Source organism: Balaenoptera borealis, assembly GCF_965194805.1.
Source record: "Balaenoptera borealis genome assembly, contig: HAP1_SCAFFOLD_483, whole genome shotgun sequence".
Lineage (NCBI taxonomy): Eukaryota > Metazoa > Chordata > Mammalia > Artiodactyla > Balaenopteridae > Balaenoptera > Balaenoptera borealis.
Window position 1 is genome coordinate 316,830 of NW_028123714.1, and position 144,179 is coordinate 461,008.

Below are 144,179 nucleotides of genomic sequence, written 5' to 3' on the forward strand. Positions count from 1 at the left end.
AGGTGTATATGTGTGTCTATATGTATGTACGTGTATGTATTGCATATATTATATGTGTATGTATGTATACTGTCTATATGCACACCTAAATATCTTTGTATGTGTGTATATACGTATGCTATATATGTACCTAGGTGTGTATATTGCATATGTTATACGTATGTGTACATACTGTATACATACCAACTATGCATTTTATATGTGTGTATGTATAGTGTATATGTATGTGTGTATTGTCTATATTGTGTGTATATGTGTGTATACATACTGTATATATACAAACTGCATTTTATATGTGTGTATATATGTATGTGTGTATTGTATATACTATATGTGTATATGTGTGTACGTATACTGCATATGTACACAGCTGTATATTTTTGTATGCTTGTACATATGTACGTGTGTGTGTATATACACACACACCCCATATGGATTCTGTTTGTCTGGAGAACCCTCACTGATACGGACACTTATGACAATTGAGTACCTGCTCTTTGCCAGCCAGGGAGCCAAAGGCTTGTCTTTCGGTGTCTCCCTTAAGTATCACGAGTCCCAGGAGGGAAGGTGATGCTGCTCCTACCAGTTGAGGTGCCTCAGGGTCAGTTAGGTGGACAGGGCGGGGGGCTGGAGCCTGGTGGAGCCCAGGTGGAGTTCTAGCAGCAGTACAGCCTAGCAGTCCCACTTCCCCGGGTGCTTCTCACAAAGACGCCGAGGGAGAGTCGGGACCTGAAGGAGGGAATGAGGAAGCTTCCGTGGGTCCGCAAGCCCAGACCAAGGCTGACTCGTCAAGAGTGTTAGAGGTCAGGACTGTGGTTACCCTGGGGGTGGGCTTACACAGAGCCATTCATATCCTGAAAAAGTATCCATTCTGCTCTTGTTTGTATGGTTACCCCCCTCCCCCAAATCTTTTAAAAACAGATTCTCTTGGTTGCTGGGAACACACACGGGGAAGTTGTGTGTGAGGGGGTATGATCCAGGGGACAGGGAGGATAAGCCCCCCACTCGTAGGGCAAGGAGTGGCTCAGCTTTGTGAGCTGAGGATGGCCCACGAGGTTCCAGAGAGAAGGGTCCCTGCTCCGTTCCTGCTCTGTGCACCCCATTCCCAGCCTGAGAAGCCCAGAGCCACCCACCCCCCCGCAACACACGCACACCAGGGAGGAGAGCCAGTCACCCTGGCTCCCAGCCTCCGGCTCCAAGGCTCCCGGCACTAGGAGCTATTTTCAGCTTTCATGCCCTAGGACACGGCCAGAGCTATTGTCTCCGGAAACTCTCTGTCTGTCTCTCCCCCGGCCTCCCTCCCTTCCTCCCTCCCTCCTCCGCTTCTTCCCCTCCAGCTCCATCTGTCCTCCCCTCCACCCTGCATTTCTACCCAGGATGGCTCACAGACAGCTGCTCCCCGTGCCCACCTGCCACCATTCCATGGATGTCAAAGCAAGCCCTGGGGACTTCCCTGGAGGTCCAGTGATTAAGACTCCGAGCTTCCACTGCAGGGGACGCGGGTTCGATCCCTGGTCAGGGACATAAGATCCCACATGCCACATAGCACGGCCAAAACAAAATGAATAAATAAAGTTATAGTGATGAAACAGCCCTAGTGGTGCAAGGATGGGACGTATAGCTCTATGGTATAGAAAAAAGGTCCAGAAACAGATATATGAGAACTTGATATGATAGAAAGTGGGGAAATTAAGGAGTTTTCAATAAATGGCATTAGGACAATTGCATATCCATGTGGGGAAAAGTAAATTAGAAAAAAAAAAAAAGCAAGCCCTGGTCAGGTGTGACCTTGGGCCCAGGGCCATTGGCACAGGTTGTCATGTGGGATGTTCTTCCTTAGACTCCTCCCTCCCTCCTGTGTCACTGTCACTTCCTCCAGAACCTTCCTGGACTCCCCTCCACAAGCCCGGGGTGTGCCCTCACCCGCCCTGGATCACCAGAATTCCAATCCCGGCCCACCCTTCCCCGCCAGGTAGAGAACTGTGCATGGTCAATAAGACCGTAGAGGTCATTGGCCATTGCTATTGCAGCTGGAATTGTTACTGTGTTTAGATAGGGTGACCAACACCCGCCCCCAGTTTGCCCAGGACCGCTCAGGTTTGAGCGCTGGAACTCTGGGGAAACTCTCAGTCCCGGGGAACCCCAGAAGGCTGGTCAGCCTATTTAGGACAGATCTTTCACTTGATCTCCCAACCCCCGAGAGCCAGAAAGGGAATCTCCCCCCTCCTTCCATTGTAACCTTCATTCATTCATCCACTCATCCCTTTATTCAACTCCTTTATTCAGCAAGTATTTATGAAGCATCTACTACACAGCAGACACTCTTCTAGGTGCTGGGGACATAACAGCATCCCTGTCCTCAAAGAGCTCACGTTCTAGCGAGGGCAGCAAACAGTAAACTGAGAAGGTGTGATTTATTACATGGGGATGATGTCTCGGAGACCACTGCAGGGCAGGGGAGGTGGGAGAGGAAAGGGGCAGTTCTAAATGCAGGCGCTGACGGGATTGGGGCAGACCTTGCCCTGGGCCAGGCTGGTTGCTTCAACACAGCTGTCCTCGCCCAGAGCCATCCTGCCCCCGCCTCACCCAGTTCTTCCGTGATGTGTGGGGAAAATCTGTGGTTGTCACAACTGGGAGGGAGGGCCCCTGGAATCAAATGGGTGAGGCCAGGGATGCTGCTAAACCCCACACAGTGCCCAGGAGGGGCCCTCAGCAGAGGATGACCCGCCCCGAATAACCCCAGTGCCACGGGGGAGACCCTGCACTAGTATTATTCAGACCCGCTGGTGCCCCGATTCCTGCACAGGCAGGGACTCTAACCGGCTCACCTCTGTATCCCGAGGTGACCTAGAGTGGGGCAGCCACGAGGGCTGAGATGAGTATCGGGGGTGAAATGACAAACCTCTGCACCCACTCTCCCCTCCGCACCCCAGGGGCGATGGTCTCTATCTCCTCCCCGTGCAGGTAGCTTTTCCCTGAGCCATTTCTTCTTGTCAAGGTCCCTGTCGCAGGTTGGGTTCCCCGAAGATGACGTTGAGAGCAAGGATTGGAGTGCAGGTGGTTGATGTGAGGCGTGCAGGAACAGATACAGCTGCCATAGGGTCCCACAATTACACTCCCGGGCATAGATCCGGAGAAAACTCTAATTCAAAACTATACATACACCCCTGGCATTTCCCTGGTGGTCCAGTGGTTAAGAATCCATGCTTCCAGTGCAGGGGGCGTGGGTTCCATCTCTGGTCAGGGAACTAAGATCTCACATGCCGTGTGACAATAAAAGAAGAAAGAAAGAAAGAGAGAAAGACAGAAAGAGAGAGAAAGAAAGAAAGAAAGAAAGAGAAAGAGAGAGAGAGAAAGAAAGGAAGAAAGGAAGAAGGAAAGAAGAAAGAAAGAAAGATACATGCACCCCAACGTTCATTGCAGCACTATTTACAGTAGCCAAGACATGGAAGCTACCTAAATGTCCACTGATGGATGAATGGATAAAGAAGATGTGGTACATATATACAATGGAATATTATTCAGCCATAAAAAGAATGAAATAATGCTATTTGCAGCAACGTGGATGGACCTAGAGATTATCATACTAAGTGAAGTAAGTCAGAAGAGAAAGACAAATATCATATGATCTCACTTATATGTGAAATCTAAAATACGACACAAATGAACTCGTCTACAAAACAAAAACAGACTCACAGACATAGAGAACAGACTTGTGGTTGCCAAGGGGGAGAAACAGTGAGGGAGGGTTGGATTGGGAGTTTGGGGTTAGCAGATGCAAACTATTAAATATAGGATGGATAAACTACAACGTCCTACTGTCTAGCACAGGGAACTATATTCAGTATCCTGTGATAAGCCATAACGGAAAAGAAAAAAGTTTTATTTATAGGTTCCATCCCTAACTGAGCTGGCCCATCCCCTCCCATGTTTCTAAGTGCAGCCCGAGGCTGCAGACTTCCCACCGTGGTCTTCAGCTCCAGAGCAAGCCACCTGCGAACCACCCACATCTTCCCAGGGGCTGGCAACTCTCCTTTGCTACTGATTCCAAGACACATCCAAATAGCAAAAATGTGACCATGAAAAGAAACTCAGGCATGTTCAAATCAGGGAAATAACATTCTTAGCTCTGTTCAGTACTCGCTTAATTTTACAAGAGCTTAGAGTTACAAAAAAGTTGCAAAGATCTGTACAGAGTGTACAGAGTGCCGTGGACCCTGACCCAGTACCCCTATTTCCAACTCATTAGTACCTTAGTGTGACATGTTTATCCAACTAAGGAACCAAGATGGATACATTGTTATTAACTAAAGTCCACACTTTATTAGAATTTCCCTAGTGTTCCCCTAACATCCTTTTTCTGTCCCAGTCTCCTCTGGGCTGTGACATTTCTCAGACGTCGCTGGGTTTTGATACCTTGAAAGTTTTGAGGAGGACTGGTCAGGTGTTTTGTCCCTCAATTTGTTAGTCTGTTTGTTTTCTGATGTTTTCTTATGGTTGGTCTGGAGCTATGGGGTTTGGGGCGGAAGACCCAGACAGAGATAAAAATGCCATTCTCCTCAGGTCACATCAAGGATACACACCATCAACGGGACTTATGACAAACGATTTTACCCTTGATCACCTGGCCAGTATCGTCTTTTTTTTCTTGCTGCGTTGGGTCTTCGTTGCGTGTGGGCTTCTGTAGTTGTGGCACGGGGGCTCAGTAGTTCTGGCTCCCAGGATCTAGAGTGCAGGCTCAGTAGTTGTGGCCCACGGGCTTAGTTGATCTGCGGCACCTGGGATCTTCCCGGACCAGGGCTTGAACCTGTGTCCCCTGCATTGGCAGGCGGATTCTTTTCTTTTTTTCTTTTGCAACCAAAACGTTAATCCCAAGGATTCTCACAAAACATATTACAAATGACAGCATGAAAAAAAAAAATTGCACAGTAACTCAAAGTTCAGCTCTACAATATACTCTTAATCTGGCAGGACATTGGTATCTTGATAATCTCAAATTTCCAAAAAATATTACAAAGAGCTATGTATTCATGTACAGCAATCACAGAGGGGACGTATGACCTAACTCAAAGGTAAACTAACTTCCTTGAAACTTCTTAGATTTTAAACTCCCTGGACAATCTCTTGTCCGGTGTGAAGACTAGTGGAATTTTTAAACCTCTAATCTAGGGTAAGGGTGCGGCTTTCATTTTTACCTGCTGGCTTGGGTTCACAGCACCTTTTAAAGACTGCTTGCTTAACTACAGCTGCATACCATATCCCAGCTACAGAAAGTCTTTTCAATGTTTGCCAGTGTTGTTTCCATAATAGTAAACATCACACTTTAGGTGGGCAGGAGTTAGAGTTTTATTATCAGTCTAGGCAAGACCAAAAATTCAAAGCAAGTTCAATTTTGCTTAAGGGAACATTGTAAGGTAACAATTCTTCATATTACATGCCTCCCAGGACCCATTTCAAACCATAGAGAATGACACCTTTATGTGTCACTGTCCCAAGAGACAAACAAATGTGAACAACTAAAACATTTAAAAAGTGCACCAAGCTTCGGAAGTCTCAAACAAAACTTGAATTTTCTGTACATACTCCTGCCAAATGAAGTTATTGCCTGTACACCACTCCTCTTGCAAAGTGGTCTTCTATTTCCTTTCATCTGACCTAGATCGGCTAGGAGACCTAGAGAAAGATCAGGACGGCTTGTGATTTCTCTCTTGGGACAGGGATCTCTCTCTTCTCCTATATCTAGAAAGGGACCTGCTCTGGCTGACGGAGAAGGCTCTCCATCTTGGAGATGTGCGGGAGGTGGAGGACTCCTCCTCCCATAATCATCTCGAGGGCGACGACCCCAAGAAGGAGGCGGTCACGATTTCGACTTCTCTTTTCCCCATTCGACAGGTCCACTCTTACTCGGCAGCCACATAGTGTTCTCCCATCTAGTTCTCGGACAGCATCGGCTGCATCTCGGGGATCTTCACATTCAACGAGAGCGAAACCGGGAGGGTTTTTAGCACCCCACACACTTCAGAGTGGTCCATAATAGCCTAAAGCTCGTTCCAATTCAGCCTTGTTACCACTGTTTCCAAGATTCCCTACACAAACTTTACAGTCCAACGGACAGGAATCACGTTGCAAGACCCTCGTGGCTCCTGGGTTTCACGGGCCACAGGGTGGTCCCGGGCCTCTAGAATCTGGTAGCTGAATCTGCTCGCACAAGCTGTCCTGTGGGGATGCGTTTTCCCCTATGTGTCCAGCCCGGGGCCCTGCTCTCTTGGCCCGGCCTCCCGGGTGAGAGGGTGAACCCCAGCTCCCTGGAGCAGACACTCAGAGCCCTGGTGACTGGACTCACGGCTGACAGGGCTGGAGCGGCGGCTGGACACGTGTGGCCAGCCTGGTGGTGTTTGGCCCCGTCTGCAGTTCCAGTTCCAGCTGAGAAAGAGCCTCCCTGTGTTACTTTCTCCTGGTTGTGTAAGGATCCCCGGTGTCATTTGACAGAAATGTAGACGGTGTGTTCTTTCTCTCTTTTCTCCCTGCTTCCTCTCCTCCCTCGCTGCCTCCCTCTCTCCCTGTACCTCTTTCCCTGTTCCGCTCTCCCTCTACCTCTTTCCCACTCCCTCTCTCGCTCTCCCTCTGTCGCTTCCTCTCTCCCTCCCTCTCTCCCTCTCCCTCCCTCTCCCTCTCTCTTTCCTCTCCCTATCTCCCTCTCTCCTCTCTCCCTCTTCCCTCTTCCTCTCCCTCTTCCCTCTGCCTCTTTCCTCTGCCTCTTTCCTCTCCCTCTTCCCTCTCCCTCTTCCCTCTCCTCTTTCCCTCTCCTTCTCTCCCTCCCCCTCTCTCCCTCTCCCTCTCTCCCCCCTCTCTCTCCCTCTTCCTCTCTCCCTCTCCCCTGTCTCTGCCTCTCCCTCCGTCTCTCCCTCTGGGAGGGAGTGAGGGAGATGGAGAGATGGAGGGAGCGGGAGAGTTGGAGGGAGAGGGAGAGGGAGAGGGAGAAGAGGGAGGAGAGGGAGGGAGGAGACGTCTCTCCCTCGCTCCCTCCCTCTGCCTCCCTCCCTCTCCTCTCTTTCCCTCTCCCTCTGTCTCTCCGTCTCCCTCACTCCCTCTCAGAGAGGGAGAGATGGAGGGAGAGGCAAAGACAAGGGAGAGGGGGAGAGGGAGAGAGGGAGGGGGAGAGAGAGGGGGGAGAGAGGGAGAGCTCTCTTCCTCCCTCCCTCTCCCTCTCTCCTCCTTCTCTCCCTCTCTCCCTCACCCTCTCTCCCTCTCCCTCCCTCCATCACTTTCCCTCCTTCTCCCTCTCCCTCTCTCCCTCCCAGAGAGGGAGAGACAGAGGGAGAGGGAGAGGGGGGAGACAGGGACACGGAGAGGGAGGGAGGGAGGGAGGGAGACAGAGAGGGAAGCAGGCACCCTCTCGCCTTCTCCCTCTCCCTACCTCCTTCTCCGACTCCCCCTCTCCTCTCCCTCTGTCTCTCCCTCTCCCTCCCTCCCTCTAGGAGAGGGAGAGGGAGAGGAAGGGAGGGAGAGGGAGAGAGGGAGGGGGAGGGAGACGGAGAGGGAGAGACGTCTCGCCCTCCTTCCCTCTCCCTCCCTCGCCCTTTCCCTTCCTCTCTCCCTCTCCCTCCCTCTGTCTCACCCTCTCCCTCCCTCTCTCTCTCCCTCTCCCTCACTCCCTCCCAGAGAGGGAGAGATGGAGGGAGAGGGAGAGACGAGGGAGAGGGGGAGAGGGAGAGAGGGAGGGGGGAGAGAGGGAGAGGGAAGAGGGAGAGTGGGAGAGAGGGAGAGAAGGAGGAGAGAGGGAAAGGGAGGAATAGACCTCTCTCTTTCTCCCTCTCTCCGTCTCTCCCTCTCTCCCCCTCTCTCTCCCTCTCCCTCTCTCCCTCTTCCCTCTCTGCCTCTTCCCTCTGCTTCTTTCCTCTGCCTCTTTCCTCTCCCTCTTCCCTCTCCTCTTTCCCTCTCCTTCTCTCCCTCCCCTCTCCCTCTGGGAGGGAGTGAGGGAGATGGAGAGATGGAGGGAGCGGGAGAGTTAGACGGAGAGGGAGAGGGAGAGGGAGAAGAGGGAGGAAAGGGAGGGAGGAAACGTCTCTCCCTCCCTCCCTCCCTCTCCTCCCTTTCCCTCTCCCTCCATCTCTCCGTCTCCCTCACTCCCTCTCAGAGAGGGAGAGACGGAGGGAGAGGCAAAGGCAAGGGAGAGGGGGAGAGGGAGAGAGGGAGGGGGAGAGAGAGGGGGGAGAGAGGGAGAGCTCTCTTCCTCCCTCCCTCTCCCTCTCTCCTCCTTCTCTCCCTCTCTCCCTCACCCTCTCTCCCTCTCCCTCCCTCCATCACTTTCCCTCCTTCTCCCTCTCCCTCTCTCCCTCCCAGAGAGGGAGAGACAGAGGGAGAGGGAGAGGGGGGAGACAGGGACACGGAGAGGGAGGGAGGGAGGGAGGGAGACAGAGAGGGAAGCAGGCACCCTCTCGCCTTCTCCCTCTCCCTACCTCCTTCTCCGACTCCCCCTCTCCTCTCCCTCTGTCTCTCCCTCTCCCTCCCTCCCTCTAGGAGAGGGAGAGGGAGAGGGAGAGGAAGAGAGGGAGAGGGAGAGGAAGGGAGGGAGAGGGAGAGAGGGAGGGGGAGGGAGACGGAGAGGGAGAGACGTCTCGTCCTCCTTCCCTCTCCCTCCCTCGCCCTTTCTCTTCCTCTCTCCCTCTCCCTCCCTCTGTCTCACCCCCTCCCTCCCTCTGTCTCTCCCTCTCCCTCACTCCCTCCCAGAGAGGGAGAGATGGAGGGAGAGGGAGAGACGAGGGAGAGGGGGAGAGGGAGAGAGGGAGGGGGGAGGGAGGGAGAGGGAAGAGGGAGAGTGGGAGAGAGGGAGAGAAGGAGGAGAGAGGGAAAGGGAGGAAGAGACCTCTCTCTCTCTCCCTCTCTCCGTCTCTCCCTCTCTCCCCCTCTCTCTCCCTCTCCCTCTCTCCCTCTCCCTTGTCTCTGCCTCTTCGTCTCTCTGTCTCTGGGAGGGAGTGAGGGAGATGGAGAGACGGAGGGAGAGGGAGGAGAGGGAGCGAGGAAGAGGGAGAGAGGGAGGGAGAGAGGGAGGGAGAGAGGGATAGAGGGAGGGAGGGAGAGATGTCTTTGTCTTTCCCTCCCTTCCTCTATCACTCTCTCCCTCTTCCCCCTCCCTCTCCTGCTCCCTGTCCCTCTCCCTCCCTCTATCCCTCTCTCCCTCTCCCCCCTCCCTCTCCTGCTCCCTGTCCCTCTCCCTCCACCTCCTTCCCTCTCTGGAGAGGGAAGGAGGTGGAGGGAGAGGGAGAGGGAGAGGGAGCACGAGAGGGAGAGAGGGAGAGGGAAAGAGGTATAGGAAGAGCGGAACAGGGAAACAGGGAAAGGGGGACAGGGAGAGAGGGAGAGGGAGAGGGAGAGCAGAGCAGGGAAACAGGGACAGGGAAAGAGGGAGGCAGAGAGGGAGATGGAAACGGGGAAAGGGAGGGGGGACGGATAGAGGGAGAGGGAGAGAGGGACAGGGAAAGAGAGACAGGGATGGAGGGAGGGAGAGAGGGACAGGACAGGGCAAGATGGACAGGGAGAGAGGGAGGGAGAGAGGGAGGGAGAGAGGCAGAGGGAGGGAGAGAGGCAGAGGGAGAGATGGAGGGAGAGTGAGAGGCAGGGAGGTAGAGGGAGGGAGGGAGGGAGGGAGACAGAGAGGGAGACAGGGAGAAGGGCTGATGGGGGCTCCCTCCCCCTCCCATCCTCTGCCCACTGCTTTCTCTTTTTTCTGCTTCAACAAACACCAGGCGCCTTTCAGATCAGCCCTGAAGTCAACGTTGATGCTTGGGACGGCCTGACCTCCCCGCTGCCTTCCAGCCCAGGACCACAGCTGGGAGATGAAGTCTGCGGGGCCCTGGGGGGGGGGCAGCGGCGGCGGAGGTGGTGGAGGCAGGCACCTCCTCTGACGCCCAATCTCTCCTCCTTTACGAGGCAGCCGCCAGCTCCCCTCCCTGACTCCCCAAGATTTGGGGCCATTTTAATATGTGTCGATAATGCCATGAGCTACTATTTAACTTTTCCACGAGGACCCATCTCCCGAAATGCAGTGGTTTTCAGGCTTGGCTGCACTAGAGAACCCCCAGGGAAAGGAGAGACGTCTGTACCTCCCTCTCTCTCCCTCTCCCTCCGTATCTCCTTCTGGCTCTCTCCCTCTCCTTCTGGGGTGATGCCCGATGAGCTCAGATTCGCAGATGTTCCCCCCATCCCCTCTCTGTGCCTTGCGTGGGGCCTGGGCCTTCTCACTGTGGCCCGGGAACAGCCTCGACATTCAGACATCGGTTCCTGCAAGGACACTTGCGTTTGGTCCATACCGCATGTGGCTGCAGTCTGTGCTTCTCCCGTTTAGCATCTTCAGTAGATGGGGGCTGTGCATGAGCCCTTCATCTTCCCCGCAGACACCACTGGTGCTTGCTCGGCCTCGCGGGTGATGTCCACGGGGGACAGACCTGTGTCCCCACCTTCTTGGGCTGCAGACAGGCCACGTTGGTCCTGTGGTGACTGGGGGCTCCCAGGAGAACCCCACCGCAGACCCAGAGAGGTGGCCCCAGAGAAGGTGGCGTACGCCTGGGGCCAGGCCTCACCAGCCAACCACGGGGCACCTGCAGCAACAGGTCTCTCGCCGTCCAGGGGCTGGGTGTTCGGGCGCCGTGGGGATGAGCTGCTGTCTGCACGGCAGCCAAGTTTGTATTGTTGAGCCCGGGGAGGCCCCTGGGTGGCTCCTGGAGAGCCTGGTCACATTTCTTCCTGCCCTTGGCCTTAGAGCTCATCATGGTTCACGCCGTTTCTGGTTCCAAAAGGACCTGTGTTCATAAAGACCACATGTTAGGACAGCACCAAAGTGTCTAGAAATCCAGGCCAGGAGGAGGAGGGAGGGGGTTTGGCTGTGCCCGCCAGTGGCCTGAGAGCCCTCCCACCCACAGAGACCTGGCCCGGGGCCTGTGGGGAGGGCGTGGCCCACGGTCCCCAGCGCTGGCTGTCTCTGGGTTCCAGGAGAACTGCGCGATCCTCGGGGAGCTGGTAAGGCTGCAGGCTCAGAAGTCCCGCCTGCTGGGATTCAGCACGCGTGCCGACTCTGTGCTGGAGATGAACATGGCCAAGACCAGCCAGGTGGTGGCCACTTTCCTAGGTAACCCCGCCTCCCCGAGTCCCAGTGGGGACGGGGGTCAGGTGGACCTTGACTGGACGTGGTGCTGCCTGAGACCCCACTGTGTCAGCCCTTGGGGGTCGCCTTCCCCAACCCTTCATTCTGCCTCGAGGGGCGTGGGGTGGGGGGCGGCTGGGCGGCTGCCACAGGGACATAGCTGAGCCTCTCCCCTCCGCCCGCAGATGAGCTGGCCCAGAAGCTGAAGCCCCTCGGGGAGCAGGAGCGGCCGTGATCCTGGAGCTAAAGAAGGCTGAGTGCCAGAGGCGGGGCCTGCACTTTGACGGGCCCATCAACGTCTAGGACCTGCGCTACTACATGAACCAGGGGGAGGAGACGCGCTACCACGTGGACCAGTACCTGCTCAATGAGTCCTTCCCCATGCAGGTGGTCACGCGCGGGCGGCTGGGCATCTCCCAGGAGCTGCTGGGGCTGACCTTCGACCTGGAGGAAGGCGCCAACATGCGTCACGAAGATGAAGATGTGAGGCTCTACACGGTCCGGGACGCGGCCTCGGGCAAGGTCATCCATCAGCAAGTTCTACCTGGACCTCTACCCTCGGTGCATGCGTGGGGGAACCTGTTGGCCGTGGGCCGGGGCTCCTCTGTGGTAGCGGGGGTAGCAGGGCCTCACCCGCGTCCCTCCCCAGGGAAGGGAAGTCCGGGCACATGGCCTGCTTTGGCCTGCAGCCGGGCTGCCTGCAGCAGGACGGGAGGCGCCAGATTGCCATCGCGGCCATGGTGGCCAACTTCACCAAGCCTACGCCCAACCCGCCCTCCCTGTTCCAGCATGATGAGCTGGAGACCTACTTCCATGAGTTCTGGCAAGCGATGCACCAGCTCCGCTCCCAGGAGGGTGCGGGCGAGGGGCTGAAGGCAGGGGGCGGGGAGGGCCCGGGCTCTCCCGTGGTCCTCAGGCAGGCCCTCGCCACGGGATTCTTCCGCTGATGTCACCCCGCACGAGGAGACGCCCTCGGTGTCAGTTTCCATCATCAAACCCCACGCACTGGGCGCGTAAACAACGGAAGTGGATGTCCTCGAGACTCTGGAGGCTGGAAGTCCCAGATCAAGGAGTCAGGACTGGTTCCCTGCATGTTAAATACAGGTATTCAAGAGTTGCCTTTAAAAAAGACAAAATAGAAGAAAGGAACGTTGCATGCAAGGCTGGTGAGTGATGAGTGATGAGAACCAGAGGTTAGGCTCTGGGGCCGGGAGCACCACGCCCTGTGAGGCCCTGGGGCTGCTGCCAGTCTCGGTGGAGGCTCAGCAAGTCCCAGTGACTTCCCAATGTGGGGGGGGGTCCCCAGATGAGCGTCTGGGCCCAGGACCCAGTGCTCGTTCAGTCTTCCTGCAGTCAGCCCTTCGTCCTGAGAGCGATGCTCTCACAGACTGCAACCGGAGCGCGTGGGGACACTTTACTGAGCTGTGCAGCCGTCACTACTGCCCTGTTCTGGAACATTTCCCTCACCCCAAAAAGGTCCCTCACGCCCTTAGTTATCATTCCCTCCCCTCCCCTGTCCCTGACAACCAGGAACCCACTCTGACTCTGTGGATCTACCTGTTCTGGACGTTTCCCCTCAGTGGGGTCACACCCTGTGTGTCCTTCTGTGTCTGACTTCTCTCGCTGAGCACCGTGTTCTCACGGTGCATCCACGTGGCAGCGAGTGGCAGGGCTTCACACCTTTGCGTGGTCGAGGGCCGGAAAAAAGACAAACGAAAAGAAGGGCACGTTGCCTGCGACTCTGGTGACAGCCGGGGATGAGAACCAGAGGGTAGGCTCTGGGGCCGGGAGCGCCGCGCCCTGTGAAGCCCTGGCGCTGCTGCCAGTCTCGGCGGGGCACGAGCAGCGCCGTCCCCCAGGAGCTGCTGGACAAGCTCATCAAGTCCCGGCTGGCCAACCCCCGTGCGGCCGGGCCGAGGGAAAGGAAAGGGGCTCCCGGACCGCCCGGCTGGAAAGCGCGGCCTGGACACAGTGCCAGCGCCCCCGTCTCCTTCCTCCCGCCCTCCAGGCCTCTTCAACCTGCGCCAGATCGTCCTGGCCAAGGTGGACCAGGCCCTGCACACGCAGACGCCCTCGGACCCGGCCTAGGACAATGCCCGCCTCTGCCAGGAGATCCTCGGGGTCCCAGCCACGCCAGGTAGCCAAGCGCACGCCGGGCCCACCTTAGCGGTCGGTTGGCGGCTACTGCCCAGGTCAAGAGGATCCTCTGGTGGTGTGTGAAGGGGGACCGACTGACGGGCTCTGGTCGAGGCTCGCTGACCTCTGGCCTCTTCCTGCCTGGGTTCCTGGGCTGGTCCCTCCAGCTGTGGCCCGCGGAGTCCGAGGGTGGGCTGGGCGTATCTGCACGTGCTTTCTGGAGAGCCTGGAAGAGGCAGGAGAGGGCTTCATACCCTGGACGGAACGCGTCGACGAGGTTTGCCCGAGCGTGTCGGTGCGGAGACGCAGTTCACTCCCTCGTGAGCGCTTTAACCCGCGCTCTCCCCGTGCTGGAGGGCGAGCCCTGACTCATCCCTCGGAGCCTCGGGCAGCTGTCCCTGTAAGAGGCTTAGGGGTGAACCCTCGTGAGCTTCAGCAGAAAGTCGGCAAAGATTGATTTGTGTCCCTCCACTGAGTTGCCCGCAAGGTCCCCGTTTTCTAGAAGTGTTGGGCCAATACTCCCTCTAGTGGCAGGGGACTCAGACAGGGCTGCTTTGAGGCCCCAAGCTCTGGGCTCTGGGGAAGGGGCACGGAGCGGCCAGGGGGCCGGGCAGGAGCCTCTCCGCGTGTGTCCCAGGGACCCACCTGCCTGCGACCTTCGGCCACCTGGCAGGAAGCTACGACGCCCAGTCCTATGGCTACCTGTGCAGCGAGGTGTACTCCGCGGACACGGTCCACACACTCGTTTCAAGCAGGAGGGCGTCCTGAGTGGCAAGGTGAGAGGCCGGCCTGCCGTGCAGACCAACACGGAGGTCCTTGGCCTGGGCCTAGATGCTTGTGCCGCCCGCCTGGGCCTGCCAGGCTCTGAGGGCCCTGGCCAGAACCCCCTGCTCCCCTGCCCTTTGTTGAGTCACAGCAGAGGTGGCCACATCCACACCCTCCGTGAAGGGGGTGCTCCACCCTCCTGCAGCCCCGCCCCCTCTCCTCAGGTTGCCATGGACTACAGAAGCTGCATTCTGAGGCCAGGGGGCTCCGAGGATGCCAAGGGCATGGTGAAGCTCTTCCTGGGTTGTGACCCCATGCAGGACGCCTTCCTCCTGAGCAAAGGGCTGCAGGTTGAGGGCTGCAAGCCGCCGGCCTGCTGACGGCATGGGGTTTTGCCCCCCCAGGCGGGCCGGGTGCCTTAGCGCCCCGTCGGGGCGGGGGAGGGGCCGTGTGTCCTCCCAGCCCCCGAGTCCCCGGCGGCCGGCCTAGGCCAAAAGTCTCCACCTGGAAGTGTCTGGAAAGCCTGGCATCAAACTCCCCCTTGTTGCACTAATGCAATCCCTTCCTGGGGAGCTTTCATGGTAACAAAACGGTTCTTTGAAAACGCAGCCATTAATAAAAAAGACTCTACTCCTGGTCTCTGCCTGCCGTCCCTTCCACCACAGGAGTGGCATGGGGGCCGTCACACTGGGGGGAGTTCTGACCTTGGTCGGGGATCAGCCCTGGGGCCGTGGTGACGCGTCTGGGTCACTGGGAGACGGCTGAGCTGTGGGGTGAGTTCAGACGGGGATGGTGCCCCGCACCCCGACCGGGCAGGCTCTCCAGTGAGGGGGTGTCAGTTTCCTGCCGGCCTCTCGCCCGTCACTGTTTGGCATCTCGGGGGCTGTGACTGGCTGGAGCTGGTTCTGGCGGTGGGCACAGCTGCGGGAAGCCCGGCTGTGGCTGTCCCTGTCCCCGTGTCCTGTCCTCCTGCTCACGGCTGGCCGGCTGGCTCCCTCTGGTCATCGGCAGCTGCTGAAGTCTGGACCACAGCAAGGGGCCGCCTTCCTGGGTCCTAGCAATTCTTCCCAAAGGCCTTAGGGATGTGTTTTGGTGGCAGTAGGAATTCAGAGAGGGTGCTGCACCACTGGAGCGGTAGGGTGGCTCTGGACCGTCCCGTGTGTCCTTCCCTGGCCTTTGAGCTCCTTGGGAGCCCTGCCTCCACAAAGGACGCCAGGCAGCGGAACGAGGGCGCGGGCGGCGCCCCGACCTTCTCCCCGTGGCCCAGGCGGGCAGGCCGTGCCACGCTCTGTCCTCCCCTCAGCCTGCCCGCCCGTTCTGTTGTTATTTTACCGAAGAGGACACAGACATTCAGAGAGGCTAGGGTCCATGCCTGAGGTCTCATATCCAGTAAGTGTCAGAGCCGGGGTTTGAACCCAGACAGCCTGTCCCGGAGACCGCGCCCTTACCTCTACACAAACCACCTCCTGGTTCCCTTTATTAGCACAAGACTCATTTCCCTGACAAGCCCAGGCCCCATAAAGGCAACCCTGCCTCCCCCACGTGACCAGCCCTTGCCAACTACTCACCCCAGTGGCAGAGGGACGAGCCACACAGGGGACCCGCCCATCTTGGCCATGGGGACACAGACACCCACTCACACCCAGAAGGACCTCCTCTTTACCTTAGGCCACACGCCCATGCCGAAGGAGCTGCTGTCTGCCAGCTGGTGCAGGTACAGTTCTGTCCTGGAAACAGAGAAGGGACCAGAAGTAAGGGAGGACCCACCCACACCAGTGGCCTGGCAGGGCAGGTGGGCATCATGGCACGGGGCTCCACAGAGTGCCCCAGGTGGCCCCGGGGTCTGCCTCAGGCCCTGGCCCTGCCTCCCGAATATTCCTCACTTGCTGCCCTCAATGGGCCCTTCTTAAGTGAAGGCCTTCCAGAAGCTTCCTTACTCCTCAGTTACCCTGCTCTGAAAACTGGGAGTTTCCTCCCTAATCTGCCCTCTCTCCAAAGGGTAAGGTGCCCCTCTGGCCTTAGCCAGGAGGCTCAGGACAGGTTGGGCCTGCCCTTCAGACGGGGGTGGAAGGCAGGAGACAAATGATGGGGGACGCAGAGGCAAATTGAAAATTATCACCCCTCGCCTGGGGTGAGCACTCCCTGGAGCTTCACTAGATAGAACCTTACTCATTCGTTCAACAGATGAGGAAACCAAGGCTCAGAGACAGGGAGCCACATGTCCAAGAATTCCCAGGAGTCAGCGAGGGGCAGAGATGACTCCCTGGGCCACCTCCCCCAGAAGGCCCTCCCAGATGAGTCTTGTGGCTTCTCTGCTGTTCCACCTGGTGCCTCCTCGCCCTGAGCTACCTCAGGTGCACCCAAGGCTCTCACAGAGTTTAGGAGCTTCTGGAAGATTTGGGGTCTGCTGTTCCTTGCCCACCTCCCACGCTGCTGTCAGAACCTGTACCAAAATGTCACCGTCACAGCAGACATCCACCACCACCCCCCAGCGTGTATAAAGAGCCATATGTGAATTATCTCACTTAATCCTGTAAGGTCAGCAGTCAAGGTACTATTTCCACTTTACAGAGGAAGAAACGGAGGTTCAGAGCAGGTGACACCTGGCCAGGTTCACCCAGCCCAGGAGCAGTACCAGGCAGCAAGAATCAGAGGCCAGATTCCTAACCACTGGGCTCCACTGCCTCTCACCTCTGGGCAGAGGCAGGGCTGGGGCCCTGGAGAGCGGAGGCCCTTTGTCTCACTGCCCTCGGCTGTCCCTGCTCAGCCCAGTCACTCACCTGAGAGCCAGGTCCAATCCGGATAGCATCTGGGAGAAAACCTCGAAACTGCCTTCCCCTTCCAGCTGCCGGGCCACGTGGCTCTTCTCCAACAGCATCGTCTGCCAGGGGAGAGGACAGGCGCCGGTCAGCACGAGGCCCCGCTAGGCTGCCCGCACACCCCCACCAACCCCCAGGCCCACTCTTCGAGGCAGCACCTCAGGCCCCAACTTGGCTGGACGCCTCCAAATCAAAACGTGCCAGGCCTTTGTCTCACTGATTCAGAGTCCACGCAGGCAATCAACGAATGCAACGGGCTCATTCCGATGAAGGAATCCAAGGGTACTAACAATTAACCCAGAGCCGCCCTCCAACACACTCTTATGCAACCGAAGCCCTTAATAACTTGACCCACATGGTGATGCACGGTAGACTTTCAGGGCCGGGACAGAAAGGGATTTATCGTGCACCAGCGAGTCTGGGTATTCTCCTAGCTCCGCATACAAACAACCCTTCTAATAACCTAATCCTGTTTTCTGTTCAAACAGAATGTTGGCGGGGGCGTGGGGGGGGGAAGGGGAGGAGCCAGGTGATTTCAGAGAGAGGAACAAACAGGCCATGTGCCTGTCACACACGGGCTGCCGCAGAAGGCCAGCGAGCGCCTGTTTAATTTCAGCTTACGCTTTTAAGACCCAGCTAATGAGTGGCTGAATTATGTATCTACTCATGAATATTTCATCCCTGTGATACTCCGAGGCACAGACGAGCTGGCCTGCTCCGGGAGGAGATGTCTGGGCACTGAGTGAGGTGGGGAGGAGCTGGCCTTGGCCTGGGGAGCGATGACCATTTAGACACATTCCAGGGTCCCAGCTGGAGGCGTGGGCCCTGCTGAGTGGGGCTGAGGCTACTGCAGCCCCAAAGAGCCCCCTCTCCCTCCCACCCAGAGGCCTCACCTGGAGCTGGGCGGCCGTGACTCGGCCTGTGGCGTTCAAGTCCAGTGACATCACCATGGAGCACCGGGTGGCACGGCGGCTGTGGCCGGTGAACACGGAGCCAAAGGCCCGGAGGACAGTGAAGGTGGCTCGAATCTTCTCCACTGGTGGGGCACAGACAGGGCATCACCCGTGGCCCGGGTGCTGCCACCCCCACCTCTCACAGGACCCCATTCTGGCCCCAGGCCCCAGCAGGGGCCCCTCCACTCCCCCAACTCAGCTCTAAGCCACACCTCTTCCGCTGCTGGGCTGGCCCTGTGCTGCAAGCAGGGGCGCGGGGTGAGCAAGAGTGAGCCCAGAAGGGGAGATACACACACCTAGGATTGGTAGATCTGAGTGACAAGGGCTGCCCTAGGGCCTCCTGGGCCTGGTGGAGTCTAGGAGGAGGGCAGAGCATTAACATTCTTGGACCTGCTCTCGGGGAACGCCCATCACAGCCAGCTCAAAAAGCCCAGCAGTCCCAAGCTTTTTAACATAACTATTTAACAAGCACCCACTATGTGCTAGGCACCTGGATACAGCCTAGCCTGACTTCCACTCCCCCAACACACACTTTCAGCAGATCTACATTCTGGGAGGGCCTCTCCTTGCTGTATCCCCAGCTCCTCACAGGGCTCTAACCTGGGCCAGGTGCAGAACAGGTGATCAATAAAGCATTGGAATAAGCCCAGTGGAGAAGCAGGATAGTACAATGGTTAAACAAGCTTGAATATGGCCTCTCCCCGTTGTTAGTCACCTGATTTGGAGCGAATAAATTAACCCCCCTGTGCCTCAGATACCCCATCTATAAGATGGGGGTAATAATAGTACTTACTTACCTCATGTGGTTGCCACAAAGACTAAAAGCTTTAATAATGTAAAGTGCTCAGAACATGCTCCAAATGTGGTGGTGTTAGTATTGTTTGTTATTATTAGAAAAGCAATACTGCCTGGGCCATATATTCTCAGCAGGGGGAATACTGCCCCCAAGAGGGCAGAAACTGATTCTTGAGGATGGGGGCAGTTTTCCTTTCTTATGTATAGAATAGAGCACAGATACACACACACACACACACACACACGTCTGTGTGTGTCTGTATATATATACACACATACACACACACTGCATAAACAAATATATGGTGAATCTATGGCATTAACTTTTCATGGTGGGAGACGATTAGGAGAAAGAACAACTAAAAAGGCTCCTCAGAGGGGCAACAATACATTGAGAACACTGGCCCAGGGGTAACAGCTCTGGAGCCAAACTGTCTGTGTTTGAATCTCGGTGCTAGGATGTATGAGCTGTGTGGCCTTGGGCAAGCTGGTTAACCTCCCTGCGTTTTAATGGCCTCATCTATAAAATTCAAATAATAATAATGTCTACCTTATAGGGATGTTTTAAATAATAAATAAGTTAACCTGCTTGGAATAGAGCCTGGCGCGTAAGTCCTCAGCAAGCATTTACCACGATCCCCATCAATATTGTAATTATTATCACCAACTGACACTATTTTTTATTGAAGTATAGTTGATTTACAATGTTGAAACTCTTTCTTTAATGCCCAGCTCAAACATCATTTCCTCAAGGAAGCCCCCCGGCCCCTTCTCTGTGCTCCCTCCGCCTCTCCCCTCCCCAGCTCGGCCAGCAAGCGGTGCAGAGCACTGGAGTCTGGCACAGATGAGCAGCTGAGTCTCCCTTCCGGCTGTCAGTGCCTCCTTGTCTTTGTTTTTACTTATCGGGTCCTCTGCACAGTCCAGTGGGCTGTGCGCTGCACAAGGACACCACACCTAAGGGCACAGCATTTATATCAGATAGCCATAGGCCTGTATACTTATTAGGATGATGGCCCAGAACGTGGTGGTCAAGTGTTTGGTTCTAACAATGTCAATGCGTGACGACGGTTCCACATGTGGCAGTGAGTGTCTTAGGCAAGGAGTACCTGTTTCTAATTCACACAAAAGTACCCAACAGACTAGGGGTGGCCCTGCCCAGAAGCCAGCACAGGGTCTGCACACAGGTGCTCAGTGAACGCTAGCTGAGCAGATATAAGAAAGAGCCGCCCAGCACCCCCTCTGACTCTCCCTTCCCTTCCCCCACGCCACCGCCCCCACCACGTCCCAGCTGCACGTCACCTGGAGACCACTGTACCTGAGACCCTGCCATCCACACTGCCTGCCATCCCCACCAGGTGCTCCAGGACCTGCTCGCAGCAGGTGGTCTTGCCAGCACCGCTCTGGCCCAGGGCCACGATGCTCTGGTCCCTCTGCTGGCTCAGCAGAGCCCAGTACGCCCGCTGGGCCAGGGAGCCAACGTGGGCGGGTAGGCCATCCCAGCAGCTCCTGGGCACCTGCAGGAAGAGCGCCGGCATCAGCCTTCCCACCCGGCCGGGGCCCAGGGAGCACTCCACAATGCTCCAACCCGGCCTCAAGCCCAGATCCACGTCCATGCCTCCCATCCTACTCCAGCCTTGTCAGAGACGTCGTGCATTTTTCTGGGGAGAGCCCAGCCTGGAGATCTAGTCCTGCCACTGGCTCGCTGTGAGTCCTTGGGCAGCCTTGGACCCTGCTCTGAGCCTGGCCTCTTCTTCAGCCAATGAGAGGCTTGAACTAAAGCTGCATTAGCTCATGGGGCTCATCTCACTTGCTACACAAAGGACTGGATCGTACCTGTCTGAAATGAAGCAGGTGGATAAAATGGCTCAATTGATGAGTGACGTCTGCCATGGAAACAGAATGGGGCATGGGGGAATTGGCGGTACGTGTGCTATGTATTTGCTATAACAGATTTAGATACCGGAAGCCCCTTTGACTTCATTCATTCATCCATCCATACATTCATTCACTCAGTAAAAAAAAAAAAAAATTCATTGAGTGTCTACTACATAGCAGGCACTAACCCAGGCACTGGGGGCACAACACTACTCAAGGCGAATAAAGGAAATCTCTGCCAACCGTGAGGAGATATCATTATATACCTATTAAGATGGCTAAAAAACCGGTTTTTAATTTTTTTTGACACACTACCAAGTTCTGGTTAAGATGCAGAGCAAGTGGAATTCTCCCACAATGCTACACAATACAGCCACTCTGGAGAACAGCTTGGCAGCCTCTTTTACAGTGATACGTACACTCGTCATCCAACTGAGCAACCCCACTCCTAGGTATTTACCCAAGAGAAATGGACATTTGTGTTCACCAAAAAACCCTCTGTCACTGGTTATATTGAGTAGGTATTCAAAATCATCAACAACCTAGAAACAACCCAAATGTCCCTCAACTAAAGAACTAAGATAACCAACCACCCTGGTTTTAGCACTGAAAGTCCCATGTCCCAGAAAAACCATTCCCTCCCACGGAAACCAGGACAACTGGTCCCCCTCCGAACAGATAAACAAAGCTGTGCAATAAAATACAATAGAATAAAAGAACTAACGGCTCACAGCTGCAACAATATGGGTGAATCTCAAATGCGCTGTGCATTGTGATAAGTGGAAGAAGCCGATTCCAAAGGTTACACGCAGTACAATCCCATTTATATGACTTTTCAGAAAAGGCACAACTAGGGAAAAGGGACAAAAGAACGTATTAGTGGCTGCCCAGGGCGGGACATGGGGGAGGGGATGACCACAAGGGTATGGAGAACTTTTGGGGGTGATGGGAACTGTCCTGTAATTGATGGCAGAGACAGTTTCACAACTATACGTGTTTGTCAAAAACTTACAGAAGTGAACACTAAAAAGGGTGACATTAACTGTATGTAAATTATACCTTAATAAACCTGACTTAAGACAAAAAAAGCCCTGCCTGTAGAGCTTGCTTTCCTTTGGGAGAAGACAGATGATAAAAAACCAACTAATTAAATTATACTCAACGGGAGTCATTTGAAAGCCATGAGCTTGGATGAGATCACCAAGGAAGTGGGCGTTTAAAGAGGGAGACAGAAGAGGTGTAGGGATGGGGCACCCAGACTTGGAGAGATCAGGGACCAGCAAAGGAGGCTGAGAGGGAGGGCCAGCGGGACAGAAGGAAAACCAGGAGAGCGGAATTCCTGAGCTGCGGAAGGGAGTGATGGCAGGAGGAGGGAAGGACCAGCCCCTGAAGTGCTGCTGAGGGTCAAGTCAGAGGAGGCCGGAGAATTGTCCACTGGGCTTGGCAGCATGGAGGTCACTGTGACCTTGACAAATGTCTGCTTAGCGTGGTTTTCAGGGAGAACGGAAGAGGGCGGTGGAGGTAGTGAGGGCAGTAGAAAGGCACCAAAGGGAGCAGGGAAACGGGCCTGGCTGGAGGAGGACCTTGGAAGCCCAGGATGCTAAGCGGGTGACAAGTGGGCTAGCATCCACCCTCCCAGTGGCTTGGCAGGACCAGGGGCACAAACTCCGGTGTGGCGGCCCTCCCCCTCCCCGAACCCCCAGCCTGGGGCTAAGGAGCACCCCCAGTGCACTGTTGGCCTTTCCTACCCCGAGGCCCCCAGGAACAGCAATGAGTCCCCATCCTGACACAAATCAAAAGGCTCACAGACCTACTAGAGAATGGACCTGAGGATATGGGGAGGGGGAAGGGTAAGATGTGACAAAGTGAGACAGTGGCATGGACATATATACACTATCAAACGTCAAACAGAGAGCTAGTGGGAAGCAGCCGCAGAGCACAGGGAGATCAGCTTGGTGCTTTGTGACCACCTAGAGGGGTGGGATAGGGAGGGTGGGAGGGAGGGAGATGCAAGAGGGAAGAGATATGGGAACATACGTATATGTATAACTGATTCACTTTGTTACACAGCAGAAACTAACACACCATTGTAAAGCAAGTATACTCCAATAAAGATGTTAAAATAAATAAATAAATAAAAAAGGCTCAGCAGGACCCCAAACCTGGCAAAGTAGGACAAGCCGCCACACTGGCTGGACACAGCCTAAGGGAACGCAGCGGTCAGGGGGTCCTGAGGTCCGAGCCTCGGAGCCACCTGCCGCTTTGGAAACATAAAGTTCAAGGGCCAGGCTATCCCAATCGTCAGCCTTCTCAGGCCTGCAGGGGAACAGGGAGGATTCTGCAGACCCAGGCCCCACAGTCACACACAGGTACCCCCTGCATGCTTGCACACGGGCATGCTCAAGGGCACACGCACCCAACAGCTGCAGAGGCCTCTGCACACAGGTGTGCCCATCTACACCCCACGCAGTCACAGCACACTCACCCCAAAAGAGGCCTGCACCCCCAGGCACGCACCCAGCTCCCAGCCACCCGGCAAGCCCAGACCCCCAGTGAGAGAGGCCCCCAGCCCTGCCTGGAGCCCTCCTAGCCCATCTTCAAGGAGGCCTCAGTCCCAGCCTCACCGCAGGTCTCTGCTCCCACCTGGTGGCCATTTGAGGAACCAGAGGGGACTCAGCCAAAGACAGAAGGAAGCTGTGGGTGTGGGAGGCAGCGTGACTTGAGGGGGACCCACGCCCACCGCAGGGTTACAGGGGCTTAGGGGGATCACGGGACTCAAGTTCCTCCTACCAGGTTGGGTCCCAATCCCCGCACTTTTAGGCTCTTTGACCCAGGCCGTGTAGCAGACGCCGCAATCGAGGACAGTCACGGTCGAGAGAACTGGGCTTGCGGAGAGACCTGTGACAAACACCCCTCCCAGGGGCCCCTAAGGAACCAGAGCAGGCTCTCGGGGCCTTGGGCTGCAGTAACAGAAGCACAGCCTGCCTGGCAACGGAGGGGAGAGTGCAGCGTCGCCCTTCCAGGCTAATGAGAACCTACTGTATAGCACAGGGAACTCTACTCAATGCTCTGTGGTGACCTAAATGGGAAGGAAATCCAAAAAAGAGGGGATATATGTATATGTATAGCTGATTCACTTTGCTGTACAGCAGAACTACGCTCAAATAAAATTAATTTTTTAAAAAAGGTGCCTTTTGTTATGTTAATGAGGTGACTTTTGGAAAGCCAAATATATATGAGATGACCAAATATATATATATATATATATAATATTTTTTTTTCCTTTCTAGATTACCAGTTTATTATAAAAAGATCTAACTCAGGAACAGCCATATGGAAGAGACGCACAGGGCAAGGTATGGGGAAAGGGGTGCAAAGCTTCCATGCTGTCCCACCTGGCACCTCCCTGGGTACACCAATCCAGAAGCTCTCCAAACTCCATTCTTTTTTTTTTTTTTTTTAATAATTTTGAAGAACTTTTTTTTAAAATTATTTATTTATTTATTTATTTTAGTTGTGTTGGGTCTTCGTTTCTGTGCAAGGGCTTTCTCTAGTTGTGGCAAGCGGGGGCCACTCTTCATCGCGATGCGCGGGTCTCTCACCATCGCGGCCTCTCTTGTTGCGGAGCACAGGCTCCAGACGCGCAGGCTCAGCAGTTGTGGCTCACGGGCCCACTTGCTCCGTGTCATGTGGCATCTTCCCAGACCAGGGCTCGAGCCCGCGTCCCCTGCATTGGCAGGCAGACTCTCAACCACTGCGCCACCAGGGAAGCCCCAAACTCCATTCTTTTAATTTCACTGAAGCTTCGTTATGTAGACAGGATTAACTGATTCAACCTCAAGCCCCTCTCCCCTTCAAGGGGGTGGGGGGGAGGGTGGAAGAGACTGAAAGTTCCAATCCTCTAATTCTGGTTGGTTCCCCTGGCAACCAGCCCCTTCCTTAGGGGCTTTCCAAAAGTCACCTCATTAACACAAACTCAGGTGTGGTTGAAAGGGTTTTGTTATGAATATCAAAAGACACTCCTATCTGGAAATTCCACGGGGTTTAGAAGTTTTGTGCCAGGAATGAGGGACAAAGACCAAATATATATTTTATTATACCTACTGCCTAATACTAAATCTTACTGCTAATAAGGTAAGTACAATTAAAACGATAGTGAAATACCATTTTCACCTATCAAATTGGCCACATGGAAAAGTCTGATATTACTCTGTGTTGGTGAGGATACTGGGGAACAGGCAATCTCATACACTGCTAGTGCAAGTATGAAGGGCAGCATCTGCTGAAATTTTCAATGCATATTTCCTTTAATCCAGCAAGTCCACTTTTGTGGGCAATTCAGAACCCTCTCTAGAATAAGGGTCCGCAAATTTTTTTTTTCCAAAAAGGGCGAAAATGTAAATATTTTAAGGTTTGGGCCACGTGGGAGATGGCCAAATATATATTTTTGGTCTGAATGACCAAATATGTATTTTTCTTCATAAATCACAATATTGCACCCAGCTCAATAAAAATCTCCAAATGCTTTGCACATCAGCTGGCTTTGACAAGTCTTCACCTCTCCCCCCACCCCCTTCCTCTCTCCCTAAATCATGCTCTGAGTGTTTCTTGAAGAAATAGAAAAATCTTGGCTCCTCCAGCACATTGCCTCTCCACTCTCCATATTTGTGGTTGCCTCACTGACCCAGGTTGGCCACACGTCCCTTGCCAGCCACCTTACAGCCTGGTGAGATCCTGGACCTCCCAGATGGGCCTCCTGGCCTAGGGATGACCAGTAATATTTCTCTCAAATGCTAGCATCTACTGATCTGTAGTTGGGGACTGCCTGGAGTGTTGTATTGAGAAGGATCCTGAGCTATGGCTGAACTAGCAAGAAAGTGTGTGGTGATTGACTAGCAGTGTCTGCCATGGGCGCAGGAATGGTTCGGAGTGGTGCCTGTGCCAAGTATTTGCCATTTCCAGCCTGGGGCTTCCCCTGCCACAGTGAGGCAAGAGGCTGGTCAGTCTTTTGCTGGGAGGCTCCCCTGACTGCTCCACCACAGGGCTGTCTTTCTACCCCTGCTCCCTTGCTACCTGGAGTTTTGCTGTCTAATACGGCAGCCACTAGCCACATGGGGCTATTTCAATTTAAATGAATTAAAATTAAATTAAAACCTCAGGGGCTTCCCTGGTGGCACAGTGGTTAAGAATCCGCCTGTCAATGCAGGGGACACGGGTTTAAGCCCTGGTCCGGGAAGATCCCACATGCCTCGGAGCAACTAAGCCCGTGCACTACAACTACTGAGCCTGCGCTCTAGAGCCGGTGAACCACAACTACTGAAGCCCACGCACCACAACTGCTGAAGCCCGCGTGCTACAGCCCGTGCTCTGCAACAAGAGAAGCTACCACAGTGAGAAGCCCTCACACCACAACGAAGAGCAGCCCCCGCTCGCCGCAACTAGAGAAAACCCGTGCACAGCAACGAAGACTCAACGCAGCCAAAAATAAATAAATAAATAATTTTAAAAACACACACGTAAGATGATTTTTTTTAAAAAAGATCTGTATGTAGAACACTGAGCACCTAAGGGCTCGATTATGGGCTGTTATCATTCAAACGGGACTGATACAGAACTTTTCAAAGCTTCTGCTTCTGAGGTTTACACGTGCTGCTATGCCTAAGCCGGAAACTGATCATCACCATCTTTACATCACTTTGTGAAGTCATAACAATGGTGTTATGCATCTAGGGTTTTACAGGCAGTCCCAATTTCACATATTTAACACATTCTCCTGCCAAGAACCAAATACTTTATTTCAAAAATAAAATTACACTTCAGAACATAATATGGTAACCAGAGCCGAACCTAAGCTCCCACAATAACAACCAGAAAACTGGACAAAGTATATGAAGTAACTGTTTTCAGACACAGAAGGGGCTAGAGTCCCTGAAAGAAGGGAAGCAAGCTAGGAGGACCCCAGGCTGCGTCAGCTCTTCGCCTGGAGGCACTTTCTGAAATGTGGTGCTGGGAGGGGGACCCAAGCAGACCATGGTGGTCCTGCCGAGGCAAAGGCACCAGGAGTTCACGGAAGACGAGGTGCCTGGAAACACCAGAAAAATAAATGAAATGAAGAGCTATATAGCTATTATAAGCCAGTGGTGATGACAACTTACTAGGATATACTCAATCCAAAAGAAGACTGGAGAAGAAAAAAGCAACAAGGAAACAAATAATACATACGAGATTTAAATCCAACTAAACTGGTAATTATTCAAGTGTAAATGGTCTAAATAGTCTAATTACAAGGCAGAGGTCAGAGAACAGACATACCATGCAAACACCAATATCAAGAAAGCTCGAGTGATTATAACAATATTAGACAAAGTAGACGTCAGAACAAATATATTATTACCAGGACAGACTTCTCATCATGATAAAAGTGGTAGATCCATCAAGATGACATAACAATCATAATGTGTGTGTACTGGGAATTCCCTGGCGGTAAGTGGTTAGGGGTCCATGCTTCCACTGCAGGGGGCACAGGTTCAATCTCTGGTCGGGGGACTAAGATCCCGCAAGCTGCATGGTACGACCAAAAAACAAAAAAATACCGTGTGTACCTATCACAGGAGATGCAACAATGCCTCTCCTAGGCACTTACCAAAGAGAAATGACAGCATTTGTTCACAACAAGACTTGATGAAAAATATCCATAGCAGCTTTACTCATAATTTCCCTGAACTGGAAACAACCCGATGTCCATGAAAAGTGAAGTGTGTTAATAAGTCCATACATTGGAATACTATTCAGCAATAAAAGAAACAAAAACCCCAACACAAGCAACATGATAATGAACCTCAAGGAAGAACATGGTGCTGAGGCAAAGGGGCCAGACCCAAAAGAGTGCATAGGATTTGATTCTATTGATAGGATGTTCTAGAAAAGGCAAATATAATCTATTGTGACTGGAAGCAGAAGCAGATCAGTGTTTGCCTGGGGCTGGGTGGGATGAGCTATTTAGAAACGGGCCCAGAGTGTACTTTTTAAAGTGATGGAAATGGTCCATATATGGATCGTGGTAACAGGTACGCGGGTGCACACTTTTGTCAAAACTCAAACTCTATACTTAAATTGGATGTATTTTATTGTGAGTGTTTTATACCTCAATAAAATTGCTTTTTAAAAGAACAAAAGCATACAGCATATTTATCAGTAAACAAAGAAAAATTAAGTAACAACTGGATCCTTAGACATGTGGTATCTCACGAGAAGGAAATCAGGCATATTCTGAAAGAGATAAGCTAAAAAGTAACACTAGAAGAAAAGGGCCCAAATCAATGTTCCCAATAAGCTATCCTATTTCAAGTTCTCTTCTATCACCAATTCTGAACCCACTTCTTGGTTTAAAAGTAGAAGCCACAAAACAAACCTAATTTCAATCTTCTGAAATAGTCATAGATTATATGGTAAGCAAATGAATTCTGAAAGAGCAAACTTTGAAGACAATGAATTAAAAAATAAAATCAAAGCAGTGAAATATTTCCAGTAAGGAAAAAAAAAAAAAGATTTCTTTGGAGAGTAAGTGCCTCTTACAAGGGAAGAAAGAATATGTGTGCTTCTTGAAGAAGCTGTCCTAGTTGCTCTCACTGTGTTCTACTGTTATAAACAGTCTCTTTGAGGGACTAAAGCAATTCTCTCTGCCCCCACCTCCATCCACACTTTGCTGGGATTTCTCTTGGAAACCACCAAATCACAAGAATCTTCTCTGTTCATCAGCGAGCAGAGTTGGGACAAAGCTCTGAACTCTAAGGCTGACCTAAAAGCATCACGCAGAACACAGAGCGGGTGTGACAATACTCTTCAGCAGACGGCCCACTGTGCAAAGCAAGCAAGTCACCTTAATTCCGAGATGCATGAACACAGTCATCGCCCTACACCCTCAGGCTCTTGCCTGAGCCTTTCTTTCACCTTCTGACCCCAGCTGAACCCAAGCACATGGTACCCTGCAAGCCCCTGTGCCTCCCACCCGCTTTTGTACCACAGCACAATTCACTGCAAATCTATCCTCCCATCTTCAGATGACTTCTCACCACCTCCACTGCTGGCCGCTGGTCCCAAAGCCGGGATCATCTCTTGCTGAGCGCTGCAGCATCTCCTGCTTCTTGCTTCCACAGCACCGAGACGATGCTGCATGAGCACTTGAGTCAGGGTGTGCCGCCCCAGTGCTCAAACTTTCCTGTGCCCCATCCCAGGACCAGTAAAAGTGGAGATCCTCGTGATTGCCTAAAAAGCCTCGCCAACCACCCCCCACCTGTCTCGCGGTCCCTCGCACTCAGCCCCTTGGCTGCAGCCACCTTGCTCTTCCTCCACCACGTGGTTCCAGTCTTAGGGTCTCTGCCCTGCTGAGCCCTCTGCCTGGACCCACTTCCCCCCAGTACACAGGGGCTCAGCCCTCACACCTCCCCAGGACGCTGTTCAACCGTCCCTTTATAAGTGGTGCCTTCTCCAAACACCCTTTTGAAACTGCCGCACATACCGGCAAGCCCTGCCCCCCTCTGGCCTCTACAATTCTCCACAACATTTACTACTGTGCGGACAGTGTGTATTCGTTGGTCTGTCTCCCGCCCCCCCCCCCCAACCCCCCGGTAGAATGTTAGCTCCAGGGACTTCCCTGGTGGTCCAGTGGCTAAGTGCAGGGGGGCCCGGGTTCGATCCCTGGTCAGGGCACTAGATCCCACATGCCACAACTAAGAGTTCGCATGCTGCAACTAAAAGATCCCACGTGCCACAACTAAGACCCAGCGCAGCCAAATAAATAATTAAATAAGTATATTAAACAAAGAATGTCAGCTCCATAGGGGCACCCATAGCAGTACTACTCACGGATGCATGGTACACAGTGAAAGTCACTGAACGAATGACGGAATTTTTAGTAGATTTCAAACAAAGCCCGAGAACCACCTCATAGCATATCTCTACATTTCCTGGTCTTGACTTTGACTAGAAGTAGGAATACTAAAATAAATCAAAAATAATGTATAAAACCCTCAGAAAAGGTATCTCCCAAAGAGCTAAAACCAGGGGATATTAATGACAGTGCACTGCCACCTGGAATTTCAGGCGTTTGGGGCTCCTAAAGTCCTAAACCCGCCCAATCATCCCTCTACTGTCAGTTCAAAAAGCTGACGGTCAACTTTTCCAGTAGAGGTGATGTTTCCTGGGTCCTTAGAACTCTCTAGGAATATATATTAAGACCCCAGCTTTGCTAATATTGCTAGAGCATGTAGCATTTTCCCTTAATTATGTGGACCCAGGCAACGAGACAGCTACAAAGTTGAGTCAGTTGCAGATGTTGGCTGATTGGCTAGACTTTCCTTTTGGCTAAGAGTGGTTTCCCCACACTTGCCGTGGGATCTAAACTCATGGCGCTGAAACATCACCAGTCGCCCCTTCCAAGAATTTCGGAGACTTCTGGGCAGTAGTAAACACTCCTTACAGCTGTCTGATACTGGCATGCCAGAGGTCTGTGGGTTTCACATCCATCCTTTTGCAGAGTGAGCTGGTGGCAGGTGGAAAGTCCTCTGTGGCCTGACGCTGTTCTAGTCTCCCCTATGTGCTGTTTTGTTTAATAAGACATTTCCAGTGGAGCACTTAATATATATTAGATTCTCAATGTCTCATTCAACAAAGCACATAAAGCAGAGACCTGTGCACTGCCCCCAAATTCTGGATTTTAGTATCATGATATATTAACTAGGAATTGTATAGTTTATATGCTTTTTTAAAAAACAAACTCCAGCACTACTTACAATAGCCAAGACATGGAAGCAGCCTAAATGTCCGTCCACAGATGAATGGATAGAGATGATGTGGTATATATCAATATATACACAATGGTATATTATGCAGCCATGAAAAAGAATGAAATAATGCCATTTGCAGCAACATGGACGGACCTAGAGATGATCATACTAAGTGAAGTGAGTCAGACAGAGAAAGACAAATATTACATGGTATCACTTATACATGGAATCTAAAAAAATGATACAAATGAACTGATTTACAAAACAGAAATAGACTCACAGACATAGAAAACAAACTTATGGCTACCGAAGGAGAAACGTGGGGAGGGATAAATTAGGAGTTTGGGATTAACAGATACACACCATTATATATAAAATAGATAAACACAAGGACCTACTGTATGGCACAGGGAACTACATTCAGTATCTTGTAATAACCTATAATGGAAAAGAGTCTGAAAAAGAATATATATATGTATAGCTGAATCACTTTGCTGTACACCTGAAACTAACACAACATTCTATCAACTATACTTCAATTAAAAAAAAACCCAGGGCTTCCCTGGTGGCGCAGTGGTTGAGAATCTGCCTGCCAATGCAGGGGACACGGGTTCGAGCCCTGGTCTGGGAAGATCCCACATGCCGCGGAGCAACTAGGCCCGTGAGCCACAACTACTGAGCCTGCGCGTCTGGAGCCTGTGCTCCGCAACGAAAGGCCACGATAGTGAGGCCCACGCACCGCGATGAAGAGTGGCCCCCACTTGCCGCAGCTAGAGGAAGCCCTCGCACAGAAACGAAGACCCAACACAGCCAAAACTAAATAAATAAATAAATAAATAAATAATAATTTAAAAAAAAGAACTTTGTAAGGTAGCAATTTCTGTCTTTCCAATGTATCCTTTTTATAATGAAACATACATTTTTTTTTCAAAGTCCATGGCAAGTATATTTCTTATGCCTTAGCCCCAAACGCCAAATATAATTTATGCATTCTTTCAACCCGAATGTTCTTTGAAAGCATGCTAAATATGTTTGAGACCAACGTTAATAAATATTTAAGAAATTAAAGTGAAAAGGAAAAATCGAAAAGAAAAGGCACCAGACTGGAAAGAAAGGAGTACATTTGTTTTTATTCAGAGACAGGATCTTACATGTAGAAAATCCTGAAGAACTCACACACATACACACATACACAAATCTACTAGAACTAATAAATTAGTTCAGCAAGATTGTAGGATACAAGATCACCATACAAAATCCAATTCTATTTCCATGTACTAGCAATGAACAACCAAAAATGAAATTAAAGAAACAATTTCATCCATAATAGCATCAAAAACATTAAAATATTTGTGAATAAATTTAAGAAGACACATAAGACTGAAAACTACAAAGCACTGCTGAGAGAAATTAGGGACGACGTAAACAACTGTAGAGACATTTCATTCATGGATTGGAAGACTTAATGTTGTTAAAATGACAGTTGTCTCCAAATCTATACATTCAACAAAATCCCTACCAAAATCTGAGTAGGCTTTTTTTTGAGGGGGGGCAGAAATTGAAAAACTGATGCTAAAATTCATATGGAAATGCAAAGGATCCAGAAGAGCCAAACACAAGTTTGAAAAAAAAAAGAAAGAAAAGAATAAAGTGAGAAGATTTTTATTTCCTGATTTCAAAACTTACTATAAAGCTACAGTAATCAAGACACTGTGGGACCAGCATAAGGACAGACATATACATCCACAGAACAAAACTAAGAGTCCAGAAATAAGTCCTTAAGTTTATGGTCAATCAATTTTCAACAAAGGTGCCAAGACAATCCAACGGGGGAAGAAAACGTTTTTATCTTCAAACAAAAAAACAAACATTTTTCAGACAACTAGATAGCCACATGCAAAAAAAGATGAATTTAGACTCTTACCTCACGTTATACATGACAACTCAAAAATCAAACAAAGACCTAAGAGCTAAAATGCTAAAACACTTCTAGAAGAAAAAGAGAAAAAAATCTTTGGGGAATTCAGTTAGGCAAAAAGTTCTTAGATAAGACACTAAAATTCATTCCAAAAAGTTGTAAACTGGACTTCAAAATTAAAACCTTCTGTACTTCAAAAGTCACTATGAAGAAAATGAAAAAGAAGCCACTGACTGGGAGGAAGTATTTGTGAATTATACACATGATAAATAACATAAATAAAGACAATCAATTTTTTAAATGGGCATAAGATTTAAATAGATATTTCACCAAAGAAGATATAAGAATGGCTAATCACCACAAACATGTCCAATATCACTAACTGTTAGGGAAATGCAAATCAAGACCCCAATGAAGCACCACTTCACACCCACTAGGAAGGCTAGAATCAAAGACAACAGCAAGTGTTGATGAGGCTATGGCAAACCTGGAACTCTCATAAAATGATGGTGAGAATGTAAATGTAGTATAATTTAGAAAGCAACTAGTGATTCCTTAGAAAGTTAAACATGAATTCACCATACAGCCCAGCAATTCCACTCCTAGTTACATACCCAGGAGAAATGAAAACATACATCCACACTTGTACGTGAATGTGAACACAGCAGCATCGTTTGTAATAGACCAAAAGTGGGAATAATTCAAATGTCCATCAACTGGCGAAGGGATAAACAAAATGTGGTCTATCCACGTAATGGAATATTATTCAGCAACAAAAGGGAACGAGAGACCGGAACACACAACGTGGATCAACCTCCAAAACCTGGTGTTAAATGAAAGAAGCCATGTGCAAAAGACAAACAGTCTACAACCTGTAAGATTCCACTCATATGAAATGTTCAGAAAAGGAAAATTACTATAGAGACAGAAAGCAGATTATTGGTTGCCTGGGGATGGGAGCAGGAAGTGACTACAAGTGGGCACAGGGGGTCTCTTTGACACATGGAAATGTTTTAAAATTAGACTGTGGTGCTGGCTGCACAACTCAGAGTTTACTAAAACTCATCAAATTTACACTCATAGTGAGTGAATTTTATAACATGTAATAGCATGCCTCGATAAAGCTGTTTTTCAAAGAGTAAAAGTTGCAAAATTTTGTTTTGACCAAAACCATGTTTCAAAGACACCAATTCTCACACGAATTCAAAAAGATCAATATTCAGACTCTGGATTAAGCTCTGAAGTCAGTGTGAGAAAATGAAATGTCTTCCATGGCAATAATGATGTGACGTCATAGTACTTTAACCATGATGTTCTTTATATATGAGAGTAACATTTGCATACTTTATGAATTAAGCATCTATTTTGGAGTCTCCTTATAATCGGAAACATCCTTCTCTAACAGGAGAGGGTATGCAGTCAGAGAAGTGAGTAGATTGTCAACAGACAGATGGAATTTATCAAATGTTATGTGCCCCACTTGCATATGATGAAATTATTTCAGTATATCACAGAAGAAAATGGTAGCAAAACATCTTAACCATACAAATTGATTTTAACCGACAAATTGATTTTACTGTCTATTTGATAACCAGTATCCCTTTAAAACCATTCTTTCAATGAGCCAAACCCAGGACACTTGTCAATCTCTAAATGAGTAAGTTTTACTGACAGCAAATTAGGAATCCACTTCATTGACGTCCGTTAAGACGTATGGTTTCTATGTAAGGATGAGGAAGATAAAGGCAGCTGTCATTTACTTAACCTTTTTTATTCTGGAAACCGGCAATTAAAAACAAAGAAGTTAAGCATTGATCCTGCTCTATTAGTCTTCTATTGCTGTGTAACAAATATCCACAAACTCAGTGACTTAAAAACACCACTAATAAATACCTCCCAGTTCTGGAGGTCAGAAGTCCTGGCTGGCTCTGCTGGGTTTTCTGCCTAGGGGCTCACAAAGCCAGAATCAAGGTGCTGGCAACCTGGGTTCTTATCTAGAGGCTCCAGGGAGGAATCTGCTCCCAAACTCATTCATGCTGTTGGCAGAATGCAGTTCCGAGGGCTGTAGGACTGAGGTCCCCGTTCCCTTGCTGCCTGCCAAGGAGGAGGGGTCACCCTCAGCTCCTCGACACACTCACAATCCTTCTCATGGGGCCCCCTCCACCTGCAAAGTTGCCAAGGGTGCGTCCCACCTTTCTCCTGCTTCAATCTCTCTGACTTCTGCTGCCGGCCTGAGGACATTCTCTGCTTTTAAAGGGCTGGTGTGAGCAAATTCAACCCACCCAGAACACAACCTTAATTATATCTGCAAAATCTCTTTCAGCGGGTTACCCCTGGGAGTAACCCCTGGAGGCTTTTAAAAGTCACGGGAGACGTCGCAGAAATCTGCCAACCGCACCTGACTGTCTTTACAGGCAAATATATAGCGCAAGTGGATGAGTAAAAAGCAGTCAACGTGGAAGGAGTGGCATGATTAGCAAACTCACTGCTTCCTAACTTCCTAATAAAATAATCGATTTATGCAGAGATCGTCAGTGAAAATGAAACGAATGGCAGATGACAGCTGAATGAGGAGCCGGAGAGCTGAGCGCACCTGAGCCCACTTTAGAGAAGTGACGGACGGCAGAGCGGCCCCTACGTGTCATGTGCCTCTTGCTACAAAGTCCGAACCTAACACGCTAATCCAGCTGTTGGAGCTGGCTTTCAGCTCATAGGAAATTTAGGAAGCAGAAGTGCAATTTAAATGACACCACGAAAAAGCAAACAGAGAAATCCAGAATGTGGAACACTCTACAGCCGGCCCAGTTTCTTCAATACGTCAATTACCTGGGGGTGGGGGTGGGGTGGGGGGCTGTTCTGGATTAATGGGATGTTATTACCAATTACAATACAAGAACAATATTTGGATCCTGATTCAAAAAACACAAGAGTAAAAGGACATTTTAAAGTTAATCAGAAAAACCTGAATATGGACTCAGTATTAAAGTAAGAATCATCATTTTCATTGGTTGGCATAAAGGTCTTAAGGTTGTATGAGAAAACATTCAGATTTTTTAGAGACGCACATAGGGCTGAAATGCTACGAGGGGTTTGCTAATTGCTTTAAAATATTCCGGCAACCACAAGAAGAGGGGATGGACAAAGCAGGTACACAAAATGTTGAAACATACCGAATCTGGCTGATGTATATGCATGGGGGCTCATTGTTCTGGTCCACTTTTACCCCGGACTAAACATTTTTATAATAAACGATTTCATTTAAGAGATTTCATTCATTGAGCATCTGCTGAGAATCAATCACTGTGCTCAGGGCTTCGCATCCACTTCCTGCTGGATCCTCACTACGGCCTTATGAAGCAGGTACCATTTGTATCCCCACTTTTATAGCTAAGAATATGAAACAACGACCAGTGTGGGGTGTAGCCGACAGGCCTGCCAATTGCCCGCCACCCCAGCGAAGCCTCAGAGGCCAAGGAAATGAAAGATTTCTACATTTTTTGGTTTCACAAAGCAGTCTGACAAGTCGCCTGCAGCCCGCGTTGGAGGGCGATCCCCCAAACCATGCGCCAACCGCAGCACAGGGGATGCTGGAAGGTTCGGAAGGAGACAAAAGGCGGAGACAGGTAGAGGGTGAAAGAGAAACAGAGGGACCACAGAAAAGCAACAAGGTGGAAACACACGGAGACAGTCACGGAAAGGGGCGGAGGGAAGAGATGGGGAGACAGTGGGGAAGAGGGATGTGCTTGAAGGGGGATGTCACAGACCTAGAGTCAGACAAAGCTACTGCAACCTTGGTCCACCTTCCACTCTGCCCCACCCCTCACACCAACCAGAAAACGGGAACGCCTCGGAGCAAAGGAGGGACCAGACACGTTCAGTATAGAGCTCTGTCCACGTGTAGTTACAGATCCGTGTCAGGCACGGTTACCTTGTCCTCTCTCCCCATCCCCCAGCCCCCATCCCGTGACCTTCTCCCCAGACAGCTCACCAGCTCCAAGCTCAGAGCCAGGAGGAAGGGAAGGAGGAGTTATTTATTTATCTAAACCATGTTTCAGTTTTTTAACGGCCTAACTGAGATAAAAGTCACAGACCCTCAGTGCCCAGCAAAGCTGTTCTCAGCGGGGAAAGTCTGTGAGGCTGAAGTTAATAGCACGAGGGCCACGTTAATGCCACTAGGGGGTTCAGATCAGAGGCTCCTGGAGGCGGCTTCAGGTGACGGTTTAATCACAACGGAAAAAACGGGTCTGGGGTTTGCAACGTGTGACTGGGGGGGTGGGGGGAGTGGGGATGGCAGAAAGGGGTTACAGGAGGGAGCGTGGGGAGCAGAAAACACAAAGGAAGACAGAATCCTCAAACAGAATCCTCAATGCCTTTCAGAGACTGGAACTAGACCTGCAGAGGAGGGCAGCCCTGTCACACCGACCCCCCACCCCGCCCCGGGCATGTTAATAACACGGAACCACTTGCTCAAATTACACGTTAAAAAACACCTTCTTGGCCTTCCCTGGTGGCGCAGTGGTTACGAATCCGCCTGCCAACGCAGGGGACACGGGTTCGAGCCCTGGTCCCGGAAGATCCCACATGCCGCGGAGCAACTAAGCCTGTGCGCCACAACTACTGAGACTGCGCTCTAGAGCCCGCGAGCCACAACTACTGAGCCCGCGTGCCACAACTACTGAAGCCCGCGCACCCTAGAGCCCGTGCTCCACAATAAGAGAAGCCACCACAATGAGAGGCCTGCGCACTGTAACAAAGAGTAGCCCCCGCTCACCGCAACTAGAGGAAGCCAGTGCGCAGCAATGAAGACCCAACACAGCCAAAAATAAAATAAAATAAAAAATAAAATAAATTAAATTTAAAAAAAAAACTGTAAATGACGCCTGCCCTCAAAAAATGCCCTGGGGTAGGGCATAGGCAAGGAAATTCAACACATGACAAATTTTTCAAGAACTCAATATGAAGAGGGAAGGTGTAGTCACTCTTTAAAAAAAAAGGAAAAGAAAAAAAAGGACATGCCTAAAGTTCACTATGAGGAATTCTTAGCCATATGCAAATCCAACGTCCAAAAAGGTTTCAGCTCACACCAGTCAAATGACCATCAGCAAAAAGTCTACAAACTATAAATGCTGAAGGGCTTGTAGAGAACTGTGTACCTTCTAGCTGCTGGTGGGATGTAAAGTGGTAACAGCACTAACACAAACTGAATGGAGCTGCTTTAAAAGGTAAAAATTCAGCTACCATATGATGCGGCAGGGCACCTTTTGGGCCTATAACCTAAGGCCACCAGAATCGGAAAGACAGAGGCAGGCAAATGTGCACTGCAGCAATATTGAAATAGCCAAGATATGGAAGCAAAAAAAAGGTCCATAAACAGATGAATGGACAAAAGAAGAAGTGGTATATAGACAGAATGGAATATAAGTCACGAAAAAAAATAAAAGAATGGCATATGCAGCACCACACATGAGCCTAGAGATAATCACACAACGTGAAGTAAATCAGAATGCGAAAGACAAATGCCTTTTGATGTCACTTATGTTATCTGAAAATTCATAAAAATGAACATATTTCCACAGAGAAAGGCAATCTCAGATTGAGAAGACAAACTTATGGTTAAGCCAAAGAAAAGGTGTGAGGAATGGATAAATTAGGATATTGGGGTTAACACACATATACTAATACATATAAAATATATAATCCCCAAAGACCTATGGAATACCAAGAGTGGTCTACTCAACACTCTGTAATAACCTACATGGAAAAGAACCCAAAGATCAATAGATATATGTATATGTGTAAATGAACAAGATTCTGTACACCTAGAAAAAAAGACATTTTTCAATCAAGTTTGCTCTGATAAAAACTACAACTTAAAGACACAGACAAGAATTAAGGAGGCTAAAACTTATGGGGGTTTGTCCTGGCACATTCCACTCTAATCTGCAACCTAAAAGCACAACTTGCAGCAAGGTTCTGTTTCCCTAGCAAGCAGAGTTGGCAACGTAGAAGTCTTCCCACCCTAAGGCCGTTTCCTCAAACAGCAGCTCAAATCTACTGCTAATGGTCACTAATAGTCACAAGGACTGCAGGGCTGTAAATGACTCATGCCCTCAAAAAATATCCTGGGGCAGGGAATGGCCAAAAAATCCAAACGCGGCAAATTTTTCAAGAAGGCAATTAGAAGTTGTAAGTTTAGCTCAATCTTAAAAAAAAATGAAAAGGACATTGATAAACGCAAAACATCAGGAATTGTCAGACGCATGGAAACCCAATCTACACAAAGGTATCACCTCACACCAGTCAGAATGACCATCAGCAAAAAGTCAACAAACAATAGATGTTGAAGAAGTTGTGGAGAACAGCATAACCTCTCGGTCTAAGTGGGATGTAAACTGGTAACAGCCAATAATAGGAACAGAATGGCAGTGTGTTTAAAGGTAAAAAGTGAGTCACCATATGATCTGGAAGGCCCACTATTGGGCCTGTCACCTGTGAAAGCCAGAATCCAAAAGACACGGGATGGAAAATCGTGTATTGCAGCAGTATTTACAATAGGCAAGACATGGAAGCAAACAAAATGCCCATCAACAGATACATGGACAAAGAAGAAGTGGTATACGTACCGAATGGAATAGTAGCCTCGGGAAAAAAATGAACAGTGCCGTTTACAGGACTACAGATGAGCCTAGAAATAATCATATTAGGTTAAGTCAGTCAAAAGGGAATGACAAATATCCTATGATATCATTTATACATGTTATCCTAAGATTGCTACCAATGAACATATTTCCACAGAAAAAGACACTCACAGACTTATAAAACAAACTAATGGTTAACCAAAATGAAAGGTGGGAGGATGGATAATTTAGGACTAAGGGGCTAACATACATAGATTAATGTATGTTAAATGTATATAAACATATAACATATAAACTATATGAATTATATAATCACGAATACATAGAAAATATATAATGACAAAACACCTACCAAATACCAAGGGAGGTCTACTCAACATTCTGTAATAACATACATGGTAACAGGATCCGAAGATGAACAGACATATGCATGAATCATTGAGCAGATTCTGTACAGCCAAACAACCACAACACTCTAATCAAATTTACTCCGATAAGAAATAGAAATTAAATTTAAAAAACAAACATAAGTAAGGAGACATAAACTTCTGGGGGCTTGTCCCAGCACATTCCACTCTAATTTACAACCTTGGAACGCTACCTCCAGGAAGACTCTGTTGCCCTAGTAACAAGAGTTGAGAACGAAATAATGCTGCCACCTTGTGGCTCTTTCCCACAACAGCAGCTTTAAACCCAGTGCTAATGGTAGCTTAATAGTCACAAGGACTGCTGGGCTGTAAATGACGCCTGCCCTCAAAAAATGCCCTGGGGTAGGGAATAGGCAAGGAAATTCAACACATGACAAATTTTTCAAGACGTCAATATGAAGAGGGAAGTTGTAGTCACTCTTTAAAAAAAAAGGGAAAAGAAAAAAAAGGACATGCCTAAAGCTCAGTATAAGGAATTATTAGCCACATGCAAATTCAACGTCAAAAAGGTTTCAGCTCACACCAGTCAAATGACCATCAGCAAACACTGCAGGATTCCACTCCCTGTGCTTTGTGGCTGCTTCCCAATAGCTATCTAGTTTACATTTGGTAGTGTATATATGTCCATGCCACTCTCTGACTTCATCCCAGATTACCCTTCCCCCTCCCTGTGTCCTCAAGTCCATTCTCTATGGCTGAGTCTTTATTCCTGTCCTGCCCCTAGGTTCTTCATAACCATTTTTTTCTTTTTTTTTAGATTCCATATATATGTGTTAGCATACGGTATTTGTTTTTCTCTTTCTGACTTACTTCACTCTGTATGACAGTCTCTAGGTCAATCCACCTCACTACAAATAACTCAATTTCATTTCTTTTTATGGCTGAGTAATAGTCCATTGTATATATGTGCCACAGCTTTATCCATTCATCTGTCGATCCTGCCAACACTTTTACTTTACTCAACTGAGACCAATGTCAGACTTGTAAGGTAATAAATTTACGATGTTTTGAGTCACTCAATTTGCGGTAATTCGTATGAAAGCAATAAAAAACAAATACAGAGGTCCTACAAGAGCCAGGCTATATATTTATATTTAAGTATTTCTAAAATGAATTTAACCCTGTGATTCACAGCAGCAGCAGCTTCCAAGGGATCCCACCACACACCTGAGGCGAAAGCAGCCTAATAAAGAAGCAGTGACAGCAGCAGGTCACTGCCCCACACTTGGGGTAGAGGGGGATTTGATCTACTGTAGCAGCAGCATAGCCTGAATGGGAATGCATCCTCCTGTGGCACTAGTCCCATCAGCATTAGTCTAATCTGCTAGCATCTGCTGTGCCAACAGGCCCAACGTATACAAACCCTCCAACTCAGTAGCATTAAGTGAGCCAGGCTCAGTGTTTCCTGAAACTCATATCCAATGGCACTGGAAAGCCCAGATATCACCTACTGTTATGAAAACATAAAAAACAATAACAGAAGACTGGCAACTTCAGAAAGAAAAGGCGAACAATGGAATGGGTGAAAACAAGTGGGATAAATATAAGAGACTATCATTAGTCTCATGAGTTTCTTAAATTCCCTATGATGGTCAAACAAAAATTATGACACCGTCTGATGTGGTTCTCAATGTATATAAAGGAAATACTACAGAAAATCATACTTTAAAACTGGGGACTATTAAGAGACCTAAATGGAAGTAAAATTTTGAAACTTCACTTGAAGTAATAAAAGACAGATTCCAGTAGGCTATGATAAGTTACATATGTATAGTGTAAGGCCAAAAGCAACCACTAAGAAAACTATACAAACAGTATACACAAATGATTATAAATAAATTAGATTAAAATGGACTTACCAAAAAATGTTTAAGTAACCCACAAGAAGGCAAAATAAGAGAAACACAGGATTGAGAAACTAAGGTAAAAGACAAAACAAAAAATAAAATGGTAGACCTAATCTTTAACATAGCAATAATTACATTAACTGTAAACGATCTAAATAACCAAGTCAAAGACAGAGATTGGAAGAGTAGATGAAAAAATCACAAGCATGATCCAACTCTATACTGTCTATAAGAAGCTTACTTTAAACATCATGATATAGGTAGTTCAAAGTAAAAGGATGAAAAAGGTATATCATGTGAACATTCATCAGAAAAAGCAGGAATGGCTATATTAATATCAGATAAAGTAGATTTCAGAGCAAAGGAAATTATTAGGGGCAAAGAGGGTCATTACATAAAGATAACAGGAATAATCCACCTAGATGACCTAGTGATACTAAATGTGTGTGCACCAAACAACAGAACTTCAAAACACATGAAGCAAACACTGAAAAAGGTAAAAGGAGAGAATTTCAAATCCACAATTATTATTTGAGACTTCAACACAGCAATTTATAGAACTCCCAGAGACAAAAATCAGCAAGGGTATGGAAGAACTGAAAACATCATCAATCAACAGGATATAACTGACATTTAAAGAACACACTCAATAAAAGCAGAATACATATTCAAGTGTCCATGGAACATTCACTCATATACCATACACTGGGTGCTAAAAAAAAACATTAGCAGATTTAAAAGAATTAAAATCATAGAGAGTATATTCTCTAGCCATAATGGAACCAGACTAGAAATCAATAACAGAAAGACAACAGGAAAATCTTCAATCACATGAAAACTAAACATCACAATTCCAAATAACTCATGGGTAAAAAGTCAAGGAAAAATTTTTAAATGCATAGAATAAAAGAAAATGGAGATATAACAGATCAACATTTGTGGAATGAAGTGAAAGCAATGCTGAAAGGGAAGTCTATAGCACTAAATTGGGAAAGAAAATATTTCAAAGAAATAGTCTAATTTTCTATATTAAAATAGTAAAAACGGAAGAGGAAAAAACACTAAACAAGCAGAAAGAAGGAAATAATAAAGATGAAACAAAAATCCATGAAACTGAAAACAGGAAAATGGGGGGGGGGAGGAAATCAATGAAACAAAAGGCTGGTTCTTCAAAATAAACAATCTCATCAAGAAAGATGTAGCAAGACTGATCAAGATAAAAAGAGAGATGGCACAAATCACAGATATCAGAAATGCAACCAAGGATACCATGACATATCCTGCAGGTTAATAAGGGACAAGTTATTATGAACAAGTCTACACTATAAATTCAAAAATGTGGATGAAATGGACCAATGCGTCTACACCCAGAACTACCAAAACTCAGCCAAGATGAAAGAGACAATCTCAATTTTCCTGTAACTATGAGAAACACTGATTTTTCATTTAAAAACTCCCAAAAGAAATATTCAGGCTTAGATGTTTCACTTTTACCCAAGACTTAAAGAATTAACACCAATTTTACATGACTTGATAAGAAACAGAAGTAGAGGGAACAGTTCCTAATTAATTTTATGAAGCCAGTATTACCTTGATACCAAAACCAGACTGGGATAGTATAGAAAGAAGAAAACTACAGGCCAGTATTTTTTATGAAATTGGCTGTAAAAATCTTCAGCCAAATATTAGCAAATTAACTCCAGAAATATATAAAAAGAATAATATACCATGACCAAGTGGTATTTATTCCAGTTATGCAAAGTTGGTTAAATATTTGAAAATCAAACAATGTAATCTACCATATCCAATAGATTAAGGGGGAAAAGTCATGTGATCCTAATCATTAATGCAGAGAAAGCATTTGACAAAATCCAATCCCATTCATGATTTAAAAAAAAAGAAGAAAAGAAACTCCAAGCAAACTAGGAATAGAAAAGGAACATACAGAAACTCATAAAGATGATCTACAAACAACCTATACCGACATTATATTTAACTGTGAAAGACTGAACGCTTTCTCTGTAAGATCAGAAACAAGGCACCGATATCTGCTCTCACCACTTTTATTAAATATATTACTGGAGGTTCTAGTAAGAAAATAAAGCAAAAATAAATAAACAGATACATTTAAAAGTTAAATTTTTAAAAAGTTTATTTAAAAGATGAAAGAACTATTCCTACTATGTTGAATAGGAAGGAATATATCCTCCTGAATGTTGAATAGTAATATATCCTATTATATTGAATAAGGAAAACTAAAACTGTCTGTATCTGAAGATGAGATGATAATCTAAATGGAGAAAATACCAAGGAATCCACATAAAGCTTGAGAAATAATATTAGTTTGTAAATGTTTTAGAGTACAAGATCCACACAACTTTATCAAATTATATATTAATAACAAATGTGTAGAAGCTTAAATAAAAATATGTGATGCCATTTACAACTGACCTAAATAAATACTTAAATAGAAGCCCAATAAGACATTTATAGGACCTCTATACTGAAAATTACAAAATGCTGATGAAGAAAATTTTAAAAGTCCCAAACAAATAGGGAGACATACCTTGTTCATGGATTAGAAAACACAACATAATAAAGCTGTCAATTCTCCCCAAGTTAAGAGGCTTAACACAATTACTCTTAAAATGCCCTCAAGGTTTTTGTGGATATAGACAAGCTTATTCTAAGATTTATATGGTAGGAAGAGGCTGAAGAACAGCTAAAACAATTTGTAAAGGAAGATTAAAATGGGAGGAATTAATCTACCCAATTTCAAGATTTCGCAGTAGTGATGGAGGGTAGATACATAGATCAATGGAATGGAACAGAGAACCCAGCAATAGACTGACACAAATACATTTAACTTGGTTTTGACAGCAGTGCAAAAGCTATCAAGGAAGAATAGACTTTTCAAAAAATGGTACTGAAACAGTTGGACATCCCTCGACAAAAACAAACAAACAAACAATGAACCTTAACCTAAACCTTACACATCTTACACAAAAATTAAATCAAAGTGGATCATAATCTTAAATGTAAAAGCAGGACATTTTTAGAAAAAAAAAATAGGAGAAAATCTTTGGCATCTAGAACTAGGTGAATAATTCTTAGACTTGACACCGAAAGTATGATCAATAAAAGCAAAAACTGATCAATTGGATCTCATCAAAATGAGTTAAAAATGCTTCATAGAAGATCCTTTTAAGTGGATGAAAACTCAAATTACACAGTGGGAAAACATATTTGAAAATCCCATAGGAGACAAATGACTTGTATCTATAATATACAAAGAACTCTCCAAACAACTTAAAAAAATCCAACTAGAGAATAGGCAGAAGACAGGAACAGACATTTCATGGAAGAGAATAAACACATGGCAAAGAAGCACATGAAAAGATGTTCAACATCGTTAGCCATCAGGGAAATGCAAATTAAGACCATAATGAGATATCAGAGAATAACTAAAATTAAAGTATAGTGACAACATCAAATGCTAGCGAGTACGTAGAAAAATTATATCACATCACTGGTGGGAAAATAAAATGGTTTAGCCACTCTGAGAAACAGCTTGACAGTCTCTTTTAATCCTAAAAGTAGATTCACCCTACAATGCAGTAATTGTACTCTTGAGCATTTATCCAAAAGAAACAAAAACTTAATGAAGTTCCCACAGAAACTTACACATAAATGTTCATAGCAGTTTTATTTCTAATAGCCACAAACTGGCAACTCCCCAAATGTCTTTCAATGGGTGAATGTTGAAACAGATTGTGATAAAATCTTATGATAGAATACTACCGAGCAACAACAAGGAACAAATTATTAATATATGCAAAAATTGAAATGAACTTCAAGGGAATGATGCCGAGGGAAAAGTTTTTAAAAGCCAATCTCCGAAGATTAAGTAATTCATGATTATGTTTACATATTATTCTTAAAATAACAAAACTGTGGAGATGGAGAACAGATTAGAAGTTGCCAAGGGTTAGAGATGGGGGTAGAAGGTACAGCGGGGGAACTCTGTGAGGTTTTTGTGGTCCCAGTACAAATAATACAGCAATCTTGGTTTTAATCCCTAAAGATTTTTAAAAGCAATTCCTAGTAAGAGGTGTCCAGATATTTAGCAATGGCAGCAGATTAGAGGTATAGCTCCCCAACATGACAACTTCGAAAGAGATCTATACTATCAATACTAATTTAATGCATATGTTAATTTTTAAAAGGCCAGTCACAATACTTAAATGGTACATATCTTAACGATATTACTCTGGGTATCCAGCTATACCAGATGGACTAGCAGGATTTTCTGTCCATTCAATCTTATTTAAGACAGTAAATCTTATAATAAGACAGTTAAAAAAAGAAAAAGAAAAACAACAAACCTCAACTACAGTTGGATATTCTCACAGCAAGATGAGGTGAAAATACGTAGCAGCGGTTCAAAAGCTTAAGCAGTGGCACCTAAATTTGGCTGCACATTAGAATCCTCTGAAGCACTTTTTAAAAACCCTCACACCGACGGTTGGTCATGCTAGACCAATACAATCCTTTTAACTCTCCTCAGACGATGCCAATGTCTAGCCAGAACGGAGAACCAGCGGACTAAGCAGAAGGGGATGTTTCTACAAAGATCTCTTAACAATAAGTCCTCTCACCCAATCAAGATTTACCTCCCCGCAAAGGGGTAAAGAAGGCTAGATGTTGTCCATACTTGCTTAGCTTTAATTAGCACTTGTGACTTGCCCAAAACCTAGATCATGTTTCCCCTAAATTTCATGTTATTCCCTAAGTTTATCAAACCCAAGGCTAAGGGGTTTGCCAGGATGAGATTTTAAGTGCTCACACAGGGGAAGTCCCTGGCAAACCAGGACAGCGGTCACTCTACACTGCAATGTAAAGCATCCTAAATAACCCTGCCACTGCTCCCAGATACTAGTCTGTGCCAACCAGTGGAGAAAAGGCATTCTCCATTACTACCATGGCAAATGCTACTGTACTTACCTTGGCTAGTCCCTATCTTTTCCAGGCGCCACTCCCCTTCACCTGCTGGTGGACGCTTCGGCCAGCTGACAATGCAGATATTTTCAAACTTTAAGGTGAATAAAAATCATCTGGAGGGCCTGTTGTAACAGAGATCACTGAGCCCCACCAGAGTTGCTGATTCCATAGGGCTGGGACCGGGCCCTAAAACTTGAATATCTAACACATTATCAGGGGATGCTGGGAAAGCTGGTCAGGTAATGGTAAAGCTGGCCAGGAAAAAGAAACCCGACGTGTCAGATCATAAAGTATGGAAGGGCAAGCCCGCCGGCAGTCCAGGCCGGGGGGAGGGGGCGGACCTGGGTCCCCAGCCCTACAGGGCCAACGGCAGACCGGCTCGGGCGCCCCTCGGAAGCGCGGGGTCCCCGCTGCCGAGTCTGTGCCCCCGGCCGGCCCCGGCTCCCCTCTGCCCACCCTGCGCGCGGGGGCTGCAAACAGCCGCGGAGAACCAGGCAGGGCGGGAAGGGGGGCTCCAAAGAGGGTCTGGCGACTCGAGTCGCTCCGTTACTCGGTGGGCTCAGCGCGCGCCGTGGGGGAAGAGAGGTGGAGGTCCGGGAAGAGGGGACGGGCGGCACTCACGTAGACCAGCAGCAGCCATGGGTAGACGGCGGGCTCGGCCACCACGGGCGACTCCAGCCTCAGCTTCTCCCCCACGTTTTCGCGCGCGGCCCCCGCACCAGGCTAGTCTGGCGGTTGGGGGAGGGGCGGGGCGCCGCCGGCGGGGGCGGGACAGGCGGGCGGGCGGGCGGGAGGCTGAGGGGAGGGAGCCTGGCCTGGGCCTCAGCCGGCGCCGCCGCCGCCGCCGCCGCCGGCCTGCTCCCGTCCGGCCCCCGGCTCCCTCTTTGTGGTCACAGGCCCGGGGCCTCCAGCGCTGCTGCCAACTGGGGCCGGCGTGAGGCAAGCACAATGAGCCGGGGCCCGGCTGAACCACTCACTCGCGGCGAGCGCCTCCCGCCCCGTGGACCCGCCCCCACGCACGCACGTACGCACGTACGCACGCACGCACGTACGCACGCAAGCACGCACGCACGTCTTCAGCTGCCCCCCCCCGGCCACACCCACCGGCCCGAAGTGGAGACCCGGGGAGACCCCTCGGGGCCTGGGGTGGCGGGTTCGACTCCCGCCCTTGACGTACCGTGACACCTCCCCCCCAATATGTTTCTAGGTATTATATGTATATATGAATATACTATTATATACACACTTGCGTATGAATTTATATGTGTATGTACATGCCCATATTTACATATAGGGGTGTATGTGTACACATTGTATATATGTATGTGTATATATCTTATATATATGATATATGTATGTATATATACGATGAATTTCTATATACAGTACATATATATTTTTATGCTATATGCTTTTATATGTAGGTGTATATGTGTGTCTATATGTATGTACGTGTATGTATTGCATATATTATATGTGTATGTATGTATACTGTCTATATGCACACCTAAATATCTTTGTATGTGTGTATATACGTATGCTATATATGTACCTAGGTGTGTATATTGCATATGTTATACGTATGTGTACATACTGTATACATACCAACTATGCATTTTATATGTGTGTATGTATAGTGTATATGTATGTGTGTATTGTCTATATTGTGTGTATATGTGTGTATACATACTGTATATATACAAACTGCATTTTATATGTGTGTATATATGTATGTGTGTATTGTATATACTATGTGTGTATATGTGTGTACGCATACTGCATATGTACACAGCTGTATATTTTTGTATGCTTGTACATATGTACGTGTGTGTGTATATACACACACACCCCATATGGATTCTGTTTGTCTGGAGAACCCTCACTGATACGGACACTTATGACAATTGAGTACCTGCTCTTTGCCAGCCAGGGAGCCAAAGGCTTGTCTTTCGGTGTCTCCCTTAAGTATCACGAGTCCCAGGAGGGAAGGTGATGCTGCTCCTACCAGTTGAGGTGCCTCAGGGTCAGTTAGGTGGACAGGGCGGGGGGCTGGAGCCTGGTGGAGCCCAGGTGGAGTTCTAGCAGCAGTACAGCCTAGCAGTCCCACTTCCCCGGGTGCTTCTCACAAAGACGCCGAGGGAGAGTCGGGACCTGAAGGAGGGAATGAGGAAGCTTCCGTGGGTCCGCAAGCCCAGACCAAGGCTGACTCGTCAAGAGTGTTAGAGGTCAGGACTGTGGTTACCCTGGGGGTGGGCTTACACAGAGCCATTCATATCCTGAAAAAGTATCCATTCTGCTCTTGTTTGTATGGTTACCCCCCTCCCCCAAATCTTTTAAAAACAGATTCTCTTGGTTGCTGGGAACACACACGGGGAAGTTGTGTGTGAGGGGGTATGATCCAGGGGACAGGGAGGATAAGCCCCCCACTCGTAGGGCAAGGAGTGGCTCAGCTTTGTGAGCTGAGGATGGCCCACGAGGTTCCAGAGAGAAGGGTCCCTGCTCCGTTCCTGCTCTGTGCACCCCATTCCCAGCCTGAGAAGCCCAGAGCCACCCACCCCCCCGCAACACACGCACACCAGGGAGGAGAGCCAGTCACCCTGGCTCCCAGCCTCCGGCTCCAAGGCTCCCGGCACTAGGAGCTATTTTCAGCTTTCATGCCCTAGGACACGGCCAGAGCTATTGTCTCCGGAAACTCTCTGTCTGTCTCTCGCCCGGCCTCCCTCCCTTCCTCCCTCCCTCCTCCGCTTCTTCCCCTCCAGCTCCATCTGTCCTCCCCTCCACCCTGCATTTCTACCCAGGATGGCTCACAGACAGCTGCTCCCCGTGCCCACCTGCCACCATTCCATGGATGTCAAAGCAAGCCCTGGGGACTTCCCTGGAGGTCCAGTGATTAAGACTCCGAGCTTCCACTGCAGGGGACGCGGGTTCGATCCCTGGTCAGGGACATAAGATCCCACATGCCACACAGCACGGCCAAAACAAAATGAATAAATAAAGTTATAGTGATGAAACAGCCCTAGTGGTGCAAGGATGGGACGTATAGCTCTATGGTATAGAAAAAAGATCCAGAAACAGATATATGAGAACTTGATATGATAGAAAGTGGGGAAATTAAGGAGTTTTCAATAAATGGCATTAGGACAATTGCATATCCATGTGGGGAAAAGTAAATTAGAAAAAAAAAAAAAAGCAAGCCCTGGTCAGGTGTGACCTTGGGCCCAGGGCCATTGGCACAGGTTGTCATGTGGGATGTTCTTCCTTAGACTCCTCCCTCCCTCCTGTGTCACTGTCACTTCCTCCAGAACCTTCCTGGACTCCCCTCCACAAGCCCGGGGTGTGCCCTCACCCGCCCTGGATCACCAGAATTCCAATCCCGGCCCACCCTTCCCCGCCAGGTAGAGAACTGTGCATGGTCAATAAGACCGTAGAGGTCATTGGCCATTGCTATTGCAGCTGGAATTGTTACTGTGTTTAGATAGGGTGACCAACACCCGCCCCCAGTTTGCCCAGGACCGCTCAGGTTTGAGCGCTGGAACTCTGGGGAAACTCTCAGTCCCGGGGAACCCCAGAAGGCTGGTCAGCCTATTTAGGACAGATCTTTCACTTGATCTCCCAACCCCCGAGAGCCAGAAAGGGAATCTCCCCCCTCCTTCCATTGTAACCTTCATTCATTCATCCACTCATCCCTTTATTCAACTCCTTTATTCAGCAAGTATTTATGAAGCATCTACTACACAGCAGACACTCTTCTAGGTGCTGGGGACATAACAGCATCCCTGTCCTCAAAGAGCTCACGTTCTAGCGAGGGCAGCAAACAGTAAACTGAGAAGGTGTGATTTATTACATGGGGATGATGTCTCGGAGACCACTGCAGGGCAGGGGAGGTGGGAGAGGAAAGGGGCAGTTCTAAATGCAGGCGCTGACGGGATTGGGGCAGACCTTGCCCTGGGCCAGGCTGGTTGCTTCAACACAGCTGTCCTCGCCCAGAGCCATCCTGCCCCCGCCTCACCCAGTTCTTCCGTGATGTGTGGGAAAAATCTGTGGTTGTCACAACTGGGAGGGAGGGCCCCTGGAATCAAATGGGTGAGGCCAGGGATGCTGCTAAACCCCACACAGTGCCCAGGAGGGGCCCTCAGCAGAGGATGACCCGCCCCGAATAACCCCAGTGCCACGGGGGAGACCCTGCACTAGTATTATTCAGACCCGCTGGTGCCCCGATTCCTGCACAGGCAGGGACTCTAACCGGCTCACCTCTGTATCCCGAGGTGACCTAGAGTGGGGCAGCCACGAGGGCTGAGATGAGTATCGGGGGTGAAATCACAAACCTCTGCACCCACTCTCCCCTCCGCACCCCAGGGGCGATGGTCTCTATCTCCTCCCCGTGCAGGTAGCTTTTCCCTGAGCCATTTCTTCTTGTCAAGGTCCCTGTCGCAGGTTGGGTTCCCTGAAGATGACGTTGAGAGCAAGGATTGGAGTGCAGGTGGTTGATGTGAGGCGTGCAGGAACAGATACAGCTGCCATAGGGTCCCACAATTCCACTCCCGGGCATAGATCCGGAGAAAACTCTAATTCAAAACTATACATACACCCCTGGCATTTCCCTGGTGGTCCAGTGGTTAAGAATCCATGCTTCCAGTGCAGGGGGCGTGGGTTCCATCTCTGGTCAGGGAACTAAGATCTCACATGCCGTGTGACAATAAAAGAAGAAAGAAAAAAGAAAGAAAGAAAGAAAGAGAGAGAAAGAAAGAAAGAAAGAAAGAAAGAGAGAGAGAGAAAGAAAGAAAGGAAGAAAGGAAGAAGGAAAGAAGAAAGAAAGAAAGATACATGCACCCCAACGTTCATTGCAGCACTATTTACAGTAGCCAAGACATGGAAGCTACCTAAATGTCCACTGATGGATGAATGGATAAAGAAGATGTGGTACATATATACAATGGAATATTATTCAGCCATAAAAAGAATGAAATAATGCTATTTGCAGCAACGTGGATGGACCTAGAGATTATCATACTAAGTGAAGTAAGTCAGAAGAGAAAGACAAATATCATATGATCTCACTTATATGTGAAATCTAAAATACGACACAAATGAACGCGTCTACAAAACAAAAACAGACTCACAGACATAGAGAACAGACTTGTGGTTGCCAAGGGGGAGAAACAGTGAGGGAGGGTTGGATTGGGAGTTTGGGGTTAGCAGATGCAAACTATTAAATATAGGATGGATAAACTACAACGTCCTACTGTCTAGCACAGGGAACTATATTCAGTATCCTGTGATAAGCCATAACGGAAAAGAAAAAAGTTTTATTTATAGGTTCCATCCCTAACTGAGCTGGCCCATCCCCTCCCATGTTTCTAAGTGCAGCCCGAGGCTGCAGACTTCCCACCGTGGTCTTCAGCTCCAGAGCAAGCCACCTGCGAACCACCCACATCTTCCCAGGGGCTGGCAACTCTCCTTTGCTACTGATTCCAAGACACATCCAAATAGCAAAAATGTGACCATGAAAAGAAACTCAGGCATGTTCAAATCAGGGAAATAACATTCTTAGCTCTGTTCAGTACTCGCTTAATTTTACAAGAGCTTAGAGTTACAAAAAAGTTGCAAAGATCTGTACAGAGTGTACAGAGTGCCGTGGACCCTGACCCAGTACCCCTATTTCCAACTCATTAGTACCTTAGTGTGACATGTTTATCCAACTAAGGAACCCAGATGGATACATTGTTATTAACTAAAGTCCACACTTTATTAGAATTTCCCTAGTGTTCCCCTAACATCCTTTTTCTGTCCCAGTCTCCTCTGGGCTGTGACATTTCTCAGACGTCGCTGGGTTTTGATACCTTGAAAGTTTTGAGGAGGACTGGTCAGGTGTTTTGTCCCTCAATTTGTTAGTCTGTTTGTTTTCTGATGTTTTCTTATGGTTGGTCTGGAGTTATGGGGTTTGGGGCGGAAGACCCAGACAGAGATAAAAATGCCATTCTCCTCAGGTCACATCAAGGATACACACCATCAACGGGACTTATGACAAACGATTTTACCCTTGATCACCTGGCCAGTATTGTCTTTTTTTTCTTGCTGCGTTGGGTCTTCGTTGCGTGTGGGCTTCTGTAGTTGTGGCACGGGGGCTCAGTAGTTCTGGCTCCCAGGATCTAGAGTGCAGGCTCAGTAGTTGTGGCCCACGGGCTTAGTTGATCTGCGGCACCTGGGATCTTCCCGGACCAGGGCTTGAACCTGTGTCCCCTGCATTGGCAGGCGGATTCTTTTCTTTTCTTTTTTTCTTTTGCAACCAAAACGTTAATCCCAAGGATTCTCACAAAACATATTACAAATGACAGCATGAAAAAAAAAATTGCACAGTAACTCAAAGTTCAGCTCTACAATATACTCTTAATCTGGCAGGACATTGGTATCTTGATAATCTCAAATTTCCAAAAAATATTACAAAGAGCTATGTATTCATGTACAGCAATCACAGAGGGGACGTATGACCTAACTCAAAGGTAAACTAACTTCCTTGAAACTTCTTAGATTTTAAACTCCCTGGACAATCTCTTGTCCGGTGTGAAGACTAGTGGAATTTTTAAACCTCTAATCTAGGGTAAGGGTGCGGCTTTCATTTTTACCTGCTGGCTTGGGTTCACAGCACCTTTTAAAGACTGCTTGCTTAACTACAGCTGCATACCATATCCCAGCTACAGAAAGTCTTTTCAATGTTTGCCAGTGTTGTTTCCATAATAGTAAACATCACACTTTAGGTGGGCAGGAGTTAGAGTTTTATTATCAGTCTAGGCAAGACCAAAAATTCAAAGCAAGTTCAATTTTGCTTAAGGGAACATTGTAAGGTAACAATTCTTCATATTACATGCCTCCCAGGACCCATTTCAAACCATAGAGAATGACACCTTTATGTGTCACTGTCCCAAGAGACAAACAAATGTGAACAACTAAAACATTTAAAAAGTGCACCAAGCTTCGGAAGTCTCAAACAAAACTTGAATTTTCTGTACATACTCCTGCCAAATGAAGTTATTGCCTGTACACCACTCCTCTTGCAAAGTGGTCTTCTATTTCCTTTCATCTGACCTAGATCGGCTAGGAGACCTAGAGAAAGATCAGGACGGCTTGTGATTTCTCTCTTGGGACAGGGATCTCTCTCTTCTCCTATATCTAGAAAGGGACCTGCTCTGGCTGACGGAGAAGGCTCTCCATCTTGGAGATGTGCGGGAGGTGGAGGACTCCTCCTCCCATAATCATCTCGAGGGCGACGACCCCAAGAAGGAGGCGGTCACGATTTCGACTTCTCTTTTCCCCATTCGACAGGTCCACTCTTACTCGGCAGCCACATAGTGTTCTCCCATCTAGTTCTCGGACAGCATCGGCTGCATCTCGGGGATCTTCACATTCAACGAGAGCGAAGCCGGGAGGGTTTTTAGCACCCCACACACTTCAGAGTGGTCCATAATAGCCTAAAGCTCGTTCCAATTCAGCCTTGTTACCACTGTTTCCAAGATTCCCTACATAAACTTTACAGTCCAACGGACAGGAATCACGTTGCAAGACCCTCGTGGCTCCTGGGTTTCACGGGCCACAGGGTGGTCCCGGGCCTCTAGAATCTGGTAGCTGAATCTGCTCGCACAAGCTGTCCTGTGGGGATGCGTTTTCCCCTATGTGTCCAGCCCGGGGCCCTGCTCTCTTGGCCCGGCCTCCCGGGTGAGAGGGTGAACCCCAGCTCCCTGGAGCAGACACTCAGAGCCCTGGTGACCGGACTCACGGCTGACGGGGCTGGAGCGGCGGCTGGACACGTGTGGCCAGCCTGGTGGTGTTTGGCCCCGTCTGCAGTTCCAGTTCCAGCTGAGAAAGAGCCTCCCTGTGTTACTTTCTCCTGGTTGTGTAAGGATCCCCGGTGTCATTTGACAGAAATGTAGACGGTGTGTTCTTTCTCTCTTTTCTCCCTGCTTCCTCTCCTCCCTCGCTGCCTCCCTCTCTCCCTGTACCTCTTTCCCTGTTCCGCTCTCCCTCTACCTCTTTCCCACTCCCTCTCTCGCTCTCCCTCTGTCTCTTCCTCTCTCCCTCCCTCTCTCCCTCTCCCTCTCTCTTTCCTCTCCCTATCTCCCTCTCTCCTCTCTCCCTCTTCCCTCTTCCTCTCCCTCTTCCCTCTGCCTCTTTCCTCTGCCTCTTTCCTCTCCCTCTTCCCTCTCCTCTTTCCCTCTCCTTCTCTCCCTCCCCCTCTCTCCCTCTCCCTCTCTCCCCCCTCTCTCTCCCTCTTCCTCTCTCCCTCTCCCCTGTCTCTGCCTCTCCCTCCGTCTCTCCCTCTGGGAGGGAGTGAGGGAGATGGAGAGATGGAGGGAGCGGGAGAGTTGGAGGGAGAGGGAGAGGGAGAGGGAGAAGAGGGAGGAGAGGGAGGGAGGAGACGTCTCTCCCTCCCTCCCTCCCTCTGCCTCCCTCCCTCTCCTCTCTTTCCCTCTCCCTCCATCTCTCCGTCTCCTTCACTCCCTCTCAGAGAGGGAGAGACGGAGGGAGAGGCAAAGACAAGGGAGAGGGGGAGAGGGAGAGAGGGAGGGGGAGAGAGGGGGGAGAGAGGGAGAGCTCTCTTCCTCCCTCCCTCTCCCTCTCTCCTCCTTCTCTCCCTCTCTCCCTCACCCTCTCTCCCTCTCCCTCCCTCCATCACTTTCCCTCCTTCTCCCTCTCCCTCTCTCCCTCCCAGAGAGGGAGAGACAGAGGGAGAGGGAGAGGGGGGAGACAGGGACACGGAGAGGGAGGGAGGGAGGGAGGGAGACAGAGAGGGAAGCAGGCACCCTCTCGCCTTCTCCCTCTCCCTACCTCCTTCTCCGACTCCCCCTCTCCTCTCCCTCTGTCTCTCCCTCTCCCTCCCTCCCTCTAGGAGAGGGAGAGGGAGAGGAAGGGAGGGAGAGGGAGAGAGGGAGGGGAAGGGAGACGGAGAGGGAGAGACGTCTCGCCCTCCTTCCCTCTCCCTCCCTCGACCTTTCCCTTCCTCTCTCCCTCTCCCTCCCTCTGTCTCACCCTCTCCCTCCCTCTGTCTCTCCCTCTCCCTCACTCCCTCCCAGAGAGGGAGAGATGGAGGGAGAGGGAGAGACGAGGGAGAGGGGGAGAGGGAGAGAGGGAGGGGGGAGAGAGGGAGAGGGAAGAGGGAGAGTGGGAGAGAGGGAGAGAAGGAGGAGAGAGGGAAAGGGAGGAAGAGACCTCTCTCTTTCTCCCTCTCTCCGTCTCTCCCTCTCTCCCCCTCTCTCTCCCTCTCCCTCTCTCCCTCTTCCCTCTCTGCCTCTTCCCTCTGCTTCTTTCCTCTGCCTCTTTCCTCTCCCTCTTCCCTCTCCTCTTTCCCTCTCCTTCTCTCCCTCCCCTCTCCCTCTGGGAGGGAGTGAGGGAGATGGAGAGATGGAGGGAGCGGGAGAGTTAGACGGAGAGGGAGAGGGAGAGGGAGAAGAGGGAGGAAAGGGAGGGAGGAAACGTCTCTCCCTCCCTCCCTCTCCTCCCTTTCCCTCTCCCTCCATCTCTCCGTCTCCCTCACTCCCTCTCAGAGAGGGAGAGACGGAGGGAGAGGCAAAGGCAAGGGAGAGGGGGAGAGGGAGAGAGGGAGGGGGAGAGAGAGGGGGGAGAGAGGGAGAGCTCTCTTCCTCCCTCCCTCTCCCTCTCTCCTCCTTCTCTCCCTCTCTCCCTCACCCTCTCTCCCTCTCCCTCCCTCCATCACTTTCCCTCCTTCTCCCTCTCCCTCTCTCCCTCCCAGAGAGGGAGAGACAGAGGGAGAGGGAGAGGGGGGAGACAGGGACACGGAGAGGGAGGGAGGGAGGGAGGGAGACAGAGAGGGAAGCAGGCACCCTCTCGCCTTCTCCCTCTCCCTACCTCCTTCTCCGACTCCCCCTCTCCTCTCCCTCTGTCTCTCCCTCTCCCTCCCTCCCTCTAGGAGAGGGAGAGGGAGAGGAAGGGAGGGAGAGGGAGAGAGGGAGGGGGAGGGAGACGGAGAGGGAGAGACGTCTCATCCTCCTTCCCTCTCCCTCCCTCGCCCTTTCCCTTCCTCTCTCCCTCTCCCTCCCTCTGTCTCACCCTCTCCCTCCCTCTGTCTCTCCCTCTCCCTCACTCCCTCCCAGAGAGGGAGAGATGGAGGGAGAGGGAGAGACGAGGGAGAGGGGGAGAGGGAGAGAGGGAGGGGGGAGGGAGGGAGAGGGAAGAGGGAGAGTGGGAGAGAGGGAGAGAAGGAGGAGAGAGGGAAAGGGAGGAAGAGACCTCTCTCTCTCTCCCTCTCTCCGTCTCTCCCTCTCTCCCCCTCTCTCTCCCTCTCCCTCTCTCCCTCTCCCTTGTCTCTGCCTCTTCGTCTCTCTGTCTCTGGGAGGGAGTGAGGGAGATGGAGAGACGGAGGGAGAGGGAGGAGAGGGAGCGAGGAAGAGGGAGAGAGGGAGGGAGAGAGGGAGGGAGAGAGGGAGGGAGGGAGGGAGGGAGAGATGTCTTTGTCTTTCCCTCCCTCCCTCTATCACTCTCTCCCTCTTCCCCCTCCCTCTCCTGCTCCCTGTCCCTCTCCCTCCCTCTATCCCTCTCTCCCTCTCCCCCCTCCCTCTCCTGCTCCCTGTCCCTCTCCCTCCACCTCCTTCCCTCTCTGGAGAGGGAAGGAGGTGGAGGGAGAGGGAGAGGGAGAGGGAGCACGAGAGGGAGAGAGGGAGAGGGAAAGAGGTATAGGAAGAGCGGAACAGGGAAACAGGGACAGGGAAAGGGGGACAGGGAGAGAGGGAGAGGGAAAGAGGGAGAGGGAGAGGGAGAGCAGAGCAGGGAAACAGGGACAGGGAAAGAGGGAGGCAGAGAGGGAGATGGAAATGGGGAAAGGGAGGGGGGACGGATAGAGGGAGAGGGAGAGAGGGACAGGGAAAGAGAGACAGGGATGGAGGGAGGGAGAGAGGGACAGGACAGGGCAAGAGGGACAGGGAGAGAGGGAGGGAGAGAGGGAGGGAGAGAGGCAGAGGGAGAGATGGAGGGAGAGTGAGAGGCAGGGAGGTAGAGGGAGGGAGGGAGGGAGGGAGACAGAGAGGGAGACAGGGAGAAGGGCTGATGGGGGCTCCCTCCCCCTCCCATCCTCTGCCCACTGCTTTCTCTTTTTTCTGCTTCAACAAACACCAGGCGCCTTTCAGATCAGCCCTGAAGTCAACGTTGATGCTTGGGACGGCCTGACCTCCCCGCTGCCTTCCAGCCCAGGACCACAGCTGGGAGATGAAGTCTGCGGGGCCCTGGGGGAGGGGCAGCGGCGGCGGAGGTGGTGGAGGCAGGCACCTCCTCTGACGCCCAATCTCTCCTCCTTTACGAGGCAGCCGCCAGCTCCCCTCCCTGACTCCCCAAGATTTGGGGCCATTTTAATATGTGTCGATAATGCCATGAGCTACTATTTAACTTTTCCACGAGGACCCATCTCCCGAAATGCAGTGGTTTTCAGGCTTGGCTGCACTAGAGAACCCCCAGGGAAAGGAGAGACGTCTGTACCTCCCTCTCTCTCCCTCTCCCTCCGTATCTCCTTCTGGCTCTCTCCCTCTCCTTCTGGGGTGATGCCCGATGAGCTCAGATTCGCAGATGTTCCCCCCATCCCCTCTCTGTGCCTTGCGTGGGGCCTGGGCCTTCTCACTGTGGCCCGGGAACAGCCTCGACATTCAGACATCGGTTCCTGCAAGGACACTTGCGTTTGGTCCATACCGCATGTGGCTGCAGTCTGTGCTTCTCCCGTTTAGCATCTTCAGTAGATGGGGGCTGTGCATGAGCCCTTCATCTTCCCCGCAGACACCACTGGTGCTTGCTCGGCCTCGCGGGTGATGTCCACGGGGGACAGACCTGTGTCCCCACCTTCTTGGGCTGCAGACAGGCCACGTTGGTCCTGTGGTGACTGGGGGCTCCCAGGAGAACCCCACCGCAGACCCAGAGAGGTGGCCCCAGAGAAGGTGGCGTACGCCTGGGGCCAGGCCTCACCAGCCAACCACGGGGCACCTGCAGCAACAGGTCTCTCGCCGTCCAGGGGCTGGGTGTTCGGGCGCCGTGGGGATGAGCTGCTGTCTGCACGGCAGCCAAGTTTGTATTGTTGAGCCCGGGGAGGCCCCTGGGTGGCTCCTGGAGAGCCTGGTCACATTTCTTCCTGCCCTTGGCCTTAGAGCTCATCATGGTTCACGCCGTTTCTGGTTCCAAAAGGACCTGTGTTCATAAAGACCACATGTTAGGACAGCACCAAAGTGTCTAGAAATCCAGGCCAGGAGGAGGAGGGAGGGGGTTTGGCTGTGCCCGCCAGTGGCCTGAGAGCCCTCCCACCCACAGAGACCTGGCCCGGGGCCTGTGGGGAGGGCGTGGCCCACGGTCCCCAGCGCTGGCTGTCTCTGGGTTCCAGGAGAACTGCGCGATCCTCGGGGAGCTGGTAAGGCTGCAGGCTCAGAAGTCCCGCCTGCTGGGATTCAGCACGCGTGCCGACTCTGTGCTGGAGATGAACATGGCCAAGACCAGCCAGGTGGTGGCCACTTTCCTAGGTAACCCCGCCTCCCCGAGTCCCAGTGGGGACGGGGGTCAGGTGGACCTTGACTGGACGTGGTGCTGCCTGAGACCCCACTGTGTCAGCCCTTGGGGGTCGCCTTCCCCAACCCTTCATTCTGCCTCGAGGGGCGTGGGGTGGGGGGCGGCTGGGCGGCTGCCACAGGGACATAGCTGAGCCTCTCCCCTCCGCCCGCAGATGAGCTGGCCCAGAAGCTGAAGCCCCTCGGGGAGCAGGAGCGGCCCTGATCCTGGAGCTAAAGAAGGCTGAGTGCCAGAGGCGGGGCCTGCACTTTGACGGGCCCATCAACGTCTAGGACCTGCGCTACTACATGAACCAGGGGGAGGAGACGCGCTACCACGTGGACCAGTACCTGCTCAATGAGTCCTTCCCCATGCAGGTGGTCACGCGCAGGCGGCTGGGCATCTCCCAGGAGCTGCTGGGGCTGACCTTCGACCTGGAGGAAGGCGCCAACATGCGTCACGAAGATGAAGATGTGAGGCTCTACACGGTCCGGGACGCGGCCTCGGGCAAGGTCATCCATCAGCAAGTTCTACCTGGACCTCTACCCTCGGTGCATGCGTGGGGGAACCTGTCGGCCGTGGGCCGGGGCTCCTCTGTGGTAGCGGGGCCTCACCCGCGTCCCTCCCCAGGGAAGGGAAGTCCGGGCACATGGCCTGCTTTGGCCTGCAGCCGGGCTGCCTGCAGCAGGACGGGAGGCGCCAGATTGCCATCGCGGCCATGGTGGCCAACTTCACCAAGCCTACGCCCAACCCGCCCTCCCTGTTCCAGCATGATGAGCTGGAGACCTACTTCCATGAGTTCTGGCAAGCGATGCACCAGCTCCGCTCCCAGGAGGGTGCGGGCGAGGGGCTGAAGGCAGGGGGCGGGGAGGGCCCGGGCTCTCCCGTGGTCCTCAGGCAGGCCCTCGCCACGGGATTCTTCCGCTGATGTCACCCCGCACGAGGAGACGCCCTCGGTGTCAGTTTCCATCATCAAACCCCACGCACTGGGCGCGTAAACAACGGAAGTGGATGTCCTCGAGACTCTGGAGGCTGGAAGTCCCAGATCAAGGAGTCAGGACTGGTTCCCTGCAATGTTAAATACAGGTATTCAAGAGTTGCCTTTAAAAAAGACAAAATAGAAGAAAGGAACGTTGCATGCAAGGCTGGTGACAGGCGGTGATGAGAACCAGAGATTAGGCTCTGGGGCCGGGAGCACCACGCCCTGTGAGGCCCTGGGGCTGCTGCCAGTCTCGGTGGAGGCTCAGCAAGTCCCAGTGACTTCCCAATGTGGGGGGGGGGGTCCCCAGATGAGCGTCTGGGCCCAGGACCCAGTGCTCGTTCAGTCTTCCTGCAGTCAGCCCTTCGTCCTGAGAGCGATGCTCTCACAGACTGCAACCGGAGCGCGTGGGGACACTTTACTGAGCTGTGCAGCCGTCACTACTGCCCTGTTCTGGAACATTTCCCTCACCCCAAAAAGGTCCCTCACGCCCTTAGTTATCATTCCCTCCCCTCCCCTGTCCCTGACAACCAGGAACCCACTCTGACTCTGTGGATCTACCTGTTCTGGACGTTTCCCCTCAGTGGGGTCACACCCTGTGTGTCCTTCTGTGTCTGACTTCTCTCGCTGAGCACCGTGTTCTCACGGTGCATCCACGTGGCAGCGAGTGGCAGGGCTTCACACCTTTGCGTGGTCGAGGGCCGGAAAAAAGACAAACGAAAAGAAGGGCACGTTGCCTGCGACTCTGGTGACAGCCGGGGATGAGAACCAGAGGGTAGGCTCTGGGGCCGGGAGCGCCGCGCCCTGTGAAGCCCTGGCGCTGCTGCCAGTCTCGGCGGGGCACGAGCAGCGCCGTCCCCCAGGAGCTGCTGGACAAGCTCATCAAGTCCCGGCTGGCCAACCCCCGTGCGGCCGGGCCGAGGGAAAGGAAAGGGGCTCCCGGACCGCCCGGCTGGAAAGCGCGGCCTGGACACAGTGCCAGCGCCCCCGTCTCCTTCCTCCCGCCCTCCAGGCCTCTTCAACCTGCGCCAGATCGTCCTGGCCAAGGTGGACCAGGCCCTGCACACGCAGACGCCCTCGGACCCGGCCTAGGACAATGCCCGCCTCTGCCAGGAGATCCTCGGGGTCCCAGCCACGCCAGGTAGCCAAGCGCACGCCGGGCCCACCTTAGCGGTCGGTTGGCGGCTACTGCCCAGGTCAAGAGGATCCTCTGGTGGTGTGTGAAGGGGGACCGACTGACGGGCTCTGGTCGAGGCTCGCTGACCTCTGGCCTCTTCCTGCCTGGGTTCCTGGGCTGGTCCCTCCAGCTGTGGCCCACGGAGTCCGAGGGTGGGCTGGGCGTATCTGCACGTGCTTTCTGGAGAGCCTGGAAGAGGCAGGAGAGGGCTTCATACCCCGGACGGAACGCGTCGACGAGGTTTGCCCGAGCGTGTCGGTGCGGAGACGCAGTTCACTCCCTCGTGAGCGCTTTAACCCGCGCTCTCCCCGTGCTGGAGGGCGAGCCCTGACTCATCCCTCGGAGCCTCGGGCAGCTGTCCCTGTAAGAGGCTTAGGGGTGAACCCTCGTGAGCTTCAGCAGAAAGTCGGCAAAGATTGATTTGTGTCCCTCCACTGAGTTGCCCGCAAGGTCCCCGTTTTCTAGAAGTGTTGGGCCAATACTCCCTCTAGTGGCAGGGGACTCAGACAGGGCTGCTTTGAGGCCCCAAGCTCTGGGCTCTGGGGAAGGGGCACGGAGCGGCCAGGGGGCCGGGCAGGAGCCTCTCCGCGTGTGTCCCAGGGACCCACCTGCCTGCGACCTTCGGCCACCTGGCAGGAAGCTACGACGCCCAGTCCTATGGCTACCTGTGCAGCGAGGTGTACTCCGCGGACACGGTCCACACACTCGTTTCAAGCAGGAGGGCGTCCTGAGTGGCAAGGTGAGAGGCCGGCCTGCCGTGCAGACCAACACGGAGGTCCTTGGGCCTGGGCCTAGATGCTTGTGCCGCCCGCCTGGGCCTGCCAGGCTCTGAGGGCCCTGCCCAGAACCCCCTGCTCCCCTGCCCTTTGTTGAGTCACAGCAGAGGTGGCCACACCCACACCCTCCGTGAAGGGGGTGCTCCACCCTCCTGCAGCCCCGCCCCCTCTCCTCAGGTTGCCATGGACTACAGAAGCTGCATTCTGAGGCCAGGGGGCTCCGAGGATGCCAAGGGCATGGTGAAGCTCTTCCTGGGTTGTGACCCCATGCAGGACGCCTTCCTCCTGAGCAAAGGGCTGCAGGTTGAGGGCTGCAAGCCGCCGGCCTGCTGACGGCACGGGGTTTTTCCCCCCCAGGCGGGCCGGGTGCCTTAGCGCCCCGTCGGGGCGGGGGAGGGGCCGTGTGTCCTCCCAGCCCCCGAGTCCCCGGCGGCCGGCCTAGGCCAAAAGTCTCCACCTGGAAGTGTCTGGAAAGCCTGGCATCAAGGCTCCCCCTTGTTGCACTAATGCAATCCCTTCCTGGGGAGCTTTCCTGGTAACAAAACGGTTCTTTGAAAACGCAGCCATTAATAAAAAAGACTCTACTCCTGGTCTCTGCCTGCCGTCCCTTCCACCACAGGAGTGGCATGGGGGCCGTCACACTGGGGGGAGTTCTGACCTTGGTCGGGGATCAGCCCTGGGGCCGTGGTGACGCGTCTGGGTCACTGGGAGACGGCTGAGCTGTGGGGTGAGTTCAGACGGGGATGGTGCCCCACACCCCGACCGGGCAGGCTCTCCAGTGAGGGGGTGTCAGTTTCCTGCCGGCCTCTCGCCCGTCACTGTTTGGCATCTCGGGGGCTGTGACTGGCTGGAGCTGGTTCTGGCGGTGGGCACAGCTGCGGGAAGCCCGGCTGGGGCTGTCCCTGTCCCCGTGTCCTGTCCTCCTGCTCACGGCCGGCCGGCTGGCTCCCTCTGGTCATCGGCAGCTGCTGAAGTCTGGACCACAGCAAGGGGCCGCCTTCCTGGGTCCTAGCAATTCTTCCCAAAGGCCTTAGGGATGTGTTTTGGTGGCAGTAGGAATTCAGAGAGGGTGCTGCACCACTGGAGCGGTAGGGTGGCTCTGGACCGTCCCGTGTGTCCTTCCCTGGCCTTTGAGCTCCTTGGGAGCCCTCCCTCCACAAAGGACGCCAGGCAGCGGAACGAGGGCGCGGGCGGCGCCCCGACCTTCTCCCCGTGGCCCAGGCGGGCAGGCCGTGCCACGCTCTGTCCTCCCCTCAGCCTGCCCGCCCGTTCTGTTGTTATTTTACCGAAGAGGACACAGACATTCAGAGAGGCTAGGGTCCATGCCTGAGGTCTCATATCCAGTAAGTGTCAGAGCCGGGGTTTGAACCCAGACAGCCTGTCCCGGAGACCGCGCCCTTACCTCTACACAAACCACCTCCTGGTTCCCTTTATTAGCACAAGACTCATTTCCCTGACAAGCCCAGGCCCCATAAAGGCAACCCTGCCTCCCCCACGTGACCAGCCCTTGCCAACTACTCACCCCAGTGGCAGAGGGACGAGCCACACAGGGGACCCGCCCACCTTGGCCATGGGGACACAGACACCCACTCACACCCAGAAGGACCTCCTCTTTACCTTAGGCCACACGCCCATGCCGAAGGAGCTGCTGTCTGCCAGCTGGTGCAGGTACAGTTCTGTCCTGGAAACAGAGAAGGGACCAGAAGTAAGGGAGGACCCACCCACACCAGTGGCCTGGCAGGGCAGGTGGGCATCATGGCACGGGGCTCCACAGAGTGCCCCAGGTGGCCCCGGGGTCTGCCTCAGGCCCTGGCCCTGCCTCCCGAATATTCCTCACTTGCTGCCCTCAATGGGCCCTTCTTAAGTGAAGGCCTTCCAGAAGCTTCCTTACTCCTCAGTTACCCTGCTCTGAAAACTGGGAGTTTCCTCCCTAATCTGCCCTCTCTCCAAAGGGTAAGGTGCCCCTCTGGCCTTAGCCAGGAGGCTCAGGACAGGTTGGGCCTGCCCTTCAGACGGGGGTGGAAGGCAGGAGACAAATGATGGGGGACGCAGAGGCAAATTGAAAATTATCACCCCTCGCCTGGGGTGAGCACTCCCTGGAGCCTCACTAGATAGAACCTTACTCATTCGTTCAACAGATGAGGAAACCAAGGCTCAGAGACAGGGAGCCACATGTCCAAGAATTCCCAGGAGTCAGCGAGGGGCAGAGATGACTCCCTGGGCCACCTCCCCCAGAAGGCCCTCCCAGATGAGTCTTGTGGCTTCTCTGCTGTTCCACCTGGTGCCTCCTCGCCCTGAGCTACCTCAGGTGCACCCAAGGCTCTCACAGAGTTTAGGAGCTTCTGGAAGATTTGGGGTCTGCTGTTCCTTGCCCACCTCCCACGCTGCTGTCAGAACCTGTACCAAAATGTCACCGTCACAGCAGACATCCACCACCACCCCCCAGCGTGTATAAAGAGCCATATGTGAATTATCTCACTTAATCCTGTAAGGTCAGCAGTCAAGGTACTATTTCCACTTTACAGAGGAAGAAACGGAGGTTCAGAGCAGGTGACACCTGGCCAGGTTCACCCAGCCCAGGAGCAGTACCAGGCAGCAAGAATCAGAGGCCAGATTCCTAACCACTGGGCTCCACTGCCTCTCACCTCTGGGCAGAGGCAGGGCTGGGGCCCTGGAGAGCGGAGGCCCTTTGTCTCACTGCCCTCGGCTGTCCCTGCTCAGCCCAGTCGCTCACCTGAGAGCCAGGTCCAATCCGGATAGCATCTGGGAGAAAACCTCGAAACTGCCTTCCCCTTCCAGCTGCCGGGCCACGTGGCTCTTCTCCAACAGCATCGTCTGCCAGGGGAGAGGACAGGCGCCGGTCAGCACGAGGCCCCGCTAGGCTGCCCGCACACCCCCACCAACCCCCAGGCCCACTCTTCGAGGCAGCACCTCAGGCCCCAACTTGGCTGGACGCCTCCAAATCAAAACGTGCCAGGCCTTTGTCTCACTGATTCAGCGTCCACGCAGGCAATCAACGAATGCAACGGGCTCATTCCGATGAAGGAATCCAAGGGTACTAACAATTAACCCAGAGCCGCCCTCCAACACACTCTTATGCAACCGAAGCCCTTAATAACTTGACCCACATGGTGATGCACGGTAGACTTTCAGGGCCGGGACAGAAAGGGATTTATCGTGCACCAGCGAGTCTGGGTATTCTCCTAGCTCCGCATACAAACAACCCTTCTAATAACCTAATCCTGTTTTCTGTTCAAACAGAATGTTGGCGGGGGCGGCGGGGGGGGAAGGGGAGGAGCCAGGTGATTTCAGAGAGAGGAACAAACAGGCCATGTGCCTGTCACACACGGGCTGCCGCAGAAGGCCAGCGAGCGCCTGTTTAATTTCAGCTTACGCTTTTAAGACCCAGCTAATGAGTGGCTGAATTATGTATCTACTCATGAATATTTCATCCCTGTGATACTCCGAGGCACAGACGAGCTGGCCTGCTCCGGGAGGAGATGTCTGGGCACTGAGTGAGGTGGGGAGGAGCTGGCCTTGGCCTGGGGAGCGATGACCATTTAGACACATTCCAGGGTCCCAGCTGGAGGCGTGGGCCCTGCTGAGTGGGGCTGAGGCTACTGCAGCCCCAAAGAGCCCCCTCTCCCTCCCACCCAGAGGCCTCACCTGGAGCTGGGCGGCCGTGACTCGGCCTGTGGCGTTCAAGTCCAGTGACATCACCATGGAGCACCGGGTGGCACGGCGGCTGTGGCCGGTGAACACGGAGCCAAAGGCCCGGAGGACAGTGAAGGTGGCTCGAATCTTCTCCACTGGTGGGGCACAGACAGGGCATCACCCGTGGCCCGGGTGCTGCCACCCCCACCTCTCACAGGACCCCATTCTGGCCCCAGGCCCCAGCAGGGGCCCCTCCACTCCCCCAACTCAGCTCTAAGCCACACCTCTTCCGCTGCTGGGCTGGCCCTGTGCTGCAAGCAGGGGCGCGGGGTGAGCAAGAGTGAGCCCAGAAGGGGAGATACACACACCTAGGATTGGTACGATCTGAGTGACAAGGGCTGCCCTAGGGCCTCCTGGGCCTGGTGGAGTCTAGGAGGAGGGCAGAGCATTAACATTCTTGGACCTGCTCTCGGGGAACGCCCATCACAGCCAGCTCAAAAAGCCCAGCAGTCCCAAGCTTTTTAACATAACTATTTAACAAGCACCCACTATGTGCTAGGCACCTGGATACAGCCTAGCCTGACTTCCACTCCCCCAACACACACTTTCAGCAGATCTACATTCTGGGAGGGCCTCTCCTTGCTGTATCCCCAGCTCCTCACAGGGCTCTAACCTGGGCCAGGTGCAGAACAGGTGATCAATAAAGCATTGGAATAAGCCCAGTGGAGAAGCAGGATAGTACAATGGTTAAACAAGCTTGAATATGGCCTCTCCCCGTTGTTAGTCACCTGATTTGGAGCGAATAAATTAACCCCCCTGTGCCTCAGATACCCCATCTATAAGATGGGGGTAATAATAGTACTTACTTACCTCATGTGGTTGCCACAAAGACTAAAAGCTTTAATAATGTAAAGTGCTCAGAACATGCTCCAAATGTGGTGGTGTTAGTATTGTTTGTTATTATTAGAAAAGCAATACTGCCTGGGCCATATATTCTCAGCAGGGGGAATACTGCCCCCAAGAGGGCAGAAACTGATTCTTGAGGATGGGGGCAGTTTTCCTTTCTTATGTATAGAATAGAGCACAGATACACACACACACACACACGTCTGTGTGTGTCTGTATATATATACACACATACACACACACTGCATAAACAAATATATGGTGAATCTATGGCATTAACTTTTCACGGTGGGAGACGATTAGGAGAAAGAACAACTAAAAAGGCTCCTCAGAGGGGCAACAATACATTGAGAACACTGGCCCAGGGGTAACAGCTCTGGAGCCAAACTGTCTGTGTTTGAATCTCGGTGCTAGGATGTATGAGCTGTGTGGCCTTGGGCAAGCTGGTTAACCTCCCTGCGTTTTAATGGCCTCATCTATAAAATTCAAATAATAATAATGTCTACCTTATAGGGATGTTTTAAATAATAAATAAGTTAACCTGCTTGGAATAGAGCCTGGCGCGTAAGTCCTCAGCAAGCATTTACCACGATCCCCATCAATATTGTAATTATTATCACCAACTGACACTATTTTTTATTGAAGTATAGTTGATTTACAATGTTGAAACTCTTTCTTTAATGCCCAGCTCAAACATCATTTCCTCAAGGAAGCCCCCCGGCCCCTTCTCTGTGCTCCCTCCGCCTCTCCCCTCCCCAGCTCGGCCAGCAAGCGGTGCAGAGCACTGGAGTCTGGCACAGATGAGCAGCTGAGTCTCCCTTCCGGCTGTCAGTGCCTCCTTGTCTTTGTTTTTACTTATCGGGTCCTCTGCACAGTCCAGTGGGCTGTGCGCTGCACAAGGACACCACACCTAAGGGCACAGCATTTATATCAGATAGCCATAGGCCTGTATACTTATTAGGATGATGGCCCAGAACGTGGTGGTCAAGTGTTTGGTTCTAACAATGTCAATGCGTGACGACGGTTCCACATGTGGCAGTGAGTGTCTTAGGCAAGGAGTACCTGTTTCTAATTCACACAAAAGTACCCAACAGACTAGGGGTGGCCCTGCCCAGAAGCCAGCACAGGGTCTGCACACAGGTGCTCAGTGAACGCTAGCTGAGCAGATATAAGAAAGAGCCGCCCAGCACCCCCTCTGACTCTCCCTTCCCTTCCCCCACGCCACCGCCCCCACCACGTCCCAGCTGCACGTCACCTGGAGACCACTGTACCTGAGACCCTGCCATCCACACTGCCTGCCATCCCCACCAGGTGCTCCAGGACCTGCTCGCAGCAGGTGGTCTTGCCAGCACCGCTCTGGCCCAGGGCCACGATGCTCTGGTCCCTCTGCTGGCTCAGCAGAGCCCAGTACGCCCGCTGGGCCAGGGAGCCAACGTGGGCGGGTAGGCCATCCCAGCAGCTCCTGGGCACCTGCAGGAAGAGCGCCGGCATCAGCCTTCCCACCCGGCCGGGGCCCAGGGAGCACTCCACAATGCTCCAACCCGGCCTCAAGCCCAGATCCACGTCCATGCCTCCCATCCTACTCCAGCCTTGTCAGAGACGTCGTGCATTTTTCTGGGGAGAGCCCAGCCTGGAGATCTAGTCCTGCCACTGGCTCGCTGTGAGTCCTTGGGCAGCCTTGGACCCTGCTCTGAGCCTGGCCTCTTCTTCAGCCAATGAGAGGCTTGAACTAAAGCTGCATTAGCTCATGGGGCTCATCTCACTTGCTACACAAAGGACTGGATCGTACCTGTCTGAAATGAAGCAGGTGGATAAAATGGCTCAATTGATGAGTGACGTCTGCCATGGAAACAGAATGGGGCATGGGGGAATTGGCGGTACGTGTGCTATGTATTTGCTATAACAGATTTAGATACCGGAAGCCCCTTTGACTTCATTCATTCATCCATCCATACATTCATTCACTCAGTAAAAAAAAAAAAAAATTCATTGAGTGTCTACTACATAGCAGGCACTAACCCAGGCACTGGGGGCACAACACTACTCAAGGCGAATAAAGGAAATCTCTGCCAACCGTGAGGAGATATCATTATACACCTATTAAGATGGCTAAAAAACCGGTTTTTAATTTTTTTTGACACACTACCAAGTTCTGGTTAAGATGCAGAGCAAGTGGAATTCTCCCACAATGCTACACAATACAGCCACTCTGGAGAACAGCTTGGCAGCCTCTTTTACAGTGATACGTACACTCGTCATCCAACTGAGCAACCCCACTCCTAGGTATTTACCCAAGAGAAATGGACATTTGTGTTCACCAAAAAACCCTCTGTCACTGGTTATATTGAGTAGGTATTCAAAATCATCAACAACCTAGAAACAACCCAAATGTCCCTCAACTAAAGAACTAAGATAACCAACCACCCTGGTTTTAGCACTGAAAGTCCCATGTCCCAGAAAAACCATTCCCTCCCACGGAAACCAGGACAACTGGTCCCCCTCCGAACAGATAAACAAAGCTGTGCAATAAAATACAATAGAATAAAAGAACTAACGGCTCACAGCTGCAACAATATGGGTGAATCTCAAATGCGCTGTGCATTGTGATAAGTGGAAGAAGCCGATTCCAAAGGTTACACGCAGTACAATCCCATTTATATGACTTTTCAGAAAAGGCACAACTAGGGAAAAGGGACAAAAGAACAGATTAGTGGCTGCCCAGGGCGGGACATGGGGGAGGGGATGACCACAAGGGTATGGAGAACTTTTGGGGGTGATGGGAACTGTCCTGTAATTGATGGCAGAGACAGTTTCACAACTATACGTGTTTGTCAAAAACTTACAGAAGTGAACACTAAAAAGGGTGACATTAACTGTATGTAAATTATACCTTAATAAACCTGACTTAAGACAAAAAAAGCCCTGCCTGTAGAGCTTGCTTTCCTTTGGGAGAAGACAGATGATAAAAAACCAACTAATTAAATTATACTCAACGGGAGTCATTTGAAAGCCATGAGCTTGGATGAGATCACCAAGGAAGTGGGCGTTTAAAGAGGGAGACAGAAGAGGTGTAGGGATGGGGCACCCAGACTTGGAGAGATCAGGGACCAGCAAAGGAGGCTGAGAGGGAGGGCCAGCGGGACAGAAGGAAAACCAGGAGAGCGGAATTCCTGAGCTGCGGAAGGGAGTGATGGCAGGAGGAGGGAAGGACCAGCCCCTGAAGTGCTGCTGAGGGTCAAGTCAGAGGAGGCCGGAGAATTGTCCACTGGGCTTGGCAGCATGGAGGTCACTGTGACCTTGACAAATGTCTGCTTAGCGTGGTTTTCAGGGAGAACGGAAGAGGGCGGTGGAGGTAGTGAGGGCAGTAGAAAGGCACCAAAGGGAGCAGGGAAACGGGCCTGGCTGGAGGAGGACCTTGGAAGCCCAGGATGCTAAGCGGGTGACAAGTGGGCTAGCATCCACCCTCCCAGTGGCTTGGCAGGACCAGGGGCACAAACTCCGGTGTGGCGGCCCTCCCCCTCCCCGAACCCCCAGCCTGGGGCTAAGGAGCACCCCCAGTGCACTGTTGGCCTTTCCTACCCCGAGGCCCCCAGGAACAGCAATGAGTCCCCATCCTGACACAAATCAAAAGGCTCACAGACCTACTAGAGAATGGACCTGAGGATATGGGGAGGGGGAAGGGTAAGATGTGACAAAGTGAGACAGTGGCATGGACATATATACACTATCAAACGTCAAACAGAGAGCTAGTGGGAAGCAGCCGCAGAGCACAGGGAGATCAGCTTGGTGCTTTGTGACCACCTAGAGGGGTGGGATAGGGAGGGTGGGAGGGAGGGAGATGCAAGAGGGAAGAGATATGGGAACATACGTATATGTATAACTGATTCACTTTGTTACACAGCAGAAACTAACACACCATTGTAAAGCAAGTATACTCCAATAAAGATGTTAAAATAAATAAATAAATAAAAAAGGCTCAGCAGGACCCCAAACCTGGCAAAGTAGGACAAGCCGCCACACTGGCTGGACACAGCCTAAGGGAACGCAGCGGGCAGGGGGTCCTGAGGTCCGAGCCTCGGAGCCACCTGCCGCTTTGGAAACATAAAGTTCAAGGGCCAGGCTATCCCAATCGTCAGCCTTCTCAGGCCTGCAGGGGAACAGGGAGGATTCTGCAGACCCAGGCCCCACAGTCACACACAGGTACCCCCTGCATGCTTGCACACGGGCATGCTCAAGGGCACACGCACCCAACAGCTGCAGAGGCCTCTGCACACAGGTGTGCCCATCTACACCCCACGCAGTCACAGCACACTCACCCCAAAAGAGGCCTGCACCCCCAGGCACGCACCCAGCTCCCAGCCACCCGGCAAGCCCAGACCCCCAGTGAGAGAGGCCCCCAGCCCTGCCTGGAGCCCTCCTAGCCCATCTTCAAGGAGGCCTCAGTCCCAGCCTCACCGCAGGTCTCTGCTCCCACCTGGTGGCCATTTGAGGAACCAGAGGGGACTCAGCCAAAGACAGAAGGAAGCTGTGGGTGTGGGAGGCAGCGTGACTTGAGGGGGACCCACGCCCACCGCAGGGTTACAGGGGCTTAGGGGGATCACGGGACTCAAGTTCCTCCTACCAGGTTGGGTCCCAATCCCCGCACTTTTAGGCTCTTTGACCCAGGCCGTGTAGCAGACGCCGCAATCGAGGACAGTCACGGTCGAGAGAACTGGGCTTGCGGAGAGACCTGTGACAAACACCCCTCCCAGGGGCCCCTAAGGAACCAGAGCAGGCTCTCGGGGCCTTGGGCTGCAGTAACAGAAGCACAGCCTGCCTGGCAACGGAGGGGAGAGTGCAGCGTCGCCCTTCCAGGCTAATGAGAACCTACTGTATAGCACAGGGAACTCTACTCAATGCTCTGTGGTGACCTAAATGGGAAGGAAATCCAAAAAAGAGGGGATATATGTATATGTATAGCTGATTCACTTTGCTGTACAGCAGAACTACGCTCAAATAAAATTAATTTTTTAAAAAAGGTGCCTTTTGTTATGTTAATGAGGTGACTTTTGGAAAGCCAAATATATATGAGATGACCAAATATATATATATATATATATAATATTTTTTTTTCCTTTCTAGATTACCAGTTTATTATAAAAAGATCTAACTCAGGAACAGCCATATGGAAGAGACGCACAGGGCAAGGTATGGGGAAAGGGGTGCAAAGCTTCCATGCTGTCCCACCTGGCACCTCCCTGGGTACACCAATCCAGAAGCTCTCCAAACTCCATTCTTTTTTTTTTTTTTTTTTTTAATAATTTTGAAGAACTTTTTTTTTAAATTATTTATTTATTTATTTATTTTAGTTGTGTTGGGTCTTCGTTTCTGTGCAAGGGCTTTCTCTAGTTGTGGCAAGCGGGGGCCACTCTTCATCGCGATGCGCGGGTCTCTCACCATCGCGGCCTCTCTTGTTGCGGAGCACAGGCTCCAGACGCGCAGGCTCAGCAGTTGTGGCTCACGGGCCCACTTGCTCCGTGTCATGTGGCATCTTCCCAGACCAGGGCTCGAGCCCGCGTCCCCTGCATTGGCAGGCAGACTCTCAACCACTGCGCCACCAGGGAAGCCCCAAACTCCATTCTTTTAATTTCACTGAAGCTTCGTTATGTAGACAGGATTAACTGATTCAACCTCAAGCCCCTCTCCCCTTCAAGGGGGTGGGGGGGAGGGTGGAAGAGACTGAAAGTTCCAATCCTCTAATTCTGGTTGGTTCCCCTGGCAACCAGCCCCTTCCTTAGGGGCTTTCCAAAAGTCACCTCATTAACACAAACTCAGGTGTGGTTGAAAGGGTTTTGTTATGAATATCAAAAGACACTCCTATCTGGAAATTCCACGGGGTTTAGAAGTTTTGTGCCAGGAATGAGGGACAAAGACCAAATATATATTTTATTATACCTACTGCCTAATACTAAATCTTACTGCTAATAAGGTAAGTACAATTAAAACGATAGTGAAATACCATTTTCACCTATCCAATTGGCCACATGGAAAAGTTTGATATTACTCTGTGTTGGTGAGGATACTGGGGAACAGGCAATCTCATACACTGCTAGCTAGTGCAAGTATGAAGGGCAGCATCTGCTGAAATTTTCAATGCATATTTCCTTTAATCCAGCAAGTCCACTTTTGTGGGCAATTCAGAACCCTCTCTAGAATAAGGGTCAGCAAATTTTTTTTTTCCAAAAAGGGCGAAAATGTAAATATTTTAAGGTTTGGGCCACGTGGGAGATGGCCAAATATATATTTTTGGTCCGAATGACCAAATATGTATTTTTCTTCATAAATCACAATATTGCACCCAGCTCAATAAAAATCTCCAAATGCTTTGCACATCAGCTGGCTTTGACAAGTCTTCACCTCTCCCCCCACCCCCTTCCTCTCTCCCTAAATCATGCTCTGAGTGTTTCTTGAAGAAATAGAAAAATCTTGGCTCCTCCAGCACATTGCCTCTCCACTCTCCATATTTGTGGTTGCCTCACTGACCCAGGTTGGCCACACGTCCCTTGCCAGCCACCTTACAGCCTGGTGAGATCCTGGACCTCCCAGATGGGCCTCCTGGCCTAGGGATGACCAGTAATATTTCTCTCAAATGCTAGCATCTACTGATCTGTAGTTGGGGACTGCCTGGAGTGTTGTATTGAGAAGGATCCTGAGCTATGGCTGAACTAGCAAGAAAGTGTGTGGTGATTGACTAGCAATGTCTGCCATGGGCGCAGGAATGGTTCGGAGTGGTGCCTGTGCCAAGTATTTGCCATTTCCAGCCTGGGGCTTCCCCTGCCACAGTGAGGCAAGAGGCTGGTCAGTCTTTTGCTGGGAGGCTCCCCTGACTGCTCCACCACAGGGCTGTCTTTCTACCCCTGCTCCCTTGCTACCTGGAGTTTTGCTGTCTAATACGGCAGCCACTAGCCACATGGGGCTATTTCAATTTAAATGAATTAAAATTAAATTAAAACCTCAGGGGCTTCCCTGGTGGCACAGTGGTTAAGAATCCGCCTGTCAATGCAGGGGACACGGGTTTAAGCCCTGGTCCGGGAAGATCCCACATGCCTCGGAGCAACTAAGCCCGTGCACTACAACTACTGAGCCTGCGCTCTAGAGCCGGTGAGCCACAACTACTGAAGCCCACGCACCACAACTACTGAAGCCCGCGTGCTACAGCCCGTGCTCTGCAACAAGAGAAGCTACCACAGTGAGAAGCCCTCACACCACAACGAAGAGCAGCCCCCGCTCGCCGCAACTAGAGAAAACCCGTGCACAGCAACGAAGACTCAACGCAGCCAAAAATAAATAAATAAATAAATAAATAATTTAAAAAAACACACACGTAAGATGATTTTTTTTAAAAAAGATCTGTATGTAGAACACTGAGCACCTAAGGGCTCGATTATGGGCTGTTATCATTCAAACGGGACTGATACAGAACTTTTCAAAGCTTCTGCTTCTGAGGTTTACACGTGCTGCTATGCGTAAGCCGGAAACTGATCATCACCATCTTTACATCACTTTGTGAAGTCATAACAATGGTGTTATGCATCTAGGGTTTTACAGGCAGTCCCAATTTCACATATTTAACACATTCTCCTGCCAAGAACCAAATACTTTATTTCAAAAATAAAATTACACTTCAGAACATAATATGGTAACCAGAGCCGAACCTAAGCTCCCACAATAACAACCAGAAAACTGGACAAAGTATATGAAGTAACTGTTTTCAGACACAGAAGGGGCTAGAGTCCCTGAAAGAAGGGAAGCAAACTAGGAGGACCCCAGGCTGCGTCAGCTCTTCGCCTGGAGGCACTTTCTGAAATGTGGTGCTGGGAGGGGGACCCAAGCAGACCATGGTGGTCCTGCCGAGGCAAAGGCACCAGGAGTTCACGGAAGACGAGGTGCCTGGAAACACCAGAAAAATAAATGAAATGAAGAGCTATATAGCTATTATAAGCCAGTGGTGATGACAACTTACTAGGATATACTCAATCCAAAAGAAGACTGGAGAAGAAAAAAGCAACAAGGAAACAAATAATACATACGAGATTTAAATCCAACTAAATTGGTAATTATTCAAGTGTAAATGGTCTAAATAGTCTAATTACAAGGCAGAGGTCAGAGAATAGACATACCATGCAAACACTAATATCAAGAAAGCTCGAGTGATTATAACAATATTAGACAAAGTAGACGTCAGAACAAATATATTATTACCAGGACAGACTTCTCATCATGATAAAAGTGGTAGATTCATCAAGATGACATAACAATCATAATGTGTGTGTACTGGGAATTCCCTGGCGGTAAGTGGTTAGGGGTCCATGCTTCCACTGCAGGGGGCACAGGTTCAATCTCTGGTCGGGGGACTAAGATCCCGCAAGCTGCATGGTACGACCAAAAAACAAAAAAATACCGTGTGTACCTATCACAGGAGATGCAACAATGCCTCTCCTAGGCACTTACCAAAGAGAAATGACAGCATTTGTTCACAACAAGACTTGATGAAAAATATCCATAGCAGCTTTACTCATAATTTCCCTGAACTGGAAACAACCCGATGTCCATGAAAAGTGAAGTGTGTTAATAAGTCCATACATTGGAATACTATTCAGCAATAAAAGAAACAAAAACCCCAACACAAGCAACATGATAATGAACCTCAAGGAAGAACATGGTGCTGAGGCAAAGGGGCCAGACCCAAAAGAGTGCATAGGATTTGATTCTATTGATAGGATGTTCTAGAAAAGGCAAATATAATCTATTGTGACTGGAAGCAGAAGCAGATCAGTGTTTGCCTGGGGCTGGGTGGGATGAGCTATTTAGAAACGGGCCCAGAGTGTACTTTTTAAAGTGATGGAAATGGTCCATATATGGATCGTGGTAACAGGTACGCGGGTGCACACTTTTGTCAAAACTCAAACTCTATACTTAAATTGGATGTATTTTATTGTGAGTGTTTTATACCTCAATAAAATTGCTTTTTAAAAGAACAAAAGCATACAGCATATTTATCAGTAAACAAAGAAAAATTAAGTAACAACTGGATCCTTAGACATGTGGTATCTCAAGAGAAGGAAATCAGGCATATTCTGAAAGAGATAAGCTAAAAAGTAACACTAGAAGAAAAGGGCCCAAATCAATGTTCCCAATAAGCTATCCTATTTCAAGTTCTCTTCCATCACCAATTCTGAACCCACTTCTTGGTTTAAAAGTAGAAGCCACAAAACAAACCTAATTTCAATCTTCTGAAATAGTCATAGATTATATGGTAAGCAAATGAATTCTGAAAGAGCAAACTTTGAAGACAATGAATTAAAAAATAAAATCAAAGCAGTGAAATATTTCCAGTAAGGAAAAAAAAAAAAGATTTCTTTGGAGAGTAAGTGCCTCTTACAAGGGAAGAAAGAATATGTGCTTCTTGAAGAAGCTGTCCTAGTTGCTCTCACTGTGTTCTACTGTTATAAACAGTCTCTTTGAGGGACTAAAGCAATTCTCTCTGCCCCCACCTCCATCCACACTTTGCTGGGATTTCTCTTGGAAACCACCAAATCACAAGAATCTTCTCTGTTCATCAGCGAGCAGAGTTGGGACAAAGCTCTGAACTCTAAGGCTGACCTAAAAGCATCACGCAGAACACAGAGCGGGTGTGACAATACTCTTCAGCAGACGGCCCACTGTGCAAAGCAAGCAAGTCACCTTAATTCCGAGATGCATGAACACAGTCATCGCCCTACACCCTCAGGCTCTTGCCTGAGCCTTTCTTTCACCTTCTGACCCCAGCTGAACCCAAGCACATGGTACCCTGCAAGCCCCTGTGCCTCCCACCCGCTTTTGTACCACAGCACAATTCACTGCAAATCTATCCTCCCATCTTCAGATGACTTCTCACCACCTCCACTGCTGGCCGCTGGTCCCAAAGCCGGGATCATCTCTTGCTGAGCGCTGCAGCATCTCCTGCTTCTTGCTTCCACAGCACCGAGACGATGCTGCATGAGCACTTGAGTCAGGGTGTGCCGCCCCAGTGCTCAAACTTTCCTGTGCCCCATCCCAGGACCAGTAAAAGTGGAGATCCTCGTGATTGCCTAAAAAGCCTCGCCAACCACCCCCCACCTGTCTCGCGGTCCCTCGCACTCAGCCCCTTGGCTGCAGCCACCTTGCTCTTCCTCCACCACGTGGTTCCAGTCTTAGGGTCTCTGCCCTGCTGAGCCCTCTGCCTGGACCCACTTCCCCCCAGTACACAGGGGCTCAGCCCTCACACCTCCCCAGGACGCTGTTCAACCGTCCCTTTATAAGTGGTGCCTTCTCCAAACACCCTTTTGAAACTGCCGCACATACCGGCAAGCCCTGCCCCCCTCTGGCCTCTACAATTCTCCACAACATTTACTACTGTGCGGACAGTGTGTATTCGTTGGTCTGTCTCCCGCCCCCCCCCCAACCCCCCGGTAGAATGTTAGCTCCAGGGACTTCCCTGGTGGTCCAGTGGCTAAGTGCAGGGGGGCCCGGGTTCGATCCCTGGTCAGGGCACTAGATCCCACATGCCACAACTAAGAGTTCGCATGCTGCAACTAAAAGATCCCACGTGCCACAACTAAGACCCAGCGCAGCCAAATAAATAATTAAATAAATATATTAAACAAAGAATGTCAGCTCCATAGGGGCACCCATAGCAGTACTACTCACGGATGCATGGTACACAGTGAAAGTCACTGAACGAATGACGGAATTTTTAGTAGATTTCAAACAAAGCCCGAGAACCACCTCATAGCATATCTCTACATTTCCTGGTCTTGACTTTGACTAGAAGTAGGAATACTAAAATAAATCAAAAATAATGTATAAAACCCTCAGAAAAGGTATCTCCCAAAGAGCTAAAACCAGGGGATATTAATGACAGTGCACTGCCACCTGGAATTTCAGGCGTTTGGGGCTCCTAAAGTCCTAAACCCGCCCAATCATCCCTCTACTGTCAGTTCAAAAAGCTGACGGTCAACTTTTCCAGTAGAGGTGATGTTTCCTGGGTCCTTAGAACTCTCTAGGAATATATATTAAGACCCCAGCTTTGCTAATATTGCTAGAGCATGTAGCATTTTCCCTTAATTATGTGGACCCAGGCAACGAGACAGCTACAAAGTTGAGTCAGTTGCAGATGTTGGCTGATTGGCTAGACTTTCCTTTTGGCTAAGAGTGGTTTCCCCACACTTGCCGTGGGATCTAAACTCATGGCGCTGAAACATCACCAGTAGCCCCTTCCAAGAATTTCGGAGACTTCTGGGCAGTAGTAAACACTCCTTACAGCTGTCTGATACTGGCATGCCAGAGGTCTGTGGGTTTCACATCCATCCTTTTGCAGAGTGAGCTGGTGGCAGGTGGAAAGTCCTCTGTGGCCTGACGCTGTTCTAGTCTCCCCTATGTGCTGTTTTGTTTAATAAGACATTTCCAGTGGAGCACTTAATATATATTAGATTCTCAATGTCTCATTCAACAAAGCACATAAAGCAGAGACCTGTGCACTGCCCCCAAATTCTGGATTTTAGTATCATGATATATTAACTAGGAATTGTATAGTTTATATGCTTTTTTAAAAAACAAACTCCAGCACTACTTACAATAGCCAAGACATGGAAGCAGCCTAAATGTCCGTCCACAGATGAATGGATAAAGATGATGTGGTATATATCAATATATACACAATGGTATATTATGCAGCCATAAAAAAGAATGAAATAATGCCATTTGCAGCAACATGGACGGACCTAGAGATGATCATACTAAGTGAAGTGAGTCAGACAGAGAAAGACAAATATTACATGGTATCACTTATACATGGAATCTAAAAAAATGATACAAATGAACTGATTTACAAAACAGAAATAGACTCACAGACATAGAAAACAAACTTATGGCTACCGAAGGAGAAACGTGGGGAGGGATAAATTAGGAGTTTGGGATTAACAGATACACACCATTATATATAAAATAGATAAACACAAGGACCTACTGTATGGCACAGGGAACTACATTCAGTATCTTGTAATAACCTATAATGGAAAAGAATCTGAAAAAGAATATATATATGTATAACTGAATCACTTTGCTGTACACCTGAAACTAACACAACATTCTATCAACTATACTTCAATTAAAAAAAAACCCAGGGCTTCCCTGGTGGCGCAGTGGTTGAGAATCTGCCTGCCAATGCAGGGGACACGGGTTCGAGCCCTGGTCTGGGAAGATCCCACATGCCGCGGAGCAACTAGGCCCGTGAGCCACAACTACTGAGCCTGCGCGTCTGGAGCCTGTGCTCCGCAACAAGAGAGGCCGCGAGAGTGAGAGGCCGGCGCACCGCGATGAAGAGTGGCCCCCGCTTGCCGCAACTGGAGAAAAGCCCTCGCGTAGAAACAAAGACCCAACACAGCCAAAAATAAATATAAATAAATAAATTTAAAGAAAAAAATTAAAAAAAAAAAAACCCGAGGCGTGCTCATTTCCCCACTAACTTTTCCTGGTGACAGACAGAAAATAGCAGTTGTGAAGTGCCTACCTCCTATTCAGGCTCTGCTTTTTGGGGGATGGGCAAACTTGGTCACATTATTTTAACTAGCATAGAAAATACTAGTGCTGTGTTTAGTACACAGGTGGCCATCACTGTCTTAAACCAATAGTAATTCCCATCAACCACGGGCTCAGAAGAGCTCAGGGAAAATTAAATAGCAACCACCTACAAGATCAGAGAGAGAGTTGCCAGCCGGCAGATCAGGGGTCTGGTGGTCACATGCCAGGGTTCCTATAGTTCTAGTGATTAGCAGATGTTAAAGGACTGTGCCATTCCAGCAGAAGTGTAGCTCTTCTGAATTTTTCTGGGAAGAGATAATCATGGCTGATCTTAGAACCTGAATGATGTCTTGTAAGAGGAAAACCGGCCCAAATAAACTGGTTTAAAATAAACGAACAAAAAAGACAACGAAATTTCTCATAGGACTGGTTTAAGCCTTTTTACTCTCTTTGAAAGCTGCCACAATTTTCTCAGATGTCCCCAGTTTTCAGAGCCGCAGAGGCTGCGTGGCAGGGCAGGTGGCGTCTCCAACCCGGGGCGCCAATACCCAGGCTTGTGGGAGCCAACACAGATAAGGAGTCAGCCCAAAGGACTGCCTACCAGTGGGGTTTGGACTCACAGCCTTTCCCTCTTCTTCAGTGTCTTTCCTCTCTAGGCGGCATTTCTGTCTAGAGATGCAAGTTGAAAGTGCAGAATCTGTGTCCATCATTTCTGTGGGTTCCTCACCACCCGTTGCCTGTGGCTGCCTGGCCTCTTCAATTGAAAATCCAATCAGCTGTGCTTAGCCAAGTGTTTACCTCTGCTGTTTGAAAGTTTAAATGGATCTTTAACTCTTTCCCTCACTAGAAGTCTCCACAAAGCCATGGATAATTGATGCAGGGTTGAATGGGGCCTCAGGTTTTCTTCTCTTTTGGGGCTGGTGGCTCTCAGCTGGAGGAAGTTTTACACGTCAGACAGGGTGGGACGGCGGCCATCTGTGACTGTCAATCAGGGAGGCTGTTTGTCTGGGGAAGGCCCTGCACAGGGACACAAACAAACTCTTCCAAACAAAGGTGGAAACAAAAGAGAAAACAAAGCCTGAAGGGGGGTTCCCAGGTTAAGATTTCCCTCTCTACGACCACAAGCAAAAGGGCTCGATGTTCTATCATTTAACTCTGCTCTTCAAGTCAGAAGTTGCACAGAGGTTAAGTATTTGCAGATTTTAGCCACCTACCATGTTTTGAAGCACAAAGCACTTCGAGCAATAATTTTATAATCATAAAATAGGCTGGTAACTTTGATCCTTGAAACTGACAAAAAAGTAAACCTAAAATGTTTTCCTCTGTGTCGCTTATTTTTTTTTTTCAGTACTTCTGTGGTCCTGTATTTTGCATATAATTACCAAATTAAAAAAAGAGGTCTCTATGTCATGTCTGTGTCCATCTTTCTTTCTACAGGCCTGCTTAGAAAATCCTTTTAAAAAGAACTTTGGGGCTTCCCTGGTGGCGCAGTGGTTGAGACTCTGCCTGCCAATGCAGGGGACACGGGTTCGAGCCCTGCTCTGGGAAGATCCCGCATGCCGCAGAGCAACTAGGCCCCTGAGCCACAACTACTGAGCCTGCGCGTCTGGAGCCCGTGCTCCGCAACGAAAGGCCACGATAGTGAGGCCCACGCACCGCGATGAAGAGTGGCCCCCACTTGCCGCAGCTAGAGGAAGCCCTCGCACAGAAACGAAGACCCAACACAGCCAAAAATAAATAAATAAATAAATAAATAATAATTAAAAAAAAAAGAACTTTGTAAGGTAGCAATTTCTGTCTTTCCAATGTATCCTTTTTATAATGAAACATACTTTTTTTTTCAAAGTCCATGGCAAGTATATTTCTTATGCCTTAGCCCCAAACGCCAAATATAATTTATGCATTCTTTCAACCCGAATGTTCTTTGAAAGCATGCTAAATATGTTTGAGACCAACGTTAATAAATATTTAAGAAATTAAAGTGAAAAGGAAAAATCGAAAAGAAAAGGCACCAGACTGGAAAGAAAGGAGTACATTTGTTTTTATTCAGAGACAGGATCTTACATGTAGAAAATCCTAAAGAACTCACACACATACACACATACACAAATCTACTAGAACTAATAAATTAGTTCAGCAAGATTGTAGGATACAAGATCACCATACAAAATCCAATTCTATTTCCATGTACTAGCAATGAACAACCAAAAATGAAATTAAAGAAACAATTTCATCCATAATAGCATCAAAAACATTAAAATATTTGTGAATAAATTTAAGAAGACACATAAGACTGAAAACTACAAAGCACTGCTGAGAGAAATTAGGGACGACGTAAACAACTGTAGAGACATTTCATTCATGGATTGGAAGACTTAATGTTGTTAAAATGACAGTTGTCTCCAAATCTATACATTCAACAAAATCCCTACCAAAATCTGAGTAGGCTTTTTTTTGAGGGGGGGCAGAAATTGAAAAACTGATGCTAAAATTCATATGGAAATGCAAAGGATCCAGAAGAGCCAAAAACAAGTTTGAAAAAAAAAAGAAAGAAAAGAATAAAGTGAGAAGATTTTTATTTCCTGATTTCAAAACTTACTATAAAGCTACAGTAATCAAGACACTGTGGGACCAGCATAAGGACAGACATATACATCAACAGAACAAAACTAAGAGTCCAGACATAAGTCCTTAAGTTTATGGTCAATCAATTTTTAACAAAGGTGCCAAGACAATCCAACGGGGGAAGAAAACGTTTTTATCTTCAAACAAAAAAACAAACATTTTTCAGACAACTAGATAGCCACATGCAAAAAAAGATGAATTTAGACCCTTACCTCACGTTATACATGACAACTCAAAAATCAAACAAAGACCTAAGAGCTAAAATGCTAAAACACTTCTAGAAGAAAAAGAGAAAAAAATCTTTGGGGAATAATTCAGTTAGGCAAAAAGTTCTTAGATAAGACACTAAAATTCATTCCAAAAAGTTGTAAACTGGACTTCAAAATTAAAACCTTCTGTACTTCAAAAGTCACTATGAAGAAAATGAAAAAGAAGCCACTGACTGGGAGGAAGTATTTGTGAATTATACACATGATAAATAACATAAATAAAGACAATCAATTTTTTAAATGGGCATAAGATTTAAATAGATATTTCACCAAAGAAGATATAAGAATGGCTAATCACCACAAACATGTCCAATATCACTAACTGTTAGGGAAATGCAAATCAAGACCCCAATGAAGCACCACTTCACACCCACTAGGAAGGCTAGAATCAAAGACAAAAGCAAGTGTTGATGAGGCTATGGCAAACCTGGAACTCTCATAAAATGATGGTGAGAATGTAAATGTAGTATAATTTAGAAAGCAATTAGTGATTCCTTAGAAAGTTAAACATGAATTCACCATACAGCCCAGCAATTCCACTCCTAGTTACATACCCAGGAGAAATGAAAACATACATCCACACTTGTACGTGAATGTGAACACAGCAGCATCGTTTGTAATAGACCAAAAGTGGGAATAATTCAAATGTCCATCAACTGGCGAAGGGATAAACAAAATGTGGTCTATCCACGTAATGGAATATTATTCAGCAACAAAAGGGAACGAGAGACCGGAACACACAACGTGGATCAACCTCCAAAACCTGGTGTTAAATGAAAGAAGCCATGTGCAAAAGACAAACAGTCTACAACCTGTAAGATTCCACTCATATGAAATGTTCAGAAAAGGAAAATTACTATAGAGACAGAAAGCAGATTATTGGTTGCCTGGGGATGGGAGCAGGAAGTGACTACAAGTGGGCACAGGGGGTCTCTTTGACACATGGAAATGTTTTAAAATTAGACTGTGGTGCTGGCTGCACAACTCAGAGTTTACTAAAACTCATCAAATTTACACTCATAGTGAGTGAATTTTATAACATGTAATAGCATGCCTCGATAAAGCTGTTTTTCAAAGAGTAAAAGTTGCAAAATTTTGTTTTGACCAAAACCATGTTTCAAAGACACCAATTCTCACACGAATTCAAAAAGATCAATATTCAGACTCTGGATTAAGCTCTGAAGTCAGTGTGAGAAAATGAAATGTCTTCCATGGCAATAATGATGTGACGTCATAGTACTTTAACCATGATGTTCTTTATATATGAGAGTAACATTTGCATACTTTATGAATTAAGCATCTATTTTGGAGTCTCCTTATAATCGGAAACATCCTTCTCTAACAGGAGAGGGTATGCAGTCAGAGAAGTGAGTAGATTGTCAACAGACAGATGGAATTTATCAAATGTTATGTGCCCCACTTGCATATGATGAAATTATTTCAGTATATCACAGAAGAAAATGGTAGCAAAACATCTTAACCATACAAATTGATTTTAACCGACAAATTGATTTTACTGTCTATTTGATAACCAGTATCCCTTTAAAACCATTCTTTCAATGAGCCAAACCCAGGACACTTGTCAATCTCTAAATGAGTAAGTTTTACTGACAGCAAATTAGGAATCCACTTCATTGATGTCCGTTAAGACGTATGGTTTCTATGTTAGGATGAGGAAGATAAAGGCAGCTGTCATTTACTTAACCTTTTTTATTCTGGAAACCGGCAATTAAAAACAAAGAAGTTAAGCATTGATCCTGCTCTATTAGTCTTCTATTGCTGTGTAACAAACACCCACAAACTCAGTGACTTAAAAACACCACTAATAAATACCTCCCAGTTCTGGAGGTCAGAAGTCCTGGCTGGCTCTGCTGGGTTTTCTGCCTAGGGGCTCACAAAGCCAGAATCAAGGTGCTGGCAACCTGGGTTCTTATCTAGAGGCTCCAGGGAGGAATCTGCTCCCAAACTCATTCATGCTGTTGGCAGAATGCAGGTCCGAGGGCTGTAGGACTGAGGTCCCCGTTCCCTTGCTGCCTGCCAAGGAGGAGGGGTCACCCTCAGCTCCTCGACACACTCACAATCCTTCTCATGGGGCCCCCTCCACCTGCAAAGTTGCCAAGGGTGCGTCCCACCTTTCTCCTGCTTCAATCTCTCTGACTTCTGCTGCCGGCCTGAGGACATTCTCTGCTTTTAAAGGGCTGGTGTGAGCAAATTCAACCCACCCAGAACACAACCTTAATTATATCTGCAAAATCTCTTTCAGCGGGTTATCCCTGGGAGTAACCCCTGGAGGCTTTTAAAAGTCACTGGGAGACGTCGCAGAAATCTGCCAACCGCACCTGACTGTCTTTACAGGCAAATATATAGCGCAAGTGGATGAGTAAAAAGCAGTCAACGTGGAAGGAATGGCATGATTAGCAAACTCACCGCTTCCTAACTTCCTAATAAAATAATCGATTTATGCAGAGATCGTCAGTGAAAATGAAACGAATGGCAGATGACAGCTGAATGAGGAGCCGGAGAGCTGAGCGCACCTGAGCCCACTTTAGAGAAGTGACGGACGGCAGAGCGGCCCCTACGTGTCATGTGCCTCTTGCTACAAAGTCCGAACCTAACACGCTAATCCAGCTGTTGGAGCTGGCTTTCAGCTCATAGGAAATTTAGGAAGCAGAAGTGCAATTTAAATGACACCACGAAAAAGCAAACAGAGAAATCCAGAATGTGGAACACTCTACAGCCGGCCCAGTTTCTTCAATACGTCAATTACCTGGGGGTGGGGGTGGGGGTGGGGTGGGGGGCTGTTCTGGATTAATGGGATGTTATTACCAATTACAATACAAGAACAATATTTGGATCCTGATTCAAAAAACACAAGAGTAAAAGGACATTTTAAAGTTAATCAGAAAAACCTGAATATGGACTCAGTATTAAAGTAAGAATCATCATTTTCATTGGTTGGCATAAAGGTCTTAAGGTTGTATGAGAAAACATTCAGATTTTTTAGAGACGCACATAGGGCTGAAATGCTACGAGGGGTTTGCTAATTGCTTTAAAATATTCCGGCAACCACAAGAAGAGGGGATGGACAAAGCAGGTACACAAAATGTTGAAACATACCGAATCTGGCTGATGTATATGCATGGGGGCTCATTGTTCTGGTCCACTTTTACCCCGGACTAAACATTTTTATAATAAACGATTTCATTTAAGAGATTTCATTCATTGAGCATCTGCTGAGAATCAATCACTGTGCTCAGGGCTTCGCATCCACTTCCTGCTGGATCCTCACTACGGCCTTATGAAGCAGGTACCATTTGTATCCCCACTTTTATAGCTAAGAATATGAAACAACGACCAGTGTGGGGTGTAGCCGACAGGCCTGCCAATTGCCCGCCACCCCAGCGAAGCCTCAGAGGCCAAGGAAATGAAAGATTTCTACATTTTTTGGTTTCACAAAGCAGTCTGACAAGTCGCCTGCAGCCCGCGTTGGAGGGCGATCCCCCAAACCATGCGCCAACCGCAGCACAGGGGATGCTGGAAGGTTCGGAAGGAGACAAAAGGCGGAGACAGGTAGAGGGTGAAAGAGAAACAGAGGGACCACAGAAAAGCAACAAGGTGGAAACACAGGGAGACAGTCACGGAAAGGGGCGGAGGGAAGAGATGGGGAGACAGTGGGGAAGAGGGATGTGCTTGAAGGGGGATGTCACAGACCTAGAGTCAGACAAAGCTACTGCAACCTTGGTCCACCTTCCACTCTGCCCCACCCCTCACACCAACCAGAAAACGGGAACGCCTCGGAGCAAAGGAGGGACCAGACACGTTCAGTATAGAGCTCTGTCCACGTGTAGTTACAGATCCGTGTCAGGCACGGTTACCTTGTCCTCTCTCCCCATCCCCCAGCCCCCATCCCGTGACCTTCTCCCCAGACAGCTCACCAGCTCCAAGCTCAGAGCCAGGAGGAAGGGAAGGAGGAGTTATTTATTTATCTAAACCATGTTTCAGTTTTTTAACGGCCTAACTGAGATAAAAGTCACAGACCCTCAGTGCCCAGCAAAGCTGTTCTCAGCGGGGAAAGTCTGTGAGGCTGAAGTTAATAGCACGAGGGCCACGTTAATGCCACTAGGGGATTCAGATCAGAGGCTCCTGGAGGCGGCTTCAGGTGACGGTTAAATCACAACGGAAAAAACGGGTCTGGGGTTTGCAACGTGTGACTGGGGGGGTGGGGGGAGTGGGGATGGCAGAAAGGGGTTACAGGAGGGAGCGTGGGGAGCAGAAAACACAAAGGAAGACAGAATCCTCAAACAGAATCCTCAATGCCTTTCAGAGACTGGAACTAGACCTGCAGAGGAGGGCAGGCCTGTCACACCGACCCCCCACCCCGCCCCGGGCATGTTAATAACACGGAACCACTTGCTCAAATTACACGTTAAAAAACACCTTCTTGGCCTTCCCTGGTGGCGCAGTGGTTACGAATCCACCTGCCAACGCAGGGGACACGGGTTCGAGCCCTGGTCCCGGAAGATCCCACATGCCGCGGAGCAACTAAGCCTGTGCGCCACAACTACTGAGACTGCGCTCTAGAGCCCGCGAGCCACAACTACTGAGCCCGCGTGCCACAACTACTGAAGCCCGCGCACCCTAGAGCCCGTGCTCCACAATAAGAGAAGCCAGCACAATGAGAGGCCTGCGCACTGTAACAAAGAGTAGCCCCCGCTCACCGCAACTAGAGGAAGCCAGTGCGCAGCAATGAAGACCCAACACAGCCAAAAATAAAATAAAATAAAAAATAAAATAAATTAAATTTAAAAAAAAAACTGTAAATGACGCCTGCCCTCAAAAAATGCCCTGGGGTAGGGCATAGGCAAGGAAATTCAACACATGACAAATTTTTCAAGAACCCAATATGAAGAGGGAAGGTGTAGTCACTCTTTAAAAAAAAAGGAAAAGAAAAAAAAGGACATGCCTAAAGTTCACTATGAGGAATTCTTAGCCATATGCAAATCCAACGTCCAAAAAGGTTTCAGCTCACACCAGTCAAATGACCATCAGCAAAAAGTCTACAAACTATAAATGCTGAAGGGCTTGTAGAGAACTGTGTACCTTCTAGCTGCTGGTGGGATGTAAAGTGGTAACAGCACTAACACAAACTGAATGGAGCTGCTTTAAAAGGTAAAAATTCAGCTACCATATGATGCGGCAGGGCACCTTTTGGGCCTATAACCTAAGGCCACCAGAATCGGAAAGACAGAGGCAGGCAAATGTGCACTGCAGCAATATTGAAATAGCCAAGATATGGAAGCAAAAAAAAGGTCCATAAACAGATGAATGGACAAAAGAAGAAGTGGTATATAGACAGAATGGAATATAAGTCACGAAAAAAAGTAAAAGAATGGCATATGCAGCACCACACATGAGCCTAGAGATAATCACACAACGTGAAGTAAATCAGAATGCGAAAGACAAATGCCTTTTGATGTCACTTATGTTATCTGAAAATTCATAAAAATGAACATATTTCCACAGAGAAAGGCAATCTCAGATTGAGAAGACAAACTTATGGTTAAGCCAAAGAAAAGGTGTGAGGAATGGATAAATTAGGATATTGGGGTTAACACACATATACTAATACATATAAAATATATAATCCCCAAAGACCTATGGAATACCAAGAGTGGTCTACTCAACACTCTGTAATAACCTACATGGAAAAGAACCCAAAGATCAATAGATATATGTATATGTGTAAATGAACAAGATTCTGTACACCTAGAAAAAAAGACATTTTTCAATCAAGTTTGCTCTGATAAAAACTACAACTTAAAGACACAGACAAGAATTAAGGAGGCTAAAACTTATGGGGGTTTGTCCTGGCACATTCCACTCTAATCTGCAACCTAAAAGCACAACTTGCAGCAAGGTTCTGTTTCCCTAGCAAGCAGAGTTGGCAACGTAGAAGTCTTCCCACCCTAAGGCCGTTTCCTCAAACAGCAGCTCAAATCTACTGCTAATGGTCACTAATAGTCACAAGGACTGCAGGGCTGTAAATGACTCATGCCCTCAAAAAATATCCTGGGGCAGGGAATGGCCAAAAAATCCAAACGCGGCAAATTTTTCAAGAAGGCAATTAGAAGTTGTAAGTTTAGCTCAATCTTAAAAAAAAATGAAAAGGACATTGATAAATGCAAAACATCAGGAATTGTCAGACGCATGGAAACCCAATCTACACAAAGGTATCACCTCACACCAGTCAGAATGACCATCAGCAAAAAGTCAACAAACAATAGATGTTGAAGAAGTTGTGGAGAACAGCATAACCTCTCGGTCTAAGTGGGATGTAAAGTGGTAACAGCCAATAATAGGAACAGAATGGCAGTGTGTTTAAAGGTAAAAAGTGAGTCACCATATGATCTGGAAGGCCCACTATTGGGCCTGTCACCTGTGAAAGCCAGAATCCAAAAGACACGGGATGGAAAATCGTGTATTGCAGCAGTATTTACAATAGGCAAGACATGGAAGCAAACAAAATGCCCATCAACAGATACATGGACAAAGAAGAAGTGGTATACGTACCGAATGGAATAGTAGCCTCGGGAAAAAAATGAACAATGCCGTTTACAGGACTACAGATGAGCCTAGAAATAATCATATTAGGTTAAGTCAGTCAAAAGGGAATGACAAATATCCTATGATATCATTTATACATGTTATCCTAAGATTGCTACCAATGAACATATTTCCACAGAAAAAGACACTCACAGACTTATAAAACAAACTAATGGTTAACCAAAATGAAAGGTGGGAGGATGGATAATTTAGGACTAAGGGACTAACATACATAGATTAATGTATGTTAAATGTATATAAACATATAACATATAAACTATATGAATTATATAATCACGAATACATAGAAAATATATAATGACAAAACACCTACCAAATACCAAGGGAGGTCTACTCAACATTCTGTAATAACATACATGGTAACAGGATCCGAAGATGAACAGACATATGCATGAATCATTGAGCAGATTCTGTACAGCCAAACAACCACAACACTCTAATCAAATTTACTCCGATAAGAAATAGAAATTAAATTTAAAAAACAAACATAAGTAAGGAGACATAAACTTCTGGGGGCTTGTCCCAGCACATTCCACTCTAATTTACAACCTTGGAACGCTACCTCCAGGAAGACTCTGTTGCCCTAGTAACAAGAGTTGAGAACGAAATAATGCTGCCACCTTGTGGCTCTTTCCCACAACAGCAGCTTTAAACCCAGTGCTAATGGTAGCTTAATAGTCACAAGGACTGCTGGGCTGTAAATGACGCCTGCCCTCAAAAAATGCCCTGGGGTAGGGAATAGGCAAGGAAATTCAACACATGACAAATTATTCAAGACGTCAATATGAAGAGGGAAGTTGTAGTCACTCTTTAAAAAAAAAGGGAAAAGAAAAAAAAGGACATGCCTAAAGCTCAGTATAAGGAATTATTAGCCACATGCAAATTCAACGTCAAAAAGGTTTCAGCTCACACCAGTCAAATGACCATCAGCAAACACTGCAGGATTCCACTCCCTGTGCTTTGTGGCTGCTTCCCAATAGCTATCTAGTTTACATTTGGTAGTGTATATATGTCCATGCCACTCTCTGACTTCATCCCAGATTACCCTTCCCCCTCCCTGTGTCCTCAAGTCCATTCTCTATGGCTGAGTCTTTATTCCTGTCCTGCCCCTAGGTTCTTCATAACCATTTTTTTCTTTTTTTTTAGATTCCATATATATGTGTTAGCATACGGTATTTGTTTTTCTCTTTCTGACTTACTTCACTCTGTATGACAGTCTCTAGGTCAATCCACCTCACTACAAATAACTCAATTTCATTTCTTTTTATGGCTGAGTAATAGTCCATTGTATATATGTGCCACAGCTTTATCCATTCATCTGTCGATCCTGCCAACACTTTTACTTTACTCAACTGAGACCAATGTCAGACTTGTAAGGTAATAAATTTACGATGTTTTGAGTCACTCAATTTGCGGTAATTCGTATGAAAGCAATAAAAAACAAATACAGAGGTCCTACAAGAGCCAGGCTATATATTTATATTTAAGTATTTCTAAAATGAATTTAACCCTGTGATTCACAGCAGCAGCAGCTTCCAAGGGATCCCACCACACACCTGAGGCGAAAGCAGCCTAATAAAGAAGCAGTGACAGCAGCAGGTCACTGCCCCACACTTGGGGTAGAGGGGGATTTGATCTACTGTAGCAGCAGCATAGCCTGAATGGGAATGCATCCTCCTGTGGCACTAGTCCCATCAGCATTAGTCTAATCTGCTAGCATCTGCTGTGCCAACAGGCCCAACGTATACAAACCCTCCAACTCAGTAGCATTAAGTGAGCCAGGCTCAGTGTTTCCTGAAACTCATATCCAATGGCACTGGAAAGCCCAGATATCACCTACTGTTATGAAAACATAAAAAACAATAACAGAAGACTGGCAACTTCAGAAAGAAAAGGCGAACAATGGAATGGGTGAAAACAAGTGGGATAAATATAAGAGACTATCATTAGTCTCATGAGTTTCTTAAATTCCCTATGATGGTCAAACAAAAATTATGACACCGTCTGATGTGGTTCTCAATGTATATAAAGGAAATACTACAGAAAATCATACTTTAAAACTGGGGACTATTAAGAGACCTAAATGGAAGTAAAATTTTGAAACTTCACTTGAAGTAATAAAAGACAGATTCCAGTAGGCTATGATAAGTTACATATGTATAGTGTAAGGCCAAAAGCAACCACTAAGAAAACTATACAAACAGTATACACAAATGATTATAAATAAATTAGATTAAAATGGACTTACCAAAAAATGTTTAAGTAACCCACAAGAAGGCAAAATAAGAGAAACACAGGATTGAGAAACTAAGGTAAAAGACAAAACAAAAAATAAAATGGTAGACCTAATCTTTAACATAGCAATAATTACATTAACTGTAAATGATCTAAATAACCAAGTCAAAGACAGAGATTGGAAGAGTAGATGAAAAAATCACAAGCATGATCCAACTCTATACTGTCTATAAGAAGCTTACTTTAAACATCATGATATAGGTAGTTCAAAGTAAAAGGATGAAAAAGGTATATCATGTGAACATTCATCAGAAAAAGCAGGAATGGCTATATTAATATCAGATAAAGTAGATTTCAGAGCAAAGGAAATTATTAGGGGCAAAGAGGGTCATTACATAAAGATAACAGGAATAATCCACCTAGATGACCTAGTGATACTAAATGTGTGTGCACCAAACAACAGAACTTCAAAACACATGAAGCAAACACTGAAAAAGGTAAAAGGAGAGAATTTCAAATCCACAATTATTATTTGAGACTTCAACACAGCAATTTATAGAACTCCCAGAGACAAAAATCAGCAAGGGTATGGAAGAACTGAAAACATCATCAATCAACAGGATATAACTGACATTTAAAGAACACACTCAATAAAAGCAGAATACATATTCAAGTGTCCATGGAACATTCACTCATATACCATACACTGGGTGATAAAAAAAAACATTAGCAGATTTAAAAGAATTAAAATCATAGAGAGTATGTTCTCTAGCCATAATGGAACCAGACTAGAAATCAATAACAGAAAGACAACAGGAAAATCTTCAATCACATGAAAACTAAACATCACAATTCCAAATAACTCATGGGTAAAAAGTCAAGGAAAAATTTTTAAATGCATAGAATAAAAGAAAATGGAGATATAACAGATCAACGTTTGTGGAATGAAGTGAAAGCAATGCTGAAAGGGAAGTTTATAGCACTAAATTGGGAAAGAAAATATTTCAAAGAAATAGTCTAATTTTCTATATTAAAATAGTAAAAACGGAAGAGGAAAAAACACTAAACAAGCAGAAAGAAGGAAATAATAAAGATGAAACAAAAATCCATGAAACTGAAAACAGGAAAATGGGGGGGGGGAGGAAATCAATGAAACAAAAGGCTGGTTCTTCAAAATAAACAATCTCATCAAGAAAGATGTAGCAAGACTGATCAAGATAAAAAGAGAGATGGCACAAATCACAGATATCAGAAATGCAACCAGGGATACCATGACATATCCTGCAGGTTAATAAGGGACAAGTTATTATGAACAAGTCTACACTATAAATTCAAAAATGTGGATGAAATGGACCAATGCGTCTACACCCAAAACTACCAAAACTCAGCCAAGATGAAAGAGACAATCTCAATTTTCCTGTAACTATGAGAAACACTGATTTTTCATTTAAAAACTCCCAAAAGAAATATTCAGGCTTAGATGTTTCACTTTTACCCAAGACTTAAAGAATTAACACCAATTTTACATGACTTGATAAGAAACAGAAGTAGAGGGAACAGTTCCTAATTAATTTTATGAAGCCAGTATTACCTTGATACCAAAACCAGACTGGGATAGTATAGAAAGAAGAAAACTACAGGCCAGTATTTTTTATGAAATTGGCTGTAAAAATCCTCAGCCAAATATGAGCAAATTAACTCCAGAAATATATAAAAAGAATAATATACCATGACCAAGTGGTATTTATTCCAGTTATGCAAAGTTGGTTAAATATTTGAAAATCAAACAATGTAATCTACCATATCCAATAGATTAAGGGGGAAAAGTCATGTGATCCTAATCATTAATGCAGAGAAAGCATTTGACAAAATCCAATCCCATTCATGATTTTAAAAAAAGAAGAAAAGAAACTCCAAGCAAACTAGGAGTAGAAAAGGAACATACTGAAACTCATAAAGATGATCTACAAACAACCTATACCGACATTATATTTAACTGTGAAAGACTGAACGCTTTCTCTGTAAGATCAGAAACAAGGCACCGATATCTGCTCTCACCACTTTTATTAAATATATTACTGGAGGTTCTAGTAAGAAAATAAAGCAAAAATAAATAAACAGATACATTTAAAAGTTAAATTTTTAAAAAGTTTATTTAAAAGATGAAAGAACTATTCCTACTATGTTGAATAGGAAGGAATATATCCTCCTGAATGTTGAATAGTAATATATCCTATTATATTGAATAAGGAAAACTAAAACTGTCTGTATCTGAAGATGAGATGATAATCTAAATGGAGAAAATACCAAGGAATCCACAAAAAGCTTGAGAAATAATATTAGTTTGTAAATGTTTTAGAGTACAAGATCCACACAATTTTATCAAATTATATATTAATAACAAATGTGTAGAAGCTTAAATAAAAATATGTGATGCCATTTACAACTGACCTAAATAAATACTTAAATAGAAGCCCAATAAGACATTTATAGGACCTCTATACTGAAAATTACAAAATGCTGATGAAGAAAATTTTAAAAGTCCCAAACAAATAGGGAGACATACCTTGTTCATGGATTAGAAAACACAACATAATAAAGCTGTCAATTCTCCCCAAGTTAAGAGGCTTAACACAATTACTCTTAAAATGCCCTCAAGGTTTTTGTGGATGTAGACAAGCTTATTCTAAGATTTATATGGTAGGAAGAGGCTGAAGAATAGCTAAAACAATTTGTAAAGGAAGATTAAAATGGGAGGAATTAATCTACCCAATTTCAAGATTTCGCAGTAATGATGGAGGGTAGATACATAGATCAATGGAATGGAACAGAGAACCCAGCAATAGACTGACACAAATACATTTAACTTGGTTTTGACAGCAGTGCAAAAGCTATCAAGGAAGAATAGACTTTTCAAAAAATGGTACTGAAACAGTTGGACATCCCTCGACAAAAACAAACAAACAAACAATGAACCTTAACCTAAACCTTACACATCTTACACAAAAATTAAATCAAAGTGGATCATAATCTTAAATGTAAAAGCAGGACATTTTTAGAAAAAAAAAATAGGAGAAAATCTTTGGCATCTAGAACTAGGTGAATAATTCTTAGACTTGACACCGAAAGTATGATCAATAAAAGCAAAAACTGATCAATTGGATCTCATCAAAATGAGTTAAAAATGCTTCATAGAAGATCCTTTTAAGTGGATGAAAACTCAAATTACACAGTGGGAAAACATATTTGAAAATCCCATAGGAGACAAATGACTTGTATCTATAATATACAAAGAACTCTCCAAACAACTTAAAAAAATCCAACTAGAGAATAGGCAGAAGACAGGAACAGACATTTCATGGAAGAGAATAAACACATGGCAAAGAAGCACATGAAAAGATGTTCAACATCGTTAGCCATCAGGGAAATGCAAATTAAGACCATAATGAGATATCAGAGAATAACTAAAATTAAAGTATAGTGACAACATCAAATGCTAGCGAGTACGTAGAAAAATTATATCACATCACTGGTGGGAAAATAAAATGGTTTAGCCACTCTGAGAAACAGCTTGACAGTCTCTTTTAATCCTAAAAGTAGATTCACCCTACAATGCAGTAATTGTACTCTTGAGCATTTATCCAAAAGAAACAAAAACTTAATGAAGTTCCCACAGAAACTTACACATAAATGTTCATAGCAGTTTTATTTCTAATAGCCACAAACTGGCAACTCCCCAAATGTCTTTCAATGGGTGAATGTTGAAACAGATTGTGATAAAATCTTATGATAGAATACTACCGAGCAACAACAAGGAACAAATTATTAATATATGCAAAAATTGAAATGAACTTCAAGGGAATGATGCCGAGGGAAAAGTTTTTAAAAGCCAATCTCCGAAGATTAAGTAATTCATGATTATGTTTACATATTATTCTTAAAATAACAAAACTGTGGAGATGGAGAACAGATTAGAAGTTGCCAAGGGTTAGAGATGGGGGTAGAAGGTACAGCGGGGGAACTCTGTGAGGTTTTTGTGGTCCCAGTACAAATAATACAGCAATCTTGGTTTTAATCCCTAAAGATTTTTAAAAGCAATTCCTAGTAAGAGGTGTCCAGATATTTAGCAATGGCAGCAGATTAGAGGTATAGCTCCCCAACATGACAACTTCGAAAGAGATCTATACTATCAATACTAATTTAATGCATATGTTAATTTTTAAAAGGCCAGTCACAATACTTAAATGGTACATATCTTAACGATATTACTCTGGGTATCCAGCTATAGCAGATGGACTAGCAGGATTTTCTGTCCATTCAATCTTATTTAAGACAGTAAATCTTATAATAAGACAGTTAAAAAAAGAAAAAGAAAAACAACAAACCTCAACTACAGTTGGATATTCTCACAGCAAGATGAGGTGAAAATACGTAGCAGCGGTTCAAAAGCTTAAGCAGTGGCACCTAAATTTGGCTGCACATTAGAATCCTCTGAAGCACTTTTTAAAAACCCTCACACCGACGGTTGGTCATGCTAGACCAATACAATCATTTTAACTCTCCTCAGACGATGCCAATGTCTAGCCAGAACGGAGAACCAGCGGACTAAGCAGAAGGGGATGTTTCTACAAAGATCTCTTAACAATAAGTCCTCTCACCCAATCAAGATTTACCTCCCCGCAAAGGGGTAAAGAAGGCTAGATGTTGTCCATACTTGCTTAGCTTTAATTAGCACTTGTGACTTGCCCAAAACCTAGATCATGTTTCCCCTAAATTTCATGTTATTCCCTAAGTTTATCAAACCCAAGGCTAAGGGGTTTGCCAGGATGAGATTTTAAGTGCTCACACAGGGGAAGTCCCTGGCAAACCAGGACAGCGGTCACTCTACACTGCAATGTAAAGCATCCTAAATAACCCTGCCACTGCTCCCAGATACTAGTCTGTGCCAACCAGTGGAGAAAAGGCATTCTCCATTACTACCATGGCAAATGCTACTGTACTTACCTTGGCTAGTCCCTATCTTTTCCAGGCGCCACTCCCCTTCACCTGCTGGTGGACGCTTCGGCCAGCTGACAATGCAGATATTTTCAAACTTTAAGGTGAATAAAAATCATCTGGAGGGCCTGTTGTAACAGAGATCACTGAGCCCCACCAGAGTTGCTGATTCCATAGGGCTGGGACCGGGCCCTAAAACTTGAATATCTAACACATTATCAGGGGATGCTGGGAAAGCTGGTCAGGTAATGGTAAAGCTGGCCAGGAAAAAGAAACCCGACGTGTCAGATCATAAAGTATGGAAGGGCAAGCCCGCCGGCAGTCCAGGCCGGGGGGAGGGGGCGGACCTGGGTCCCCAGCCCTACAGGGCCAACGGCAGACCGGCTCGGGCGCCCCTCGGAAGCGCGGGGTCCCCGCTGCCGAGTCTGTGCCCCCGGCCGGCCCCGGCTCCCCTCTGCCCACCCTGCGCGCGGGGGCTGCAAACAGCCGCGGAGAACCAGGCAGGGCGGGAAGGGGGGCTCCAAAGAGGGTCTGGCGACTCGAGTCGCTCCGTTACTCGGTGGGCTCAGCGCGCGCCGTGGGGGAAGAGAGGTGGAGGTCCGGGAAGAGGGGACGGGCGGCACTCACGTAGACCAGCAGCAGCCATGGGTAGACGGCGGGCTCGGCCACCACGGGCGACTCCAGCCTCAGCTTCTCCCCCACGTTTTCGCGCGCGGCCCCCGCACCAGGCTAGTCTGGCGGTTGGGGGAGGGGCGGGGCGCCGCCGGCGGGGGCGGGACAGGCGGGCGGGCGGGAGGCTGAGGGGAGGGAGCCTGGCCTGGGCCTCAGCCGGCGCCGCCGCCGCCGCCGCCGCCGCCGCCGCCGGCCTGCTCCCGTCCGGCCCCCGGCTCCCTCTTTGTGGTCACAGGCCCGGGGCCTCCAGCGCTGCTGCCAACTGGGGCCGGCGTGAGGCAAGCACAATGAGCCGGGGCCCGGCTGAACCACTCACTCGCAGCGAGCGCCTCCCGCCCCGTGGACCCGCCCCCACGCACGCACGTATGCACGTACGCACGCACGCACGTACGCACGCAAGCACGCACGCACGTCTTCAGCTGCCCCCCCCCGGCCACACCCACCGGCCCGAAGTGGAGACCCGGGGAGACCCCTCGGGGCCTGGGGTGGCGGGTTCGACTCCCGCCCTTGACGTACCGTGACACCTCCCCCCCAATATGTTTCTAGGTATTATATGTATATATGAATATACTATTATATACACACTTGCGTATGAATTTATATGTGTATGTACATGCGCATATTTACATATAGGTGTGTGTGTGTACACATTGTATATATGTATGTGTATATATCTTATATATATGATATATGTATGTATATATACGATGAATTTCTATATACAGTACATATATATTTTTATGCTATATGCTTTTATATGTAGGTGTATATGTGTGTCTATATGTATGTACGTGTATGTATTGCATATATTATATGTGTATGTATGTATACTGTCTATATGCACACCTAAATATCTTTGTATGTGTGTATATACGTATGCTATATATGTACCTAGGTGTGTATATTGCATATGTTATACGTATGTGTACATACTGTATACATACCAACTATGCATTTTATATGTGTGTATGTATAGTGTATATGTATGTGTGTATTGTCTATATTGTGTGTATATGTGTGTATACATACTGTATATATACAAACTGCATTTTATATGTGTGTATATATGTATGTGTGTATTGTATATACTATATGTGTATATGTGTGTACGCATACTGCATATGTACACAGCTGTATATTTTTGTATGCTTGTACATATGTACGTGTGTGTGTATATACACACACACCCCATATGGATTCTGTTTGTCTGGAGAACCCTCACTGATACGGACACTTATGACAATTGAGTACCTGCTCTTTGCCAGCCAGGGAGCCAAAGGCTTGTCTTTCGGTGTCTCCCTTAAGTATCACGAGTCCCAGGAGGGAAGGTGATGCTGCTCCTACCAGTTGAGGTGCCTCAGGGTCAGTTAGGTGGACAGGGCGGGGGGCTGGAGCCTGGTGGAGCCCAGGTGGAGTTCTAGCAGCAGTACAGCCTAGCAGTCCCACTTCCCCGGGTGCTTCTCACAAAGACGCCGAGGGAGAGTCGGGATCTGAAGGAGGGAATGAGGAAGCTTCCGTGGGTCCGCAAGCCCAGACCAAGGCTGACTCGTCAAGAGTGTTAGAGGTCAGGACTGTGGTTACCCTGGGGGTGGGCTTACACAGAGCCATTCATATCCTGAAAAAGTATCCATTCTGCTCTTGTTTGTATGGTTACCCCCCTCCCCCAAATCTTTTAAAAACAGATTCTCTTGGTTGCTGGGAACACACACGGGGAAGTTGTGTGTGAGGGGGTATGATCCAGGGGACAGGGAGGATAAGCCCCCCACTCGTAGGGCAAGGAGTGGCTCAGCTTTGTGAGCTGAGGATGGCCCACGAGGTTCCAGAGAGAAGGGTCCCTGCTCCGTTCCTGCTCTGTGCACCCCATTCCCAGCCTGAGAAGCCCAGAGCCACCCACCCCCCCGCAACACACGCACACCAGGGAGGAGAGCCAGTCACCCTGGCTCCCAGCCTCCGGCTCCAAGGCTCCCGGCACTAGGAGCTATTTTCAGCTTTCATGCCCTAGGACACGGCCAGAGCTATTGTCTCCGGAAACTCTCTGTCTGTCTCTCCCCCGGCCTCCCTCCCTTCCTCCCTCCCTCCTCCGCTTCTTCCCCTCCAGCTCCATCTGTCCTCCCCTCCACCCTGCATTTCTACCCAGGATGGCTCACAGACAGCTGCTCCCCGTGCCCACCTGCCACCATTCCATGGATGTCAAAGCAAGCCCTGGGGACTTCCCTGGAGGTCCAGTGATTAAGACTCCGAGCTTCCACTGCAGGGGACGCGGGTTCGATCCCTGGTCAGGGACATAAGATCCCACATGCCACACAGCACGGCCAAAACAAAATGAATAAATAAAGTTATAGTGATGAAACAGCCCTAGTGGTGCAAGGATGGGACGTATAGCTCTATGGTATAGAAAAAAGGTCCAGAAACAGATATATGAGAACTTGATATGATAGAAAGTGGGGAAATTAAGGAGTTTTCAATAAATGGCATTAGGACAATTGCATATCCATGTGGGGAAAAGTAAATTAGAAAAAAAAAAAAAAGCAAGCCCTGGTCAGGTGTGACCTTGGGCCCAGGGCCATTGGCACAGGTTGTCATGTGGGATGTTCTTCCTTAGACTCCTCCCTCCCTCCTGTGTCACTGTCACTTCCTCCAGAACCTTCCTGGACTCCCCTCCACAAGCCCGGGGTGTGCCCTCACCCGCCCTGGATCACCAGAATTCCAATCCCGGCCCACCCTTCCCCGCCAGGTAGAGAACTGTGCATGGTCAATAAGACCGTAGAGGTCATTGGCCATTGCTATTGCAGCTGGAATTGTTACTGTGTTTAGATAGGGTGACCAACACCCGCCCCCAGTTTGCCCAGGACCGCTCAGGTTTGAGCGCTGGAACTCTGGGGAAACTCTCAGTCCCGGGGAACCCCAGAAGGCTGGTCAGCCTATTTAGGACAGATCTTTCACTTGATCTCCCAACCCCCGAGAGCCAGAAAGGGAATCTCCCCCCTCCTTCCATTGTAACCTTCATTCATTCATCCACTCATCCCTTTATTCAACTCCTTTATTCAGCAAGTATTTATGAAGCATCTACTACACAGCAGACACTCTTCTAGGTGCTGGGGACATAACAGCATCCCTGTCCTCAAAGAGCTCACGTTCTAGCGAGGGCAGCAAACAGTAAACTGAGAAGGTGTGATTTATTACATGGGGATGATGTCTCGGAGACCACTGCAGGGCAGGGGAGGTGGGAGAGGAAAGGGGCAGTTCTAAATGCAGGCGCTGACGGGATTGGGGCAGACCTTGCCCTGGGCCAGGCTGGTTGCTTCAACACAGCTGTCCTCGCCCAGAGCCATCCTGCCCCCGCCTCACCCAGTTCTTCCGTGATGTGTGGGGAAAATCTGTGGTTGTCACAACTGGGAGGGAGGGCCCCTGGAATCAAATGGGTGAGGCCAGGGATGCTGCTAAACCCCACACAGTGCCCAGGAGGGGCCCTCAGCAGAGGATGACCCGCCCCGAATAACCCCAGTGCCACGGGGGAGACCCTGCACTAGTATTATTCAGACCCGCTGGTGCCCCGATTCCTGCACAGGCAGGGACTCTAACCGGCTCACCTCTGTATCCCGAGGTGACCTAGAGTGGGGCAGCCACGAGGGCTGAGATGAGTATCGGGGGTGAAATGACAAACCTCTGCACCCACTCTCCCCTCCGCACCCCAGGGGCGATGGTCTCTATCTCCTCCCCGTGCAGGTAGCTTTTCCCTGAGCCATTTCTTCTTGTCAAGGTCCCTGTCGCAGGTTGGGTTCCCCGAAGATGACGTTGAGAGCAAGGATTGGAGTGCAGGTGGTTGATGTGAGGTGTGCAGGAACAGATACAGCTGCCATAGGGTCCCACAATTCCACTCCCGGGCATAGATCCGGAGAAAACTCTAATTCAAAACTATACATACACCCCTGGCATTTCCCTGGTGGTCCAGTGGTTAAGAATCCATGCTTCCAGTGCAGGGGGCGTGGGTTCCATCTCTGGTCAGGGAACTAAGATCTCACATGCCGTGTGACAATAAAAGAAGAAAGAAAAAAGAAAGAAAGAAAGAAAGAAAGAAAGAGAGAGAAAGAAAGAAAGAAAGAAAGAGAAAGAGAGAGAGAGAAAGAAAGAAAGGAAGAAAGGAAGAAGGAAAGAAGAAAGAAAGAAAGATACATGCACCCCAACGTTCATTGCAGCACTATTTACAGTAGCCAAGACATGGAAGCTACCTAAATGTCCACTGATGGATGAATGGATAAAGAAGATGTGGTACATATATACAATGGAATATTATTCAGCCATAAAAAGAATGAAATAATGCTATTTGCAGCAACGTGGATGGACCTAGAGATTATCATACTAAGTGAAGTAAGTCAGAAGAGAAAGACAAATATCATATGATCTCACTTATATGTGAAATCTAAAATACGACACAAATGAACGCGTCTACAAAACAAAAACAGACTCACAGACATAGAGAACAGACTTGTGGTTGCCAAGGGGGAGAAACAGTGAGGGAGGGTTGGATTGGGAGTTTGGGGTTAGCAGATGCAAACTATTAAATATAGGATGGATAAACTACAACGTCCTACTGTCTAGCACAGGGAACTATATTCAGTATCCTGTGATAAGCCATAACGGAAAAGAAAAAAGTTTTATTTATAGGTTCCATCCCTAACTGAGCTGGCCCATCCCCTCCCATGTTTCTAAGTGCAGCCCGAGGCTGCAGACTTCCCACCGTGGTCTTCAGCTCCAGAGCAAGCCACCTGCGAACCACCCACATCTTCCCAGGGGCTGGCAACTCTCCTTTGCTACTGATTCCAAGACACATCCAAATAGCAAAAATGTGACCATGAAAAGAAACTCAGGCATGTTCAAATCAGGGAAATAACATTCTTAGCTCTGTTCAGTACTCGCTTAATTTTACAAGAGCTTAGAGTTACAAAAAAGTTGCAAAGATCTGTACAGAGTGTACAGAGTGCCGTGGACCCTGACCCAGTACCCCTATTTCCAACTCATTAGTACCTTAGTGTGACATGTTTATCCAACTAAGGAACCCAGATGGATACATTGTTATTAACTAAAGTCCACACTTTATTAGAATTTCCCTAGTGTTCCCCTAACATCCTTTTTCTGTCCCAGTCTCCTCTGGGCTGTGACATTTCTCAGACGTCGCTGGGTTTTGATACCTTGAAAGTTTTGAGGAGGACTGGTCAGGTGTTTTGTCCCTCAATTTGTTAGTCTGTTTGTTTTCTGATGTTTTCTTATGGTTGGTCTGGAGTTATGGGGTTTGGGGCGGAAGACCCAGACAGAGATAAAAATGCCATTCTCCTCAGGTCACATCAAGGATACACACCATCAACGGGACTTATGACAAACGATTTTACCCTTGATCACCTGGCCAGTATCGTCTTTTTTTTCTTGCTGCGTTGGGTCTTCGTTGCGTGTGGGCTTCTGTAGTTGTGGCACGGGGGCTCAGTAGTTCTGGCTCCCAGGATCTAGAGTGCAGGCTCAGTAGTTGTGGCCCACGGGCTTAGTTGATCTGCGGCACCTGGGATCTTCCCGGACCAGGGCTTGAACCTGTGTCCCCTGCATTGGCAGGCGGATTCTTTTCTTTTCTTTTTTTCTTTTGCAACCAAAACGTTAATCCCAAGGATTCTCACAAAACATATTACAAATGACAGCATGAAAAAAAAAATTGCACAGTAACTCAAAGTTCAGCTCTACAATATACTCTTAATCTGGCAGGACATTGGTATCTTGATAATCTCAAATTTCCAAAAAATATTACAAAGAGCTATGTATTCATGTACAGCAATCACAGAGGGGACGTATGACCTAACTCAAAGGTAAACTAACTTCCTTGAAACTTCTTAGATTTTAAACTCCCTGGACAATCTCTTGTCCGGTGTGAAGACTAGTGGAATTTTTAAACCTCTAATCTAGGGTAAGGGTGCGGCTTTCATTTTTACCTGCTGGCTTGGGTTCACAGCACCTTTTAAAGACTGCTTGCTTAACTACAGCTGCATACCATATCCCAGCTACAGAAAGTCTTTTCAATGTTTGCCAGTGTTGTTTCCATAATAGTAAACATCACACTTTAGGTGGGCAGGAGTTAGAGTTTTATTATCAGTCTAGGCAAGACCAAAAATTCAAAGCAAGTTCAATTTTGCTTAAGGGAACATTGTAAGGTAACAATTCTTCATATTACATGCCTCCCAGGACCCATTTCAAACCATAGAGAATGACACCTTTATGTGTCACTGTCCCAAGAGACAAACAAATGTGAACAACTAAAACATTTAAAAAGTGCACCAAGCTTCGGAAGTCTCAAACAAAACTTGAATTTTCTGTACATACTCCTGCCAAATGAAGTTATTGCCTGTACACCACTCCTCTTGCAAAGTGGTCTTCTATTTCCTTTCATCTGACCTAGATCGGCTAGGAGACCTAGAGAAAGATCAGGACGGCTTGTGATTTCTCTCTTGGGACAGGGATCTCTCTCTTCTCCTATATCTAGAAAGGGACCTGCTCTGGCTGACGGAGAAGGCTCTCCATCTTGGAGATGTGCGGGAGGTGGAGGACTCCTCCTCCCATAATCATCTCGAGGGCGACGACCCCAAGAAGGAGGCGGTCACGATTTCGACTTCTCTTTTCCCCATTCGACAGGTCCACTCTTACTCGGCAGCCACATAGTGTTCTCCCATCTAGTTCTCGGACAGCATCGGCTGCATCTCGGGGATCTTCACATTCAACGAGAGCGAAGCCGGGAGGGTTTTTAGCACCCCACACACTTCAGAGTGGTCCATAATAGCCTAAAGCTCGTTCCAATTCAGCCTTGTTACCACTGTTTCCAAGATTCCCTACATAAACTTTACAGTCCAACGGACAGGAATCACGTTGCAAGACCCTCGTGGCTCCTGGGTTTCACGGGCCACAGGGTGGTCCCGGGCCTCTAGAATCTGGTAGCTGAATCTGCTCGCACAAGCTGTCCTGTGGGGATGCGTTTTCCCCTATGTGTCCAGCCCGGGGCCCTGCTCTCTTGGCCCGGCCTCCCGGGTGAGAGGGTGAACCCCAGCTCCCTGGAGCAGACACTCAGAGCCCTGGTGACTGGACTCACGGCTGACGGGGCTGGAGCGGCGGCTGGACACGTGTGGCCAGCCTGGTGGTGTTTGGCCCCGTCTGCAGTTCCAGTTCCAGCTGAGAAAGAGCCTCCCTGTGTTACTTTCTCCTGGTTGTGTAAGGATCCCCGGTGTCATTTGACAGAAATGTAGACGGTGTGTTCTTTCTCTCTTTTCTCCCTGCTTCCTCTCCTCCCTCGCTGCCTCCTTCTCTCCCTGTACCTCTTTCCCTGTTCCGCTCTCCCTCTACCTCTTTCCCACTCCCTCTCTCGCTCTCCCTCTGTCTCTTCCTCTCTACCTCCCTCTCTCCCTCTCCCTCCCTCTCCCTCCCTCTCCCTCTCTCTTTCCTCTCCCTATCTCCCTCTCTCCTCTCTCCCTCTTCCCTCTTCCTCTCCCTCTTCCCTCTGCCTCTTTCCTCTGCCTCTTTCCTCTCCCTCTTCCCTCTCCTCTTTCCCTCTCCTTCTCTCCCTCCCCCTCTCTCCCTCTCCCTCTCTCCCCCCTCTCTCTCCCTCTTCCTCTCTCCCTCTCCCCTGTCTCTGCCTCTCCCTCCGTCTCTCCCTCTGGGAGGGAGTGAGGGAGATGGAGAGATGGAGGGAGCGGGAGAGTTGGAGGGAGAGGGAGAGGGAGAGGGAGAAGAGGGAGGAGAGGGAGGGAGGAGACGTCTCTCCCTCCCTCCCTCCCTCTGCCTCCCTCCCTCTCCTCTCTTTCCCTCTCCCTCCATCTCTCCGTCTCCTTCACTCCCTCTCAGAGAGGGAGAGACGGAGGGAGAGGCAAAGACAAGGGAGAGGGGGAGAGGGAGAGAGGGAGGGGGAGAGAGGGGGGAGAGAGGGAGAGCTCTCTTCCTCCCTCCCTCTCCCTCTCTCCTCCTTCTCTCCCTCTCTCCCTCACCCTCTCTCCCTCTCCCTCCCTCCATCACTTTCCCTCCTTCTCCCTCTCCCTCTCTCCCTCCCAGAGAGGGAGAGACAGAGGGAGAGGGAGAGGGGGGAGACAGGGACACGGAGAGGGAGGGAGGGAGGGAGGGAGGGAGACAGAGAGGGAAGCAGGCACCCTCTCGCCTTCTCCCTCTCCCTACCTCCTTCTCCGACTCCCCCTCTCCTCTCCCTCTGTCTCTCCCTCTCCCTCCCTCCCTCTAGGAGAGGGAGAGGGAGAGGAAGGGAGGGAGAGGGAGAGAGGGAGGGGAAGGGAGACGGAGAGGGAGAGACGTCTCCCCTCCTTCCCTCTCCCTCCCTCGCCCTTTCCCTTCCTCTCTCCCTCTCCCTCCCTCTGTCTCACCCTCTCCCTCCCTCTGTCTCTCCCTCTCCCTCACTCCCTCCCAGAGAGGGAGAGATGGAGGGAGAGGGAGAGACGAGGGAGAGGGGGAGAGGGAGAGAGGGAGGGGGGAGAGAGGGAGAGGGAAGAGGGAGAGTGGGAGAGAGGGAGAGAAGGAGGAGAGAGGGAAAGGGAGGAAGAGACCTCTCTCTTTCTCCCTCTCTCCGTCTCTCCCTCTCTCCCCCTCTCTCTCCCTCTCCCTCTCTCCCTCTTCCCTCTCTGCCTCTTCCCTCTGCTTCTTTCCTCTGCCTCTTTCCTCTCCCTCTTCCCTCTCCTCTTTCCCTCTCCTTCTCTCCCTCCCCTCTCCCTCTGGGAGGGAGTGAGGGAGATGGAGAGATGGAGGGAGCGGGAGAGTTAGACGGAGAGGGAGAGGGAGAGGGAGAAGAGGGAGGAAAGGGAGGGAGGAAACGTCTCTCCCTCCCTCCCTCTCCTCCCTTTCCCTCTCCCTCCGTCTCTCCGTCTCCCTCACTCCCTCTCAGAGAGGGAGAGACGGAGGGAGAGGCAAAGACAAGGGAGAGGGGGAGAGGGAGAGAGGGAGGGGGAGAGAGAGGGGGGAGAGAGGGAGAGCTCTCTTCCTCCCTCCCTCTCCCTCTCTCCTCCTTCTCTCCCTCTCTCCCTCACCCTCTCTCCCTCTCCCTCCCTCCATCACTTTCCCTCCTTCTCCCTCTCCCTCTCTCCCTCCCAGAGAGGGAGAGACAGAGGGAGAGGGAGAGGGGGGAGACAGGGACACGGAGAGGGAGGGAGGGAGGGAGGGAGACAGAGAGGGAAGCAGGCACCCTCTCGCCTTCTCCCTCTCCCTACCTCCTTCTCCGACTCCCCCTCTCCTCTCCCTCTGTCTCTCCCTCTCCCTCCCTCCCTCTAGGAGAGGGAGAGGGAGAGGAAGGGAGGGAGAGGGAGAGAGGGAGGGGGAGGGAGACGGAGAGGGAGAGACGTCTCGTCCTCCTTCCCTCTCCCTCCCTCGCCCTTTCCCTTCCTCTCTCCCTCTCCCTCCCTCTGTCTCACCCTCTCCCTCCCTCTGTCTCTCCCTCTCCCTCACTCCCTCCCAGAGAGGGAGAGATGGAGGGAGAGGGAGAGACGAGGGAGAGGGGGAGAGGGAGAGAGGGAGGGGGGAGGGAGGGAGAGGGAAGAGGGAGAGTGGGAGAGAGGGAGAGAAGGAGGAGAGAGGGAAAGGGAGGAAGAGACCTCTCTCTCTCTCCCTCTCTCCGTCTCTCCCTCTCTCTCTCTCCCTCTCCCTTGTCTCTGCCTCTTCGTCTCTCTGTCTCTGGGAGGGAGTGAGGGAGATGGAGAGACGGAGGGAGAGGGAGGAGAGGGAGCGAGGAAGAGGGAGAGAGGGAGGGAGAGAGGGAGGGAGGGAGGGAGGGAGAGATGTCTTTGTCTTTCCCTCCCTCCCTCTATCACTCTCTCCCTCTTCCCCCTCCCTCTCCTGCTCCCTGTCCCTCTCCCTCCCTCTATCCCTCTCTCCCTCTCCCCCCTCCCTCTCCTGCTCCCTGTCCCTCTCCCTCCACCTCCTTCCCTCTCTGGAGAGGGAAGGAGGTGGAGGGAGAGGGAGAGGGAGAGGGAGCACGAGAGGGAGAGAGGGAGAGGGAAAGAGGTATAGGAAGAGCGGAACAGGGAAACAGGGACAGGGAAAGGGGGACAGGGAGAGAGGGAGAGGGAAAGAGGGAGAGGGAGAGCAGAGCAGGGAAACAGGGACAGGGAAAGAGGGAGGCAGAGAGGGAGATGGAAATGGGGAAAGGGAGGGGGGACGGATAGAGGGAGAGGGAGAGAGGGACAGGGAAAGAGAGACAGGGATGGAGGGAGGGAGAGAGGGACAGGACAGGGCAAGAGGGACAGGGAGAGAGGGAGGGAGAGAGGGAGGGAGAGAGGCAGAGGGAGAGATGGAGGGAGAGTGAGAGGCAGGGAGGTAGAGGGAGGGAGGGAGGGAGGGAGACAGAGAGGGAGACAGGGAGAAGGGCTGATGGGGGCTCCCTCCCCCTCCCATCCTCTGCCCACTGCTTTCTCTTTTTTCTGCTTCAACAAACACCAGGCGCCTTTCAGATCAGCCCTGAAGTCAACGTTGATGCTTGGGGCGGCCTGACCTCCCCGCTGCCTTCCAGCCCAGGACCACAGCTGGGAGATGAAGTCTGCGGGGCCCTGGGGGAGGGGCAGCGGCGGCGGAGGTGGTGGAGGCAGGCACCTCCTCTGACGCCCAATCTCTCCTCCTTTACGAGGCAGCCGCCAGCTCCCCTCCCTGACTCCCCAAGATTTGGGGCCATTTTAATATGTGTCGATAATGCCATGAGCTACTATTTAACTTTTCCACGAGGACCCATCTCCCGAAATGCAGTGGTTTTCAGGCTTGGCTGCACTAGAGAACCCCCAGGGAAAGGAGAGACGTCTGTACCTCCCTCTCTCTCCCTCTCCCTCCGTATCTCCTTCTGGCTCTCTCCCTCTCCTTCTGGGGTGATGCCCGATGAGCTCAGATTCGCAGATGTTCCCCCCATCCCCTCTCTGTGCCTTGCGTGGGGCCTGGGCCTTCTCACTGTGGCCCGGGAACAGCCTCGACATTCAGACATCGGTTCCTGCAAGGACACTTGCGTTTGGTCCATACCGCATGTGGCTGCAGTCTGTGCTTCTCCCGTTTAGCATCTTCAGTAGATGGGGGCTGTGCATGAGCCCTTCATCTTCCCCGCAGACACCACTGGTGCTTGCTCGGCCTCGCGGGTGATGTCCACGGGGGACAGACCTGTGTCCCCACCTTCTTGGGCTGCAGACAGGCCACGTTGGTCCTGTGGTGACTGGGGGCTCCCAGGAGAACCCCACCGCAGACCCAGAGAGGTGGCCCCAGAGAAGGTGGCGTACGCCTGGGGCCAGGCCTCACCAGCCAACCACGGGGCACCTGCAGCAACAGGTCTCTCGCCGTCCAGGGGCTGGGTGTTCGGGCGCCGTGGGGATGAGCTGCTGTCTGCACGGCAGCCAAGTTTGTATTGTTGAGCCCGGGGAGGCCCCTGGGTGGCTCCTGGAGAGCCTGGTCACATTTCTTCCTGCCCTTGGCCTTAGAGCTCATCATGGTTCACGCCGTTTCTGGTTCCAAAAGGACCTGTGTTCATAAAGACCACATGTTAGGACAGCACCAAAGTGTCTAGAAATCCAGGCCAGGAGGAGGAGGGAGGGGGTTTGGCTGTGCCCGCCAGTGGCCTGAGAGCCCTCCCACCCACAGAGACCTGGCCCGGGGCCTGTGGGGAGGGCGTGGCCCACGGTCCCCAGCGCTGGCTGTCTCTGGGTTCCAGGAGAACTGCGCGATCCTCGGGGAGCTGGTAAGGCTGCAGGCTCAGAAGTCCCGCCTGCTGGGATTCAGCACGCGTGCCGACTCTGTGCTGGAGATGAACATGGCCAAGACCAGCCAGGTGGTGGCCACTTTCCTAGGTAACCCCGCCTCCCCGAGTCCCAGTGGGGACGGGGGTCAGGTGGACCTTGACTGGACGTGGTGCTGCCTGAGACCCCACTGTGTCAGCCCTTGGGGGTCGCCTTCCCCAACCCTTCATTCTGCCTCGAGGGGCGTGGGGTGGGGGGCGGCTGGGCGGCTGCCACAGGGACATAGCTGAGCCTCTCCCCTCCGCCCGCAGATGAGCTGGCCCAGAAGCTGAAGCCCCTCGGGGAGCAGGAGCGGCCCTGATCCTGGAGCTAAAGAAGGCTGAGTGCCAGAGGCGGGGCCTGCACTTTGACGGGCCCATCAACGTCTAGGACCTGCGCTACTACATGAACCAGGGGGAGGAGACGCGCTACCACGTGGACCAGTACCTGCTCAATGAGTCCTTCCCCATGCAGGTGGTCACGCGCAGGCGGCTGGGCATCTCCCAGGAGCTGCTGGGGCTGACCTTCGACCTGGAGGAAGGCGCCAACATGCGTCACGAAGATGAAGATGTGAGGCTCTACACGGTCCGGGACGCGGCCTCGGGCAAGGTCATCCATCAGCAAGTTCTACCTGGACCTCTACCCTCGGTGCATGCGTGGGGGAACCTGTCGGCCGTGGGCCGGGGCTCCTCTGTGGTAGCGGGGCCTCACCCGCGTCCCTCCCCAGGGAAGGGAAGTCCGGGCACATGGCCTGCTTTGGCCTGCAGCCGGGCTGCCTGCAGCAGGACGGGAGGCGCCAGATTGCCATCGCGGCCATGGTGGCCAACTTCACCAAGCCTACGCCCAACCCGCCCTCCCTGTTCCAGCATGATGAGCTGGAGACCTACTTCCATGAGTTCTGGCAAGCGATGCACCAGCTCCGCTCCCAGGAGGGTGCGGGCGAGGGGCTGAAGGCAGGGGGCGGGGAGGGCCCGGGCTCTCCCGTGGTCCTCAGGCAGGCCCTCGCCACGGGATTCTTCCGCTGATGTCACCCCGCACGAGGAGACGCCCTCGGTGTCAGTTTCCATCATCAAACCCCACGCACTGGGCGCGTAAACAACGGAAGTGGATGTCCTCGAGACTCTGGAGGCTGGAAGTCCCAGATCAAGGAGTCAGGACTGGTTCCCTGCAATGTTAAATACAGGTATTCAAGAGTTGCCTTTAAAAAAGACAAAATAGAAGAAAGGAACGTTGCATGCAAGGCTGGTGACAGGCGGTGATGAGAACCAGAGGTTAGGCTCTGGGGCCGGGAGCACCACGCCCTGTGAGGCCCTGGGGCTGCTGCCAGTCTCGGTGGAGGCTCAGCAAGTCCCAGTGACTTCCCAATGTGGGGGGGGTCCCCAGATGAGCGTCTGGGCCCAGGACCCAGTGCTCGTTCAGTCTTCCTGCAGTCAGCCCTTCGTCCTGAGAGCGATGCTCTCACAGACTGCAACCGGAGCGCGTGGGGACACTTTACTGAGCTGTGCAGCCGTCACTACTGCCCTGTTCTGGAACATTTCCCTCACCCCAAAAAGGTCCCTCACGCCCTTAGTTATCATTCCCTCCCCTCCCCTGTCCCTGACAACCAGGAACCCACTCTGACTCTGTGGATCTACCTGTTCTGGACGTTTCCCCTCAGTGGGGTCACACCCTGTGTGTCCTTCTGTGTCTGACTTCTCTCGCTGAGCACCGTGTTCTCACGGTGCATCCACGTGGCAGCGAGTGGCAGGGCTTCACACCTTTGCATGGTCGAGGGCCGGAAAAAAGACAAACGAAAAGAAGGGCACGTTGCCTGCGACTCTGGTGACAGCCGGGGATGAGAACCAGAGGGTAGGCTCTGGGGCCGGGAGCGCCGCGCCCTGTGAAGCCCTGGCGCTGCTGCCAGTCTCGGCGGGGCACGAGCAGCGCCGTCCCCCAGGAGCTGCTGGACAAGCTCATCAAGTCCCGGCTGGCCAACCCCCGTGCGGCCGGGCCGAGGGAAAGGAAAGGGGCTCCCGGACCGCCCGGCTGGAAAGCGCGGCCTGGACACAGTGCCAGCGCCCCCGTCTCCTTCCTCCCGCCCTCCAGGCCTCTTCAACCTGCGCCAGATCGTCCTGGCCAAGGTGGACCAGGCCCTGCACACGCAGACGCCCTCGGACCCGGCCTAGGACAATGCCCGCCTCTGCCAGGAGATCCTCGGGGTCCCAGCCACGCCAGGTAGCCAAGCGCACGCCGGGCCCACCTTAGCGGTCGGTTGGCGGCTACTGCCCAGGTCAAGAGGATCCTCTGGTGGTGTGTGAAGGGGGACCGACTGACGGGCTCTGGTCGAGGCTCGCTGACCTCTGGCCTCTTCCTGCCTGGGTTCCTGGGCTGGTCCCTCCAGCTGTGGCCCGCGGAGTCCGAGGGTGGGCTGGGCGTATCTGCACGTGCTTTCTGGAGAGCCTGGAAGAGGCAGGAGAGGGCTTCATACCCTGGACGGAACGCGTCGACGAGGTTTGCCCGAGCGTGTCGGTGCGGAGACGCAGTTCACTCCCTCGTGAGCGCTTTAACCCGCGCTCTCCCCGTGCTGGAGGGCGAGCCCTGACTCATCCCTCGGAGCCTCGGGCAGCTGTCCCTGTAAGAGGCTTAGGGGTGAACCCTCGTGAGCTTCAGCAGAATGTCGGCAACGATTGATTTGTGTCCCTCCACTGAGTTGCCCGCAAGGTCCCCGTTTTCTAGAAGTGTTGGGCCAATACTCCCTCTAGTGGCAGGGGACTCAGACAGGGCTGCTTTGAGGCCCCAAGCTCTGGGCTCTGGGGAAGGGGCACGGAGCGGCCAGGGGGCCGGGCAGGAGCCTCTCCGCGTGTGTCCCAGGGACCCACCTGCCTGCGACCTTCGGCCACCTGGCAGGAAGCTACGACGCCCAGTCCTATGGCTACCTGTGCAGCGAGGTGTACTCCGCGGACACGGTCCACACACTCGTTTCAAGCAGGAGGGCGTCCTGAGTGGCAAGGTGAGAGGCCGGCCTGCCGTGCAGACCAACACGGAGGTCCTTGGGCCTGGGCCTAGATGCTTTTGCCGCCCGCCTGGGCCTGCCAGGCTCTGAGGGCCCTGCCCAGAACCCCCTGCTCCCCTGCCCTTTGTTGAGTCACAGCAGAGGTGGCCACACCCACACCCTCCGTGAAGGGGGTGCTCCACCCTCCTGCAGCCCCGCCCCCTCTCCTCAGGTTGCCATGGACTACAGAAGCTGCATTCTGAGGCCAGGGGGCTCCGAGGATGCCAAGGGCATGGTGAAGCTCTTCCTGGGTTGTGACCCCATGCAGGACGCCTTCCTCCTGAGCAAAGGGCTGCAGGTTGAGGGCTGCAAGCCGCCGGCCTGCTGACGGCACGGGGTTTTGCCCCCCCAGGCGGGCCGGGTGCCTTAGCGCCCCGTCGGGGCGGGGGAGGGGCCGTGTGTCCTCCCAGCCCCCGAGTCCCCGGCGGCCGGCCTAGGCCAAAAGTCTCCACCTGGAAGTGTCTGGAAAGCCTGGCATCAAGGCTCCCCCTTGTTGCACTAATGCAATCCCTTCCTGGGGAGCTTTCCTGGTAACAAAACGGTTCTTTGAAAACGCAGCCATTAATAAAAAAGACTCTACTCCTGGTCTCTGCCTGCCGTCCCTTCCACCACAGGAGTGGCATGGGGGCCGTCACACTGGGGGGAGTTCTGACCTTGGTCGGGGATCAGCCCTGGGGCCGTGGTGACGCGTCTGGGTCACTGGGAGACGGCTGAGCTGTGGGGTGAGTTCAGACGGGGATGGTGCCCCGCACCCCGACCGGGCAGGCTCTCCAGTGAGGGGGTGTCAGTTTCCTGCCGGCCTCTCGCCCGTCTCTGTTTGGCATCTCGGGGGCTGTGACTGGCTGGAGCTGGTTCTGGTGGTGGGCACAGCTGCGGGAAGCCCGGCTGGGGCTGTCCCTGTCCCCGTGTCCTGTCCTCCTGCTCACGGCCGGCCGGCTGGCTCCCTCTGGTCATCGGCAGCTGCTGAAGTCTGGACCACAGCAAGGGGCCGCCTTCCTGGGTCCTAGCAATTCTTCCCAAAGGCCTTAGGGATGTGTTTTGGTGGCAGTAGGAATTCAGAGAGGGTGCTGCACCACTGGAGCGGTAGGGTGGCTCTGGACCGTCCCGTGTGTCCTTCCCTGGCCTTTGAGCTCCTTGGGAGCCCTGCCTCCACAAAGGACGCCAGGCAGCGGAACGAGGGCGCGGGCGGCGCCCCGACCTTCTCCCCGTGGCCCAGGCGGGCAGGCCGTGCCACGCTCTGTCCTCTCCTCAGCCTGCCCGCCCGTTCTGTTGTTATTTTACCGAAGAGGACACAGACATTCAGAGAGGCTAGGGTCCATGCCTGAGGTCTCATATCCAGTAAGTGTCAGAGCCGGGGTTTGAACCCAGACAGCCTGTCCCGGAGACCGTGCCCTAACCTCTACACAAACCACCTCCTGGTTCCCTTTATTAGCACAAGACTCATTTCCCTGACAAGCCCAGGCCCCATAAAGGCAACCCTGCCTCCCCCACGTGACCAGCCCTTGCCAACTACTCACCCCAGTGGCAGAGGGACGAGCCACACAGGGGACCCGCCCATCTTGGCCATGGGGACACAGACACCCACTCACACCCAGAAGGACCTCCTCTTTACCTTAGGCCACACGCCCATGCCGAAGGAGCTGCTGTCTGCCAGCTGGTGCAGGTACAGTTCTGTCCTGGAAACAGAGAAGGGACCAGAAGTAAGGGAGGACCCACCCACACCAGTGGCCTGGCAGGGCAGGTGGGCATCATGGCACGGGGCTCCACAGAGTGCCCCAGGTGGCCCCGGGGTCTGCCTCAGGCCCTGGCCCTGCCTCCCGAATATTCCTCACTTGCTGCCCTCAATGGGCCCTTCTTAAGTGAAGGCCTTCCAGAAGCTTCCTTACTCCTCAGTTACCCTGCTCTGAAAACTGGGAGTTTCCTCCCTAATCTGCCCTCTCTCCAAAGGGTAAGGTGCCCCTCTGGCCTTAGCCAGGAGGCTCAGGACAGGTTGGGCCTGCCCTTCAGACGGGGGTGGAAGGCAGGAGACAAATGATGGGGGACGCAGAGGCAAATTGAAAATTATCACCCCTCGCCTGGGGTGAGCACTCCCTGGAGCTTCACTAGATAGAACCTTACTCATTCGTTCAACAGATGAGGAAACCAAGGCTCAGAGACAGGGAGCCACATGTCCAAGAATTCCCAGGAGTCAGCGAGGGGCAGAGATGACTCCCTGGGCCACCTCCCCCAGAAGGCCCTCCCAGATGAGTCTTGTGGCTTCTCTGCTGTTCCACCTGGTGCCTCCTCGCCCTGAGCTACCTCAGGTGCACCCAAGGCTCTCACAGAGTTTAGGAGCTTCTGGAAGATTTGGGGTCTGCTGTTCCTTGCCCACCTCCCACGCTGCTGTCAGAACCTGTACCAAAATGTCACCGTCACAGCAGACATCCACCACCACCCCCCAGCGTGTATAAAGAGCCATATGTGAATTATCTCACTTAATCCTGTAAGGTCAGCAGTCAAGGTACTATTTCCACTTTACAGAGGAAGAAACGGAGGTTCAGAGCAGGTGACACCTGGCCAGGTTCACCCAGCCCAGGAGCAGTACCAGGCAGCAAGAATCAGAGGCCAGATTCCTAACCACTGGGCTCCACTGCCTCTCACCTCTGGGCAGAGGCAGGGCTGGGGCCCTGGAGAGCGGAGGCCCTTTGTCTCACTGCCCTCGGCTGTCCCTGCTCAGCCCAGTCGCTCACCTGAGAGCCAGGTCCAATCCGGATAGCATCTGGGAGAAAACCTCGAAACTGCCTTCCCCTTCCAGCTGCCGGGCCACGTGGCTCTTCTCCAACAGCATCGTCTGCCAGGGGAGAGGACAGGCGCCGGTCAGCACGAGGCCCCGCTAGGCTGCCCGCACACCCCCACCAACCCCCAGGCCCACTCTTCGAGGCAGCACCTCAGGCCCCAACTTGGCTGGACGCCTCCAAATCAAAACGTGCCAGGCCTTTGTCTCACTGATTCAGCGTCCACGCAGGCAATCAACGAATGCAACGGGCTCATTCCGATGAAGGAATCCAAGGGTACTAACAATTAACCCAGAGCCGCCCTCCAACACACTCTTATGCAACCGAAGCCCTTAATAACTTGACCCACATGGTGATGCACGGTAGACTTTCAGGGCCGGGACAGAAAGGGATTTATCGTGCACCAGCGAGTCTGGGTATTCTCCTAGCTCCGCATACAAACAACCCTTCTAATAACCTAATCCTGTTTTCTGTTCAAACAGAATGTTGGCGGGGGCGGCGGGGGGGGAAGGGGAGGAGCCAGGTGATTTCAGAGAGAGGAACAAACAGGCCATGTGCCTGTCACACACGGGCTGCCGCAGAAGGCCAGCGAGCGCCTGTTTAATTTCAGCTTACGCTTTTAAGACCCAGCTAATGAGTGGCTGAATTATGTATCTACTCATGAATATTTCATCCCTGTGATACTCCGAGGCACAGACGAGCTGGCCTGCTCCGGGAGGAGATGTCTGGGCACTGAGTGAGGTGGGGAGGAGCTGGCCTTGGCCTGGGGAGCGATGACCATTTAGACACATTCCAGGGTCCCAGCTGGAGGCGTGGGCCCTGCTGAGTGGGGCTGAGGCTACTGCAGCCCCAAAGAGCCCCCTCTCCCTCCCACCCAGAGGCCTCACCTGGAGCTGGGCGGCCGTGACTCGGCCTGTGGCGTTCAAGTCCAGTGACATCACCATGGAGCACCGGGTGGCACGGCGGCTGTGGCCGGTGAACACGGAGCCAAAGGCCCGGAGGACAGTGAAGGTGGCTCGAATCTTCTCCACTGGTGGGGCACAGACAGGGCATCACCCGTGGCCCGGGTGCTGCCACCCCCACCTCTCACAGGACCCCATTCTGGCCCCAGGCCCCAGCAGGGGCCCCTCCACTCCCCCAACTCAGCTCTAAGCCACACCTCTTCCGCTGCTGGGCTGGCCCTGTGCTGCAAGCAGGGGCGCGGGGTGAGCAAGAGTGAGCCCAGAAGGGGAGATACACACACCTAGGATTGGTACGATCTGAGTGACAAGGGCTGCCCTAGGGCCTCCTGGGCCTGGTGGAGTCTAGGAGGAGGGCAGAGCATTAACATTCTTGGACCTGCTGTTGGGGAACGCCCATCACAGCCAGCTCAAAAAGCCCAGCAGTCCCAAGCTTTTTAACATAACTATTTAACAAGCACCCACTATGTGCTAGGCACCTGGATACAGCCTAGCCTGACTTCCACTCCCCCAACACACACTTTCAGCAGATCTACATTCTGGGAGGGCCTCTCCTTGCTGTATCCCCAGCTCCTCACAGGGCTCTAACCTGGGCCAGGTGCAGAACAGGTGATCAATAAAGCATTGGAATAAGCCCAGTGGAGAAGCAGGATAGTACAATGGTTAAACAAGCTTGAATATGGCCTCTCCCCGTTGTTAGTCACCTGATTTGGAGCGAATAAATTAACCCCCCTGTGCCTCAGATACCCCATCTATAAGATGGGGGTAATAATAGTACTTACTTACCTCATGTGGTTGCCACAAAGACTAAAAGCTTTAATAATGTAAAGTGCTCAGAACATGCTCCAAATGTGGTGGTGTTAGTATTGTTTGTTATTATTAGAAAAGCAATACTGCCTGGGCCATATATTCTCAGCAGGGGGAATACTGCCCCCAAGAGGGCAGAAACTGATTCTTGAGGATGGGGGCAGTTTTCCTTTCTTATGTATAGAATAGAGCACAGATACACACACACACACACACGTCTGTGTGTGTCTGTATATATATACACACATACACACACACTGCATAAACAAATATATGGTGAATCTATGGCATTAACTTTTCACGGTGGGAGACGATTAGGAGAAAGAACAACTAAAAAGGCTCCTCAGAGGGGCAACAATACATTGAGAACACTGGCCCAGGGGTAACAGCTCTGGAGCCAAACTGTCTGTGTTTGAATCTCGGTGCTAGGATGTATGAGCTGTGTGGCCTTGGGCAAGCTGGTTAACCTCCCTGCGTTTTAATGGCCTCATCTATAAAATTCAAATAATAATAATGTCTACCTTATAGGGATGTTTTAAATAATAAATAAGTTAACCTGCTTGGAATAGAGCCTGGCGCGTAAGTCCTCAGCAAGCATTTACCACGATCCCCATCAATATTGTAATTATTATCACCAACTGACACTATTTTTTATTGAAGTATAGTTGATTTACAATGTTGAAACTCTTTCTTTAATGCCCAGCTCAAACATCATTTCCTCAAGGAAGCCCCCCGGCCCCTTCTCTGTGCTCCCTCCGCCTCTCCCCTCCCCAGCTCGGCCAGCAAGCGGTGCAGAGCACTGGAGTCTGGCACAGATGAGCAGCTGAGTCTCCCTTCCGGCTGTCAGTGCCTCCTTGTCTTTGTTTTTACTTATCGGGTCCTCTGCACAGTCCAGTGGGCTGTGCGCTGCACAAGGACACCACACCTAAGGGCACAGCATTTATATCAGATAGCCATAGGCCTGTATACTTATTAGGATGATGGCCCAGAACGTGGTGGTCAAGTGTTTGGTTCTAACAATGTCAATGCGTGACGACGGTTCCACATGTGGCAGTGAGTGTCTTAGGCAAGGAGTACCTGTTTCTAATTCACACAAAAGTACCCAACAGACTAGGGGTGGCCCTGCCCAGAAGCCAGCACAGGGTCTGCACACAGGTGCTCAGTGAACGCTAGCTGAGCAGATATAAGAAAGAGCCGCCCAGCACCCCCTCTGACTCTCCCTTCCCTTCCCCCACGCCACCGCCCCCACCACGTCCCAGCTGCACGTCACCTGGAGACCACTGTACCTGAGACCCTGCCATCCACACTGCCTGCCATCCCCACCAGGTGCTCCAGGACCTGCTCGCAGCAGGTGGTCTTGCCAGCACCGCTCTGGCCCAGGGCCACGATGCTCTGGTCCCTCTGCTGGCTCAGCAGAGCCCAGTACGCCCGCTGGGCCAGGGAGCCAACGTGGGCGGGTAGGCCATCCCAGCAGCTCCTGGGCACCTGCAGGAAGAGCGCCGGCATCAGCCTTCCCACCCGGCCGGGGCCCAGGGAGCACTCCACAATGCTCCAACCCGGCCTCAAGCCCAGATCCACGTCCATGCCTCCCATCCTACTCCAGCCTTGTCAGAGACGTCGTGCATTTTTCTGGGGAGAGCCCAGCCTGGAGATCTAGTCCTGCCACTGGCTCGCTGTGAGTCCTTGGGCAGCCTTGGACCCTGCTCTGAGCCTGGCCTCTTCTTCAGCCAATGAGAGGCTTGAACTAAAGCTGCATTAGCTCATGGGGCTCATCTCACTTGCTACACAAAGGACTGGATCGTACCTGTCTGAAATGAAGCAGGTGGATAAAATGGCTCAATTGATGAGTGACGTCTGCCATGGAAACAGAATGGGGCATGGGGGAATTGGCGGTACGTGTGCTATGTATTTGCTATAACAGATTTAGATACCGGAAGCCCCTTTGACTTCATTCATTCATCCATCCATACATTCATTCACTCAGTAAAAAAAAAAAAATTCATTGAGTGTCTACTACATAGCAGGCACTAACCCAGGCACTGGGGGCACAACACTACTCAAGGCGAATAAAGGAAATCTCTGCCAACCGTGAGGAGATATCATTATACACCTATTAAGATGGCTAAAAAACCGGTTTTTAATTTTTTTTGACACACTACCAAGTTCTGGTTAAGATGCAGAGCAAGTGGAATTCTCCCACAATGCTACACAATACAGCCACTCTGGAGAACAGCTTGGCAGCCTCTTTTACAGTGATACGTACACTCGTCATCCAACTGAGCAACCCCACTCCTAGGTATTTACCCAAGAGAAATGGACATTTGTGTTCACCAAAAAACCCTCTGTCACTGGTTATATTGAGTAGGTATTCAAAATCATCAACAACCTAGAAACAACCCAAATGTCCCTCAACTAAAGAACTAAGATAACCAACCACCCTGGTTTTAGCACTGAAAGTCCCATGTCCCAGAAAAACCATTCCCTCCCACGGAAACCAGGACAACTGGTCCCCCTCCGAACAGATAAACAAAGCTGTGCAATAAAATACAATAGAATAAAAGAACTAACGGCTCACAGCTGCAACAATATGGGTGAATCTCAAATGCGCTGTGCATTGTGATAAGTGGAAGAAGCCGATTCCAAAGGTTACACGCAGTACAATCCCATTTATATGACTTTTCAGAAAAGGCACAACTAGGGAAAAGGGACAAAAGAACAGATTAGTGGCTGCCCAGGGCGGGACATGGGGGAGGGGATGACCACAAGGGTATGGAGAACTTTTGGGGGTGATGGGAACTGTCCTGTAATTGATGGCAGAGACAGTTTCACAACTATACGTGTTTGTCAAAAACTTACAGAAGTGAACACTAAAAAGGGTGACATTAACTGTATGTAAATTATACCTTAATAAACCTGACTTAAGACAAAAAAAGCCCTGCCTGTAGAGCTTGCTTTCCTTTGGGAGAAGACAGATGATAAAAAACCAACTAATTAAATTATACTCAACGGGAGTCATTTGAAAGCCATGAGCTTGGATGAGATCACCAAGGAAGTGGGCGTTTAAAGAGGGAGACAGAAGAGGTGTAGGGATGGGGCACCCAGACTTGGAGAGATCAGGGACCAGCAAAGGAGGCTGAGAGGGAGGGCCAGCGGGACAGAAGGAAAACCAGGAGAGCGGAATTCCTGAGCTGCGGAAGGGAGTGATGGCAGGAGGAGGGAAGGACCAGCCCCTGAAGTGCTGCTGAGGGTCAAGTCAGAGGAGGCCGGAGAATTGTCCACTGGGCTTGGCAGCATGGAGGTCACTGTGACCTTGACAAATGTCTGCTTAGCGTGGTTTTCAGGGAGAACGGAAGAGGGCGGTGGAGGTAGTGAGGGCAGTAGAAAGGCACCAAAGGGAGCAGGGAAACGGGCCTGGCTGGAGGAGGACCTTGGAAGCCCAGGATGCTAAGCGGGTGACAAGTGGGCTAGCATCCACCCTCCCAGTGGCTTGGCAGGACCAGGGGCACAAACTCCGGTGTGGCGGCCCTCCCCCTCCCCGAACCCCCAGCCTGGGGCTAAGGAGCACCCCCAGTGCACTGTTGGCCTTTCCTACCCCGAGGCCCCCAGGAACAGCAATGAGTCCCCATCCTGACACAAATCAAAAGGCTCACAGACCTACTAGAGAATGGACCTGAGGATATGGGGAGGGGGAAGGGTAAGATGTGACAAAGTGAGACAGTGGCATGGACATATATACACTATCAAACGTCAAACAGAGAGCTAGTGGGAAGCAGCCGCAGAGCACAGGGAGATCAGCTTGGTGCTTTGTGACCACCTAGAGGGGTGGGATAGGGAGGGTGGGAGGGAGGGAGATGCAAGAGGGAAGAGATATGGGAACATACGTATATGTATAACTGATTCACTTTGTTACACAGCAGAAACTAACACACCATTGTAAAGCAAGTATACTCCAATAAAGATGTTAAAATAAATAAATAAATAAAAAAGGCTCAGCAGGACCCCAAACCTGGCAAAGTAGGACAAGCCGCCACACTGGCTGGACACAGCCTAAGGGAACGCAGCGGGCAGGGGGTCCTGAGGTCCGAGCCTCGGAGCCACCTGCCGCTTTGGAAACATAAAGTTCAAGGGCCAGGCTATCCCAATCGTCAGCCTTCTCAGGCCTGCAGGGGAACAGGGAGGATTCTGCAGACCCAGGCCCCACAGTCACACACAGGTACCCCCTGCATGCTTGCACACGGGCATGCTCAAGGGCACACGCACCCAACAGCTGCAGAGGCCTCTGCACACAGGTGTGCCCATCTACACCCCACGCAGTCACAGCACACTCACCCCAAAAGAGGCCTGCACCCCCAGGCACGCACCCAGCTCCCAGCCACCCGGCAAGCCCAGACCCCCAGTGAGAGAGGCCCCCAGCCCTGCCTGGAGCCCTCCTAGCCCATCTTCAAGGAGGCCTCAGTCCCAGCCTCACCGCAGGTCTCTGCTCCCACCTGGTGGCCATTTGAGGAACCAGAGGGGACTCAGCCAAAGACAGAAGGAAGCTGTGGGTGTGGGAGGCAGCGTGACTTGAGGGGGACCCACGCCCACCGCAGGGTTACAGGGGCTTAGGGGGATCACGGGACTCAAGTTCCTCCTACCAGGTTGGGTCCCAATCCCCGCACTTTTAGGCTCTTTGACCCAGGCCGTGTAGCAGACGCCGCAATCGAGGACAGTCACGGTCGAGAGAACTGGGCTTGCGGAGAGACCTGTGACAAACACCCCTCCCAGGGGCCCCTAAGGAACCAGAGCAGGCTCTCGGGGCCTTGGGCTGCAGTAACAGAAGCACAGCCTGCCTGGCAACGGAGGGGAGAGTGCAGCGTCGCCCTTCCAGGCTAATGAGAACCTACTGTATAGCACAGGGAACTCTACTCAATGCTCTGTGGTGACCTAAATGGGAAGGAAATCCAAAAAAGAGGGGATATATGTATATGTATAGCTGATTCACTTTGCTGTACAGCAGAACTACGCTCAAATAAAATTAATTTTTTAAAAAAGGTGCCTTTTGTTATGTTAATGAGGTGACTTTTGGAAAGCCAAATATATATGAGATGACCAAATATATATATATATATATATATAATATTTTTTTTTCCTTTCTAGATTACCAGTTTATTATAAAAAGATCTAACTCAGGAACAGCCATATGGAAGAGACGCACAGGGCAAGGTATGGGGAAAGGGGTGCAAAGCTTCCATGCTGTCCCACCTGGCACCTCCCTGGGTACACCAATCCAGAAGCTCTCCAAACTCCATTCTTTTTTTTTTTTTTTTTTTTAATAATTTTGAAGAACTTTTTTTTTAAATTATTTATTTATTTATTTATTTTAGTTGTGTTGGGTCTTCGTTTCTGTGCAAGGGCTTTCTCTAGTTGTGGCAAGCGGGGGCCACTCTTCATCGCGATGCGCGGGTCTCTCACCATCGCGGCCTCTCTTGTTGCGGAGCACAGGCTCCAGACGCGCAGGCTCAGCAGTTGTGGCTCACGGGCCCACTTGCTCCGTGTCATGTGGCATCTTCCCAGACCAGGGCTCGAGCCCGCGTCCCCTGCATTGGCAGGCAGACTCTCAACCACTGCGCCACCAGGGAAGCCCCAAACTCCATTCTTTTAATTTCACTGAAGCTTCGTTATGTAGACAGGATTAACTGATTCAACCTCAAGCCCCTCTCCCCTTCAAGGGGGTGGGGGGGAGGGTGGAAGAGACTGAAAGTTCCAATCCTCTAATTCTGGTTGGTTCCCCTGGCAACCAGCCCCTTCCTTAGGGGCTTTCCAAAAGTCACCTCATTAACACAAACTCAGGTGTGGTTGAAAGGGTTTTGTTATGAATATCAAAAGACACTCCTATCTGGAAATTCCACGGGGTTTAGAAGTTTTGTGCCAGGAATGAGGGACAAAGACCAAATATATATTTTATTATACCTACTGCCTAATACTAAATCTTACTGCTAATAAGGTAAGTACAATTAAAACGATAGTGAAATACCATTTTCACCTATCCAATTGGCCACATGGAAAAGTTTGATATTACTCTGTGTTGGTGAGGATACTGGGGAACAGGCAATCTCATACACTGCTAGCTAGTGCAAGTATGAAGGGCAGCATCTGCTGAAATTTTCAATGCATATTTCCTTTAATCCAGCAAGTCCACTTTTGTGGGCAATTCAGAACCCTCTCTAGAATAAGGGTCAGCAAATTTTTTTTTTCCAAAAAGGGCGAAAATGTAAATATTTTAAGGTTTGGGCCACGTGGGAGATGGCCAAATATATATTTTTGGTCCGAATGACCAAATATGTATTTTTCTTCATAAATCACAATATTGCACCCAGCTCAATAAAAATCTCCAAATGCTTTGCACATCAGCTGGCTTTGACAAGTCTTCACCTCTCCCCCCACCCCCTTCCTCTCTCCCTAAATCATGCTCTGAGTGTTTCTTGAAGAAATAGAAAAATCTTGGCTCCTCCAGCACATTGCCTCTCCACTCTCCATATTTGTGGTTGCCTCACTGACCCAGGTTGGCCACACGTCCCTTGCCAGCCACCTTACAGCCTGGTGAGATCCTGGACCTCCCAGATGGGCCTCCTGGCCTAGGGATGACCAGTAATATTTCTCTCAAATGCTAGCATCTACTGATCTGTAGTTGGGGACTGCCTGGAGTGTTGTATTGAGAAGGATCCTGAGCTATGGCTGAACTAGCAAGAAAGTGTGTGGTGATTGACTAGCAATGTCTGCCATGGGCGCAGGAATGGTTCGGAGTGGTGCCTGTGCCAAGTATTTGCCATTTCCAGCCTGGGGCTTCCCCTGCCACAGTGAGGCAAGAGGCTGGTCAGTCTTTTGCTGGGAGGCTCCCCTGACTGCTCCACCACAGGGCTGTCTTTCTACCCCTGCTCCCTTGCTACCTGGAGTTTTGCTGTCTAATACGGCAGCCACTAGCCACATGGGGCTATTTCAATTTAAATGAATTAAAATTAAATTAAAACCTCAGGGGCTTCCCTGGTGGCACAGTGGTTAAGAATCCGCCTGTCAATGCAGGGGACACGGGTTTAAGCCCTGGTCCGGGAAGATCCCACATGCCTCGGAGCAACTAAGCCCGTGCACTACAACTACTGAGCCTGCGCTCTAGAGCCGGTGAGCCACAACTACTGAAGCCCACGCACCACAACTACTGAAGCCCGCGTGCTACAGCCCGTGCTCTGCAACAAGAGAAGCTACCACAGTGAGAAGCCCTCACACCACAACGAAGAGCAGCCCCCGCTCGCCGCAACTAGAGAAAACCCGTGCACAGCAACGAAGACTCAACGCAGCCAAAAATAAATAAATAAATAAATAAATAATTTAAAAAAACACACACGTAAGATGATTTTTTTTAAAAAAGATCTGTATGTAGAACACTGAGCACCTAAGGGCTCGATTATGGGCTGTTATCATTCAAACGGGACTGATACAGAACTTTTCAAAGCTTCTGCTTCTGAGGTTTACACGTGCTGCTATGCGTAAGCCGGAAACTGATCATCACCATCTTTACATCACTTTGTGAAGTCATAACAATGGTGTTATGCATCTAGGGTTTTACAGGCAGTCCCAATTTCACATATTTAACACATTCTCCTGCCAAGAACCAAATACTTTATTTCAAAAATAAAATTACACTTCAGAACATAATATGGTAACCAGAGCCGAACCTAAGCTCCCACAATAACAACCAGAAAACTGGACAAAGTATATGAAGTAACTGTTTTCAGACACAGAAGGGGCTAGAGTCCCTGAAAGAAGGGAAGCAAACTAGGAGGACCCCAGGCTGCGTCAGCTCTTCGCCTGGAGGCACTTTCTGAAATGTGGTGCTGGGAGGGGGACCCAAGCAGACCATGGTGGTCCTGCCGAGGCAAAGGCACCAGGAGTTCACGGAAGACGAGGTGCCTGGAAACACCAGAAAAATAAATGAAATGAAGAGCTATATAGCTATTATAAGCCAGTGGTGATGACAACTTACTAGGATATACTCAATCCAAAAGAAGACTGGAGAAGAAAAAAGCAACAAGGAAACAAATAATACATACGAGATTTAAATCCAACTAAATTGGTAATTATTCAAGTGTAAATGGTCTAAATAGTCTAATTACAAGGCAGAGGTCAGAGAATAGACATACCATGCAAACACTAATATCAAGAAAGCTCGAGTGATTATAACAATATTAGACAAAGTAGACGTCAGAACAAATATATTATTACCAGGACAGACTTCTCATCATGATAAAAGTGGTAGATTCATCAAGATGACATAACAATCATAATGTGTGTGTACTGGGAATTCCCTGGCGGTAAGTGGTTAGGGGTCCATGCTTCCACTGCAGGGGGCACAGGTTCAATCTCTGGTCGGGGGACTAAGATCCCGCAAGCTGCATGGTACGACCAAAAAACAAAAAAATACCGTGTGTACCTATCACAGGAGATGCAACAATGCCTCTCCTAGGCACTTACCAAAGAGAAATGACAGCATTTGTTCACAACAAGACTTGATGAAAAATATCCATAGCAGCTTTACTCATAATTTCCCTGAACTGGAAACAACCCGATGTCCATGAAAAGTGAAGTGTGTTAATAAGTCCATACATTGGAATACTATTCAGCAATAAAAGAAACAAAAACCCCAACACAAGCAACATGATAATGAACCTCAAGGAAGAACATGGTGCTGAGGCAAAGGGGCCAGACCCAAAAGAGTGCATAGGATTTGATTCTATTGATAGGATGTTCTAGAAAAGGCAAATATAATCTATTGTGACTGGAAGCAGAAGCAGATCAGTGTTTGCCTGGGGCTGGGTGGGATGAGCTATTTAGAAACGGGCCCAGAGTGTACTTTTTAAAGTGATGGAAATGGTCCATATATGGATCGTGGTAACAGGTACGCGGGTGCACACTTTTGTCAAAACTCAAACTCTATACTTAAATTGGATGTATTTTATTGTGAGTGTTTTATACCTCAATAAAATTGCTTTTTAAAAGAACAAAAGCATACAGCATATTTATCAGTAAACAAAGAAAAATTAAGTAACAACTGGATCCTTAGACATGTGGTATCTCAAGAGAAGGAAATCAGGCATATTCTGAAAGAGATAAGCTAAAAAGTAACACTAGAAGAAAAGGGCCCAAATCAATGTTCCCAATAAGCTATCCTATTTCAAGTTCTCTTCCATCACCAATTCTGAACCCACTTCTTGGTTTAAAAGTAGAAGCCACAAAACAAACCTAATTTCAATCTTCTGAAATAGTCATAGATTATATGGTAAGCAAATGAATTCTGAAAGAGCAAACTTTGAAGACAATGAATTAAAAAATAAAATCAAAGCAGTGAAATATTTCCAGTAAGGAAAAAAAAAAAAGATTTCTTTGGAGAGTAAGTGCCTCTTACAAGGGAAGAAAGAATATGTGCTTCTTGAAGAAGCTGTCCTAGTTGCTCTCACTGTGTTCTACTGTTATAAACAGTCTCTTTGAGGGACTAAAGCAATTCTCTCTGCCCCCACCTCCATCCACACTTTGCTGGGATTTCTCTTGGAAACCACCAAATCACAAGAATCTTCTCTGTTCATCAGCGAGCAGAGTTGGGACAAAGCTCTGAACTCTAAGGCTGACCTAAAAGCATCACGCAGAACACAGAGCGGGTGTGACAATACTCTTCAGCAGACGGCCCACTGTGCAAAGCAAGCAAGTCACCTTAATTCCGAGATGCATGAACACAGTCATCGCCCTACACCCTCAGGCTCTTGCCTGAGCCTTTCTTTCACCTTCTGACCCCAGCTGAACCCAAGCACATGGTACCCTGCAAGCCCCTGTGCCTCCCACCCGCTTTTGTACCACAGCACAATTCACTGCAAATCTATCCTCCCATCTTCAGATGACTTCTCACCACCTCCACTGCTGGCCGCTGGTCCCAAAGCCGGGATCATCTCTTGCTGAGCGCTGCAGCATCTCCTGCTTCTTGCTTCCACAGCACCGAGACGATGCTGCATGAGCACTTGAGTCAGGGTGTGCCGCCCCAGTGCTCAAACTTTCCTGTGCCCCATCCCAGGACCAGTAAAAGTGGAGATCCTCGTGATTGCCTAAAAAGCCTCGCCAACCACCCCCCACCTGTCTCGCGGTCCCTCGCACTCAGCCCCTTGGCTGCAGCCACCTTGCTCTTCCTCCACCACGTGGTTCCAGTCTTAGGGTCTCTGCCCTGCTGAGCCCTCTGCCTGGACCCACTTCCCCCCAGTACACAGGGGCTCAGCCCTCACACCTCCCCAGGACGCTGTTCAACCGTCCCTTTATAAGTGGTGCCTTCTCCAAACACCCTTTTGAAACTGCCGCACATACCGGCAAGCCCTGCCCCCCTCTGGCCTCTACAATTCTCCACAACATTTACTACTGTGCGGACAGTGTGTATTCGTTGGTCTGTCTCCCGCCCCCCCCCCCCAACCCCCCGGTAGAATGTTAGCTCCAGGGACTTCCCTGGTGGTCCAGTGGCTAAGTGCAGGGGGGCCCGGGTTCGATCCCTGGTCAGGGCACTAGATCCCACATGCCACAACTAAGAGTTCGCATGCTGCAACTAAAAGATCCCACGTGCCACAACTAAGACCCAGCGCAGCCAAATAAATAATTAAATAAGTATATTAAACAAAGAATGTCAGCTCCATAGGGGCACCCATAGCAGTACTACTCACGGATGCATGGTACACAGTGAAAGTCACTGAACGAATGACGGAATTTTTAGTAGATTTCAAACAAAGCCCGAGAACCACCTCATAGCATATCTCTACATTTCCTGGTCTTGACTTTGACTAGAAGTAGGAATACTAAAATAAATCAAAAATAATGTATAAAACCCTCAGAAAAGGTATCTCCCAAAGAGCTAAAACCAGGGGATATTAATGACAGTGCACTGCCACCTGGAATTTCAGGCGTTTGGGGCTCCTAAAGTCCTAAACCCGCCCAATCATCCCTCTACTGTCAGTTCAAAAAGCTGACGGTCAACTTTTCCAGTAGAGGTGATGTTTCCTGGGTCCTTAGAACTCTCTAGGAATATATATTAAGACCCCAGCTTTGCTAATATTGCTAGAGCATGTAGCATTTTCCCTTAATTATGTGGACCCAGGCAACGAGACAGCTACAAAGTTGAGTCAGTTGCAGATGTTGGCTGATTGGCTAGACTTTCCTTTTGGCTAAGAGTGGTTTCCCCACACTTGCCGTGGGATCTAAACTCATGGCGCTGAAACATCACCAGTAGCCCCTTCCAAGAATTTCGGAGACTTCTGGGCAGTAGTAAACACTCCTTACAGCTGTCTGATACTGGCATGCCAGAGGTCTGTGGGTTTCACATCCATCCTTTTGCAGAGTGAGCTGGTGGCAGGTGGAAAGTCCTCTGTGGCCTGACGCTGTTCTAGTCTCCCCTATGTGCTGTTTTGTTTAATAAGACATTTCCAGTGGAGCACTTAATATATATTAGATTCTCAATGTCTCATTCAACAAAGCACATAAAGCAGAGACCTGTGCACTGCCCCCAAATTCTGGATTTTAGTATCATGATATATTAACTAGGAATTGTATAGTTTATATGCTTTTTTAAAAAACAAACTCCAGCACTACTTACAATAGCCAAGACATGGAAGCAGCCTAAATGTCCGTCCACAGATGAATGGATAGAGATGATGTGGTATATATCAATATATACACAATGGTATATTATGCAGCCATGAAAAAGAATGAAATAATGCCATTTGCAGCAACATGGACGGACCTAGAGATGATCATACTAAGTGAAGTGAGTCAGACAGAGAAAGACAAATATTACATGGTATCACTTATACATGGAATCTAAAAAAATGATACAAATGAACTGATTTACAAAACAGAAATAGACTCACAGACATAGAAAACAAACTTATGGCTACCGAAGGAGAAACGTGGGGAGGGATAAATTAGGAGTTTGGGATTAACAGATACACACCATTATATATAAAATAGATAAACACAAGGACCTACTGTATGGCACAGGGAACTACATTCAGTATCTTGTAATAACCTATAATGGAAAAGAATCTGAAAAAGAATATATATATGTATAACTGAATCACTTTGCTGTACACCTGAAACTAACACAACATTCTATCAACTATACTTCAATTAAAAAAAAACCCAGGGCTTCCCTGGTGGCGCAGTGGTTGAGAATCTGCCTGCCAATGCAGGGGACACGGGTTCGAGCCCTGGTCTGGGAAGATCCCACATGCCGCGGAGCAACTAGGCCCGTGAGCCACAACTACTGAGCCTGCGCGTCTGGAGCCTGTGCTCCGCAACAAGAGAGGCCGCGAGAGTGAGAGGCCGGCGCACCGCGATGAAGAGTGGCCCCCGCTTGCCGCAACTGGAGAAAAGCCCTCGCGTAGAAACAAAGACCCAACACAGCCAAAAATAAATATAAATAAATAAATTTAAAGAAAAAAATTAAAAAAAAAAAAACCCGAGGCGTGCTCATTTCCCCACTAACTTTTCCTGGTGACAGACGGAAAATAGCAGTTGTGAAGTGCCTACCTCCTATTCAGGCTCTGCTTTTTGGGGGATGGGCAAACTTGGTCACATTATTTTAACTAGCATAGAAAATACTAGTGCTGTGTTTAGTACACAGGTGGCCATCACTGTCTTAAACCAATAGTAATTCCCATCAACCACGGGCTCAGAAGAGCTCAGGGAAAATTAAATAGCAACCACCTACAAGATCAGAGAGAGAGTTGCCAGCCGGCAGATCAGGGGTCTGGTGGTCACATGCCAGGGTTCCTATAGTTCTAGTGATTAGCAGATGTTAAAGGACTGTGCCATTCCAGCAGAAGTGTAGCTCTTCTGAATTTTTCTGGGAAGAGATAATCATGGCTGATCTTAGAACCTGAATGATGTCTTGTAAGAGGAAAACCGGCCCAAATAAACTGGTTTAAAATAAACGAACAAAAAAGACAACGAAATTTCTCATAGGACTGGTTTAAGCCTTTTTACTCTCTTTGAAAGCTGCCACAATTTTCTCAGATGTCCCCAGTTTCCAGAGCCGCAGAGGCTGCGTGGCAGGGCAGGTGGCGTCTCCAACCCGGGGCGCCAATACCCAGGCTTGTGGGAGCCAACACAGATAAGGAGTCAGCCCAAAGGACTGCCTACCAGTGGGGTTTGGACTCACAGCCTTTCCCTCTTCTTCAGTGTCTTTCCTCTCTAGGCGGCATTTCTGTCTAGAGATGCAAGTTGAAAGTGCAGAATCTGTGTCCATCATTTCTGTGGGTTCCTCACCACCCGTTGCCTGTGGCTGCCTGGCCTCTTCAATTGAAAATCCAATCAGCTGTGCTTAGCCAAGTGTTTACCTCTGCTGTTTGAAAGTTTAAATGGATCTTTAACTCTTTCCCTCACTAGAAGTCTCCACAAAGCCATGGATAATTGATGCAGGGTTGAATGGGGCCTCAGGTTTTCTTCTCTTTTGGGGCTGGTGGCTCTCAGCTGGAGGAAGTTTTACACGTCAGACAGGGTGGGACGGCGTCCATCTGTGACTGTCAATCAGGGAGGCTGTTTGTCTGGGGAAGGCCCTGCACAGGGACACAAACAAACTCTTCCAAACAAAGGTGGAAACAAAAGAGAAAACAAAGCCTGAAGGGGGGTTCCCAGGTTAAGATTTCCCTCTCTACGACCACAAGCAAAAGGGCTCGATGTTCTCTCATTTAACTCTGCTCTTCAAGTCAGAAGTTGCACAGAGGTTAAGTATTTGCAGATTTTAGCCACCTACCATGTTTTGAAGCACAAAGCACTTCGAGCAATAATTTTATAATCATAAAATAGGCTGGTAACTTTGTTCCTTGAAACTGACAAAAAAGTAAACCTAAAATGTTTTCCTCTGTGTCGCTTATTTTTTTTTTCAGTACTTCTGTGGTCCTGTATTTTGCATATAATTACCAAATTAAAAAAAGAGGTCTCTATGTCATGTCTGTGTCCATCTTTCTTTCTACAGGCCTGCTTAGAAAATCCTTTTAAAAAGAACTTTGGGGCTTCCCTGGTGGCGCAGTGGTTGAGACTCTGCCTGCTAATGCAGGGGACACGGGTTCGAGCCCTGCTCTGGGAAGATCCCGCATGCCGCAGAGCAACTAGGCCCGTGAGCCACAACTACTGAGCCTGCGCGTCTGGAGCCTGTGCTCCGCAACGAAAGGCCACGATAGTGAGGCCCACGCACCGCGATGAAGAGTGGCCCCCACTTGCCGCAGCTAGAGGAAGCCCTCGCACAGAAACGAAGACCCAACACAGCCAAAAATAAATAAATAAATAAATAAATAATAATTAAAAAAAAAGAACTTTGTAAGGTAGCAATTTCTGTCTTTCCAATGTATCCTTTTTATAATGAAACATACTTTTTTTTCAAAGTCCATGGCAAGTATATTTCTTATGCCTTAGCCCCAAACGCCAAATATAATTTCTGCATTCTTTCAACCCGAATGTTCTTTGAAAGCATGCTAAATATGTTTGAGACCAACGTTAATAAATATTTAAGAAATTAAAGTGAAAAGTAAAAATTGAAAAGAAAAGGCACCAGACTGGAAAGAAAGGAGTACATTTGTTTTTATTCAGAGACAGGATCTTACATGTAGAAAATCCTAAAGAACTCACACACATACACACATACACAAATCTACTAGAACTAATAAATTAGTTCAGCAAGATTGTAGGATACAAGATCACCATACAAAATCCAATTCTATTTCCATGTACTAGCAATGAACAACCAAAAATGAAATTAAAGAAACAATTTCATCCATAATAGCATCAAAAACATTAAAATATTTGTGAATAAATTTAAGAAGACACATAAGACTGAAAACTACAAAGCACTGCTGAGAGAAATTAGGGACGACGTAAACAACTGTAGAGACATTTCATTCATGGATTGGAAGACTTAATGTTGTTAAAATGACAGTTGTCTCCAAATCTATACATTCAACAAAATCCCTACCAAAATCTGAGTAGGCTTTTTTTTGAGGGGGGGCAGAAATTGAAAAACTGATGCTAAAATTCATATGGAAATGCAAAGGATCCAGAAGAGCCAAAAACAAGTTTGAAAAAAAAAAGAAAGAAAAGAATAAAGTGAGAAGATTTTTATTTCCTGATTTCAAAACTTACTATAAAGCTACAGTAATCAAGACACTGTGGGACCAGCATAAGGACAGACATATACATCAACAGAACAAAACTAAGAGTCCAGACATAAGTCCTTAAGTTTATGGTCAATCAATTTTTAACAAAGGTGCCAAGACAATCCAACGGGGGAAGAAAACGTTTTTATCTTCAAACAAAAAAACAAACATTTTTCAGACAACTAGATAGCCACATGCAAAAAAAGATGAATTTAGACCCTTACCTCACGTTATACATGACAACTCAAAAATCAAACAAAGACCTAAGAGCTAAAATGCTAAAACACTTCTAGAAGAAAAAGAGAAAAAAATCTTTGGGGAATAATTCAGTTAGGCAAAAAGTTCTTAGATAAGACACTAAAATTCATTCCAAAAAGTTGTAAACTGGACTTCAAAATTAAAACCTTCTGTACTTCAAAAGTCACTATGAAGAAAATGAAAAAGAAGCCACTGACTGGGAGGAAGTATTTGTGAATTATACACATGATAAATAACATAAATAAAGACAATCAATTTTTTAAATGGGCATAAGATTTAAATAGATATTTCACCAAAGAAGATATAAGAATGGCTAATCACCACAAACATGTCCAATATCACTAACTGTTAGGGAAATGCAAATCAAGACCCCAATGAAGCACCACTTCACACCCACTAGGAAGGCTAGAATCAAAGACAAAAGCAAGTGTTGATGAGGCTATGGCAAACCTGGAACTCTCATAAAATGATGGTGAGAATGTAAATGTAGTATAATTTAGAAAGCAATTAGTGATTCCTTAGAAAGTTAAACATGAATTCACCATACAGCCCAGCAATTCCACTCCTAGTTACATACCCAGGAGAAATGAAAACATACATCCACACTTGTACGTGAATGTGAACACAGCAGCATCGTTTGTAATAGACCAAAAGTGGGAATAATTCAAATGTCCATCAACTGGCGAAGGGATAAACAAAATGTGGTCTATCCACGTAATGGAATATTATTCAGCAACAAAAGGGAACGAGAGACCGGAACACACAACGTGGATCAACCTCCAAAACCTGGTGTTAAATGAAAGAAGCCATGTGCAAAAGACAAACAGTCTACAACCTGTAAGATTCCACTCATATGAAATGTTCAGAAAAGGAAAATTACTATAGAGACAGAAAGCAGATTATTGGTTGCCTGGGGATGGGAGCAGGAAGTGACTACAAGTGGGCACAGGGGGTCTCTTTGACACATGGAAATGTTTTAAAATTAGACTGTGGTGCTGGCTGCACAACTCAGAGTTTACTAAAACTCATCAAATTTACACTCATAGTGAGTGAATTTTATAACATGTAATAGCATGCCTCGATAAAGCTGTTTTTCAAAGAGTAAAAGTTGCAAAATTTTGTTTTGACCAAAACCATGTTTCAAAGACACCAATTCTCACACGAATTGAAAAAGATCAATATTCAGACTCTGGATTAAGCTCTGAAGTCAGTGTGAGAAAATGAAATGTCTTCCATGGCAATAATGATGTGACGTCATAGTACTTTAACCATGATGTTCTTTATATATGAGAGTAACATTTGCATACTTTATGAATTAAGCATCTATTTTGGAGTCTCCTTATAATCGGAAACATCCTTCTCTAACAGGAGAGGGTATGCAGTCAGAGAAGTGAGTAGATTGTCAACAGACAGATGGAATTTATCAAATGTTATGTGCCCCACTTGCATATGATGAAATTATTTCAGTATATCACAGAAGAAAATGGTAGCAAAACATCTTAACCATACAAATTGATTTTAACCGACAAATTGATTTTACTGTCTATTTGATAACCAGTATCCCTTTAAAACCATTCTTTCAATGAGCCAAACCCAGGACACTTGTCAATCTCTAAATGAGTAAGTTTTACTGACAGCAAATTAGGAATCCACTTCATTGGTGTCCGTTAAGACGTATGGTTTCTATGTTAGGATGAGGAAGATAAAGGCAGCTGTCATTTACTTAACCTTTTTTATTCTGGAAACCGGCAATTAAAAACAAAGAAGTTAAGCATTGATCCTGCTCTATTAGTCTTCTATTGCTGTGTAACAAACATCCACAAACTCAGTGACTTAAAAACACCACTAATAAATACCTCCCAGTTCTGGAGGTCAGAAGTCCTGGCTGGCTCTGCTGGGTTTTCTGCCTAGGGGCTCACAAAGCCAGAATCAAGGTGCTGGCAACCTGGGTTCTTATCTAGAGGCTCCAGGGAGGAATCTGCTCCCAAACTCATTCATGCTGTTGGCAGAATGCAGGTCCGAGGGCTGTAGGACTGAGGTCCCCGTTCCCTTGCTGCCTGCCAAGGAGGAGGGGTCACCCTCAGCTCCTCGACACACTCACAATCCTTCTCATGGGGCCCCCTCCACCTGCAAAGTTGCCAAGGGTGCGTCCCACCTTTCTCCTGCTTCAATCTCTCTGACTTCTGCTGCCGGCCTGAGGACATTCTCTGCTTTTAAAGGGCTGGTGTGAGCAAATTCAACCCACCCAGAACACAACCTTAATTATATCTGCAAAATCTCTTTCAGCGGGTTACCCCTGGGAGTAACCCCTGGAGGCTTTTAAAAGTCACGGGAGACGTCGCAGAAATCTGCCAACCGCACCTGACTGTCTTTACAGGCAAATATATAGCGCAAGTGGATGAGTAAAAAGCAGTCAACGTGGAAGGAATGGCATGATTAGCAAACTCACCGCTTCCTAACTTCCTAATAAAATAATCGATTTATGCAGAGATCGTCAGTGAAAATGAAACGAATGGCAGATGACAGCTGAATGAGGAGCCGGAGAGCTGAGCGCACCTGAGCCCACTTTAGAGAAGTGACGGACGGCAGAGCGGCCCCTACGTGTCATGTGCCTCTTGCTACAAAGTCCGAACCTAACACGCTAATCCAGCTGTTGGAGCTGGCTTTCAGCTCATAGGAAATTTAGGAAGCAGAAGTGCAATTTAAATGACACCACGAAAAAGCAAACAGAGAAATCCAGAATGTGGAACACTCTACAGCCGGCCCAGTTTCTTCAATACGTCAATTACCTGGGGGTGGGGGTGGGGGTGGGGTGGGGGGCTGTTCTGGATTAATGGGATGTTATTACCAATTACAATACAAGAACAATATTTGGATCCTGATTCAAAAAACACAAGAGTAAAAGGACATTTTAAAGTTAATCAGAAAAACCTGAATATGGACTCAGTATTAAAGTAAGAATCATCATTTTCATTGGTTGGCATAAAGGTCTTAAGGTTGTATGAGAAAACATTCAGATTTTTTAGAGACGCACATAGGGCTGAAATGCTACGAGGGGTTTGCTAATTGCTTTAAAATATTCCGGCAACCACAAGAAGAGGGGATGGACAAAGCAGGTACACAAAATGTTGAAACATACCGAATCTGGCTGATGTATATGCATGGGGGCTCATTGTTCTGGTCCACTTTTACCCCGGACTAAACATTTTTATAATAAACGATTTCATTTAAGAGATTTCATTCATTGAGCATCTGCTGAGAATCAATCACTGTGCTCAGGGCTTCGCATCCACTTCCTGCTGGATCCTCACTACGGCCTTATGAAGCAGGTACCATTTGTATCCCCACTTTTATAGCTAAGAATATGAAACAACGACCAGTGTGGGGTGTAGCCGACAGGCCTGCCAATTGCCCGCCACCCCAGCGAAGCCTCAGAGGCCAAGGAAATGAAAGATTTCTACATTTTTTGGTTTCACAAAGCAGTCTGACAAGTCGCCTGCAGCCCGCGTTGGAGGGCGATCCCCCAAACCATGCGCCAACCGCAGCACAGGGGATGCTGGAAGGTTCGGAAGGAGACAAAAGGCGGAGACAGGTAGAGGGTGAAAGAGAAACAGAGGGACCACAGAAAAGCAACAAGGTGGAAACACACGGAGACAGTCACGGAAAGGGGCGGAGGGAAGAGATGGGGAGACAGTGGGGAAGAGGGATGTGCTTGAAGGGGGATGTCACAGACCTAGAGTCAGACAAAGCTACTGCAACCTTGGTCCACCTTCCACTCTGCCCCACCCCTCACACCAACCAGAAAACGGGAACGCCTCGGAGCAAAGGAGGGACCAGACACGTTCAGTATAGAGCTCTGTCCACGTGTAGTTACAGATCCGTGTCAGGCACGGTTACCTTGTCCTCTCTCCCCATCCCCCAGCCCCCATCCCGTGACCTTCTCCCCAGACAGCTCACCAGCTCCAAGCTCAGAGCCAGGAGGAAGGGAAGGAGGAGTTATTTATTTATCTAAACCATGTTTCAGTTTTTTAACGGCCTAACTGAGATAAAAGTCACAGACCCTCAGTGCCCAGCAAAGCTGTTCTCAGCGGGGAAAGTCTGTGAGGCTGAAGTTAATAGCACAAGGGCCACGTTAATGCCACTAGGGGGTTCAGATCAGAGGCTCCTGGAGGCGGCTTCAGGTGACGGTTTAATCACAACGGAAAAAACGGGTCTGGGGTTTGCAACGTGTGACTGGGGGGGTGGGGGGAGTGGGGATGGCAGAAAGGGGACACAGGAGGGAGCGTGGGGAGCAGAAAACACAAAGGAAGACAGAATCCTCAAACAGAATCCTCAATGCCTTTCAGAGACTGGAACTAGACCTGCAGAGGAGGGCAGGCCTGTCACACCGACCCCCCACCCCGCCCCGGGCATGTTAATAACACGGAACCACTTGCTCAAATTACACGTTAAAAAACACCTTCTTGGCCTTCCCTGGTGGCGCAGTGGTTACGAATCCGCCTGCCAACGCAGGGGACACGGGTTCGAGCCCTGGTCCCGGAAGATCCCACATGCCGCGGACCAACTAAGCCCGTGCGCCACAACTACTGAGACTGCGCTCTAGAGCCCGCGAGCCACAACTACTGAGCCCGCGTGCCACAACTACTGAAGCCCGCGCACCCTGGAGCCCGTGCTCCACAATAAGAGAAGCCACCACAATGAGAGGCCTGCGCACTGTAACAAAGAGTAGCCCCCGCTCACCGCAACTAGAGGAAGCCAGTGCGCAGCAATGAAGACCCAACACAGCCAAAAATAAAATAAAATAAAAAATAAAATAAATTAAATTTAAAAAAAAAACTGTAAATGACGCCTGCCCTCAAAAAATGCCCTGGGGTAGGGCATAGGCAAGGAAATTCAACACATGACAAATTTTTCAAGAACTCAATATGAAGAGGGAAGGTGTAGCCACTCTTTAAAAAAAAAAGGAAAAGAAAAAAAAGGACATGCCTAAAGTTCACTATAAGGAATTCTTAGCCATATGCAAATCCAATGTCCAAAAAGGTTTCAGCTCACACCAGTCAAATGACCATCAGCAAAAAGTCTACAAACTATAAATGCTGAAGGGCTTGTAGAGAACTGTGTACCTTCTAGCTGCTGGTGGGATGTAAAGTGGTAACAGCACTAACACAAACTGAATGGAGCTGCTTTAAAAGGTAAAAATTCAGCTACCATATGATGCGGCAGGGCACCTTTTGGGCCTATAACCTAAGGCCACCAGAATCGGAAAGACAGAGGCAGGCAAATGTGCACTGCAGCAATATTGAAATAGCCAAGATATGGAAGCAAAAAAAAGGTCCATAAACAGATGAATGGACAAAGAAGAAGTGGTATATAGACAGAATGGAATATAAGTCACGAAAAAAAATAAAAGAATGGCATATGCAGCACCACACATGAGCCTAGAGATAATCACACAACGTGAAGTAAATCAGAATGCGAAAGACAAATGCCTTTTGATGTCACTTATGTTATCTGAAAATTCATAAAAATGAACATATTTCCACAGAGAAAGGCAATCTCAGATTGAGAAGACAAACTTATGGTTAAGCCAAAGAAAAGGTGTGAGGAATGGATAAATTAGGATATTGGGGTTAACACACATATACTAATACATATAAAATATATAATCCCCAAAGACCTATGGAATACCAAGAGTGGTCTACTCAACACTCTGTAATAACCTACATGGAAAAGAACCCAAAGATCAATAGATATATGTATATGTGTAAATGAACAAGATTCTGTACACCTAGAAAAAAAGACATTTTTCAATCAAGTTTGCTCTGATAAAAACTACAACTTAAAGACACAGACAAGAATTAAGGAGGCTAAAACTTATGGGGGTTTGTCCTGGCACATTCCACTCTAATCTGCAACCTAAAAGCACAACTTGCAGCAAGGTTCTGTTTCCCTAGCAAGCAGAGTTGGCAACGTAGAAGTCTTCCCACCCTAAGGCCGTTTCCTCAAACAGCAGCTCAAATCTACTGCTAATGGTCACTAATAGTCACAAGGACTGCAGGGCTGTAAATGACTCATGCCCTCAAAAAATATCCTGGGGCAGGGAATGGCCAAAAAATCCAAACGCGGCAAATTTTTCAAGAAGGCAATTAGAAGTTGTAAGTTTAGCTCAATCTTAAAAAAAAATGAAAAGGACATTGATAAACGCAAAACATCAGGAATTGTCAGACGCATGGAAACCCAATCTACACAAAGGTATCACCTCACACCAGTCAGAATGACCATCAGCAAAAAGTCAACAAACAATAGATGTTGAAGAAGTTGTGGAGAACAGCATAACCTCTCGGTCTAAGTGGGATGTAAAGTGGTAACAGCCAATAATAGGAACAGAATGGCAGTGTGTTTAAAGGTAAAAAGTGAGTCACCATATGATCTGGAAGGCCCACTATTGGGCCTGTCACCTGTGAAAGCCAGAATCCAAAAGACACGGGATGGAAAATCGTGTATTGCAGCAGTATTTACAATAGGCAAGACATGGAAGCAAACAAAATGCCCATCAACAGATACATGGACAAAGAAGAAGTGGTATACGTACCGAACGGAATAGTAGCCTCGGGAAAAAAATGAACAATGCCGTTTACAGGACTACAGATGAGCCTAGAAATAATCATATTAGGTTAAGTCAGTCAAAAGGGAATGACAAATATCCTATGATATCATTTATACATGTTATCCTAAGATTGCTACCAATGAACATATTTCCACAGAAAAAGACACTCACAGACTTATAAAACTAATGGTTAACCAAAATGAAAGGTGGGAGGATGGATAATTTAGGACTAAGGGACTAACATACATAGATTAATGTATGTTAAATGTATATAAACATATAACATATAAACTATATGAATTATATAATCACGAATACATAGAAAATATATAATGACAAAACACCTACCAAATACCAAGGGAGGTCTACTCAACATTCTGTAATAACATACATGGTAACAGGATCCGAAGATGAACAGACATATGCATGAATCATTGAGCAGATTCTGTACAGCCAAACAACCACAACACTCTAATCAAATTTACTCCGATAAGAAATAGAAATTAAATTTAAAAAACAAACATAAGTAAGGAGACATAAACTTCTGGGGGCTTGTCCCAGCACATTCCACTCTAATTTACAACCTTGGAACGCTACCTCCAGGAAGACTCTGTTGCCCTAGTAACAAGAGTTGAGAACGAAATAATGCTGCCACCTTGTGGCTCTTTTCCACAACAGCAGCTTTAAACCCAGTGCTAATGGTAGCTTAATAGTCACAAGGACTGCTGGGCTGTAAATGACGCCTGCCCTCAAAAAATGCCCTGGGGTAGGGAATAGGCAAGGAAATTCAACACATGACAAATTATTCAAGACGTCAATATGAAGAGGGAAGTTGTAGTCACTCTTTAAAAAAAAAGGGAAAAGAAAAAAAAGGACATGCCTAAAGCTCAGTATAAGGAATTATTAGCCACATGCAAATTCAACGTCAAAAAGGTTTCAGCTCACACCAGTCAAATGACCATCAGCAAACACTGCAGGATTCCACTCCCTGTGCTTTGTGGCTGCTTCCCAATAGCTATCTAGTTTACATTTGGTAGTGTATATATGTCCATGCCACTCTCTGACTTCATCCCAGATTACCCTTCCCCCTCCCTGTGTCCTCAAGTCCATTCTCTATGGCTGAGTCTTTATTCCTGTCCTGCCCCTAGGTTCTTCATAACCATTTTTTTCTTTTTTTTTAGATTCCATATATATGTGTTAGCATACGGTATTTGTTTTTCTCTTTCTGACTTACTTCACTCTGTATGACAGTCTCTAGGTCAATCCACCTCACTACAAATAACTCAATTTCATTTCTTTTTATGGCTGAGTAATAGTCCATTGTATATATGTGCCACAGCTTTATCCATTCATCTGTCGATCCTGCCAACACTTTTACTTTACTCAACTGAGACCAATGTCAGACTTGTAAGGTAATAAATTTACGATGTTTTGAGTCACTCAATTTGCGGTAATTCGTATGAAAGCAATAAAAAACAAATACAGAGGTCCTACAAGAGCCAGGCTATATATTTATATTTAAGTATTTCTAAAATGAATTTAACCCTGTGATTCACAGCAGCAGCAGCTTCCAAGGGATCCCACCACACACCTGAGGCGAAAGCAGCCTAATAAAGAAGCAGTGACAGCAGCAGGTCACTGCCCCACACTTGGGGTAGAGGGGGATTTGATCTACTGTAGCAGCAGCATAGCCTGAATGGGAATGCATCCTCCTGTGGCACTAGTCCCATCAGCATTAGTCTAATCTGCTAGCATCTGCTGTGCCAACAGGCCCAACGTATACAAACCCTCCAACTCAGTAGCATTAAGTGAGCCAGGCTCAGTGTTTCCTGAAACTCATATCCAATGGCACTGGAAAGCCCAGATATCACCTACTGTTATGAAAACATAAAAAACAATAACAGAAGACTGGCAACTTCAGAAAGAAAAGGCGAACAATGGAATGGGTGAAAACAAGTGGGATAAATATAAGAGACTATCATTAGTCTCATGAGTTTCTTAAATTCCCTATGATGGTCAAACAAAAATTATGACACCGTCTGATGTGGTTCTCAATGTATATAAAGGAAATACTACAGAAAATCATACTTTAAAACTGGGGACTATTAAGAGACCTAAATGGAAGTAAAATTTTGAAACTTCACTTGAAGTAATAAAAGACAGATTCCAGTAGGCTATGATAAGTTACATATGTATAGTGTAAGGCCAAAAGCAACCACTAAGAAAACTATACAAACAGTATACACAAATGATTATAAATAAATTAGATTAAAATGGACTTACCAAAAAATGTTTAAGTAACCCACAAGAAGGCAAAATAAGAGAAACACAGGATTGAGAAACTAAGGTAAAAGACAAAACAAAAAATAAAATGGTAGACCTAATCTTTAACATAGCAATAATTACATTAACTGTAAATGATCTAAATAACCAAGTCAAAGACAGAGATTGGAAGAGTAGATGAAAAAATCACAAGCATGATCCAACTCTATACTGTCTATAAGAAGCTTACTTTAAACATCATGATATAGGTAGTTCAAAGTAAAAGGATGAAAAAGGTATATCATGTGAACATTCATCAGAAAAAGCAGGAATGGCTATATTAATATCAGATAAAGTAGATTTCAGAGCAAAGGAAATTATTAGGGGCAAAGAGGGTCATTACATAAAGATAACAGGAATAATCCACCTAGATGACCTAGTGATACTAAATGTGTGTGCACCAAACAACAGAACTTCAAAACACATGAAGCAAACACTGAAAAAGGTAAAAGGAGAGAATTTCAAATCCACAATTATTATTTGAGACTTCAACACAGCAATTTATAGAACTCCCAGAGACAAAAATCAGCAAGGGTATGGAAGAACTGAAAACATCATCAATCAACAGGATATAACTGACATTTAAAGAACACACTCAAAAAAAAAAAAAAAAAAGAACACACTCAATAAAAACAGAATACACATTCAAGTGTCCATGGAACATTCACTCATATACCATACACTGGGTGATAAAAAAACATTAGCAGATTTAAAAGAATTAAAATCTTAGAGAGTATGTTCTCTAGCCATAATGGAACCAGACTAGGAATCAATAACAGAAAGACAACAGGAAAATCTTCAATCACATGAAAACTAAACATCACAATTCCAAATAACTCATGGGTAAAAAGTCAAGGAAAAATTTTTAAATGCATAGAATAAAAGAAAATGGAGATATAACAGATCAACGTTTGTGGAATGAAGTGAAAGCAATGCTGAAAGGGAAGTTTATAGCACTAAATTGGGAAAGAAAATATTTCAAAGAAATAGTCTAATTTTCTATATTAAAATAGTAAAAACGGAAGAGGAAAAAACACTAAACAAGCAGAAAGAAGGAAATAATAAAGATGAAACAAAAATCCATGAAACTGAAAACAGGAAAATGGGGGGGGGGGAAATCAATGAAACAAAAGGCTGGTTCTTCAAAATAAACAATCTCATCAAGAAAGATGTAGCAAGACTGATCAAGATAAAAAGAGAGATGGCACAAATCACAGATATCAGAAATGCAACCAGGGATACCATGACATATCCTGCAGGTTAATAAGGGACAAGTTATTATGAACAAGTCTACACTATAAATTCAAAAATGTGGATGAAATGGACCAATGCGTCTACACCCAAAACTACCAAAACTCAGCCAAGATGAAAGAGACAATCTCAATTTTCCTGTAACCATGAGAAACACTGATTTTTCATTTAAAAACTCCCAAAAGAAATATTCAGGCTTAGATGTTTCACTTTTACCCAAGACTTAAAGAATTAACACCAATTTTACATGACTTGATAAGAAACAGAAGTAGAGGGAACAGTTCCTAATTAATTTTATGAAGCCAGTATTACCTTGATACCAAAACCAGACTGGGATAGTATAGAAAGAAGAAAACTACAGGCCAGTATTTTTTATGAAATTGGCTGTAAAAATCTTCAGCCAAATATTAGCAAATTAACTCCAGAAATATATAAAAAGAATAATATACCATGACCAAGTGGTATTTATTCCAGTTATGAAAAGTTGGTTAAATATTTGAAAATCAAACAATGTAATCTACCATATCCAATAGATTAAGGGGGAAAAGTCATGTGATCCTAATCATTAATGCAGAGAAAGCATTTGACAAAATCCAATCCCATTCATGATTTAAAAAAAAAGAAGAAAAGAAACTCCAAGCAAACTAGGAATAGAAAAGGAACATACAGAAACTCATAAAGATGATCTACAAACAACCTATACCGACATTATATTTAACTGTGAAAGACTGAACGCTTTCTCTGTAAGATCAGAAACAAGGCACCGATATCTGCTCTCACCACTTTTATTAAATATATTACTGGAGGTTCTAGTAAGAAAATAAAGCAAAAATAAATAAATAGATACATTTAAAAGTTAAATTCTTAAAAAGTTTATTTAAAAGATGAAAGAACTATTCCTACTATGTTGAATAGGAAGGAATATATCCTCCTGAATGTTGAATAGTAATATATCCTATTATATTGAAAAAGGAAAACTAAAACTGTCTGTATCTGAAGATGAGATGATAATCTAAATGGAGAAAATACCAAGGAATCCACATAAAGCTTGAGAAATAATATTAGTTTGTAAATGTTTTAGAGTACAAGATCCACACAATTTTATCAAATTATATATTAATAACAAATGTGTAGAAGCTTAAATAAAAATATGTGATGCCATTTACAACTGACCTAAATAAATACTTAAATAGAAGCCCAATAAGACATTTATAGGACCTCTATACTGAAAATTACAAAATGCTGATGAAGAAAATTTTAAAAGTCCCAAACAAATAGGGAGACATACCTTGTTCATGGATTAGAAAACACAACATAATAAAGCTGTCAATTCTCCCCAAGTTAAGAGGCTTAACACAATTACTCTTAAAATGCCCTCAAGATTTTTGTGGATATAGACAAGCTTATTCTAAGATTTATATGGTAGGAAGAGGCTGAAGAATAGCTAAAACAATTTGTAAAGGAAGATTAAAATGGGAGGAATTAATCTACCCAATTTCAAGATTTCGCAGTAATGATGGAGGGTAGATACATAGATCAATGGAATGGAACAGAGAACCCAGAAATAGACTGACACAAATACATTTAACTTGGTTTTGACAGCAGTGCAAAAGCTATCAAGGAAGAAAAGACTTTTCAAAAAATGGTACTGAAACAGTTGGACATCCCTCGACAAAAACAAACAAACAAACAATGAACCTTAACCTAAACCTTACACATCTTACACAAAAATTAAATCAAAGTGGATCATAATCTTAAATGTAAAAGCAGGACATTTTTAGAGAAAAAAAATAGGAGAAAATCTTTGGCATCTACAACTAGGTGAATAATTCTTAGACTTGACACCGAAAGTATGATCAATAAAAGCAAAAACTGATCAATTGGATCTCATCAAAATGAGTTAAAAATGCTTCATAGAAGATCCTTTTAAGTGGATGAAAACTCAAATTACACAGTGGGAAAACATATTTGAAAATCCCATAGGAGACAAATGACTTGTATCTATAATATACAAAGAACTCTCCAAACAACTTAAAAAAATCCAACTAGAGAATAGGCAGAAGACAGGAACAGACATTTCATGGAAGAGAATATACACATGGCAAAGAAGCACATGAAAAGATGTTCAACATCGTTAGCCATCAGGGAAATGCAAATTAAGACCATAATGAGATATCAGAGAATAACTAAAATTAAAGTATAGTGACAACATCAAATGCTAGCGAGTATGTAGAAAAATTATATCACATCACTGGTGGGAAAATAAAATGGTTTAGCCACTCTGAGAAACAGCTTGACAGTCTCTTTTAATCCTAAAAGTAGATTCACCCTACAATGCAGTAATTGTACTCTTGAGCATTTATCCAAAAGAAACAAAAACTTAATGAAGTTCCCACAGAAACTTACACATAAATGTTCATAGCAGTTTTATTTCTAATAGCCACAAACTGGCAACTCCCCAAATGTCTTTCAATGGGTGAATGTTGAAACAGATTGTGATAAAATCTTATGATAGAATACTACCGAGCAACAACAAGGAACAAATTATTAATATATGCAAAAATTGAAATGAACTTCAAGGGAATGATGCCGAGGGAAAAGTTTTTAAAAGCCAATCTCCGAAGATTAAGTAATTCATGATTATGTTTACATATTATTCTTAAAATAACAAAACTGTGGAGATGGAGAACAGATTAGAAGTTGCCAAGGGTTAGAGATGGGGGTAGAAGGTACAGCGGGGGAACTCTGTGAGGTTTTTGTGGTCCCAGTACAAATAATACAGCAATCTTGGTTTTAATCCCTAAAGATTTTTAAAAGCAATTCCTAGTAAGAGGTGTCCAGATATTTAGCAATGGCAGCAGATTAGAGGTATAGCTCCCCAACATGACAACTTCGAAAGAGATCTATACTATCAATACTAATTTAATGCATATGTTAATTTTTAAAAGGCCAGTCACAATACTTAAATGGTACATATCTTAACGATATTACTCTGGGTATCCAGCTATACCAGATGGACTAGCAGGATTTTCTGTCCATTCAATCTTATTTAAGACAGTAAATCTTATAATAAGACAGTTAAAAAA

At 48.5% G+C, this 144,179-nt stretch overlaps 2 pseudogenes across 2 annotated transcripts; both read left to right on the forward strand.

The window, feature by feature from the left end:
- The first annotated feature begins 10,983 nt into the window (after positions 1-10,983).
- On the forward strand, positions 10,984-14,421 carry LOC309621471 (thimet oligopeptidase-like; annotated as a pseudogene). Its single transcript has 6 exons — positions 10,984-11,125; positions 11,326-11,701; positions 11,790-11,985; positions 13,157-13,277; positions 13,914-14,052; positions 14,266-14,421. The product of its transcript is annotated as a thimet oligopeptidase-like (transcript).
- A 4-nt stretch (positions 14,422-14,425) lies between these two features.
- LOC309621472 (thimet oligopeptidase-like) lies at positions 14,426-111,237 on the forward strand (annotated as a pseudogene). The gene is made up of 7 exons: positions 14,426-14,430; positions 107,745-107,950; positions 108,151-108,526; positions 108,606-108,801; positions 109,972-110,092; positions 110,729-110,867; positions 111,082-111,237. The product of its transcript is annotated as a thimet oligopeptidase-like (transcript).
- The last annotated feature ends 32,942 nt before the right edge of the window (positions 111,238-144,179 follow it).